General features: G+C 42.0%; 1 protein-coding gene, 2 long non-coding RNA genes and 1 pseudogene across 8 annotated transcripts; 2 read left to right on the top strand and 2 right to left on the bottom strand.

Moving 5' to 3' along the window:
- The first annotated feature begins 1,966 nt into the window (after positions 1-1,966).
- Positions 1,967-6,613, top strand: LOC112672605 (uncharacterized). The gene is made up of 3 exons (XR_003144381.3): positions 1,967-3,964; positions 4,479-4,522; positions 4,697-6,613. It is a non-coding gene; the product is annotated as an uncharacterized LOC112672605 (long non-coding RNA).
- Positions 6,614-18,550: 11,937 nt separating this feature from the next.
- LOC112672411 (uncharacterized) lies at positions 18,551-45,776 on the bottom strand. 4 transcript variants are annotated; one of them, XR_003144268.3, is made up of 5 exons: positions 45,662-45,776; positions 32,008-32,093; positions 31,428-31,717; positions 28,548-28,606; positions 18,551-21,353 (listed from the first exon to the last, which is right to left on the bottom strand). It is a non-coding gene; the product is annotated as an uncharacterized LOC112672411 (long non-coding RNA). The 4 variants fall into 4 exon arrangements; XR_003144271.3 differs by having other exon boundaries at positions 31,428-31,630; XR_003144270.3 differs by having other exon boundaries at positions 32,008-32,083; positions 45,662-45,756.
- Positions 36,932-117,772, top strand: CACUL1 (CDK2 associated cullin domain 1). Of its 3 annotated transcripts, XM_025467383.3 has the most exons (9): positions 45,816-46,389; positions 69,831-69,957; positions 71,067-71,169; positions 94,091-94,186; positions 96,143-96,245; positions 101,986-102,075; positions 105,452-105,590; positions 112,402-112,445; positions 112,874-117,772. In XM_025467383.3, the coding sequence occupies exons 1-9, from the start codon at positions 46,023-46,025 to the stop codon at positions 112,912-112,914; spliced, it is 1,110 nt and encodes a 369-aa protein (XP_025323168.1). In that variant the 5' UTR covers positions 45,816-46,022; the 3' UTR covers positions 112,915-117,772. The 3 variants fall into 3 exon arrangements, with proteins under 3 accessions (XP_025323170.1, XP_025323167.1, XP_025323168.1); XM_025467385.3 differs by lacking the exons at positions 45,816-46,389; positions 105,452-105,590 and adding an exon at positions 36,932-37,154; XM_025467382.3 differs by lacking the exon at positions 105,452-105,590 and having other exon boundaries at positions 45,808-46,389.
- LOC112672410 (U6 snRNA-associated Sm-like protein LSm3) lies at positions 88,135-88,442 on the bottom strand (annotated as a pseudogene).
- Positions 117,773-134,267: the final 16,495 nt, after the last annotated feature.

Raw genomic sequence — 134,267 nt, 5'->3', positions numbered from 1 at the left:
GAACCACCTAGCTGAGCCTCGTCAACTCACTGACCACGAGGGAGGTAAACTGTTGTAAGCCAGAGTGTTAGCTAATTTTACCTCACTAGGAGGAGGGACAACCTTTTTTTTTTTTCTTTTTAAGTTTTTATTTTAATCCCCTGGTGCTCATCACAACAAATGCACTGTGTGATCCCCATCAGCTGTACATACCTCTGCCCCACCCCCGGACCTCGCCCCACCTCCCCCCTGGTAGCCAACCATTTGTTCTCTATAGTGAAGAGTCTGTTTCTTGGTTTGTCTCTTTCTTTCTCTCCCCCCACCTCTTTGCTCATTTGTTTTGTTCCTTAAACTCCCCATAGGAGTAAAATCCTATGGTATTTGTCTTTCTCTGATTGACTTATTTCACTGAGCACAATACTCTCTAGCTCCATACATGTGGTTGCAAATGGCAAGATCTCAATTCTTTTTATGGCTGAGTAGTAGTCCATTGTGTATATATACATACCCCACATCTTTTCTTTATCCATTCATCCATCGATGAAGACTTGAGCTGTTTCCATAATTTGGCTGTTGTAAATAGTGCTGCTATAAACATAGGGGTGCATGTATCTCTGAGCTCGTGTTTTTGTATTCTTTGGGTAAATACCCAGTAGTGCGATTGTGGGATTGTAGGGTACTTCTATTTTTAACTTTTGAGGAGCTGAGGAGGGACATTCTTATCTAATTTATTTTTATTTTTTTAAAGATTTAAAAAATTTATTCATGAGAGACATAGAGGCAGAGAGAGAAGCAGGCTCCTCGCAGGGAGCTTGATGTGGGACTGGATCCCAGGATCACACCCTGAGCCCAAGGCAGATGCTCAACCACTGAGCCACCCAGGTGTCCCTCTTATTCCATTTAGAAAGGAGGAAATGAAGCCACGGAGAGACTATTTTATCCGTGCAGCCTGGATGCTATGAGACATTACTAGCCTCATTCCGTAGAGGATAAAGTGAAGTCCTCAGGGGTTAGAAAGGCTGCCTGGAAGTCGCTGCCGATGGTTTTGGGATTGTTAAGGGATCCAAAGACCTCAATGCCTGAGCCACCAGCCTCCACCCTCGTCACTTCCCAGCCCTACAGTCACATGAGAGCTGTTTTCCAGCTGCACATCTGCATTTCTCACCTTTCCAGGGAGCCCCACCCTCCCCAAGCAAGCACCAGGGGCTGACATTTTGTGAGCTGTGCTAGGAACAGTGCTGGGCAAAAATAAACTCCAGATGGAGCAAAGAGCTAAACAAACAAAAAACTAGAATAGAATATTTGCAGACTATATAGCAGAATATTTTTGTAATCTTGGGGAGCGTACGCCTTCCTCGCCAAGTCATCAAACCCAGATGCTACCAAGGAAAAGAGGGACACACTTGACTGCATAAAAACAAAAGAATCTCAGATCAACAAAAGGCACAGTAAACAGAATGAAGCGCAATCACAGACCAGAGAAAACTTTTTCTTCAGGTCTCACAAAGAGTTAATAATAAAAATATTCAATGAGAAAAAGTTAAAGTTCCCAATTTAAAAAATGGGCAAAGGATCCAAAACACTTCACAGAAGACATTGGAACTGGCAATCAACCTATAAAAATGTCCTTGACCACTTCTCGCCTGGTCAGGAGAAGGCAAACTAAAACAAAGATATTTTGTTAAAAATTTTTTAAAAAATTGATGATATCAAGTGGTTGGGGACAGGACAAAAGGCATTCTCAGACCCGACTGATATTTATCAGTGCATATTTGTGTTTACAAGGTGCTTTGTCCTTTAAAGAATGTGAAGTTTTCCGCTAATTTTCTAGAACTCTGCTTTTCTATATGGCAGCCACTTACCACCTGTGGCCACTGAGCGCTTGACGTATGTCTAGTCTGAACTACGGTGTGCGAAAGTGCAAGATACACACCCAATTTTAAAGAATTGGTATGAAAAACTAATGTAAAATACCTCATTAGTGATTTAATACTACTAACAGGTTGAAATGATAATCTCTGGATATATTGAATCGGATAAAATATTATTAAAGTTGATCTTATGTGTTTCCGTGTTCTTTAATGTGGCTACTAGGAAAGTTAAAATTACGTATGTGCCATGCATTTACTTCAGGTGGACAGCACTGTTTCAGAATAGGGCTAAGTTAATGCTTTCTTTGGGCTGTATGAAAGTGTGGTTTGGCTCAGCCTGGGTTAGTAACCCCCAGTCCGGAATGAATGGGGCCACAGGACTGAAAGCTTCCATCTTCCCAGCCTGGCATGGGTGAAGTGGGTGAAGGTGGCAGGAGGGGCCGCTGTTGATCTCTGTATCCGTCAGACTGGATGTTGGGAACGTGTGTCGCTGCCTCTCCTAACCTTGGTTTTCCTCTTGTACATGTCATGGAGGAATGAGACCCCCTTCAGGGTCTCTACTGCCTTGAGGGAGGGAGACTGGATGGCTTCCAGCCTTCCACACCATGGTGGGTGTGGGGTACTCCTGACAGCAGCCATTCCGGGCCGGACTCTCTCAGAGTCAGATGGACAGACTCCTGGGGCTTTGAAGGAGGCCAAGTCCCTGCTCAGTGGCCTCAGAGGGGGAGCTGCTAAGCAGAGCTGGATGTGGATGAGGTAGAGGAAGCAAGGGCCCTGGCAGCCCAACACACACTCAACCCCAACCCCAAGCCTACGTTGGCCCCATTTATCTGAACACATGGGTGGAATGAGTTTGAACCTCAGAGGAACTGGAATATTCTGAGCTAGTGAGAGGAAAGAGCAGAGTGAGTGTGCTTAGCAAGTGAGTGTGTGTGTGTGTGTGTGTGTGTGAGAGAGAGAGACACCATGGCCCGATCTCCACTCCCCCATTTCACAAGGGGTTCCTCTTCATAAATACCATTTCTTTTCCCAGCCTGACAAACTGAGTGAATCAAACCTTTGGGGTCACCCACTGCCGATGCTGAAATGGCCACAATCCTTATTGTGTGAGTTAGAGATAAAGAGCCTCCCCACACCTCCCAATAAAAACCATAGCACAAACACACCACCTCAGGTGTTTTCTGTTTTTTTCTCCCACGTAGAAGTCCAGAGGCAGGTGTTTCAGGGCTGGGGTGATGCCCCACCGTAATCAGGGACCCAGGCGGCTTCCGTCTTTCCTGCCCCACATTTGTTAGTGAGTAGCTTTCATGCTTAAGTTTGCCTCTGCTTCAGAAGCACTGTTGGAGCTCCGGCCATCACACCTGCAGGGCAGGCAGGGAAAGGAAGAAGAGAGAAGAGCAAACACGTGCCTCCCAGCTTTCTGTTCTCTTCACATATCATACCCGGTAACCTCAGCTCGCATTTCCTTGACCAGATTGCATTCCTCAGGTGCAGGGAGAATCTGGGAAATGTGGTTTTTCCTAGCTGGATGCATTGCCCCCTTGACTTAAATGAATTTTTTTTTTTTAAGATTTATTCATGAGGGACACAGAATGAGTTCTTCTAAGGAAGAACAGGAGGATGAATCTTGGTGGGCAGCTAGCGATTTCTGCCTCGCATAGTGTGGCCTGCAAAGCCCTGGATGAACCTTCACATTGGGAGCCCGTCCTGTTCCTTCTTTCTGTCCTGCAGGTGTGGCTCGCAGATGGCTCGGGTTGGAAAGTCCATCCTTTGGCAGTTAGGCTTGTCTCCCCTGACTCTGATATGCAAGGCCTGAGCAAGCCTGAGCTTTCTGCCTTCCAGCTCAGCACTGCTGCTGCTTCCAAGGAAGCATCTGGAAACCCACGTGGAGGGCAGAGCCACTAATGGTTCCTACTCTGTTCCCCCTCGAGTAGGGCAGTTGCCATCCCGCTGCGTTGCCCACTGAGAAGACATCGGGTTTGCATCTGCATATGTACGCACACCTCCAGTTCTCCCAGCAACCCCTGCCCACCTCTCGCTCTCTCTCACGCCCCCCTCAAGGAAAGATGCCTCTTCTAGTGTTAATACCTTTTCACCTGGAGCAGATAACACAGGTAAGCTCTCCCATAACATGGGCAGATCTCCGTAGGACCCGACCACAGGGGAGGGTGGGGGTGGTGGCCTGTGATCCAGAGTCCAGCAGCATCCTTCTGGCTACACAACCCCACAAATCACATATCACGCCTAATTTTTAAAGCTGTTTTCCTGACAGTGGTTTCCCATTTAATCCCTCAGAGCTAACAATATGTAATCAGTTTTCCTTAACAAATAACCTCCTTTAACTTCATTAGTTCATAATTAATTTGCTAGCATGTAACCAAGATAATTAACACTGCAGATTAGGGACAGGCGAAAGAAGCAACCTCTTTCCTCCTGGCCGAAGCAAATATTGATTAAAATCTGAGCTGCTACCTAATTTTCCTTGCAACTCAATTCATTGATGGTGGTGGTTGGGGGATTGGTGGGTTTTGTTTAAAAAATTAAAGTGGAGGTGAGACGAAGAGGTCTTGCTACAGAGCACTGTGTGGCTGACTCCTGTTTTGGGTAATTTTGCTTTCTTGTCCTCAGATCCAGAGATACGGAGCCAGACAATCAAATGGCAACTGGACAAGGTTAATGGAGACTTTAAATACCTGGAGAGACCTTCCACTCCGTAGGCGGGGAGGTGGGGCAGGAGAGGTGCTGAGCTGCAGGACAAGGATTGATGGATGGATGGTGATCCGAGCATCCTCGCCAGTGACCCACCAAGCCCCCTCCCTGCCTTCTCTTGTTTGCTCCCCACGCAGCTCCGGGATGGGCATAGTGAAGGGCCACCGTGCTGGCCTCAGCATTTTGGATGTGGAAACAGCCCCAGAGAAGTGAGAGAGGCTGCACCCTGCATCTCCCTCCCTCCCTGCCCGCTCTGAGTGTCGATGCAGATGTTGGCTGGTGCCCTGCACATACTGCCAGCGAGGTAAGCGAGGTGCCAGCCCATGAACTTTAAGGAGCCCTTGTTCTCAGGCACCTACATCTTGTGCCCTTGCTACTCGCTGGTTTTGCTCTGGCCCCGACCCTGCATCCCAGCTCGCTAACCTCTGTTTCAAGCTTACTCCCTGCCAGGCCCTGCACTACTCATTTTTAAACGTGTTAGCTCATTTAATTCAGCGTCCTGGTAATATGGGTATTATCGGTATCTGCATTCTTGCTGATGAGGACGATGGGACTTAGAGCGGGGAGAGTGACCTGTCCAAAGTCACAAGGCGGGGAAGGCAATTTGGTTAGAATCCTAGCTGGCTGGCTGGCTCCGGGCCCTACGTCTGCTAGCAGGACCCCGGAATTCCCAGGGAGAGAAACGGGTGGATCTGGACATTATCTCCCCATGGGCTGCTTGCTCAGCTTGCAATAGCTGGGGGTTCCCTGGAGAGAGGCTTAGGAACACCACGGCCCCAGGGGTGTGTTTGGTGGTGGGGAGGGTGCATGGGCACAGGAAGGAAGCAAGGAATCACCCTCAGTCTGCTCGGCAGGCCTTGCTGATAAAGACAGGGCTGCTTGCACCTTGGCCTCCTGCAGCCTCCCAATCTTAAACACATGATTCCTCTGCATTTGGCTCCTCCTCTGGCTCTCTAGAGAGGGAGCCCTTCCCTGGGGATGGAGGATGGAGTGGGCATGCTCAGTGGGGCTGGGGCTCAGGCTGTGGCCAGCTCCAAGTCTTGGAGGCTGATGGGAGGGGAGCAAGCCCAGCCCAAGGGGCACTTGCTCTTTGGGGGAAGGGAAGCTGGGGGCAGGCTTTCTGCAGGGGCAGCAGGGATCCCCTGGGCCATGAACAGTGCTCTGAGGGAGCCTGCCCATTCTCCCCCACCCCCTCTCCACCCGTAGTGAGGCGAGAACCAGAACTGCAGCTGATCTGAAAGATTGTGATCTATAATTTATACCCAGCTCCTTCCAGAAAGGACCGGCGGCTGCCTGCCAGGGGATTTGTAACTGTGGGTTTTGCTTTGATGAAGCTAAGGGGATTTCAGGTGGTCCCTCAGGTCAGGTGGTGCTGAATTAAGACCATCTGTGAAGCAGATGCCCACGTACTAACTTCTCTATCTTCCCAGCACGCCTTCTGAGAGTAATTTTCTCCATGTGACAAATGGAAACTGAGGCTCAGAGGGTGACATGACTTGCTCAAGGTCCCACACCTGGGAAAGGCAGGATTTAAATCCCAGTCTCTTTGATTAGGGCAGCATCAAAACTATTCCCTAGGAAGCAGATGTCGATACCATTTAAAATCTCTGACTGAAATCTCTGGTGCCTACAGGCATGACCCAGCTCTGTGTGTTACCCAGACAGTTCTAGGCACCCATGGAATTCTGGCCCCAATTTTCCTGGGACCATTTCCACCCAAAACCTGGGTCTTGGAGAATCTCAAATAGAGTGTATTTTGTTATGTAGAGTAAGGAGGGAAGGGGGTAAGATTTGACATCTGAGTACTTTGTACACGCAGACCTGGCCAAAAGGAGATCTACTCCCCACCTCTCCAATCAAAGAATTGAATTGTAGACAATGACGTTCTTAAGAATATGGCTTTGAGAGGCATTTGGGGGCTTGGTCGGTTAAGCATCTGCCTTTGACTCAGATCATGATCCTGGCATGGAACCCTATGTTGGGCTCCCTGCTCAGTGGGGAGTCTGCTTCTCCCTCTGCACCATCTCCCCCAACCCTGACTCATGTTTGTGCATGCTCATACACATTCACAATAATTTTTTAAAATAAATTTTTAATAAAATAAAAATAAAAATAATAAAATAATAAAATAAATAATAATAAAAAAAAATTTTTTTAAAGCGTATGGCTCCGTAGTCAGATTGCCTGGTTCCCATGTTGGCTCTATCACTGGGTGATGTGTTTGTCAGCCTGGGCAGCCGTAACAAAACACAGACTGGGTGGCTTCAATGACAGAAATGTATTCTCTCACAGTTCTGGAGGCTGGAAGTTTGAGATCAAATGTGAGCAGGATTGGTTTCTTCTGAGGCCCCTGTCCTTGGCCTGCAGATGACCACCTTCTCACTGTGTCCTCTCGTGGTCTCTCCTCTGTGCATCCTTCCTGTCCCTTCTTCTTCGTATGAAGACACCAATCCTATTGGATTGGGGTTCCATCCTTAGGACTTCATTTAACCTTAGTTATCCCTTTAAAGACCCTGTCTCCAACCATGGTCACACTGCGGGTTAGGGCTTCACATATGCATTTAGAGGATCACCAGTTTAGTCCATCAGAGGTGAATATGGGCAGGAGCTGCCTCGGGCCTCAGTTACATGAGGTTAATAAAAGTAGCAATTCCGTGGAGCTGTTGAGGGAGTGAAATGAGGCAACACACGGGGGCAGCATGTGGCATAGAGCCAGCACCCTCGCCTTCATCATCATCCCAGCATCACCACGGCATTGTCTCTGCCCGTCTGGAGGAGGGAATTACAAGGACCCAGGGGGCTGCTGGATTTCAGACTAGTCCCAAATAGTCCTGCTTGTCATTTTTGACTCAAGATTGCAGCCACAGAGGACCTAAGCCACAAGGATCTTGACCTTTGATACCAAATGCTGGTTTTTACAAATGAAGAGACCGAGGCTGAGCAAGTGCTCAGCTTGGGTCAGAATGTTGGTACCTTGGCTCCTGTCCTGGTGTTCCCATGGCTTTTTGAACCATTTCAGTGACCACTGGGGGCCAGGAGGATCCTCTCCTTATTGGAGCCACCATGGTGTATCTGGACAACTCAATTAGTTTTTTTCCCTTTAATGTTTTAATGCCTATTTTGCTCCCCTCTGGACGGAGTGCCTGTCATACAGTGAATGCCTAAAAGCCATTAATTACCAGCTCCCCGCACATGGGTGCCCAGCCCAGCCCCTGGTGTGAGGACATTAAACCCTTCCAAGGGCAGCCTGACATCTCCTTGCCTTATCCCATCCAGGCATCTGTGTCTCCCCAGGAATTTGGATGGAAGTATTAATAATCCACCAGGTTTTAGTGAGAAGGGCATGGTGACTCACTTGTTTTGACAGTCTTACATCTCCAGTTAAAAATAATGCAGATGCTAAAAAACGAAGTCTCAATAAGCCCTGGCGGCTTGGTTGATTTCTGACCAAATGTCCAGTCCTGCTCTCTTCCTTTCCAGCAGAACCCCCAATTGGTGCTCAGGTCTGGGGTGCAGCGTACTCAGCGGGGTCAGCCTGGAGCCCAGCTCTCTCCTGTCCTGTGTTAGGGCTGGGCATGTGACCCAGTTCTGGCCAATGGGACTTGAGGGAAGTCTCCTGCCCCCCAACTTTGGTTTGGGGGGTGCAGTTCGGCGAACTGATGGTCACAGCAGCTCCCCTACAACCAGGAGGGGAAGGCCAGAACAGATGCTCAGAGGATGGACCAGAAGCCCGGATGTCACAAAGCTGTGAACCGCCCCCCCCAGCCCAGAACTTCCTGCCTCCAGCTGTGTCTTAACTGAGGTATAAGCCAATTTGCGGGGGTCACTTGCAGCCAAAGCCATCCCACCCAAAGCTAGGTTAGAGGTGAAACCTTTGGGCAGGTGAAGCTAAGGGAAGGTGTCTCTTCTTACCCAAGGGTAGAGGAGGGGTGCCTGGGTGGCTCAGGCCAGGCAGTTGGTTAAGCACCTGACTTCGGCTCAGGTCATAGTCTCAGGGTCCTGGGATCGAGCTCCACGCCAGGCTCCCTGCTCAGCGGGGAGTCTGCTTCTCCCTCTGCCCCTTCACCTCTCCTTCTCTTTCTCTCAAAATCTTAAAAAAAAAAAAAAAAAAAAAAAAAAGTGGAGGAGATTATAAGGATAATTCTCTGTCCTGATGTCTCGCTTGTGACAGGTGCCCACCCCTTCCCCTCTTTCCCGTCTCCCTCCCCACCTTCGTGCAGTGGGCACTGCCCTGAGAGACGAGGTGGGCTCCTCTGCCCCTTCTCAGCTTCAGATCAGCCACCTCCGCCTTCCCATGCCTGTTTCTCCGCCACCGTCTCCTCAGCTCATCCTGGTTCTGGACCTCAATTTTACACACAGATCCAAGAAGCAGCTACTGAGAACACGCACGTTCCAGGCCACAGATGCCCTACACTGGACCTTCCACGTCCAGTATCTGATTCATGGGCACCCAAGCTGGGCACAGTGTTCACCCTATTTTGCAGATGGGAAGGTGGAGCCGCATGAGGTTCCAAGGTTCTGTGGCCACACATGACACCTAGGCCTCTTTTTGCTACTTTTTCCCTGCGAGATGGGGGCAGGATTGGTAATATAATGTAGTTGGCGAAGGTTCCAGCATGAGGCTAAGTGGATTCAGATGTGGCTGGGCATGGCTATGGGGGCTCACTGGAGGTGCATTTGTCTGATGGCCTAAGGAATTTGCTGGGATGAGAAGTCACCCAAGGGAGAGAGAGTCAGCAAGACCAGCTCAGCCCGGGCCTGACCATGGGGGGCTGGCGTGTAGGGACTGCCCTGAGCCTGGATGCAGTTTGAGGCCTCAGCTACCTGCTATCTATGGAGGGTGGCATTGCGAGTCAGGACCGTGAGATGTCAGGATGGCCAACCTGCAGCTCGGGTACCTGTGGGATCTGAGTGGGGAGAGAGGCCTGGGCGTGACCTGGTGGCCAGCCAGTACTGGAGAGAGACTGACCCACACATGGGCAGGTCCAGGCCCCAGGTAGGGTAGGTGTGCATGCGGGCTGTGTGATCCCCCAGACGTTTGTGGCCTCCACATTTGAGGGCTTTGCCTTGTAGGAAGGCTATAGACAGCCTCTCCTGCTGGCTTCCTTGCCTAAGGGACTGTAGTCTAGGAGTTGGCAAATCTGGCCCACCACCTGTTTTTGTGTGGCTTATGAAATAAAAATGTCTTTTAAATTTTTAAGTGGTTAAATTTTAAATATTTATGCAAGTACCTATATAATATACACAGTCTTGCCTCTTGGCCTACAAAGCCTAAACTATTTACTGTCTCGGCCTTTACAAAGTTTTCTGGCCCATGATGTGGTTTGTTTTTAGAGTCCAGGCTCAGGGCCAGTTGGCTGCCAGTGGAGAGACCTGGCTTTGCCCGTGTCTTAGAATTGGGGAGGGTGGGATGCTGGGCTTCCTTGGCCTTCAGCTCATTGTACCAACATGCTCCCCCCCACGTTTTCCCTGAGGCTCCCCAAGTATAGAGGGGTAGGTCTCCAAGCTCCAAGAGCAAGCCCATGGCTCCAGCCTTCCCATCAAAGTCTTCCCAGGGCCATCGGTGCTTCTGGCGGCCACTCTTGCTGGGGGCAGGTGTGTTCCTGCCAACCGAGCAGCATCTTGCTGATAAAACCTAATGAGCAGCATTTAACAACAACATGGCCCTGCCATGTGGCTCCCCCCCCGCCCCCCCAGGGCTGCCCATCTGTCGGCCTTGGGAGACCACTCTGTGTGCCACTGGAACGTCCCCCACCGTTGAATCAGGAGAGGGCTGAGGTCCCCAGAGCCAGGCCCAGCACACAGGCCAGCAAATCTCTGCACTCTGCCTGCACCAGCCCCTGGCCACCTTCCAGGCTCTCAACGACACCGCCAGATGGTGGCTAACGAAGGGTGAAAAGCTCCCGGGGAAGGCCTGGGCACAGAGCAGTGTGGGAAGGCCAGCCAAACAGAAGGCACCCTGACCCCGGCTGTGGGGAGGGCTCCAGGTGTGGCCTGCCTCTGCTTGTGCCAACCAACTTTTATTCCTGACCCCTTGTCAACTGTCCTTCCTTTTCTTTCCTTGTCACTGTCTCCAGGGACCTGCCAGTTGGACACCAAGCAAAGGCAAGGTGTTACAGGGTGTGCGTGGTCTACAGGCCCAGGCCAGCGGGTTCTGGGAGGGCACCTGCTCTACTACGGTCCTCTGAACTGCAGATGTCCTGGCAGACCGAGCCCTTCCTTTCTCCTGGGGTGAAGGGCAGGCATCACATGTCTGGGATCTGGGTGGTTCATCGTGCACCCCTCCAAGACCACACACTGGTCTGTTCAGGTGAAATAGTTCGACATAACTTAGAGCTATGACTGGCCTTCACTGCATCCCCATTGTGCTAGAGAGGCCGGTTCATGACAAGTCCTGTCCCCACCTGGGCCAGTGTCTTCTTCTCCCACCTGGGATCCCCAGAGGGCCAGGTGGGCGAGACCACATGGGAGATCAGGGCTGGGTCAGGGCAGATCCAGCTCCACATCATGGAGAAAATCTTAGAAAATAGTCCAGGCCAACTCCAGGATGCCTGTGTTTCTGGGGGGGGGGGGGGGGGGGGCGTGTGGCAAGCTTCCCCTGGGTGTGAGGGAGTGAATGTGGGCTGGAGGAAGGAGGCCACCACAGGCCGTGGGGGGCTGTTATGAAAACATGCCATGGTGGACGTGTCGGGGGCTTCTGGGCTGCTAGGAGGCTGGAGCTGGAGGAGGCTGAGGTGTTCTGCGCAATAGGTTGGGGGTCTTTTTGGGGTTGCAGGGGTGCCCGTAATAAAAAAGAACCCGAGAAGCCTGGTAGATGTTGGCTGTTGAAATGTCTGGGGTTCTTTTTGAGAGCAGCCACATCCGAGATTTAAGTTTAAGCTTGTTCTGTGGCTCCATCTGCCCTTCCTCTTTGCCCCCATTGCCCATGCAAACTGCTGCCTCCTCAAGGCCTGGGGATGGGTCCGTGCCCTGGGGTGGGACAGGGCCATGGGAGCACAAAGAGCCAGCCAGGGCACATCGAGCAGGAAACAGGAACTCGGAGGAGGCAGGGATCAGGACGGGAGTGACCACGGGGATGTATGTAATGCTCTGGGGAGACACGGGGTTGGGATGCAGGACGGGGTCTAAGGCAGTGGTGTCTAGATCATAAGGGGCAGAGAAACCCCAGGTGACACATGGGTTACAGCCACTCCTGAAAAGTGAAATGAGCCCTTGAGCCCCGGTGGGTGGACAGTGGCTTCACTCTGCTGTGCGCTGACCCACTTTCCTGGCAGCTTGCCAGCCACATGCCCGTGTCTACTTCTCTGGCTTTGAGGGTAAGGATAGGAGTCTGCAGCCCAGGGCTCTGTCAGGTGGGGCAGAGCTTTAAAAGGACACCAGCTGTCCCTCTGGGCAAGAGAAGGAACAGGGGCATTTGAATATTTCAATTCTCTGTATTTTGTCTTACAGGAGTAAGGTGGGGAGTAAATGGCAGGAATTAAAAACCCAAAGAATCTTAAAGCTTTACACCAGTGGGGCTGAGAATCTGCCCGTGTGTCCTTGACCCAAGACCCCTGCAGAGGTGGCAATGGTTCTGGAGAAGATCTTCCCTAGGACTTGCCCTGGCCCTGCTTAGCCATGCTGTAGCAGAGGAGGCTGGGAGGGAGGCAGGCCCCAGAGGCTCTTACCTGCTGCCGCCTTGGTGCTTTCTGGCTGGTGAAGGTCATGCTTGACCAGGGCCTCCGGAGCCAAAGCAGGTGGAGCATAAAGCCCGGATGCACTTTTGGCTGGAGAAGGAGCCAGGCTTGCTGGTGAGCCCAGACTGCTGCAGTGTTTGTCACCAGGCTCCGTCTGGGCCTCTGGGGAGGCAGGCATTAGCACAAAGCATGCTGAGTGGGGCATGGAGCAGACTGTATTTTGCAAAGGTGGCCGTACCGACAGGCCCCCCACCTCATTCTCTTCTTACACTGTGACATTGGCCTCCAGCATGCAGTGAAGCCTATGTTCCCTGGATGGGCACTGGGGACTGTCTCCACCAATGAAGTGTGGTGATGTGGCTTCTGAGGCTAGTCATAAAGGGTAATCCAGCTTCTGCCCGGTTCTCTCTTTTGGGACATGTACCTGTGGAGTCCTGAGCCCCCAGGTGAGAGGTTTTAGTTACATCGAAGACACCATGTGTCTTCATGTGGGAGAGCATGTGGCGAGACCATATACAGATAGAGAAGCTCAAGGAGCCCGAGCTGCCACCACAGCCCAGTGGAGCATCAGACCTGAGAGAGAGTGAGCCTTCAGCCCCATCATTCATGTCGCCCCCACCGGACGTCAAATGCAGCAGGTGAGCTCCCTGCCGAGCCCTGCCAACACGGTAGCTTCATGTGCATAAGAAACGTGGCTATTTTCAGTGACAAAGCTTTAGGCTCTTTGCTATGCAGCCATAACTGACTGATACAGGGATGGGAAGAGGATGTTACTACATATTAAGCAGCTGTTTTGCCAAAAACTTCACAGGCATGAACTCATTCAATTCCTACGACAGAGAGGTAAGCACTCCTGCTGGCCTGCCTTTAAAGATGCAGACACTGGGAGTCATAAGAACTAAGTAGCTCGACAAAGGACACACGTCTGTGGGCGACAGGATCAGGACTGGAATCCCGAGCTGACCCAGAGCCAAAGCTCTTTCCCATGGTGCTGCCTCCCTGTTCTGGAACTCTCCCCCTAGCTCTGCTGTGAGTGGACTGAGCAGCCCAGGACAAGCCTGCCTCCTCATTCCCACCTTGTACCTGTGACCTTGCCCGACCTCTTCCTTGGGACCTGTGAGGCTGGCCCCTGTGGACAAACTGAGGCCTCTTGAGGCCAGTGGAGCTGGACACATAGACACGCCTGAGGGGTGGCTTTCCAGCAACATTGGCGATGGGAGGAAAGTGTGCTCTGGAGTATGGAGCTTTTTGCGAGGGAACCAAGAAAGAATCTCTGTCGGGGCACCTGGCTCAGCAGTTAAGTGCCTGACTCTTGGTTTCGGCTCAGATCGTGATCCCAGGGTGGTGAGACCGAGCCCAGGGTCAGGCTCTGTGCTGGGCATGGAGCCCATTTAAGATTCTCTCTCTCTCCCTCTCCTCTGCCTCTAAAAAAGAAAGGGAGAGAGAGAGAAGGAAAGAAAGAAAGAGAGGGAGGAAGAGAGAGAGGAAGAAAGAAAGAGGAAGGAAGAAAGAATCTCTTTAAAAAAATAAAATTAAAAATCTCTTTTTATGTTTAGTATTTACCCTGGGCTCTAAGGGTTTTTATAAGTAATAACTCATTAATTGGTCACAGCAGCCCTGTGGGATGGATGCCTGGTTGTACAGATCAGGAAATTGAGACACAGAGAGGTTATTGAATTTGCCCAAAGTTACGTGGCTAGTGAGGGCTGGAACTGGTATTTGAATCCGTCAGTTTGGCACAAGAATCTCATGTGGAGAGACGTTAAAACAGCTCTATTGTCACACTGGTCCAGAAAGATTCTCTGCTGTGTTTTCTTTCCTCTTCAATCCATTGTTCCTTGATCGGAGTCTCTTGGAGAGAGAAAACAGGGAGGTCCGGCTGGTGCCGAGAAGGGGAGTTGGGGCGCTCTGGGCCTCTCTCTGTCCCCCGGGATGCAGCCAGTGGCTAGCCTGCTCCTGCACGACGAGGAGACGGAGGGCTGCAATGTCCCCGGAGGGATATTCCCATCTGAGCAGGCTCAGAGCCTCTGCAGTGCCTGTTGCCATGGCAAACAGCCATTACCGAGAGCCAAGCGGATCATTCCAGAGCCCCCCCTTCCCCCCCTACCTTGTGACCCAGCACAGTGAATGGGCTATGCTTGGAAGATGTGAGGTCTCTAACCTGAGTGTGAGCTGGGTGTTTGGCCTCACCTCGGAGAGGCACATGCCCACGCTCCTGCTCTGGACTCCGAGGTTGCTTTCCTCTCACCCCCCAGTTCTGGGGGAAGACGGTGCAATGTTCAGATGCTCACAACCTCTCAGCCTTAGAAAAGCACAGCAACGCTTCCGGCTGATGAGACTGAGTCCTTGCATTGGAGCTGTTGCTGATTGATGCCCACCGTCCTGAGCCGATTTCCCTTCGGGGCCTTGTAGGTCCCCACCTCAAACCCTCAGGAGCCATTCACTGGTCAGTGACTGAGGCTGGGTTATTGTTTTATTGGATTAATCAGAATGTCTTTTTTTTTTTTTTTTGCTGCTGGCTGGTTAGGATGAAGTATATAGTATATCAAGGATTTTGCAAGGGGCCTGGACCCAAGGAGGGGGCAAAATGCATGCTTCCTCCTGGCCTTGCCTGTTTGGCCCCCCTGCTCCCCAGTATACCCTCTTCTGTCCTTTCTTTCCCTGAAAAGTATTCCAGAAACTTGAAAGAAAGCCTAGAGGGCCTCCTGGAGGTGATATTCCTATACCCAAAGCAGGATATCTATTTTCCAATAAAACAATGGTCCCTATTTCTAGAGGATCTGCTCTGTGTCATGCTCTGTATGCCGTCTTACTTGATTCTTATCATAGCCCTTCAAGGTTTCATTATCCCCATTTTTCAGATGAGGAGGTCAGATGAGATGCAGAGAAGTTAAGTAACTCACCCAAGACCATAGAGGCTCTTTGAACCTGGGAAGTGTGATACCAGAGCTTGGGCATTGAACCCCCACGAAATACTTTTTTGTGTCCTATTTGTGTTTGTATTTGCATCAGGCCTCTTCCCAACAGCCCTTCCTACCCCTCTTTCCCCTCTGGCTCCTCAGAGCAGCTGTGCCTGCCTCCCTGGGTAGGTAGGGACTGGGTACTTCTTGCCTCTGCCCCCTTTTGGATTCTTTACACCTTCAGTTAGCCCACGGCCATTTGTCTGGCCCCTGGACCACACCTTCCAGTTCACTGGATGAACGTGGAAAGAGAAGAGAAAGGAAGGAGACAAGCTCAAGTGTGAGACTGACTTGGGCCACTGGTTGGTAGGCTCATGGGAAAAGGCTCCAGGAATGGGGCAGGTGTGGTCCTGGCAAAGCCAACTGAATGGTCATTGTCCAGGGTCCATAGCAAGCTTTGGGCAGCCTGGAAAGCAGGCTCCTACCTCGAGAGAAAAGTATAGAAAAATTCAAGCAGTGTTAGGTTCCCAGCTAAGCAGAGCTGGGCTCCCTGTCTGTGGGGCAACACAGTGCTGGGCAGGGAAACTGAGGCCTCCATGCTGGGCCAACCCAGGGGTCTACATACAGGTGCTGACTCCCAGCATGACTGGGCCATGAAGCCTTAGGCCTATGGGCAGTAGTAGGTCTTCATCCCAGCCCCAGAGGCTGGTATTACTAAGACTGTTGAGACATTTGCTGCCTGTTAGGGTGATCGCAGACCTGGGTAGTGCTGGGTCTGCAGGTGGGCACGGGCATTCCAGCTCAGGGGGTCGGCAGAGAAAATCAGGTAAGAAGAGGTAAAGGTGGCACCTCTCTGCACCCCATCTCTCCTACCATAGGATCCTGAGTGCACAGGGTTCAGAGTCCTCAGACCCCCAGGGTTTGCTCTCCAAGGACCCTTAGGATTGGTGTCACGTAGGACTTAGGAGCAAAGGACCTGAGAATCTGATTGTAGAACTTATACGAAAGTGTTGATGACTACTTATTTTTTAAAACTATTTATTTATTTACTTATTTTAAAAAACTGAGGATCTCAAAGAGGCCCCTTGTCGGTATGATATAGGAGTGGTGGTGTTGACTGAGCTGGGGGATGCCATATATACCAGTAGCCTAATGAAAGGCTACCTTTCTCCTTCCACAGCCCTATTCTCTGCTCTTTACAGATGTTCTAGGTCCTTGAATTTCCCTTTCTCACTCCTCTTATGACCCTCTATGTTCTCGTTCTTCCCTGTCTCTCACTTAATCACAGTGAGAACCAGTCCCACATTTTGTCTCTGGCACCTTACCTGGGATGTGACTTCTGGTATTTGCTCCCTACCCCAAACCTGTGTTGGAAGGACCAGCAAGAGATGTCTCATCTTTGGTCCATGATGCAAATCAGCTGCACCCAACATGTCCAGCCTCCCCTCCTGGACCTCTGTGGGGTAGGAGGGACAGAGGAGGAAGTGATGAAGACTGTGTGGTCCTTTGGGATCCAGGAAGACTCCTCTTCCTCCCAGCTGACTGCTCCTTCTTTGGAAGAGGCAAAGGCCCCACCTGATAGTACAAAGTGACCCATGTAGGTAGGCCACCCTGCTCCCTGGGGTCGGGAACCCTCATCACCTCCTTGGTGCTTGTCCTATGGTCCTGGCCTATTGTGAATTCTGACACTGTGATCTGGCTATCCCAAATGGAGAGGCCAGCCACAAAAAAAGCCATGGGGAGAGATGAGGGGGGCCACTCCTCAGTGGCTCTCACATGTGGTGTTTATTATTCCCAAACCCCAGTGCTGGGGTCAGCCATGCTGGGGGTCGGCCGTGTTGGGGGGTGACCGTGCTGGCCTCTGCCTGCAGCTGTGGCTGCCTATCTCTGTTCCACCAGCTTCATTCCGCCTAATGACTGCTGGCCACCTGCATGGGAAGATAGATGGCTGCTGTCACTCAGGCAGGTGTGCGATGCAGAGGCACAGACTGTGGGCCACAAGGGCAAAGGTGGCAGTTGCAGTGAGGTTGGGAGCTGGCTTGGGGCTTCGGCGAGGACAGAGGCTCTAGCATGCCCGTCTGGTGGAATGCAGTTGTCACTCTGGCCCTCTCGCTTTTTCCTCTTCACTTCCTTCCTGGAAGCCAGCCAGCTCCCCCTGTCCGGACCAGGGAGCCAATGAGGCAGAGGCATCGTGGGCTGTCCACAGTTCCTCTACTTACCCACTTCCTTCTTCCCAGGGGTGAGAGGGGAGGCCCCCCCCCCAGTCTCATGTGACCCAAGTGCTGGCTCTGGCCTTCCGTCTTTAGCCTGTTGCCAGCATTACAGTGTCCTCCCTGGCTGTTACCAGGAGGGGAGGAGGAGGAATAAGAGAAGGAAGAGGGGAAGGAGGAGGAGCAGGAGGAAAAAGAAGGGGATGGAGGAGGAGGAGGAGGAGGAGGAGGAGGAAGGAGGAAGAGAAGGGGTCATTGACTCCCAGGAAGCACTGTGGTGGGAGAAATCCCCCCACTCCTTGAGTGACCAGCAGGTTAAATTTGCCTGGGACCAAGGGGGTGCCAGGAGGTGGGACTTTGAGGTTTAAAACTGAGAAAGTTCCTGGTAAGCTAGGATGAGTTGGTCACCCTGAATGGAAAGTGAGGTTGGATGGGGCTGGAGACAGTACCTTGTTACCCCAGAAAAAATACCTGCTTTCCCTATTCCCTGGACTCTCTCCAGGAATGCAGCTTTTGGGTCACCTGGCTATGTGAGCCCAGGTATGGCTCCTGTAGTGGAGGCCGGGGTGGGGCGGGGGGTGGGGGGTGGTTGGTGATGAGGTCTTGTCTTTAGTTGCCTCCACATTGGATAACTCTCTGGTGAATTCCATATTCCAAGAACTGATGCTCTTGGAATCTTGGCAATGCCCCGAGAATGAGATTGCCCCATTTCACTGGCACCTTCCCACCCGGGGTGGTGGCCCAGAGCCTGTCCCTGAGACCTAAAGTTCCGATGCACTGTCAAGTCCAAGATTAAGGGTGGGAGACGAAAGAGTCAGGACTTCTGAGAACATGAGACAAAGCCAGGGTCAGGACTGTATTTGAGACTTATGTTGGTGACCGTCTGGTTTATGAAAGTCATTGTCACCTCCCCAAAACATCAGAGTGTCTATGGAGTAGGTGCTAGCACAGAGGACAGGGAAGAGTGGGCTGAGCAGTGCCTTTGACACTGGCTTTGCAGAGGATGCAGCCAGGCATCCAAGCTGGGCTCTGCGCAGTGTGGTCAGCTGGGGTGGCCTGCTGTGGCCTTTGTTTCTGCGAATCAGCTCCCTGCTCACCTGAAGCTGAGATGAGGATTTCCACCTCTGATGCTTGCCCACTGTGGGTGCTGTTCTGGATGACTCCGTCTAGCCACCCTCCCCCAAATTAGCACGCCTGGTCATTCTGTCACAGGGAACATGAAAAGAAAGTCCAAGACCTCAGGCAGAGATGTTACCAGCTACACAAACAAGCTTCAACTTTACTCACTAAAAAAAACAAAAAACAAAACAAAACAAAAAAGCAGATTTCCGGTTTGCTTCAGTGAAGAGGAAGTTGCAACTTCTCAAATCTTTTAGGCCCTAGGGCTGGCTCTTCTCCCCATGAGGCACCTGCAGCCTCAGCCCCGGGTTAAGATGTTCCTTTATACAGTGGGCATCAGCCACATTCAACCTCTTCATATATAAGAAATATATATATTTCTGAGAACATGAAATGGGAATGTATATCCACACAAAGCTTGTACCCAAATGTTCCTAACAGCCAAAAAGTAGAAATAACCCAAATGTCCATCAGTCAATAACTGGGACAAAATCTGGTAGGTCCATACAGTAGATTATTCAGCAATAAAAAGGAATGAAGTACTGACAAATGCTACAGTAAGGAGGAGCCTCGAGCACTTTATGCTAAGTGAAAGCAGCCAGTCAAAAAGAGCCACATATTCTGTGATTCCATTTATATGAAATGTCCAGAGTAGGGAAACCTATATAGACAGAGAGGAGATCAGTAGTTGCCTGGGAAGAGGTAGAGGAGAATGGGGAGTGATTGCTAGTGGGGTTACAGCTTTTTCTTTAAGGGTAATTAAAATGTTCTAAAATTGACCATGGTGATGGTTGCACAACACTGGGAATATACTATAAGCCACTGAATTTTATGCTTTAAATGGGTGACTTATATGGTATGTGAGTCATATCTCAATAAAGCTGCTTTCAAATGTCTTCCAGCAAGACACATATCAAAGACAAATGTCTTCCTGGCACATATCAAGCACTAAATAAGAGTGAGCTAGTATTATTTGGAGCTAGGAAAATAGGAATGCAAAAGATGAGCAGATTCTCTGCTTTGTGAAGCTTGCACTCTAGAACTCACCTCTGTGTCCCATGTATCCTGGAGCGTAGGGCTGGCACATGGCTCACACTTGCCATTGTTAGGCTGTGTGCATTCCGTAAAGTCTCATCATCTTACTTTATGTGAAGATGTGACTTTTAATGTCTGACTAACACTATCTGTTCCTTCTTGTCCCTTAATAAAGCTAACCACCCTCTCATGGCCCACACAGCTGACTTGCCAGTTTTGCTTCTAGATTTTCTCTACTCTTGACCTGGTTTTGTCCTCTTCTGTAAAGCAAGCTCCAGGAACTCAACGTTTCCTATAGCCTTGCTATTCGAAGTGTAATTCTGGGACCAGCAGCCTCTGCAACACCATGGAACTTGTAAGAAACGCACCCAAAGCTCAGGCATTGCCCTAGAACTACTGAATCAAAACCTGTGTTTTGACAGGATTCCCAGGTGATTCATTTGTACATCGAAGGTTGAGAAGAAACTCTGAAGCCCCTTCTGGCTATAAAGCTTTATGATTCTGTGGGAAGGCATCCAGTAACACCAGCCAAAATACATGGAGCCTTTTCCTCTGTGCCAGGGCCTCTCCCAAGATTCCATCTCATTTCCACACAAGCTCAAAGCAGGGGCAATCAAACTGCTATATTGCAGGAGAGGGAGCTGAGGCCTGGCTCAAGAAAGCTGAGCTTTTCTGCTGAGGTCACCTAGCTAATTGGGGACAGAGCTGGATCCCAGATTATGTGGGCCTGACTTCAACTACCCTTCATGCTGCGTTGCCTCTGGGGTCCGAGTGATGCTTCAGAGAGGCATTAGACATTAGAATTTTGCATTGCCAGATGATGAGGAGTTTGGCGGGCAGTTTGCCAGTTTGCCATGATGGGAGACAGCCATTCCAGGGGAAGACAAGAGCAAGGGCAGTGGTCCAGGGCCAGGAGAGAGTCTGGCAAATCCAAAGAGCAGCCTGAAGTTTTGTTTTAATAAAATGAATGATAATTTGGCAAGAGCTGGTTTCTGCTGAGCACAGCATGGGAGGAGGGGGAGACAGTCAAGTTACCTAAATTATCAGCAAGTTTCAATAAAGTCTAATGACATTTTAATGTGTTTTCTGAAGATGCTATTTACTGAGGTGAACTGCATCATAGTGAGCAAATGTATCATGCTCACTGTGCTGGAGAACGAGCTTGTGGACTGAATTTGCTTTTTATAATTTAGCTGCTACTCCTTAAAAAGGGTCAACTTCACTATAACCAGGTAAAGCATCACCAGGGTCACAGGCCCAGGAGTCTCTCCTTGGGTGAGGAACCATCACCCAGGAATGCCAGGCTTGTTGGAATACTCCCTGTTTTTGCTCTATCTGCCCAAGGTTCTGAAGTTCTCCTCAAGGGGTCCCCACATCCCTGGGCGAAGCATCATAGAGTTACAGTGGTGAGGCCAGAAGTCATTTCATAATGGATTGTAGCATGGTGAAAACCCTCAAAATCAAATCTCAGAGGCATCCATTGGAATGAACATTTTAAAGCCCACCTTTAACGATTTTGTTAGTCTTTGCTCCAGTGGTGAATCACTTGGCAAAACCAAAAGAAAGAAAAGATAATCAACACATCCTTTTCTTAACTTGGATTTTCTTCTAAAGAAGTAACTGAATCAGGAAGAATTGAGCTGTAAGGCATAGAAACTGCAAGGAAATGTGGTCTAAACAGGAAAGGGTTGTGACAAGTAGCTCCAAATTAGGGCTGCTCCAAGGGCTTGCAATGGGATGGCTTCTCAACAATACCCTAGCCTCAGGCTCTTCCCAATGTCTGCCTCAGAATATTGGTTTGTTCTCTTGTGGCTTCCCTCGTGGTTCCAAGATGGTAGCAGTGGTTCCAAAAATCTAGTGATAAAAAAAAAAAAAAAGGAAACATCACTTTATGGGTTTGTTTTAAAAAGGATTGAAGCCTTTCTAGAAAACCTCTCATCAGGCTTCTAACATTTCACCGGCCATAACTGTGTTATATGCTCTTTCTCAAACCAATCACCAGCAAACTACAATTGGCTTTGATCAGTGGAGATTTATCCCCTGGGAATGCACAGAACACTTTCTCTGATCACTTGTCTGGGCTGGGCAAGGGTGAGATCTTGGAGAAAAACAAAACAAACCAAAACAAACCAAAACAAACAAAACAAAACAAAACACCCAAAGCTCTACCAGGAGGAAAGAATAGCAGGGGTCATGGACTTGGGTGGGCAATCAATAGGATTTGCTAATCACTCATTCATGGCAATGAAACATTTCTTGAAATTCTGACAAGGGATGTGATACTCAACTACTGATACAAATGTGCTGTATAACCACAAAATTCCAGATGCTATCAGAAAATAACCATTTATTTAACTCACTGGTCTGTTGTCGAATCTAGCCTGTGTTTGGCTAGGGTGGCTCCTCTATACCTGACACTTACCTTCCTCCTGTGACCAGTGACTAGCTTGAGCACATTCTTCTCATGGAGGTGGCAGGGGTATGAGAGCCCAAGCCCCAGTGTGTAAGCCTGTTTCAAACCTCTACTTGCATCATGCCAGCTAATGTCCCATTGGGCAAAGCGGGTCACTTGGCCAAGTGCAACCTCAAGGGGGGTTGCTTAGTGGGAGGTGCTTCAGAGTCAGATGGCTGAGGGCTGGGATGCATACAAGGGGACAAATTGGAGTCAATGATGCGATCTTTTTTTTTTTTAAGATTTTTTTTTTTTTTTTTTTTTTTTTTTAATGATAGGCACACAGTGAGAGAGAGAGAGAGGCAGAGACACAGGCAGAGGGAGAAGCAGGCTCCATGCACCGGGAGCCCGACGTGGGATTCGATCCCGGGTCTCCAGGATCACACCCTGGGCCAAAGGCAGGCACTAAACCGCTGCGCCACCCAGGGATCCCAATGATGTGATCTCTAATGGGGAAATAAAATATTAAATCAAAAAGGAAACAAAGGGTAACTTTAACAATATTTTTGCTTTTAAACTGCACTTTATTTTTAAGATTTTATTTATTTTTTTGACAGAGAGATGTGAGTGGACAAACTGGGGAAGAAGAGGAGGAGAAGCAGGCTTCTCACTGAGCAGGGATCCTGACGTGGGGCTGGATCCCAGAACCCTGGGATCATGACCTAAGCTGAAGGCAGAAGCTTAAACGACTGAGCCACCCAGGTGCCCCTAAACTACACTTTAAAGATTCAAAGTTTTCTTTTCAGAATATAAAGGAATTTAAGGATATTCAAGTGAACATAAACGTTAAAAAAATTATGTGTGTGTAGATAGCAAAGAGTCTCAAAAAGCATATTTTTCTAGCTCTGAATATCAGCTTCTGTGGTTGTATTAACATCATATCTGAGAGTACTAGTTTCCTCAGAGCTAACTACTCTCATTGCCCCATCCTTCTCTTAAAAAGTGGTACCTAGGGACACCTGGGGGGCTCAGTGGTTGAGCGTCTGCCTTCGGCTCAGGTCACGATCCCAGGGAGCCTGCTTCTCCCTCTGCCTGTGTCTCTGCCTCTCTCTCTCTGTGTCTTCCCTGAATAAATAAAATCTTAAAGAAAAAAAAAGCAGTACCTATGGCCTATACTGAGGAAATAAATGCAGACCACATATATGAGAGCAAACAAGCCATGTACTTAGAGCAGACACGCAAAAGCAGGCAGGGGAATGGGAAAGCTTTATAGTGAGGAAGAAGGAAGGCTCAGAGTGCCCCCAGTTGGAGATTGTTCAGGGAGCTGGAGGTCGGTAGCTGGAAATGAGGTCTTTTGTGCCATTGATCCTGAGCTGGAAGCATTGGCAAAAAAAAAAAATAGGGAAGCTGGCAGGCATCGACTGAGCCACTGGCCTTCCTGGCTGGATTGCTGCAGAGGCTGTGCTCTGGCTTCCTGGGCAGGTTGCTGCAGAGGTCATGGTCTGGCCATCGTCTAGCTGTATATTAGTTTCTTGGGACCAATGATGGGAGATAGCCCCAGCGCCTCAGCATGGTGAAAAGAGTCCTTCACTCCAGACTCCAGACTTTTTCTGTGCTGCCTTCGGACGTCGGCACCAATCAGCACCCCCAGAGATATGCACAGCTTGCACCTCTCCTACCTGGCCACAGGGGCAGCTCCATGGTCCCAGAGTACAGTATGTTCTCCATACCATGACCGCTTTACGTCTGTCCATTCAGGTTGTGCTGAAGAGCCTGACCCCTGCACCTCTCCAAAGCTTTTTTCCTCTTTCCCCCCCAAGAAAGAATGAATTGTTCTGCTTTTGTGTCACCCAAACAGTTTGTGGGAACATTTATTAGAACGGGGATGGATCACACTGTGTGAAAGGCATTTGTGTAACAGTTTGTCTCCTTCCCTATGCTGTGAAGAATACCTTGGAAGAGAGTGTCCAGTTTTATTTGTGTCTAGTAAAGGACTTTCCAGTGAGTAGACTCAAAACAAAGTTTTTTTGGAAGGAAGGGTAGGAGAGAAGGCCATAGAGAGAGTTGACAGATAAAATGCAGGATGCTCAGTTAAATTTGAAGTTCAGATAAACAATTTTAAAAATATATGTTCCAAATATTGTATTATGGGGCACTTGGGTGGCTCAGTTGGCCAAGTATCTGCTTTTGGCTCAGGTCATGATCCCAAGGTCCTGGGATCTAGCCCCACAGGAGGCTCCCTGCTCAATGGGGAGTCTGCTTCTGTCTCCCTCTGCCCTTGCCCCTGCTCATGGGCACATGTACTCTCTCTCTCTCTCTCAAACAAATACAATCTTTAATAAAAATTTGGGGTGCCTTGGTGGCTCAGTGGATGAGTGTCAGCCTTTGGCTCAGGTTGTGATCCCGGGGTCCTGGGATTGAGTCTCACATTGGGTTCCCCACAGGGAGCCTGTTTCTTCCTCTCCCTATGTCTCTGCCTCTCTCTTTGTGTTTCTCATGAATAAATAAATAAAATCTTTAAAAATTAAAAAAAATATGGCATTATATGTTGATCGAAAAAAATGGATGGGGGCATACTTATACTAAAAAAACCTACTCATTGCTTATCGGAAACACAAATTCAACTGGGCATCCTGCTTTCTTATTTGCTAAATATAGCAGCCCTGACCACAGGGCAAATGTCTAGTTAAACTTCAAAATGGTTTGACTTTGAGGCCAAGAGGAAATCTCCCCAGTCCAACTCTTCCCTTCCCTGTGGGACCAGAACTCTGCCCCTGGGGTTGGCCAGGCTGTGCTCCTATTGTGCCCACTGATAAAGCCCCAAATGGCTGGCTCCTTCCCCAGAGATCAGAAGCCAGGCTGCTAGTTTTCTGGAAAATGCTTTGACGATTCCTAGAGGAGAAGAAATGCATGGAAATGGTAGTGGAAAGACAGGAGGAAGGAGCCTTATGATCCTTAAAGGGCAAGAAATCGCTTCACATTTCCTTCACGTGGGAAAACAGAGGCGTTAATCCTGAACAATGATGAGGAAGTATTTCTTTGCATGGGGAAGTCTTCTGTGGTGAAGCATGGTGTTCAGAGGAGCCCTGCCTGGTCCTGAGAGAGGAAAAGGCAGAAGCTGGTCCACACTGTACCTTTGACTCTCGTTCCGGGATCCACTTTATCTGTAAAAATTGTGGGGAGGATGTGCACAGTGGGTTGAACGGTGACCCTCAAAACCTGCAAATGTGACCTTATTTGGCAATGGGGTGTTTGCAGATGTAACTAAGTTAAGGATTTTGAGATGAGAAGATCATCCTGAATTATCGGGGTAGACCCCAAATCCAACGACAAATGTCCTGATCAAGAAGACAGAGAGGAGAAGAGAGACCCGTGGAGGAAAAGGCAATGTGAAGGCAGAGCCAGGTGACACAAGCCCAGGAATGCTGCTGCCACCAGAGGCTGGGCAGAGTCAAGGCGGGGGATTCTCTCCAAGGGGCCCCCAGAGGAGGCGTGGCCCTGCAGACACCATGATTTCTGACTTTTAGCCTCCAGAACTGTGAGAGACTAAGTTTCTGTTGTTTTAAGCCATCAAGCTTATGGTCTTTGTTATGATAGCTGCTGGAAACTAATACAACATAGGACTAGAGTCCTAAAGCCTGGTGCATGGAGTTAAGGCTGGAGGTAAGCCTGGTGGGCTGGAGTTAAGGAAGTCCTCCAAGAGGGCCACACACTGATGCTAACAGGAAGCCTTTCTTGGTTTCTTAGGAGCAAATGGCCTATGATCCCACAGACTTCCAATTTTATCTAAGACCAAGCCCTTCTTAACCAGATACTTTATATGAGCTATTCAGTTGTTACAAATATTGGTTATAAGGCATTGTTTTAAATTTGAACATCATGTGAAAAATTTCAGATGTATATTTTTAAAAAGATTTATTTATTTATTTTAGAGAGACGGGGAAGGGGCAGAGGGAGAGAAGAATCCCGACCAGACTTCCCGCTGAGCGTGGAGCCCGACAGAGGGCTCCATCTCACAGCCTTGAGATTATGACCTGCATCAGATGCTCAACCAACTGGACCACCCAGGCCCCCCTCACATGTACATTTTTAAAATCAAGTTTAAATATGTGTCTATGGGGAATCCACATGAACATGAGATTCTCATGTTGGTTTTTGACAAAGCAAATCAGTGGTCTCCAAGTCGGGGAGTTCAGCACAATCCACTGTTGCAGGAAAAATAGTAGAGCTTTAGGTCAAAGAAAAAAGAAAGCAATTATACCTTCCCAGTCTTTTATATTGAAGCCCTAACCCCCAATGTGATTATATTTGGAGATAAGACCTTTAAAGAGGTAATAAATGTTAAATGAGGTCATGAGCATGGGGTCCTAATCTCATAGAATTGATGGCCATATATGAAGAGAGAGATGGATCTCTTGTAAGCCTACATTGAGAAGGCAACTGTCTATAACCCAGGAGGAGAGCTCTCACCAGAACCTGATCACGTTGGCACCCTAATCTTAGACTTCCAGCCTCTAGAACTATGAGAAATAAGTTTCTGTTGTGGAAGCTTCCCCGTCTATGGTATTCTTACAGTGGCCTAAGCTCACTAACATGGGGATGTGTTATCAGAAATAGCTGGGGACTCCTGAAGTACACAATATGGGGTTCCTATATATTCCTTCTCTAATTCTTCCCAAATTCTTTTCCCTCTGGAAAGTGGAAATGGCTTAGAAAGGTTGACAGTGGCGGTGATGGCTCCTGTTTGATCTTGTTTCCTTTGTTCATTACCTGTGGATGGTCCCCTCCCATACAGACTTTGGCCTTGGCCTTGTGACTTCCTCTGGCCAATACAACGATACGTAATATGTCATAAGAGGCTTGGAAAATGCTTGTGAATTGGAGCTTGCTTCCTTTCTTACGTGGGACCTTCCACCACTTAGTGAACAAGCCTTCTGTAGTCTCAGGAGCCTGAGAGACCACGAGGAGGGTGGCTGTGGACATCCCTGCCGAGGCCTGGGGACTGTGCATGGGGCCACCCTGGACTACCCCAGTTCTGACCAGCTGGACCTTATCAGAAGAACTGCCCAGAGAACCCACAGAGTCATGAAAAAGAGGTTTGTCATTAGAAGTCACTACGTTTTAGGGTGGTTTGTCACATGGCAAAAGCTACGTGATACATAAGGTAGGTAGACCCTATAGATTATAGGGTCTTCACCCAGTTTAGAAGAATTGCAGTCCAAAATATGGATGGTCACCGGATGGGATCATTTCTAAGTCTTTCCAGCTTTGTTATTTGTCTCTGCAGATGTTAGCGCATATTGAGCACATATTAGATGCTCAACAACAGTTGTTGAGTGAAGATGGATCTTAGCAAACACGCATCAAGCATTTCCTAAAGATGCTTACATGGATGATTTTACTTAATCCTTCACCCCAAATATGCAGTAGGTACTATGATTACCACACTCATTTTAAGATGGGGCAACCAAGGCTTAGGGAGGTTAAATAACTTGCCCAAGACCAGACCATTGAAAGCAGCCACATTGGGATACGATCTCTCCCATATGTCTGCCTTCACAGTACCCACTTCGGTCCCATGCAACACTGCAGATTCTAAACTGCCTATCCTTGTACACTGGGTGAATTCTGATGAAAGCTAGAAACAGAAGTTTCAGAGTCCCTCTGTTGCTTATGTTGTGTTCACTACACACATCCTGCCCCTGCAGGCATACAGTGGTGGATGGGGTCTGATCACTTAGCTCCGAGAACCCCGTTTCTCATGACGGTGCAGCTGTGGGCCTGGTGGGCCCTGCCTGATTGAGAAGAGGTCACCAATGGAGGTTGTAGGGGGAGATGACACACAGCCCAGGAGCTGGCAGGTTCCAGCACCACTACCTGGGAGGAGAGCCAGGGTGCCCCTGCAGCTTGGGCTCACTGAAAACTAATTGATGCCAACTGCCTTCCCTGGGACCCAGGTGGTACCCATTATGCAAAGAGACAAAGCCAGCTTGGTGGAAGGTCTGTGCCAGGCAGGGTCTGCAGCCAACAGCTTTCCCTACTGGTGGTCTGTGTGAGGCCTTCTGTCTGTCCATCCTCTTGCCATCCATCCTCAGATGGACAAAGCACAGATTGAGTTACTCTGGTTGGAGCTGTGCACAAGCTGCATGGTGGGAGGGTGGAGGCACTTGGGCTCTGTGAATGGCGGTTGTCCCTTTAAAGGGAGTAGGGCAGCTCCTGGGCAAGGGCTGTGATAGTAACTGGAAAGTGTGGTCAGAGCTTTAACATGAGGTTATTCTTTTAGTCCTTACAGGGGATGATTTCCCAGATTCCTGCGCCCCTGCACCGTGTTATTCTCCATCACGATGAACTGTTTACTATGATTATTTTGTTTGCTTATTCATTTGCTTTTTAAATCTATTCTTCCTTGTTGGATATGAAGCCCCATGAAGGTTGAGGCCTTGTCTTTTTCTCCATGGCATCTCCAGCATAATGGCACATAGGTAGCAGATGCACAATAAAAATGTGTTGGGTGGGCTCTTCAAGACAGACATTATTCTTTTTTTTTTTAATACAGACATTATTCTTATTAAATAAAACCGAAGACTAAAGCTCAGAAATGCTGAGTAACTTGATTGAGATTACACAATAATGAATCTTATAAACCAAATTCTAACCTGGGCTTGCCTGACTTTGAAGCCTGTGAGGTTTCTCTGAAACATGAGGCAGGTACCACCTGTGGTAGGAGAAAGACTTTAGTGCCCAAACACATTTAAATGATATTGAGTCATAATGTGAAATTCATTTCCTTTCCATGTATTTTTCAATCCTGATTATCTCAGATAATTTTTCCAAAAAAAAGAGCAGACCCCAAGCTTAGAGCCAGACTATCAGCATGCTGTTTGGCTGTGAGAAGCAGAAAGTTTGAAAAGATTGAACAAATAAGGTATGTTTCTCTTTCACGTAAATGAACCATAGGCAAGTAGCCCAGAGTGGGAAAGGTGGTTCTATGATTGTCAGGAACGCAGATCTCTACTCTGTGGTTCTGGCACTTTTATCACGTATAGTATACTTTATAGTCTAAAGTAGTTGCTGTGGCTCCAGCCATCACGTTCACCTTCTAGCCATCAGAAGGATGGGAAGATCCTGCCCCATCCATTAAGGGCCAAATTCCTGGAAGTCATGTGCAACAATTCATTTTTTTATTCCTTGGCTACCGAAGAATTTTATTTCTGGTGCTATGTGAGGAGCCTGGCTTTCACAAGGTCCAGGGGCTCATCACCTTTGGCAGAGCCTCCAAGCTTTGATAAGGGGATCAAGAAGTGCTCTGTTGTTGGACAGGCTCTAAAGTAGGACTTGCTCCATGGCTCTGCGCCCAAGACTGGTGAGGACAGGGAGCCGATCTGTATGGGGCTGTGTGAGGGAGGGCTGTGAGGGGCGATTTCCTTTCCTTCCCAAGGTCTATGTGGGTGCGGGGGGCGGGGAGCTGTTCCACTGTGTTGCTCCCCTCATTGTGCTACTGAGCCCAATGAAGGGGAAAGGTTTCAAAAGAATCCATTATGGGGACTAGGGTGCCTGCGGGAGGGGGAGCCTGGCACTGCCTCCCGATCAGATTGTGCTCAGGCCCTGGACATGCTGATCTCCAGATGAGCCTCATTGAACAAGGGGGAAGAGGGCTAAAGAGACACCTGTCTACCAATGTGTGCTCTGAACACCCACGTGTATGAATTTCTCAGGAGTCCAGGGGACGTGGTGGGAGGTGGCTGCCTCTGGGAAAAAGGACTCCAGAAGTAAAAGGCTGTGGGTATAAATGCCAGTGGGGGCAGCATAGGTGCGTGGTGGAGTGGAACTGAATCACTTAGAGAACTGCCAAAGCAGACGACCCCACTGGATCCAGGAGAACTCAAGCCTACACCCGCGCACTAGCATCTACAAGCTGCCCCCAGTAAGGATTAGCCAGGCAAGCAGCACCTACTGATCCAGAGAAGACTGCAATGTGCCAGCGACAGCAGGAGGCCTCTGTCCTCTCCCCTGAATTACCGAGTCCCAGCCCCCAGGCCCAGACAAGCTGGAAAAGGGAAGGGTTTTTTCAAAGGCACATCAAGTTCCCCTTCACTCCTAGGTGTGGGGAGGAGGAGAAAATAGACTGCCTGTCTTCACTCTCGTCCCCAGATCCCAAGCCCAGTTTTGACCAGGGAAGGGGTGGCCTTGGAATCACACAAGAAAATAGCATTCTAAATCAGACTGGGCTGTTTTATTTTTTAATTTAATTTAATTTTTTTTTGCTCAGACTGGGCTGTTTTAATAAGGAAAGGGATCTGAAAGCTCTGAAATATGCCCAAGATCTCATTAAGGGATGGGGAAGGGGCACTCAGCAGAGGCTAGTTCATTCTTTTATCTGCCTTATGTACTTACCACCTATTTACTATCTGCTAGCCATTGCCAGGTGCATAGGTCCTTGCACTCACTAGGGGTTGTGGGAGACAGGTGATGGAAGATAAAGCCACACTGCTGGGCTATGGGGGACTTTGGAAGGAGATAGAGGGAGGTAGCAGGCTCTTTGGAGGCAATCTTGAGCAAGGGCTTGAATGAGCAATGGAGGAACACCTGTGACTGTTGGGGGTTGAGATCTGAATTTTTCTCCCTGTTTTCTACTGGAGAAAGTCTAGCCAGCCTGGTGGGGTCTCCCCAAGGGTGTCAAAGCTGGTGACATTGGAGATGGGCCAGAACTGTCCTGAAAGCTTCTCATCTGATTCTGATCATCCGAAGGTCTGAGAACCAGATGAACTCAATGATCACATCAGCTGCTCACCATGTACCTGTGGGGTTGAGGAGGCAGCTGGAACCATAAGAATTGAGAGCTCTCACTGTGTCTCAGGAACCCCGCTAAGCACTTGGCTTGTAGTATCTTTTATATGTATATATCTATGTAGATATAGATATAATATTTGCAAGAACTCGGAGGTAGGTACTATCATTCTACCCATTTTGCAGATGGGGAAACTGAGGCTCATTGATGTTAAGTCACTTGCTTGAGATCACAAGATGGCACGTGGGGGTGCCAGCTTGTGACCCTGGCTTGAAACTGTGGTAATGCCTTCTCTCTGCAGAGATGAGATAAACACTAAAACAGGACCCAGCCACACAAGGTGGTAATTCCAAGAGACTGATAGAAATGGACCATTAAAACTTTGAAGGTGACAAAGAAGCCAGTGAGGTCTGGATTTGGAGGAATAAGGGCTGGACTGTCCCCAGTGGGGAGCTAAGTCTGGGAGAAGGGAAACAAGCAGAAAGCAGTGTCTGCAGTGCAGAGCATGGACATTGCCCAGAGAAAGGAGAGACACTACATGGGCCCTGGATGGGAAGTGGAGATAGTACTGGCCTTGGTGATTTATGGCAATTTGGACCCTCAACCCAGCTTAGAAGGAGATAAATGGAGCCTAAGGGCCAGAGTTTGCTGAAAACAAATATCAAATAGTGTAAAACTAGAGGTTTCATGTTCAATATATGTAAAAATAATAACTCAGAATAAAACTGAAACAGGAAAAGTTGTCTACCTGTGTCTTTGTAACTCTCTCACTGACTGGCACTCAGGAATCTGTGTCCTTCTGCCCTCCTTCCCTGCCATGCCTCTGATTGTCTGCATGATGCTTGGATATACTTTTTCTGTTCCCAGAGTCCATGAGATCCCAGTAGTCTCTTGACAAATGCTTCTGCTAGTTTGAGTGGTTTCTGATCCCGGCCATCAACATATTCTTGTCTAGAATAGAAATGATGAATCTGGTGTCCGGTACAGGCCAGTTGAGATGTTGGGGAGGGATCATGCAGGGCGACCTCTATTAGGAAGCTGGAGATCAAGAGATGGAATTTGAGCAATATATTGAAGATAGTGCCTGCTGCTGTGACAGACAAACCCTGAAACCTTAGTGGCTTAACACGATAGAAGTTTATTGCTTTACTTACACCATTGTGTGTGCATGTTCCTGGTCAGGCAGGCTTTGTCCAGGGACCCAGATTCCTCCCTGCTGTGACTCCTCCCTCCCGTACAACACTGGAGTCTCCAGTGCTCAGCCAGGACTGCGCCCAGCCTGTGGGAAGCACCCCTGCCCAGACATGATGATGATCCCTTCTACTCACTTGCCATTGGTGAAAATGAGTCATCAGTTACACCATCTCACCAAAGTGCAAGGGGGCTGATGCTGTGGAAGACGGTCTGGCAGTTCCTCAAAAAGTCAAACACAGAATTACCAAATGACCCAGCAATTCCACTCCTGGGTATGTACCCAGAAGAACTGAACACAAATGTTCACACAAATGCTTATACATGAGTGTTCACAGCAGCACTGTGAACTTGGCAATAGCCCAAAGGTGGAAAACAGCCCATGTGTCCATCAACAGATGAATGGATCAGCAAATTGTACAGATATCCAAACAACAGAATATTATTCAGTCACAAAAAGGGATGAAATGGTTATACGCTATACAACATGGGGAACCTGGAAAACTTAGGTTAGGTGAAGGAAGCCAAGCATACTGGACAATTCCTCTTGTTATAAGAAATATCCAGAATAGGTAAATCTATAAAGAAAGCAAATAAGTGGTTTCAAGAGGTTGAGGAGAGGTTACATCCTTGAGGAGTAATTGCTTAATAGGTATGGAGTTTTCTTTTGAGACGATGAAATGTTTTGGAACTTGGTCTAGGAGGTGGGTGTACAACACCGTGAGTGTTTGAAGCCCTGCTGAATGGTACATTTCAACATATTAATTTCATGTTAATGTGATTTTCACTTCAATTTAAAAAAATGCAAAGGGGCTGGGAAATGTCATCCCAGGGACAGCTCCACACCCACGAAGGGTGTCGGTGTCCTTGCTGACGGGCTAAGCATCTGTGTGCATCTTTCTCCATCCCTCCCCTAGGACCCATCTCCTACCCAAGACCTCCCAGGTCACCATCTCCAGCTTCAAGCTGAGGAAGTCCAGTCCTCTCTTGAGTTTAGGTGCGGCTTCCCTTGCTTTGGTGACATATAGACTAAAAGGACAAGGAGTCTGAATCCCCTACCTTCACAGCCAATATGCGGAGCAGGAAGAACAGACTACGATACAAACAGACGCAGAAAGGGGAAGACTGGCAGAGCAGCCCCTGGCCCCTGGCACTGCAGGACTGGGGAGGCTAGGCCGGTGGGAGGGACCGTGGGTGGAGGATTTCCCTGATTAGACCCTATTCTAATTCCTGGGAGGAGCTCTCTGGGCCATTGTTCTTTGTGGCCCTGACTCCATCCTCTGGGAGATTTTGCCTTGATCATTATCTCCTGGGCCACAACTGAAGTGAACGTTGGAGAGTTTGCCCTACTTTGCAACTGTGCAGCTTGCACAAGCCGACTTCCTGCCTGTGCAATCTCAGGGCCCCAGGGGTTGTTTAGTGCTTGAATGGTCAAAATATTTGCTGGTTTGGCCTCGTCAATTCTTTGGCAATAAAACATATAAAAATTGTAGCAGGCTTCTTACCAGACACAGAAAAAGTACATTGCGTTGTACGATGTCCCAGACAGGCAAAACGAATCCACCTTGTGTTTGATTGGAATCTCAGGGACAGGAAGACTCAGAGGGGCTGAGTGGTTTGCCTAAAGTCACACAGCCAGTTTGAGCAGAGGTGGGACAAGAACCCAGGTCTCCAAATGTACAGCCCGGGAAGCCCCCTCTCTTGCTTGGTTCACACAGGGAGTGAATAGACACAGCAGTTTCCGAACGCAGCTTTTTCTTTTGGTGCTTTTAATTAGCATATATGAAATACACTGCCAATCTAATTTAATTATAATTAGGTAACCAGAAGGCTGATTATGTTGTAAATTTAGATTAAAGAGCTGTTGTTTTCAATTAGGTTTGATTGTAAAGTGCTTTGACACTTTTCCTGGCCTCATGGAAAGTTCATTATATAACTTCCCACTCATTCACTTGCCTTTTGTCCACAGGTCTGGGGTGGTATTAACTGGACTAAAGTTCCCAGGACACCCCAGCCTGGTGAAGATTTGGACCTGGTAGCTACCCATTGGTGGCAAGGACCACCAGCTGCTACTGGGCTGCTGTATCAGGGTGCTTTCGGCTGCCTATAATACAGGGTCCAACTGGAAAAGCTCACACCTCCAGGGGACTTACAGTCTCACACGATAAGACATATGGAGGCCCGCAGGTCCAGGGTTGGTTAATTTGCTTTCAAAACATCCTTGAGGACTCAGGCTCATTTCACGTCCCTGCTCTACCAACTTCAGCATGCTGGCTTCTGTTCTCAGGCTTGTCGCTAAGTGGCTATGTGATGGTTGCTACAGCCCCAAGCAAAAATTTCCCATGGCCTCAGAAGGGGACATTCCTTCCTTGCATCCCTTGAGACTCCAGCAGCCCTCTCATGGCTCCTTGGCCAGGACTCCAGCACAGATCCATCCCAAGGTTAACCATCATTCCTGAGGAGTCATCCTGACAGGCACGGGCAAATCCAGATTCATTCTGTAGAGCTTTTCCTGGAGTCCATGGTTCCTGATGCCTCCCAGCGAATTAGTAGAGGCTGTGGGACAGGGAGTGGCTGTTGGCTGGGCTACCAATGGTCCTTGCTGGAAGCCTGTGTGGCCACACCCTAGGCAGATCTGACAGAACTCAGCGTGGGTTCTTGACTCTCCATCAGATATTTGCTTTCTCTCCATTCCTTAGGGCTAAGCTTTGGCATCGCTTGTAGGTGGTTTTGGCAGTACGAGGTGTAGTTAAGCAAGAATAAAGATGAAAGAGAGAGGATATTTTAGAAGATGCTGCAAGCCAACTAGAAGATGAAAGAGAAGTGCACATCATTGTGGGAGTGGCCAAATTGTCCCAGTTGTCTCTGGGGAACATGGAGAGCTCTGCCTTGGAAAGACAGCATCAGGGAGAATGGGTTTGACCTTCAACACCTCAGGTAATGCTCTCAGCAGTCCTCTGAGGTATTATCTGACCCAGACTCTACTGTTCTGTTGTACCAGGCTGCCTCCAGAAGTGACCATCCTCTTGCTGGTGGGTCACCTGAAGCTCCTACTTCCCTCTGCTGCCATGCATGGCCCACTCGTGGACAATGGAGTGTGGAGGACATATGGATAGGTCCTAGAGTCAGACTCCTTGTGCTCACATTCCAGTTCCTCTCATCCCTAACCTTGGGAGTTTAAGCTCTCTTAGCCTCAGCTGCTTCATCTGTAAAAACTCAATAGGGTTTGTTCTTGTGAGGATTAAATGAGGTAATACATAGAAAATGCCTTAGCACAGAGTCTGGCACCTAGTTAATGGGCAATGAATATTTGCTATTTTTATTACTGCTATTAGTAGCCTTAATATTACTCTTATTATTATTCATGGCATTCTGGGCCATGTGGAAAAGATGGTTAATGCTCTCACCATCATGACCCCCATAATCCTTTTCAGATTTGGTGTTAAGGGGAGTTCTGAGCACAGAGAAAAGGCAGCCCATGTGGATGGAAAAAGCCCTTGATATGGGCCTGGCACATAGTAGGTACACAATAACCATTAGTTGCTGTTTCTGTCTTAAAATTATACAAACAGCTCAATGGCCTTCCCATTCTCTCCTGTCAAGCCTCCAGAGTGATGCTTAAACAGTCGCCTTGGAGACAATGTGCTCCAGGAGAGAGGTTTCCATTTTGAATCTCTAATGACTGCTCAGGCAACTTCCATTTTTTAAAAAATCGTGTTCCTCAAAATGTTGGGGGCATTTGAATACATCAAAGTTGAACAATGGATCGCCATAGTTGTAAAAGGTTGTTCCATTCTCAGAAAGGTAGAAATATAAAATCCTCGATCATAACTGTCTGTTTCGACTGTCCTTAATGGTATTTTGTTGCCTTCTGAAATGAATTTTGTTCTTTTATTTTGCAATTAAACACACGAGTAACTGGCTGAAGTCCAGTGAATGGCCAATAGAGATTAGAGTCTCTGCAGCACTCCTAATGGTTTCCATCTGTGTCTAAACGGGATTAACTTTACAGCTTTTTAAAAATCACTGGTATCAGTTCATCCAGTTTTCCATTTTCCCATTTTTACAAAACAATAAGGCAAAAACATGCAATTTTCATAAACATATACCGTTGACCAGATAATGAAAGGGACCTGCCAAAACTGACCTGGATGGCTGGCAGGATGCACCAATCTTGCCAAAGCTGGAAATGTTTGGGTTGAGTATGAAAGGCAGTTTGGGGTATAATGTATGAAAGTGCAGATTATGTGTGAAAAAAATGGAGTCGAGACCCATTTGTATCTGCCCCTTCTTAAATATGACAAGATAGCTATTAACTCCTACCAGATGATCAGCATGGTCTCTAAAAGGCCCTGGCCTTTGCCCATAGCTAATCCACTGAGGATGCTGGCCCCATGATCATGATGCATCTTGGTCCAACCACCTGGAATGCCAATGAGAATTGCCCAGATTGACTGGCCATGAAGAACCAGGTGTTTCGTGCTCATTGCTGCCAACCACAGACATGCCCACGGCACCTGCCAGTGCTGGCTGATGGCGGAGGGCCAGTCCTGAATGTCAACCACAGGAAGGGTCTCACTTCCAGGCCACAGCTGAACTATGTTGGGCCCAGGTGTTCCCTTCCCTCAGGGCTCCACTGGGGTTGGATGCACTGGATCTTTCAAAGCTGTTTCATCACTCAATGCGCAAACCATGACTTTTAATAAACTTCTGAATTTTCATCTCCAAAGTTCCCTTTAACCTGCTCCCCTCACACAGTCCTTTACCTCACGTCTCCTTCACAAACCTCTTTCACTGCTACATGGTTAGCACATTCTCTTATATATTTTTTTCTTCAACTGTTCCCTTCAAGTCTCTGCTTTAAACCAACATAGCTGTTTTCGGAGTACAGCTTCTCTGCGACCTCTTAAGGAGACAGGTTTCTCATACTTTGTATTTCTCTGATGGTGAGGTGGTGCTAGCACTCTTCTTCTTCCTTCTATCCCCCTTTGTGAGCTCACCTGGTAAGGCACATAGCATTGGAGTTTCCCACTCTGCTCCTGCATGGCGACCATCTCCTGGTTATTAGCATCCCTCACTGTTGTTTCTGGATGACCTTTATCTCCACGTCAACTCCTGCCATCATTCCCATGAGGGAAACTTCAACACACATGCGGGTGGCTCTTCCAGTCTTCTGAACTTTTACATCCCTAGCCCCCCAACCAGGCTGGATTCTAATATTTGCAGCAGGAGTACAAATGGAGGCTCATCTGTATGTCCCAATATTTAAACGATATATATCCAGGTAACCAACTGTGTGTGTTTTTTTTTTTAACACATATCCTTTTCCCTTTCTTGATACAAAAAAAGATACATGTAAAGTTATGATAAAATATCAAAGATGACTGAATTGAGCTGCATTTGTATATGTCTGGGCACTCTTTTGAGGAGCTTATAATTTGGATAAGTGATAAAATAAAGTCATACATAATTCATAGATTATATTTATTCCATAAAAGTTAATTTTCTTGCCTTCATTTAAGTAAATTACTAATTATGTTGTTATAATAAAGAGTTTCACATAATTTGTGTTCTATTGAGAGTAATGACTAATTAGACAACTTTCTGAGGACATTGTGGTTCTTAGGGTGTTTTTCATTGATTTCAAAGTGGAGAAACTATGTTTGGCTGAGGTTGAAGCAGCTAGAATTGTCAATTAAATTCTTAAGGCAATACTCGGGTTGGCAGGGGACCATGAGTTTAATATATTACACTTGTATGATCATGATATATCATGAATTTGATATATATAACATTTTTGGTGGGGTTAATTTGTATATGAGCAATTATTGTCACTGATAATAGTACAAAATATTTTGATCTCATTATATAAATCACTAACCACCAATATCACAAGATTCATTGTCTCTTGAAAGAAATATCAAGGTCCATACAGTATTTTAAAGTATTTTCCTTATGAATTCTTCAGGACTGCCAACAGCACCATGTTTTTAATGTGTTAAAATTTTTCTCCAGATTACAGTTAGAACTGTAATGGCCCAAAATAGTCTCAAAAGAAATTCGCTTGGGGGAAGTTTTGTATGAATTTCCTTCATAATCATGTCAACTTCTTTGTTTCCATAAAAATTTTAAAAATTAATGCTTTAAAAAGTGAAATAGACAAACTTAACTCTGGTTTTCTTTTGTAAGCAACAGCGCAGAACAGATAGCAGTGGGTAGTGCAAATATACTTTCTACAAACACATTTTCTACTGAAGACTATACTTCACTCATAGATAAGGATCTTCTGTTTCACTTAACTCTTCATGTGCATCTTAAATATCTTGTCTAAATTACATCAAATTTCTTTAACACAGCGAATAGCTCTAAGACCGTGAATAAGAGCATGAAAATGGACAGTTGGCACAACTGGGAAATGTTACTTCGTTATGCAAGAATCCATTGTATTAATGCCAAGTGGAAAGGATTTCAGAAGTTAATTAATTTGTCTTCTCTTTCAGTTAAGTGCTTCTGTTGCTCAAATCCTCCCTGCATCCTGATATATCTCTGTCTTGTATGTAAGTGGTGGACATCACCCAAAAGCCGCAGGCATCCAGGAGTGGTCACTTGTTTTGAGGACATAGGGTGTAGAGAAGCAATACCAAATTGCTAATTCAAACATTCTACCTTTTGGTTATGACCTATCCTGCTGGTTTCTTAATTAAGGACAGACATCCTTGCAGTAGCTCTTCAACCTCACAGAGACTTCTCATCCATAAAAAACTTTACCTTCTCTCTAGCCATCTGCCCCATCTGGTCTTTATTTTCTCATCCAGCTTGAAGTCTCTGGCTGATTCATCATTTCTATCACTCACTCAATTCTCCTTCCATTGCATGCATCTGATAAAACCCCAGCTATGGATGAGCATGATCACCTACCAAGGTCTGTATCAGAGTGGCTGAATCTTCCTTAAAACCTTTCCTTCCCTCCCTTCAGCATTTAATGCATCGAGTTCTGTCCAGCCTAACTCCAAAATCAATCTGCCGTCCACCACCTCTCTCCATGCCCATTGATATCCCCCTGGTCCAAGACAGCATCATGACTTGCCTGAAGTATTGCCATAACTCTGTAATTGGTCTCTCTGTTCACTCTTTCCTTTCCTATAAGCCCACTCCCCATCATCATTATAAAATGTAAAACACATCACAGCACTTCCCTACCCCTTTTCCACTCAAGCAGAAACACAAAATCCTCAATAGGACTTGTATTACCTAGCTATTACATCCTCTCCTTTACCTTTTCTCCATATGCCATATCCCCTTCCCTCTCCCTCACTCCACTTGAGTCTCATTACTTTAAGTTCCTAGATGATGACAAATGCCTTTTCTCACATTGATTCTTCTATCTGGAATGTTCTTTCCCTAAATTGCTGATTTATGAACTTCCACCCTCCTGTCATCTTAGCAGAAATATGCTTTCTCAGAAAAATTCTCCTGATCAAAGTAAAATAATTTTGTTATGTCTTCTCATTGCATCTAGTATTTTCCTTGTCATGCTTTGGGTCATGTGGTTAATTGTTTAATACTTGACATCTTGGTGGAATGAAAACTCCATGGGAGGCAGACACACTTTTTGCCTGTTTACTCTCCTAGCCCCAGCATGTGCCTGGACATGGAAAGATTTGTGAATGACTGAGTGAAAGGCAGAGGCCTGCAACAAGGTGCTGATATGAAGGACTTTAATTCTGCAGCCTCCTTCAGCCTAAGCCATTTTCTTCAGCTTCTAAATTCACCATGTTTACAGGGAGAATCTGTATCACTATCTGTTTCCCTGCCAAGATGAAATTTAGGATTCAGATGCTAAGATGTAAAAGGAAGGAACAAAATTCAACATGGAAAGAAATACTGAATAGTGAATACTCCCCCGAGTGGCTACACATTTTCACTGTAAGCAGTAATCTCAGTGAAACTATTAAGGCTTGAGTTATTTTCTATGTCTCTAATCCTCTTGCCTTCTAATCAAGATCATTCCAATAGCTTTATACATTTAGACTTCCAATTGCATTATACATCACAAGTCATTTCTTTGTCAAATGCTGTATTGGTCCATTATAATCTCCTAGGGATTAAAAAGAGCATTCTTCTTTATCCTGATATAGGTTATCTCTATCAAAGTCATGTTTTTAAGTTTTCCATGCTAATGTTTTCATGAAATTAATAGTAAATTTAAAGTAAAACAGCAATTAAAAGAACTCATTTATATGCTCTGTGTTGTCTACTACATCTTCTTTGATTCAATTAGTTCTTGGCTACCTAGATGAGGCATGTCTTTGGATTTTTTCACATATTTTTTTCTTGTCTTCTTTCCTCTTCTTGTTCACCTCTGAGCAATGTCTTCCTCCACTAACAATGCAAGAATTAGGAGGGTAGAATAGATAAAAAGATGTAAAAATGGCAATAATAAACTTTGCTTTCTCTTAGGGAAAATATATCTTACCTTACAGATAATATTTTAAGAGCTGACTAAAGAAAGAAGAACTGTTAATATGAATAAGATTTCAGGTAACTTCAGCTAGTCACGCATGTATTTATTCAAAAGTACTGAACAATCACAATGAACTATTCCACGAGAAAAGTGACATGAATGTATTTAAAACCGAACAAAGACTAATTCTTAATGACAAAGTCTCTGTGCTCCACCCTCTCCAAGTTTTAACTATTTTAGACAATTAGCCATATTTTTATCTAATTAGTTTGTACACAAGTTTGCATACATATATTGATTAGGGAGGTACTAATGGAGGGGGCAGAGTGGAGAGGCTTGGATGAGGTTATGTAGTGGATAGGCTCCAGGAGCTCAGGTACTTGGGCCTCTAATGGGCACTGTTGCATACCCAGCATCTATTTAAACCTCTCCACTTGGCCCCAAATTTTGTTCTGGTATCCATTCTTCATTTCTCAGCCAATGTACTTAAGGAGAAGCCGATTCCACTCTAGGATCCAGGTGTGGGCCTTGTTTTCTAGGAATAAATCCATACCCTTTCCAGTAAATGGCTCTGGAATATGTCTACATGTCATGTGAATCAGTTGTGGAAGAGGAGCCAGTTCAGCACTAGAGGAAGTTTGCAGGGGGCTTCTGGGGAAGAACTTGCTTGCTCAGAATAGACCGCTAACAGAAGTTATGGGTCCTCTTATTTTTTTAAAAGATCTTATATATTTATTCATTTATTTTGAGAGAGAAAGAGATAGAGTGCAAGTGGGGGGTGGGGCAGAGGGAGAGAGAAAATCTCAAGCAGACTACAAGTGGGAGCGCAGAGCTGGACTCAGGGCCAAAATCACGAGCCAGTCGCTCAACTGACTGATCTACCCACGTGCTCCAGGCCCTCTTCTTCTTGGCATTTTATCCATGTTGAAGAGGCCCGGGGCTGTGACGGTCATTTTACCAATAGCCTGAGGATGGAACTAATGAAAGAGGAGAGCAAGACAAAGACCATGGCAGAAAATGGAGCTGGAGCCCTGGCTGAACTACACTTTTCCTTTGCCCTGCTTAGACCTTGTCAGTCTGGTAGTCAATGAATAATAGCCTTGATTTTTACACAATTTTTACTTGAGAATTGTGTTTCTGGGAGCCAAAAGGTACATTTTAATGTATAGAATCCCGATTTATACACCCCCCCCAATATATACTTTTAAAATGTTGTGTATTTACTATTTATTTTCTAAAATAATTTACTTTTTTGAGAGAGTGAAAGCACAAGCAGGGGAAGGGGCATGGGGAGAGGGAGAAGCAGAATCCCTGCTGAGTGGAGAGCCTGATGCAGGGCTCAATCCCAGGCCCCTGGGATCGTGACTTGAGCTGAAGGCAGATGCTTAACTGACTAAGCCACATAGGTGCTCCTGTTGTGTTTATTTTTTAAACTTAAAGGTTTAGAATTTTTTCTGATTATAAAAATACACATTCATTATAGAGAATGTAGAAAACATTGAAAGATACAAAGAAGATTAAATCCACCCATAAACCCATTATCCTAGATAACTGCTATTAGTATTTTGAATCAGCCTTCTCTTTGTGTATACAAACTTATGATGTAGGTTGGCCAGGTCAGAGGACCCAGAGCAGGTCCCACATGACCAGCCAAGGGGTCCTTGGCTTTGCACAGGATGGAAATCAAGTGCAAGCCAAGAAGAAAAGCAGAGTTTATTGAAGACATAGAACAGACACAGAGTGTTCAGAAGACTTAGAAAGTAAAGGGAGCAGGAGTCTTGTCTTTGCTCAGGGTTCTGGAGTTTTTATTAAGGCTGGTGATGTGGTGTACATGTGCTCCTAGGCATCCAGAACAGGAACTGGTAGATCAAGGATGAGTACTCAGGTGTCCTCTATAAATCACTTATGCCCTGGAACCAGGGGTCTTGGCATTAAAGGTGTTTGGAGTCAGTGGTCTTGGAGAAGTTTATAACCCTGCCCTGTTACCCCTTAGATGTTATGTATTGTGGTGAAGATTCCAAAGAAATCATTAACTCCTTGACCTTTACAAGAAGGACCTACATTAAGGCTTGTATAAGGCAGGGGTACAGGCCCTAGCAAGAATAGAAGCAGGAAAAGGAGCGAAGAAAAAGACGGCTTTTTTTCCCATGGGGTCCTTTTATGTATATATTTATAAATGTACATACATATATATGTATATATATAATTAATATATTTTTATTTATATATATGAATACATATATTGGCTTTTTTCCATGAGGTCCCATATATATACATATATATATATATAATAATATATATCACATCAGGATATATACATATCCTGGTTTAATGAAACTGATAACCTAGTGGGAAATAGAAATCAACCAACCAGGAATCCCTGGGTGGCTCAGCAGTTTAGTGCCTGCTTTCAGCCCAGGGTGTGATCCTGAGACCCGGGATCGAGTCTCACATCAGGCTTCCTGCATGGAGCCTGCTTCTCCCTCTTCCTGTGTCTCTGCCTCTCTTTCTCTCATGAATAAATAAATAAAATCTAAAAAAAAAATCAACCAACCTAAAAGCCAAACGAATAGATTAATACCTGCAACTATGGGAGCTTGTAGTAATTATTAACCTGTGTTATAACTGTCCATTGTTGGGTCAGTGGCTGCTAGTAATGTTATTCCCTATCTTCATATCCTAGAACAAATTATCTAAGATTTGAAGTTAATAACTATTAAAATACAATATGCTTTTATGTGTAATTTAATAATGTCTCATAATGTCCATAAAAACAACCAGTTATCAATATATTCATTTGGTTTCTCTTTGGTAGGTGGTATTTCTTCTTATTTATGGCAAATTGCACCCTGTTAGTGATTGCTTAGCTCCAATCATCATTAGATTTTCCCCCAATGGTGCATTTAATTACAACTAAAATGAATGTCTTATACTGGTCATTTTGGCAGTATACATACAAAGGGTTCAGTGTTCAACAGTGTGCTGGGTAAAAACCTCTGGAGTAGGGCCTTGCTATGATGGAAGCTACTTTCCTAAGAGAGTACCAATCCCTTAAATTCTAAATGTTTTCCAATTTCCGTTATGATTTTTCTGACCCATGAGTTGATTGGAAGAAAGAGTAGAAATATGAAGGTTTACTAGCTGCCTGTTGGTTATTGATTTCTACTTTAAATACATACTGGTCAGAGAATGTGGTTGCTATGATACCAATCCTTAGACGTTGTAGAGAGACCTGCTTTATGACCCAGTATGTTCAATTTTTGTCAACTTTTCACATATTCTTGTGTATTTCTGTTCTACGGTTGTTGAGTGCAATGTTCTGTTTGTACTCATTAAATCAAGCTTGGTAATTGTGTTATTCAGCTCTTCTAGCTCCTTAAAGACTTTTTGTCCCCTTGATCTACCTATTAGTTTCCTGCGGTACTGTAACAAATTACCACAAGTGGTATGGTAAACAACAGAAATGTACTCTCTCACAGTTCTGGAAGCTAGAAGTCTGGAATCAAGGCGTTGGTAGGATGGAATTCTCTGGAAACTCTAGAGGGAGAATCCATTCTTTGCCTCCTCCAGATTGGGGTGGCTGTTGACATTTGAGTGGGAATGTGGCTCTATCACTCCAATCTCTGCTTCTAGGGTCACATTATCTCCTGTTTTGTCTTCTCACATCTCCCACTGCCTTTCTCTTAGGACACTTGTCATTGGTTTTATGGCCTACTTTGCTAATCCAGGAAGATCTCATCTCAAGAGCTTTAATTTCATCCTCAAAGACCCTGTTTCTAAAATACGGTAAAATTCACGGGCTCTAGGGATAAGGACAGGGACATATCTTTTGGGGTGCTATTCAAACCAAACCACTGCAATCCAAAGAGATGTGAAAATAACCTACCGTGATGGTAGATTTTTTTCTTCTTGTGCTCCTGTCAACTTTTGCTTCATATATTTTGTGACTGTCTTATTAGAGATATATTTATGATTTGTATTTTCCTTGTGTATTGAATATTACGTAGAGACCTCTATCTCCAGTCCACTAAGCCACTCCCCTAAATAGAAAGTCTCTTGATGATAAATGATCAGTTGCTGTTTGTCTGCAAAAGATTATGTTTGCCTTTTTCCATCCTCTTTTTTGCTGTGCACAGAATTCTAGGGTTACATTTTTTCCCACCCTTAGCATTTTACTCAATTATCTTTCACTTAAAAAAAATATTCTCCAAATTTCCCAGGGCCAGAAAATCAGTATAGTTCCAGGCCCAGGGAATTAAAAACAGGCACTGCTTCAAAAAAAATATGTGCCATTAGTATGTGGGAAGCACTGTCTAAAATTAAATCATCGTTAAGTGATTGGTAAACAGTTCCACTAAGTATAGCACAGAATATAGTGGGAAAACATATGCAGAGAAGCCGAAATAAATGTGGACATTGAAATACATCCGAGACCATGATTTCTCAGTGGCTGAAGTGATTCTTCACACTCATTACACATCTGTGGAAATACAGATTCATCACCTGCTAGAGAAAAATGTAACAACAGGCTTTTCTGACAACTTTATCAGCCAGTAGCCAGGACGAGCTCCGCAATAAACAATTATAACGTTTAACCTCATATAATATACTGCTATTGCTATAGCTCGGGAATGCAGAGAAATTCAAGAAATTATAGTTACATAACCTCTCCTTTTTTGCCCCTCAGGACTCTCATACGTAATCTCAAATTTGTAGTCACATTTGTTGAACACTGTGTGAAGCTTGGCATTTAAAAATTCAAAATTCCTGGCCTCAGTGTATGGAGAAGTTAAGGAACTTAAAAAAAAAAAAAATCCACAAATAGCTCTAACGCCTTTTTTTTTTTTTAGTCACCTTGCTATGTTTCGGTTTTTATTCTTGGTTTTGAGAGTTTCGGTAGTGTGGGCTGAAGCCCACGAGCTAGAGCATCAAGGGCCACCCAGAGCATCCCTCCCATTTGTCATGTGCGGACCCAGGCCTCTCGGGAGCCCCGTCGCCAACCAAAGGCCCGGCCGGCGAGACCCTTCGCGCATGTGGTGTGCGAAGACCCGGTAAACCCGGCGGGCGGTAAGAAAAACCCCACCGAGACGGGGGCCGGCGCCGCCGCGAACGCCAGCGGGTTCGGGGCGCATCTTCAGCTGCCGACCAGACTCCGGTCGTCCTGGCAACCGGGCAGAGGACGCGCGTGCGCAAACTCTCTTGTCACGTGGGTCCGGCCTGGGCGGGGGATCGACGTCGGCGCCTCCGGACCCGGGGCCCCTCCCCTCTCAGCGCGGGGCCAGCCGAGGCGGGCCAAACCTCTGCCCTTTTGCGTGGGGGTGACTCACAAGCTCCTGCCCCTTTTCTGCTTTCTCCTGGCTCGGTCCTCGCACCACGTGCCCTCCTGGCCGCGCCCCCAGCTGCCCTTTCCAACTGCCTGTTGGACGTTGCTGTAAAATGTCGTGAGGGGCGCTGCGCTTTACGGCTGCCTCTCCCAGGCTAGAGCCCGGGAGCGCCCACCGCCGTCAGCCGTGTCTCTGTAGAGTCGGCCCGGCGGACGCGGGGAGCCCCGGCGCGCCGCTGCCTGCCCCGCCGCGCCCGCGCCGGCCGCCGGCGATGTGAGCTCGCGGAGGCCGCGGTGCCCCCTGGCCCGGGGTTGCGACGGGCGGCAGGTGCCTGTGCGGCGGGCGGGTGCTGGGGGCCTGCAGGATGGAGGAAAGCATGGAAGAGGAGGAGTGGGGCAGCTACGTGGCGATGATGGACGACCAGAACCACAACAACTGGGAGGCCGCGGTGGACGGCTTCCGGCAGCCCCCGCCGCCCCCGCCGCCCCCCTCGTCCATCTCGGCCCCCGCGCGAGAGCCGCCGGGGGGGCCGCTGCTGGCGGTGCCCGCGGCCTCGGTGGACAGGAAAGGCCCCAAGGAGGGGCTCTCGATGGGGCCGCCGCCCCCGCCCGAGGCCAACGGGGTGATCATGATGTTGAAGAGCTGCGACACGGCCGCCGCCGTGGCCAAGGCGGCCCCCGCCCCCACCCCCAGCTCCACCATCAACATCAACACCTCCACCTCCAAGTTCTGTGAGTCCAGCCTCTCCCCAGCAGCCTTGGCTTTTCTCCTCCCCGCCCGGACGCCGAATCCACCCTTGTCGGCCAGCCCTCCTGCTTCCTTTGTTTCAGGCCTGGGGCTCCCCTCCCCTCCCCTCCCCTCCCCGCCCCCCCCCCCCCTCCCGGGTGTCTGCGGCCAGCGCCGGAGCGGCCCTGGCTCCTTGTGTTACCTGGCCTAGAGAGGCGGCCTGGTGCGCACGCAGCCCCAAGCTCTCCCGCAAATGCGAGCCTTAGCACAGCTGGCTAGCTCGCGAACATTAAGGAGCTCTTTTCTTCTCCGTTCCCCCTTGAAAGTTTCGCCCTGAACGTAAGGGGGAAAACCAGGCCCTCTGAGCTTCGTTAGCAAGAGTCCTTTTTTTTTTTTTTTTTTTTTTTTTTGTGGTAGCCGGAGAGAAATCTGGCAATTGTATTCTTGTGCTTTTAGCCAGTCTGCGTTAAACAACTCAGGAATCGGAGACCTGAGCAATGTCTACACCTCGTTCTTTTTCCTTCTTCGGTGTGCCCCTTCTGTGTCCTGATAGGGGAAAAAATGTAGGAGGTGCTTCTTGGGGGTGGGGGGGACACACCAGTGTGGTTGGGAGCGACATCCGTTTTGAAGCCAATAACGTATAAAATCAGTCTTGAAAGCCTACACTCCTAAGAAAAAGCCATTTTTAGCGTGTGTCCCAAGTCCAGGATCATGTTGAGGGTTGAACTTTATGTTAGTGAGCTGTCTTAGCTGTTCAGTTGCCAGCAGGAAGATTGAAGACCAAAATCTTGTTTTGTAATCCGAAACTGCCCCTGAGAGGTAGGCTTCTATAGCTAGGGGGAAAAAGTGCCTTTTTTTTTTTCTTTTCTTTTTTTGCTTTGAGTGGGTTTTCTGGAGGTGCTGGTAGTGGTGAAGAGTGACCATGGCAGCCAGATTTTTACTCTCCTATTAATAACTGCAGGTTTTGAATGGCATCTGGTAAAGCAACTGGAGATTTCATTTCTAGTTACTAATTTTATCAAGCAGTACCAGTAATTGTCCAATTAGCTGTGCAGAGAAAATATCTGCCTTGATTCAGATATACAATTACAGCTTTACACTTTTAGTTTTTTTGGTGGGAACAGCACATAACCTAATTTATTTGCCTTCAGGATAAAGCTTTGGTCAAAGACATTTGTGTGGACGTATGGTTGGTAAGATTCGGATAGGCTTTTTTTTTTTTTGTATTATGCATTTGTGAGAATAATACATAGCTTGTGTATTGAAGTCTATATAAGTGAAACCAGGCCTTAAGTGGCCTGGTGACTTATCTAAATGCTGACGGAAGCTTGTTTTAGTGCTTAAAGGGTTCAGTTAAAGAGTTCAGAAAACACCATCAAGTTGAGAGCAGAAACCAATGAAATTAGGAACAAAAGAAAGATTTGCTAAACCAAAGGATTGTTCTTTGGAGATTAATAAGCTAGATAGACTTCTGATAAGATGGATCAAGAAAAGAAGACGCAAATATAAAAAATGGGGAATAACTACGAGCATGAGAATTTTTCAGAAAAACTTAATGAACTCCTATAGGTTAATAAATGTGAGAGCCTAGATGAAAAGTGTAAATTCTTAGAAAAATACAAACTGAAAGTTGGTATCAGAAGGAGTGGATAGCTTGAACTAATAAATATTTAGCAAACTGAAATGGTAAAGACCTCCCCTTTTGAAAACTGGACAGAGGTCAGCGAGTTGCATTGAATGTTAAGTAACAATTCCTTTTTACAAGTCCTTCTAGGAAATAGGGAAATAAAAAGATGCCTAGCTCAGTTTACAAGGTTAGCGAAATCTTGATTTTAAAACTAGGTAAGGACAATATGAGAAAATTATAGATCTGCTTCGGTTATTAGCATAGATATGAAAACCATATGTCACGTTTAACAGTATGTTAAAGGAATCATGATCCGTGGAGTTTTAAGAATGTAGATATGAGTATCTCTTTACTGTTATTGTATCTCATTAATAAACTTGAGAAAAATCATGGATATCATAAAAACATTAGATAAGATCCAACAACTGTATGTGATAAAAACTCTTAGCAAGCTTGGAATATGAGATAAATAGATCAAGGTCATTACCAAAAATCTATAGCAAATAATAATACTTAATGGAGAAATTATATAGATAACATTCATTTTGAGATCAGTAACAAGGATGTCCTCTCTCACTATTATTGTTTAACATGGTAAGAAAACGCCTAGCTACTACTACAAAGGGGAAAAATAATAAAAGGATAGGAAGGGAAGCATAAAAACTCATTATTTGTGAATTTTATTTTATTTTTTCAAAGATTTATTTATTTATTTATTCATGGTAGACACAGAGAGAGAGGGAGGGAGGGAGGGAGAGAGGCAGAGACACAGGAGGAGGGAGAAGCAGGCTTCATGCTGGCAGCCCGACGTGGGACTTGATCCCAGGACTCCAGGATCATGCCCTCCGCCAATGGCAGGCGCCAAACCGCTGAGCCACCCAGGGATCCCCTATTTGTGAATTTTAATACTTAACTAGAAGGACCATTAGAATTCAGAGAAACTATTAGAACTAGTAAGAGTTTAGCAGGGTTACTGGATTGAAAGGCAAACTACAAAAATTTGTAGCATTCACTGCACTAGCAATAACCAACTAGTAAAGGTAGTCAGAAGTAAATATTGTATACAGTAAAAGCATCAAAATTATAAAGTGTCTAGGAATTAACACAAGAGTACGTAAGAACTTTAAGAAGAAAATTTTAACAGCTTTGATAAGGAACTAGAAGAGGATCTAAATAAGGAAAAACTTCCCATGTTTTGGGATATGTTTGTTTATTATTATGAGGGTCAGTTTTCTTCATTTTAATCTGTAAAGTTCGATTAACACTGCCATCAGAATTTCAGTCGGTGTGTCTAAACTGGTTTGTAACCTAAATCTGAAATCCGTATGGCAGATGGAATAAAGTTTGTGAAGAGCTAAAGCAATCCTAAAGATTTGTTTTGGTGGGGCTTGCCTTATCAGAAATTAAGATACTGTTTGAAGGCTGTGGTAATAAAAACTGTAGTGCAAGCGTATGAACAGAAAAAATAGTCTTGGAGAACAAATTAGCAGAGCTTTACCCATATGTGTTCAGGAACTTAAGATAAGGGTAGCATAAATCATTGGAGAAAGGAGTCATGTTAGGAAGAGTGGCTCACTATATGGAGGGAAAAAATCTTACACTACAGACAGGATTGGTTATGGATAAATTTTAAACGTGAGAGAAATTATAAAATTAATGGGAGACATTGTTGAAGAGGCTCTTTGGAGGACTTCTTAGGACGACTCTTAAAACTTCAAAAATTTATAAAGGTAAAAAAAATAATGACTGATTATATACAAATTAAAGATTTTTCACTCAGTGAAAGAGAAGAAAGAATGAGAGAAGGTATTTGCAGTGCCCAAACTCGATAAGGAGTTAATATGTAGACCAGACAGGGAAGTACACATCAGTAAAAAGAGGGCAGCAACGTCTGTAGGAAAATAGGCAAAGGGTATTAATAAGTAGGTTACAGAATAGCAAATGTTAACATGCATAGAAAGATGTTTGGAATTATTAAGTAATCAGAGACCTGCAAATTAAACGAGTAATAGTGCCTTCCTACCTGTTAGGTTGGCAAAGAGTAGAGAGCTGGATGGCACCAAGTGTGGGTGGGGATACAGGATTTGCTGGCTGAACTAACAATGTAGTGGCCCTATGAGGTGTCGAGATGCCCACAGTCTCTGTGGACCAAATAATGAAAGCTGGAGTGTTGATGAAGCCCTGAGCTATGACAGTCAAAGTGAATTTCTGGATTGTAAGATGAAAACAGCTTCTGGTGGTCTGTTTTTGGAATAGGTAAAAAGAAAGCATTTTTTAGCTTGATGGATGCAAACTAGGTGCCAGGGATTGTGTTTATTTGTCCTAGTAGAGACCATATCTGGAACGACTATGATTGTAGTCACCACTTCATTTGGTTTACTATAATCCACAGTCGTTCTCTAAGATCCATGTCCTCTGCACTGGCTCAGTAGGTTAGTGAAACAAGGTTCAGACAATCCCCATCCCACCATCTTTTTAAGCCTTTGAAGTTGATATTGTCCTCTCCAGTTTCAGAGATGTACTTTGGCTTTGGGTTTATTATTTTGTTAGGAAGGGGCGCAGCTAGGGGATTTTACTTGGCCCTTCTGACACTGATGATAACCCTTACTCCATAGTTTAGGGAGCCTTTAACTGTGTGTTCAAGGACTGGGGAAATTATAGGGTGGGTCCATGGATTCGCTGGGCCTACTGTAAGATGGATTGAAGCCAGAACAGTCTTTCTCGATATGACATCACAGCTTCTGATCTGACTGGTTTACCACAGTGACCATCTGGTCCCTAAGAGTTAGTTTGGGCTTAGAGCCAGTGTTGAGTAACCCCTAAAAAGCCCAAGTGATTTTGTTTCCCACATGCACTGTCTCCTTGATGAAAACTTCCATATTCTATTGGAACCTCCATTCCTCTAGGAGGAAGACTTCAAGTATGCTCCTTTATGCAAATTTTGTAGGGTCCTTCCTTAGTGGAACCCATTGTCTCCTTTTCTCCAAGGGCTCTGTGTCTTTGAACAAACTCAGCCTGTATATTAGGTGGCATGCTATAATTCTTACATTGTAGCCACTTAAGTCAGGCCTCAGTTTGATATAGCTAGGGTTTTTTTTTTTTTTTTTAAGATTTTATTTATTTATTCATGAGACACAGAGAGAGAGGCAGAGACATAGGCAGAGGGAGAAGCAGGCTACCTGCGGGGAGCCTGATGTGGGACTCCATCCCAGGACCCTGGGATTATGCCCAGAGCCAAAGGCAGATGCTCAACCACAGAGCTACCTGGGCATCCCGAGTTTTTTGGTTTTCTTTTCTTTTTTTTCTTCTCATCAGGTGGTACCTTCCCATCAAGAATATTGCCCATGTGTTTTTCTTTAGATCACCATGGTTAGGTACTGCCAGCGATCCAAACCATTCTAATTACAGTTTTGGTCCTCTTGCATATTATAACCATGCCTACTTTGTAAATCTCAGGATTAAGTGCTTCTACTTATTCTTTGTCACTCTGGGAATCCCACTATCCTGTTGAAATCAGGGAGCCCTTTTAATGGCACTATTGCCCATCTATAACCTAGAACTACAAAGGATAGCCACCACAGCAGTTTTCACTACATCCTTCACCAGTATATTTATTAATTCCTTGATGAAGGGTCTTCTTGGAGGACATTTAAGTGTGTGTGTGTGTGTGTGTGTACGTGTGTTGAATATGATAAAAATACACATTATTGTCTTTGTAAGTCTGGATTGATTCATTCTACATACTGAGGAATATCTGATGTTACAACCCCTTCTTTCCTCTTCCTCATTCTCCTTCACTTCCTCCTCTTTTTCCTTTGTCCATTTCCTCCTTTCTTATACACCTTTTCTCCTTTGTCCATTTACATCCAATAAATTGTACTCATTTGAGGCATAAAATTTTATCTAGGATATAAGCAAGCTAAAAGCTAGCCTGTTAATGTTACTACTGAATGCTGGAATAAGCCAGGAGACTTTTTTTTTTTTTTTTTTTTTTGCCAGGAGACTTCTGAACCAGAGAAAGAAATATGTTATTCATGGCCAGCAAATAGTGTGAAAATGCATATTTGCATAGGTTCCCCTGCCCCCAAATCTCCCAGAGGCAATACAGTATGGCCAAGGTGGATGCTCCCTCATTGGGTTTGTGTTGCAGCTGAAGAATATTGAACTTGGGGAATCCACTGCTTTTATAGAAAGCAGTAAGCGATCTTGCTCTTTGTTCAGGGGAAGACATTACCTCATCTTTCAAGGTTACCAGCTATAGAATGACTCAAGTTCAAGAGCAGTTGGTCTGGGCTTTGCAATCTTAGCACACTCAGGAAAACATACAGGAGTGCAGGAAGCCCAAGGAAGACTATCTCTCCAACGGTAACCACTAAAACAATCAATAGATCATTTTCATCACTAAAATCCTTTTTATGCTCTTTACTTTCAGTACTCCTGCCCCTACCCTTCTGCTTTCTGTTACTGAGTTTTCTTATAAATGGTATCTTACAATCTATATTATTTTATGCTTGGCTAGTTTCCTTCACCCTGTTTTTGAGATTCATAAACATTCTTGCATGTTACTTTTTAGGACTAAGTTCTGTTTTGGCAGGGGTATAACACAAATCGTTGATCTGTTCATATGCTGGTGATCATTTGAATTTCTCCAATTTGGGTCATTATGAATAAAGCTGTTATGAACCATCATGTAGGTTTGGTATAGACCTATGTTTTCATACAAATACCTGTAAGTCGAATTGCTTGGTATTAGCTGTGTATTTAACTTTATGAGAAGCTGCTTACTTGCTCTTTCTCTCTCTGTCAAATAAAAAAAAAACTTAAAAAAAATAAGGAATGTGTAAAAGTTCCAGTTGCTCCACATACTTATTTATATTGGGTACATTTCACATCCTTGGTATTGTAAGCATTGTGTATTTTAATTTTAGTCTTTTTAGAGGGAGAATAGTAATATCTCATTGTGGTTTTGTTTTGCATTTCTCTTTTATACATGCCATTGGCTTTTTCATGTGCTTATTGCCCTTAAATGTAATTTTGTTTGGGAATCTCTTTAAGTTTTTCTTGGGTTGTTTTATTGCAATAATTCATCATTAATTTTGGATATATATTTTTGTGAGGTAATATGTATTGAGAATGTTATCTCTGGCTTTTCTGTTTTAAAAATTTTTGTTAATTTATACATGAGAGAGACAGAGTGAGGCAGAGATACAGGCAGAGGGAGAAGCAGGCTCCCTGTGGGGAACCTGATTCGGGACTTGATCCCAGGACCCCAGGATCATGACCTGAGCCAAAGGCAGATGCACAACTGCTGAGCCACCCAGGCATCCCTTGTCTTTTTATTCTTGACAACAGTCTGTGAAGAACAGAAGTTTTAAGTTTTGATGAAGTCCGACATCAATTTTTCTTCTATGGTTGTACTTTTTTTTATCCTAAGAAATACTTGCTTACCTCACAGGGAGATTTTTTTCCTGTATTTTATTTTAGATGTTTTATGATTTTAGCTTTTATGTTTAGATCTGTGATCTAAATTATGAGTTGTTACCTGGTATGTCGTATGAGATAAGGATTGAAGTTCCTTTTTTCTTTTTTTGGTATGGATATCCAGTTTCAGCACCATTTATTTATTTATTTATTTTTTAAATTTTTATTTATTTATGATAGTCACACACAGAGAGAGAGAGAGAGAGAGAGGCAGAGACATAGGCAGAGGGAGAAGCAGGCTCCATGCACCGGGAGCCCGACGTGGGATTCAATCCCGGGTCTCCAGGATCGCACCCTGGGCCAAAGGCAGGCGCCAAACCGCTGCGCCACCCAGGGATCCCTCAGCACCATTTATTAAAAAGATTATCCTTTCCTCTCTGAGTTACTTTGTTGAAAAATAACTGACCATATATGTATGGGTTTAAATTCCATTAATCTGTTCTTTGGTGTATCATATTTAGTATTGTTGAGTCTTCTTAATCGAGTGGTTGTTTGATCATTATAGAATATCTGTCTTTGGGATCCCTGGGTGGCGCAGCGGTTTAGCGCCTGCCTTTGGCCCAGGGCGCGATCCTGGAGACCCGGGATCGAATCCCACGTCAGGCTCCTGGTGCATGGAGCCTGCTTCTCCTTCTGCCTGTGTCTCTGCCTCTCTCTCTCTCTCTCTCTCTGTGTGTGACTATCATAAATAAATAAAAATTAAAAAAAAATATCTGTCTTTATCTTTTGTAATATTCCTTACTGTGAAGCCTGCTTTTTTTTTTTTTTTTTTGATTGCCGTGCCAATTATTTTATTTTTTAGGATCATTTACACAATATGTCTTTTCCTATTTTATTTTAACCTGTGTATTTAAAGTGCATTTCTTGTATACAGCATATGGTTTTGTTTTGCTTTTTTAAATCTAGTATGACAACCTCTCTGCCTTCTTTAAAAAAAAAGGTCTTCTGTGTTTTGAGAGAAAGTGCAAGTCAGGAGAGGGACAGAGGCAGAGGGAGAGAGAAAATCTCAAGCGGGCTTCCCACCGAGTATGGAGCCTGATGTGGTGTTCAATCCCAGGACTCTTAGATCATGACCTGAGGTAAAATCAAGAGTTAGATGCTTAATCAGCTAAACCACCAGGTGCCCCAGCCTCTGCCTTTTAATTGGAGCATTTAGACCATTTATATGTAATGTAATTAACATGGTAGTGTTTAAAGCCACCATCTTTTGATTTCTTTGTTCCCTCTGTTCTTTTGTTTTTCATATTTTCTTTTCCTGTCTTTTTGCTTATTTTTTATGATTAATGTTTATGTTCAGTTTGGCTTATTATCATGCTTTTCTTTGCCTTTTTTTAGTGCTTATTTTAGTATTTATAATATGAAAAATAAACATATACTTTCAAATATCAGACCACTTCACATATAATGTAACAATATTATATCAATATACTTCATTTCTTCCTCCCATCCTTTATTCTGTATTGCCATTGCCATGATCATCTACATAAAACACGCATCAAATATACAGTTATTAACTTTGCTTAAAACATCCATTTATCTTTTAAAAAAATTGAGGTGAAATTCATGTAGCGTAAAATGAATGAAGCTTTTTAAAATGACCCATTCAGTGGCATCTAGTACATTTACACTGTTTTGCAGTCATCCCTTTATCTGGTTCCAAAACAATTTAAAAAAAATATTTATTTATTCATGAGAGACACAGAGAGACAGGCAGAGGGAAAAGCAGGCTACCTGCAGGGAGCCTGCTGTGGGACTCAATCCCAGGACCCTGGGATCATGCCCTGAGCCAAAGGCAGATGCTCAGCCACTGAGCCATCCAGGCGTCCCTGGTTCCAAAACATTTTTATTGCCATCAAGTAATGTCTGGTACCTGTTTAGCAGTTACTTCTCTTTTCCTCCCTCCCCAAGCCTCTGGCATCCACAACTTTCTGTCTATGGATACACCCGTTCTGGACATCTCAGATAAATGGTATCATCATATATGAAATATGTCTTAAATAATAAAAAACTGGAAAATAATTCTTTTTTGTTTAGTCAGATAGTTACTGTCTCTGTCACTCTTTTTATTCCTTTGTTTTGACACAAGTTTCCGCCGCTTTTCTTCTACTTTGAGAGCTTATATTAATATATCTTATAGCACAGTTCTTTTGGCCTTGAATTTGTTCAGCTTTTCTTTGCAAAACTATTTTACTTTCATTTACTAAGGATATTTTTGCTGGATATAGAATTCTAGATGGACAATCTTTGTTTTTGTTTTTGTTTTTCAACACTTTCAAGATGTTTTTCCATTGTCTTCTGGCCTGCCTTGTTTCTCTAAGAAATGCCTGTGTAGTCTTATCTTTGTTCCTCTCTCCAACTTGTCCTTTTTTTCTGGCTGCTCTTAGGATTTTCATTTATGGCTTAAGTTTTCAGCAACTTAATTGTTAGGTTCCTTGGGTTAGGGTTTTCTTGACGTTTATTCTTTTTATTGTTCACTGAGCTGCTTGGATTTGTAAGGTTTTAGAGTTTGTCAAATTTGGAACATAAATTATACATATAATTAATTACATATTAATTATAATTATATATAATTAAAAAATTTTGTTTTAAATCATTCACCCCTTACACATATGTTAGACTAGTTGTTACTGTACCCAAAGTCACTAAGGTTCTGTTCATTACCTTTTTCAGTCCCTGGCCTCATGCCTCAGTTCAGATAGTTTCCATTGCTCTGTCTTCCTAGGTATCTAATTTGCTCTGTTAATCCTGCTTTTATTCAGCAGGAGTTCCAGCTGTTTTTAATGTAAGCTGTCATTGAGCCCAGATTTCAAGTCAGTTAACTGAGCAAACTGTTATAATCATATCTAGTTGCTTGAGGTAGTACAATAAATAATCTTTGGTAAGTGTATTCCTTTTGATAACTTAAATCTTATCTGAAGTTGTTTTCTTTCTTACTTGGTAAATCTAGAATCTGATCCCACATGCAGTTCTCTAAGTTGCTGTCAACATAAGGTATTAAAGTCTTTGGAAGTCTTTTTTTTTTTTTTTTTTTTCTTTTAATTTTTTAAGTCTTCGGCCGTCTTGAAGTTTTCCGAAGTCTAGTTTTTTTGGAATGTAAGCTGACTCCTGTTGGTTTAAATTTGGTACTTGTTCTGCTGGGGAATCTGACTTAATTGGATGCTTAGGGGCAGTGGGCTGCTTGCATGGAAGGCATGAAGAGGATCTGCATTCCCTTGTCGGTTTCAGGTACTGTCATGACAGTCTTAGTTGGGTAAAGATTAGTCTCATGTTGTGGAGGAGGGGGGCTTAGGGAAAGCACAATGACTTTTGTGAGGTCAGGGTTCCCAGATTGATCAGATTCCACCAAACTGGTCCCGTTTCAGGTCTCAAGATGCTGCTGTTCCACAGTCATTACCCTTTCACTTAAGAGATTTGTGTAAGGCTTTATTTTTCTGTGGTAATGCTCTTTTGGTCTTTGTTCATTGAGCTAATCATTTTCTTAAAGTTCTCACCTGTTAACAGAATCAGTCCACTTCACAGTCTTTCTCATTTCCATCGTAACTGCCAGAATAGTCTGCCATGTTATTTCCTCAAGAAGAACTTTATTCTGGGTATGTACAGGTGACAATTTGAATAACTCTTTGCTGCTGCCTGCCATGTACTATTGCATTATGTTATCTGATGTTGGCACTGTCATCATTGCCGTTAAATCCAACTAGATTGGAAAACCAAAGCCAGCTTCCTGGCTTTTGAGAATGTGTCCTTCACTACTCCAGTAGTTCATCGATTATAGTTCAGTGCAAGAAATCACTCTTGATATCCAAAGCAAGAAGAGACTTAATACTGGAAATCAGGTCCTTTCAAAATTGTTAAAAAGGTTGGAGGTGTAGGAGTCAGTGGGACCTCTGCATCTCAGCTGAGGGCAGGCTCCCACCGCTGCTGCGCCACAACCATCTTTATGTCATAGCTGCCTCTCTCCTCCCTGAAGCGGATCACCAGATACCAGAACTTGGAATTTGGATGTCACAGACTCTCATATCTCTAACTTTACTTGCCAGAATCACCAGCAGCAATAATACGTCCTTTGCCTCACTTTGGCCTTCCAAATTTCCCTCAAATGTGTCTCTGGTGGAATCTGATTTGAGAAGTGTAATTATTTAGTTCAGCTTTCCATTCTCCATTGGTTAGCTTTTTATGATAATAACACCCCTCACTGCCTCAATCTCAGGAGCTTATGGAACAACACAGATTTTTTCTTGCTCATGTTTTATTTGTGGCTGACAGTTAGCTGTGGCTTTTCACATGTCCACATTCACTAGAGCAGCTCTTTTTTGGGTCCTGTCCTTAGCAGAGGCAGACAGAAGAATGTGGACAGAAGCACTAGATGGTTTTTAAAGCTTTTGCTCAGATGTAACATGTGTTACATCTGCTCGTATTGCAAATGTACTAAATAGAATAGAATAGTTCCCTGTGATGATGTGTTGGGGATGCATGTGGGACTGGGTTATGAGGGTGATAGGCAAGGAGTGGATAGAGACAAGGAGGGTGGAGGGATCCTGCATGGGTGCCAGGGGCTCAGGAAAATTATTAACCCAGTGCATCAAAAGTTTCTCTTCCTCAGATGAACAAAAGCTTCACAGTATTTTAAATTGAATTTAGTGAAATTATTGTTTTTTTTTAAATAATGATTAAAAGATGTATTAAAGTTGGCTTTTGAATTAAGTGAAAGTCTTAACTGATTTTGATAAATCCTGCCCTTTACATCTGCCAGTTTCCAGATGGGTTGATCCTTTTACAGTATGTCAGTTAATGCAGTCAGGTCTTAAAATATGCATTGTTTATAGCATCTGTGGTGGTTAATTTGGTATCTTCTTGCCTTCCGGCTTAGTGGAATTGTGCTGCAATAAGTGGCACTACGATATTGATTGATGGGCTGAATTTCAGGGTCTCATTGGGAATCTTGTCTTGCCATTTTTTTTGACATGTATTGCACAAAGTGACATTGGTGAAGCTTTAAGAGAAAGGCATTGTAATGCTTATAAAAGGCTCAGTCCCAAATCCCTAAAGGAATTGAATGCTTACTTGCCCTTTAAACTGTAGCTCTGTAAGCTGTAGACCATATGTAATCACATGGTAAACTGTTAGACACCATTACTGTTTGATAGTGTGTCTTAGTAGGACAAACTGGTCTTCCATTTTTCTTTCTACTTGTGTAGTCATTTGGCTGCTAATCTCTATAGATAGAGTTATGGATCTATAATTTGTAGTCGCATTCGTGCTGACCATCTGAATGGCATTTTATTCAACAAATGCTTATTTAGGATTTTCTGTATAGCAGGGTAATATTTTCACCCCTAGTGATGAGATAGAGTTTAGTGTGGGAGAGGACAGATAATTATGTGTTACAATTAAGCACTGTAGTAAAGTTACGTAAATACATGGTAGAGGAAAAAGAATCTTTAAAAAAATCAAAGTTTGTCAGGAGAGGGTCCTCTGGGTGGCACAGTGGTTTGGGCGTTGGGCTCTTGGTTTCAGCTCCTGTTACGATCTCTGGGTGGTAGGATCAGGCTCTGCATCCAGCTCCGTGAGGAGTCTGCAGGGTTTTTTCTCCCTTTGCCCCTCCCTGTTCTCTCTCTCTCTCTCTCTCTCTCACACACACACACACTCTCTCTCTCTCTCTTTCTCAAATAAATAAACAAATCTTTAAAAAAAATTTTTTTGAGGAGGCGAGATTGGCTAAAAGAGACTTCCTTTGCAAAGGAGGCATTCTGTGCCTAAAACCCAGAGTTGACATTTTTGGAACGGAGTGGTGCAAATTAAATCTAAATAGAATGGTGTCTAGATAGTGAGGGACATGAAATATTTAAAGTAGGATTTTCTTTTGTAGGATAGGAGCCACTGAAGGATATTCAGAGAGTTAACTTGGCAAAATTTGTTTTACTGTGTTAATTTAGATTAGAAAGCAGAGTGAATAGGGGCCTTGAGATGAGTTAGGGGGTTGTAATTGTAGTCTAGATAAGAGATGATGACTTGAACAAATAAAGCATTGGAAGAGATCATGTTTCAGATTTTGGAAATATTTGGGGACTAGATTCTACAAAATTTGGGGGTGAAAGGAAGGATACAGATCTGGGATGGGTATAGGTAGGGGTGTGTGTGTGTGTGTGTGTGTGTGTGTGTAGAACATATGTTCTTGTAGCTTCCTGAGAAAATGTGTGTATATAATAAAGTTTCACATCTTCTGTGTCTGAAAATTCTGCCTTCCCTCTTGACAGTTTGAGTATAGAATTATTAACTGAAAATAACTTTTCCTCAGAATTTTTCAAGTGTTGCTTCATTGACTTTAAGCTTGTAGTATTACACTGGAGAATTCAGGTGCCATTTTAATTTTGGTTCTTTTGTATGTGACCTTTTTTCCCTTTGAAAAGGTTTCTGGGCTGTTTTCTCATAAAATATGTCAATATTTTTCTCCCTTTACATTTTTTCTAGAACTATTGATAGTTAGATGTTGAATTTCCTGTTTTTGACTTTTTTTTTTTTTAAGATTTATTTTTATTTATTTATGAGAGAGAGAGAGAGAGGCAGAGACACAGGCAGAGGGAGAAACTGGCTCCATGCCGGAAGCCCGACGCGGGACTTGATCCCGGGACTCCAGGATTGCGCCCTGGGCCAAAGGCAGGCGCGAAACCGCTGAGCCACCCAGGGATCCCCCCCTGTTTTTGACTTCTATCAATTATCGCTATATTCTCTTAATGTTTTAGAAGAATTTCTTGATATTCTGTTTTTTTTTTTTTAACAGCTGCTGTATTTTTATTTTCAGAATATTTGGATTGCTTCTTTTTCATGGCAGTGTCTTTAATTTTTATCTGCCTCTCCAAGGATGGTAATTACAGGGTTTTTTTTCAAGTCTTAAAATTTTTCTTAATTATCTTGATCCATACCTTCTAGTCATACGTAAAACTGAAAAAGGCTAATTGTGGTAGTTCTGTGTTTATAAGGGACCTTACCAAGTATAAGTATTGGCCTTCACTTTTGGCTAGTTAGATGCAGAGCTGCTGTTTTGTTGGGGAACTGCCACATATTATGTGAATGTCTCTTCTCTGGCACTGTTTACTTTCTCTAGGGGAGGATCTTCCATTCTGGGAGATTGGTTGGGTTAGCTTAAGTGGAACAGGAAGTTAAGTACATTTCTCTTGGTCCATGATATTCTACAATTTACGAGAGGAACAGAATTAGATGTTGAGTGTTTTTCATGTTGACTTTTGGCTCTTACTTAACCCACCAGCCCTGTGCTTCATACACATATGCTTGTGCATGTGCCTCCCCCCCCCCCCCCCATGTATCTGAAGGGGAATCCCAGATTTGTATCTTTAAGTTGTGCACAGATTAATCCTTCTCTTATCACTGTTTGTCTACAGATTTGCAACCAGTCTTCACCTCTCCCTTCCCTACCCCCTATTCTCTGCCTCTAACCCACATTCATTGTATCCTGTCTTCAGGCCCTGTACTTCTCAGGATCCTGCAGGGCAAGATTAACTTGCTTACTGGTGTTTCCACGTCAGCACAAACTGCCTTGTGCTATTGCTACTACTTCAGAGTTAAATTTTCCTGGTTTTAACGCCACCGACAGATTGACTTGTTTAAATCTTGTAAGAAAGCAACAGACTTTTAAAACTATGGTAGACCTGCACTTAGCATGATTTACACAAGTATGTATTCAGTTGAGCAGATACTTTCTATATGAATTTAGGAGATTTTGGATTACTTAGGGTTAGAACTATAATAGATGATAGCCCTTGATGTTTTCTTTTCTTTTTTTTTTTAAAGATTTTATTTATTTATTCATCGGAGAGAGGGAGAGAGGCAGAGACACAAGCAGAGGGAGAAACAGGCTCCGTGCTGGGACTCGATCCGGGTCTCCAGGATCACATCCTGGGCTGAAGGCGGCGCTAAACCGCTGAGCCACTAGGGCTGCCCGCCCTTGATGTTTTCATATGTACTGTCATAACCTGTTCATTTTAGGAAGTCTGTCACAGTCTCAGGTGTGATGTAATTGTAGAATAATGTTGTGTAGTAACTTTCCTGAAGGTCTGTAGATTTTTTTTTTTTTAATTTATGATAGTCACAGAGAGAGAGAGAGAGAGAGAGAGACAGGCAGAGGGAGAAGCAGGCTCCATGCACTGGGAGCCCGACATGGGATTCGATCCCGGGTCTCCAGGATCACGCCCTGGGCCAAAGGCAGGTGCCAAACCGCTGCGCCACCCAGGGATCCCAGGTCTGTAGATTTCAGTCTTGCTGTAGGCCACTGTAGCTGGTTTTCTGAGATAGTGATGAAGGATGTTTGTACCATTACATTTTGTGAAACTGAGAAATGTGTGGATTTTTAAGCAGTAAAAACAATAATGAAATGTATTTCCTATACAACTTCTATAGTGTTTTGAGGATAGAAACATGTTATTTGAAGTAAGGCAAAGCAGATGATATCGTTTCATATAGTTAGTATGTTAACAAGCCTTTTGTAGACTAAAATGTATTCCGTTTGGGGAGGATAGGATAGGATGGAGTGGGAAGAACAGAACCCGTAAACAATGAGTTAATGAGGACTTACATGAAATAAGAATAAGATTAGTGTTATCTAATTGTTTATGTGAATGTAACTTCATTTTAACCTGGAATGATTTCTTAATGATCTCAGTAGACATTTTATATTGTCCATAGTATTTAATTGACTTAAACCACAAACTCTAAGACTTAGAAACTTCCTAAACAAATACCTGAAATCCGCAACTTTGAAAAGGTTTTTTGCCTGCTTTAGAAACAGTTGCTTCATTAGGACTTAACATTAGCCCCCTTCCTTTATTGGCAAATTGAAATATACCTGAGTAGTAGGGTGAGTTTTTTTTTTTTTCTCCTTCTAATAAAGAAAAGGATATTTAAAGTATTTGGTAATTCCTGTTTTGTTTTTTTTTTTTTACTTTTTTTTTTAATTACTAGTTCTGTTTACTTTTTTTTTTAATTGCTAGTTCTTTTAGAAACACCAAAGTATTACTATCTCTTTTGTCAGTATCGAGTTATTTCCTTTGGAGAGAAAGAAATAATTGGATTTTTTTTTCCAGTTTCTGTGTATGTATTGGAATATACTACCTTGTTCTGATTCTCCTGTTTTACTCTATTCCTTTTCTTCATTCCAAAGGCTTCCTCTCATTGCCCAGGCTTTGTTCTTGGCCTTCAGCTTCTCTCTGTCCATTACTTGAAAGTTCAGTCATCTCCTTGTGCTGCAGAGAATAGATCATTGTACCAGGTGGTAATGTTTTGGACAACATAAGCTTACCAGATTGTTAGATGGATGGACACACTGCGGCAACAAGAAGTCATAATTTTTTTTTTTTTCCTGAGATCACATAATACTAGGCAAAGTTAAATAGAAACCTAGAGCTTTTTGTCCTGGTTCATTCTTTCATCTTACCTAGTTGTAATTGATTACAGTTAATCTAAAGTCATTGCATTTGAGACATAGTTTGGCATCCTAAATTTGGCTTAATAATTCATAATTGCCTTTGCTGTATTTTTTAGGAGTCAGTTCTGAATAAGGGCAGTGTTCTTGGTGGGGAGAAAAGGGATGTCGAAGAGTAGAACATTAAGGAATCTGATATGAAAACAGTTCCTAGCTGTTCTTTTACATTTTTCTTTTTTTTTTAAAGATTTTATTTATTTATTCATGAGAGACAGAGAGGCCGAGACATAGGCAGAGGGAGAAGCAGGCTCCATGCAAGAAGCCCGATAAGGGATAAGATCTGGATCCTGGGATCATGCCCTGAACTGAAGGCAGACAACCGTTGAGCCACCCAGGCATCCCTAAAATTTTTGGTACATTTACACCTTTATTTGACTCCCAAGTTGTTCAGAACAGACTAACCATGTGCTGGCAATTGAGAACAGAACACACCTGTGACCCTGACTGTCCAGTGGCTCTCAAACTTGAGCAGGTGTAAGAATCACCTGGAGGGCTTGGTAAACAGATTTCTGTATTGTGAGTCACTCCCCATTCCTCCCCAAGTTTCTGATTTAGTAGTTTTGGGTTAGGGCCTGGCTTTTGGCATTTACAACAAGTTTCCAAGGGATACTGATGCTGTTCTGGGTATCCTCACACTTTAAGAACCACTGATACAAGGTTATGAGAGGTCTTTGCAGTACACCAATTGTAAATTAATAATATAGGGATGCCTGGGTGGCTCAGTGGTTGGGTGTGTCTGTCTTCGGCTCAGGCCATGATCCTGGAGTACCGGGATCAAGTCCCACATCAGGCTCCCTACATGGAGCCTGCTTCTCCCTCTACCTATGTCTCTGTCTCTCTCTCTCTGTATTGAGAGATACAGAATAAACAAAATCTTTAAAATAAAAAAAGAAAAGTTATTTAAAAAAAATAATACCTGATATAATTTCTGAATATATTTTCCTTTTATAAACAAGTAACAAAGAAATTCAAAAGAAATAGGAGAGCTTCCTTGATTTGCTTCAGCCTGTGTGAAATAAAATATACTTTAAGCTTTAATTTCAGAATGACTAGTGGTAGGCCACCAATTGTTTTTATAGTAAGCATTATTTTGACTTTCATTAAATTAATTTACATATGTTATTGACATATGTTATTGAGTACTTATCATAAGCTAGATGCTGTTTGGAGTTGGGGCTCTAGCAGAAAGTTTCTTCTCCAGGGGGTGTATGTGTCGTTTGAGGGAGATTGGTAATAAATGTTAAGTTTTAATAAATTACTCAGATAAAAAAGTATGAACATATTTACTCCTGCATGGTATAAATTATATATTTTTAGTGGTTTCTTAGTAACCTGCTAATAAATCCCTGAACCTTAGATTTCAGCTATTCCATGTGTTTTAAACTTTATTTCATCATAGTAAAGGTCAATTAAACAACTTTCTGAGGAAGTTTTAGGCTGCATGAACTTATCTTCTGTGTTACTAGGTTTAGGTTTTGTGGTATGATGTTTTGAGGCTGCCACTAGGGTTTTTACGTAGTTTGAACTTAACTCTCTCCAGAGGGCAGTACACTGTTCAGTTCTTCGAGGTGCTCATTTTATTTTTATCTTTACATGAGGCTTCCTTTACTCATCTATGTTCCTGGTCTGGACCTTGTTGGCTTTTGAGTTTATGATATCTTCTTTAAACTGTTTGAAAAGAAGTTCATTATTTTTTTTTAAGATTTTATTTTTATTTATTCATGAGAGACACAGCGAGTGAGAGAGAGAAAGACAGAGAAAGAGAGAGAGAGAGAGAGAGAGAGAGAGGGGCACAGACGCAGGCAGAGGAAGAAGCAGGCTCCATGCAGGGAGCCTGATGTGGGACTTGATCCTGGGTCTCCAGGATCACGCCCTGGGCTGAAGGCGGTGCTAAACCGCCGAGCCACCGGGGCTGCCCAGTTCATTATTTTCAAGCTGGAAAATCTAACCTAGATAAAATTTAGTAATTTAGTGATAATTTCATTTTTGTTTCGTTTCCATGCTTTGTGTTTCTTTTGGTCAATCTGAACTTTTTTGTGGACAGAGTTGGAAGTGATTGACTACACACACTTCTCTAACAAGAACTAGTTTTAAAATTCAAGACTACACACCACACACATTTACATACATGCTTTGTATATATTTGTATATATTTTTAAATCAGGGGTGGGTTGAGATTAGCAAGGAAATAACAAATACCTTAAAGTTTTTTGGACTGTTATTTTAAGTGCTGACTGCAGATTGGTATGAAAAACCTTCCTAATCTTTGGCTAAGAATATATACCAGCAGGTGTTCATTCTTCAAACTACCTCTAGTTCTAATATCATCTTTATTTTCCTATTCTTTTGCTACTGTGGTGAAGATTGGCTGGTTTCATAGAAGAAAGTTATTAGCTCGTCCATTCAAGCTTATATAACCGTATCAGAGACTGAGTGGCTTGTAAACAGCAGAAACTTATTTTTCACAGTTCTGAAGGTTGGGAAGTCCAAGATGAAGGTGCTGGCAAATTCAAATCTGGTGAAGGCCTGTGTCCTGGTTCATAGTAGACTAGTCTTGCTTGTCCTTACAGGGTGTTGGGAGTGAGGAAGCTCTCTGCAGGCAGTAATTCCATTTGTGAGGACCTTACTCCCAAGACCTAATCACCTCCCAAAGGCCCCACTCAGTACCATCATAGAGGAGGTTAAAATTTTACCATATGAATTTTGGGGGAAGGGATACAAATACTCAGTCTACTACAGCTAGCATTTAAGGTGAACTGAACTGGCTACCTATTTATTTTTCAAGCAAAATCTATGTAGAAATAGATTTTTTATTACATATTATATGGAAATGTAGAGTAGAAATAGATATGACTTTTTTTGATGTGGAAATAGGCTTTAAGATTTTTACCCTGATCATATCTTTTTCATTTTGGTGTTAAAGTCTCTTTTCAGAGATACTTAAAAGCAGAACATAAAAAAGAGAAACAACCACACCACATGAAAGATACCTGAGAGGCATCAGCAATTACCACTTCTTTAGTGGGACTCTGTTCTGTACTTACAGCTGCAGGACTTTACATTTTAGATTCTTCTTCCTCCTTTGTATCTTTGACTTTGTAACACTAATCCTATTTTTATTTCATGTAAGTCCTCATGAAGTGTAAAGCCCATGCTTGAGAAGTAGGATTACTCCCCATCCTTGGCCAGGGGTGGAGTCATTGAATGCAGCACTCAGAGTGCCCATGAGATTATGTTAATTCTTGGCTTCTGTACTTGAAGTTTTCTTTTTGAGCATGTCACCTACCTTCTTCAAGCTTCAATTTTTGGTGTAGAGCTGGTATGTGATACGATTTATGTGATATATTGATTGGAGATTGAGTAGCCTAGAATCCCATAGTTAGAAAGTGATGTTCTTTCCAGTTTTTGTTTTCAGTTTTCTTTGAGTCCTTCAGAAAGCAGAAAAGTGGTATTTTGGAGCTAGTGTGTAACACTTCTCAACATTGGTCCATCTCCATTTTTCACAGAGAAAGCAAGCTCCAGGCTCAGAAGCTCCTTTTAGCAGGCAATAGGACATGGCTAGAATTTAATAACACTGTATTTATTTATTTATTTATTTATTTATTTATTTATTTATTTTAACACTGTATTTATTTTTATATCACCTTTTGTTTAATGGAAAACAACACTGCTTTTCTATTTTTGATAGATTGCTTTTTTTTCTCTCTTTTTTTAAGCACAAATAGTTTTAAGCACAAGAGGTGATTCCCCTGCACCTGCAGGGGAGTGGAGACATGAGACAGAAAAAGTAAGGAAGCCAGTAAAGAGGTCACCACTGTGGACAACAGGAGGGTAAGCCCAGTGGGGAGCTCTGGGAGTCAGCCTAGGACATGGCACCTTAGCCTTGTCATACTCCAGAGTAAAGGGAGATACTGGCAAGTATATACCCATTCTTGGTAGTTGTTATTGAAGCCGCCTGGGGTGGTTAATTCTTTAGAACTTCCAAGCTGCCCCTCCTTCATTCAGTCAGAGCACCTCTGACAACACCGCATTGGTGTTGACAGTGGCCTCTGTGGACAGAGTGCATGGATGGGACACCAATAATTTCTGCTGTCCTCTCAAGTATGCTCAGCTTCTCTTTCGTCCTCTTTGTCCTGGTGAACAACAGCCCCATCCTTTGGTGCTCAGGCCACAAACTTTGGAGTCATCCTTTACTCTTCTGTTACTTCCTCCATGTAAACCATCAGCAAATCTGGTTGGCTCAGCTTTTAAAATATATTCCAAATCTGACTTTCCTCATCCCTGCTGCTACCTGGTTCAACCTACATCATCACACAACCTCCTGACTTTGCCCAGTTATGCCTTAGCAGCTGGATGAGCCATAGAAAACCTAAGTCAGATCACGTCACTTCATCTAAAACCCTCCAGATGTCCCCATCTTACTCAGAGTAAAAGCCAGTCTTTAAAAGTGCTTCTAAAGGGCCGCCCAGGTGGCTCAGAGGTTTAGTGCCAACTTCAGCCCAGGGTGTGATCCTGGAGACCCAGGAACAAGTCCCGCGTCGGGCTCCTTGCATGGAGCCTGCTTCTCCCTATGCCTGTGTCTGTGCCTCTCTCTCTCTCTCCGTCTGTTTCTCATGAATAAATAAATAAAATTTTTGAAAAAGTAAAAAAAATAAAATTGCTTCTAAGGCTCTCTGTGCTCTGGCCGTCTCCATCCTTGTGTATGTGTCTTTCTTTGCACATGAATATACAGTTCCTTTGGTTTTTAGCCTTATACGTAGTCAAAACATTTGTTTCTTCATTCCTTTCAGTGTAGGAATTCATTTGTCAAGATTTTCATTCCATCTTTACTAGTACATCCTGGTTAAAATTTTTTTTTTTTTTTTTTTTTTAAGATTCATACAGTAAGTTTTTATGGTATGTTGGTTTTGACAAATGCCTGGAGTGCTGTGTTCACTAGGACGATTCTACGTAAGAGTTCATCCCATGCTGCCCTTTGTAGACAGTCCTCCCTACCTTAGAGCCTCCAGTCTGTTTTCCCTTTTTATAGTTTTGACTTTATTAGTATCATATAAGTGAGAATCTTATAATATGTAGTCTTATATAATATAATCTTATAATATGTGGTCTGATTCTTTCAGTTGGCAGAAATGCATTTAAGATTATTCTGTGTTGTATGAATCAATAGTTCATTCCTCAAGTGTCCTTTAGAACAAATTTAAGCAAGAAAAAGTGAATTGATTTAAAGAAAATACTGAACAACAATGACAGAGATGGCATATACATGTGAGAAACATTTTGAACCTGAATCTGGAAATCAGTAATGTGATGGACAGGTGCTAGATAAGGCTTTTTTTATCTGGTACTCCTGGCAGTAATTAACCATGTACTTTTGAGGAAATCAACTCTTTGCTCTCCAGTTTTTGATAAAATACCTGATGTAGTAGTTGTTAGCTCCTGTCTCCTGAGATAGTGGTGTTTCATAAGACACAGAGTATTTTGGATGCCTGGGTGGCTCAGTCAGTTAAGCCTCAGACCTTTTTTGTTTGTTTGTTTTTTAAAGATTTTATTTATTCATGAGAGACACAGAAAGAGAGGCTGAGACATAGGCAGAGGGAGAAGCAGGCTCCCTGAGGGACTTGATCCCAGGACCCCCGGAATAACAACCTGAGCCAAGGGCAAACATTCAACCACTGAGCCACCGAAGTGCCCCAAGCCTCAGACTCCTGATTTTGGCGTGGAGTGTGATACCAGGGTTGTGGGATCAAGCCTGGCATTGGGCTGTGTGCTTAGCACAGAGTCTGCTTGTCCCTCACCTGTCTCTTAAATAAACATAAAATCTTAAACTAACGGGGGATCCCTGGGTGGCTTAGCGGTTTAGCGCCTGCCTTCGGCCCAAGGCCTGATCCTGGAGTCCCGGGATCAGGTCCCGCGACGGGCTCCCTGCATGGAGCCTGCTTCTCCCTCTCCCTCTGCCTGTGTCTCTGCCTCTCTCTCTCTCTCTCTTTCTCTGTGTGTCTCTCATGAATAAATAAGTAAAATCTAAAAAAAATGTCTTGAAATTTTAGGTTCTTTGGATAGCTCTTTTATCCATGGGAGGCGGGGGTAGTAGCTCTTTTTAACGTTAGCATTTCATTGTTGTGAAGCAGCTGACACCCTGGATTGTTAGGACCAGCTGTTATAAAGCTTTATGAAACCTTGATTAAAGGAATAAGAGCCAGACAGTAGGAATGAGGTAAGCCTCATTGTAAGTCTCCAGTTCGTTTATGTTTTTTCTGTTGGGCTTATCAAGTGTAAGATAGGTGGAATCTGAGTCAGAGCTGTAGTAGTATCTAGGAAGTACTGGAGGTCCAAAGATCCCTGCAAGTTTCTGACAACTTCTTTTGTTACTGTAGCATTTGGACTTTAATCCCCATAGTCCTATTGTTAGGTAAATTTGTTCAGGGATGCCTCTGAAGATTGATTGTTGGAGTTCATAGTTTCCTAGGACTTTATTGTGGCTCATGGATAGGCCATCTTGTCACATCATTGACAATGTATTTTGGAGGGTGAGTGTGTGTTTGAGACTCAGCCACTGTTAACAGATAACTGGAAAAGGAAACCAATGATACTTGCTTGTTTTGTTTTTATTTTTAAAGATGGACCCATGGTCATTCCTTTTTACATCATAATTAATGGCTGCTTTAATATCCCTGACAAGATTGCTGTATTCATTTTTTTGAAATAGGTTAGTAATTTAGTAGTATTTAGGTGATAGAGCGTCAAATTAGATTAAGTGAAAGGAATTTGAGAGCACAGAATTGCTGTGATTTGTGCTTACTTTACATGTGGTATATAGTAATATTTATTTTATGTTTTACTTTTAGTAATGAATGTTATAACTATTGAAGATTATAAGAGCACATACTGGCCAAAATTGGATGGTGCCATAGATCAGCTTTTAACTCAGAGTCCTGGTGACTATATCCCCATATCCTATGAACAGATATACAGGTAAGTCAAGATTTCATTTACCTGGGTTTGAGAGGGTACAATAGGGTTCATGACACCTTGAAATATGGCAGTATATATACATATAATATTCATAAGGTGACTTTGTAGGTTATTTGTATATTTCACACTTAGAGGCTAGAGGTTTGGTTTATACTTTCTGCTTCAGAATTGGCTTTCAAATCAAGGTAGAGTTAACCCTAACTCACTTAGACTTCCTCCCATCTCAGCCTGCTACCCCTGCTATACATAATGAAGAAACTTTGTAGGTTAGCGAAAAAGAATGACAAGTACCTGGTGTAAAAATCTGTATTTTTTGATCTCACAGAGAGACCCTAGCTTAGTTTGTTGATGTTTATTGACACACAGTTCTGTCTTTGGTTACTTTGTTTCCCAGGTCCTTGTAAGTGGAAGCAGTGAGGACTTGGGGTGGGACCTGAGTTCAGCGCAGTCACAGAGGAGGAGGTGATGATAGTTGTGTTGTTCTACACAAGTGATGCATAAAGAGGTTACATTACAAACCTAATTTTTATGAGTTAGAAGCTTGGTGTGAATTATCACTCTCTCTCCTTTATTTTGACATGCATTGAAATGAGAGAGTGAAACGGGTTTATAAGTAGTTATCATAGTCCCAGTTTCAGATTATCACCCAATACTAAATTACCTAGTACTGCCAAAATGTGTAACACAGTACTCAGAAAGATTTGCAGATAGTGGTAGTAGCTCTTTTATCTGAACACTGATTGGGGCAAGGTAAATTTCTGTTTAAAAGTTGTGATTGGTCGGGGTGCCTGTGTGGCTCAGTCAGTTAAGTGTTCAATTCTTAATTTCTGCTCAGGTCATGATCTTAGGGTCATGAGATTGAGCCCTACGTTGGGCTCCCTGCTCAATGCAGAGTCTGCTTAAGATCCTCTCCCTCTGCTCCTCCTCCTCTCAGAAAAAAACCACACTTCCTTGCTCTCTTTCTCTCTTTCGATTAAAAAGTTGTGATTGGTTACTTTTATTAGGCCTGAATTATTTGCCCCGTGACTGTGTATCCGAAGTATGCATTCATCTTAGGTTGAATGCTTCACCGTTAACTTGGTTTTTCTGTTTTGGTTTTCCCCCCACAGTTGTGTGTATAAATGTGTCTGCCAGCAGCACTCAGAACAGATGTACAGTGATCTGATTAAAAAGATAACTAATCACCTAGAGCGAGTCTCCAAGGAGCTGCAGGTAAAGAACTGATTGTTACTGATTTTTGCTTCCTTGAGATTTTTGGACTGTTTGGAATTAGTCTGTAGAATACATATTTGGAGGCTTGTTAATTTGATTATAGTATAAATTTATAAATATTTTCTAGATGAGTATTGACCAAACTAGTCTATCCTTTAGAATAAATTGGTAGAAAATTAGAAATAAATTGTGGAGCTTTTTAAATTGAATAGATGTTAACTGATCCATTTATTACCATGTCAATGTTTCTTTTATTTAAAACTTTGTTATTTCTGCTAACTTCAGATTTTGATGACTTTTATAATGTAAACATATGTATATTTTAAGTTTTTATTGTAACATTTTTTGGTATTCTCTGTGGAAAGTGGTGTTTGCCTGCTAGTTTCTGATATTTGCTAATATAAAAACAGTTGAAGTCAGCATTTTGTTGATAAGCCCTCTTTAGATGAACATCATCCCAGCTGTAAAATCTGGATGGGGCAAGCTGTAGAAACATTCTGTTTAAGGAAGCACTTGGCTTCTGCTCCCTGCCCCTCCCTGCCTTGGTAAAATTTCCAGTGCTTGAAGATCTGGGACTGTCTTTATGCCAGGGCCAGATAATATTTTAGTTCTGGTGTAGAAATAATATGTTGTGTAGAAAAGTCATTCAGCAATAGATGACTAGGGTCCATATCACACTTAGGAAGTGTTCCAGCAATTCTGAAATACCCAGTTTCTAGCAACTGTTGGGGCCTGCTTTGGCCTTGGATATTGTTCCTCACTTACCTTGTGCTCTGAGGTATCTTGGTCTTGTTTACCCGAAACAGTTGTTATACTAATGCAGCTTTTTTTTTTTTTTTTAAATTATAGTGAGAGGAAAAAAAAATTATAGTGAGAGCTATGTTTATCATAGCCAAAAGTATACTTTTCCTATTGTTAGAGTGTAAACTGTTTTATTAATCTTTTTTCCACTTAAATACGCAGTCTTTGCTCATTTAACAAATATATTTAGTACCTAGGCTTGTATTTAAGTTGTAATTGAAACCCAAGATCTGTGCATTATAGCTTTGAGTTAATTTGCTTACTAATTCTTGCCTCTCCCTTTGCCCTTATTTCTCACATCTAGTTCATTACCGAATCTTATTTGCTCCTCATTTCTCCCTTGGCTCTTGTCTGCTTCTGTTCACTTGCCACTGGCAGTCCAGGCTACCATCCATCCTCTCGTGTTTTACTGAAATGCTAATCCTCGCTGGTTGCTCTGCCTCTGGTCTTCACGTCTCTTGCTTATTCTACATTTCTGTCAAAGTGGCTGTTTCTAAAGCATAATCTGATTATCTTTTTTCTCTTAGATTGAAGTTTAAACTTTTTAATATGCTTTAGGAAGCCTTTCATGATCTGATTCCCGCTTATTTCTGTGACCTCTTATATTACGTCTCTGCTCCTGCATACTGAATTTATTTCAGCTCCTTGAACAGTTATTTAGCACTCTCTCTCACTTCTTGGCTTTTACCATGTTAACTTCACCGCCTAAAACATTCTTTGTTTTTCTCTGCCCTCTTATTTTTTTGGTCAGTGTGAATTTACAATTTTGGCTGACCATTTATCTGTGCCTCTGTAACACCTCGTATATTATTGTAGTTCGTTTGTGTATTATAATTTCTTATTTAGCTGTGTCTGTACCTCCCTCTGTCCCCAGTATTTTCTGAGAGGGCAAGAAACATGTCTGACTTCTTTGTTACTGTGTTGTTAGTACCTAGCCTAGTATCTGATACATATGAGGCATTAAATACCTTTTGAATGAAATGTATATCACATGTTTACCAGTAAATAATTTACTGCTTGTTTGAATAAAATTTTTCTAGTAGAAATCTGAATGTGATCATGTTTTTTAACATCAAATATTAGGTGGGCTTTGGGGTTTAGGGAGTATCAGAGCTTTCCTTAGATCAACAAGGAACTCAGTATCCTCAAAAAGGGTTGTTTTATGAACACTGACTTGGTATTATTGAAGTAATACTAAATAATCTTCTAAAACAGAAAGCAAATCATTTTGCTTCAAATTATCAGGACAAAATATGTAACTTGTCTTATTTGTATCTATGAAATGTGAATTGGAAATTTTATACTGTTTATTATACTTTTGGGCTCTGATTTCTTATTAGATCATGAATTTGACCAACAGAATTGTGATTTGCTAAATTAATTTATCATATTAGAGTTTTTGGGTGAATTTTTCTCGTATTTAGTTTTACTAAGCACTGTAAGACCTCTTTTCATTCTTACAGTTAGAATGTTGTTTTAAAATATTTTGCAAGGGACACTATAATATGGTGTTATCAGTGATAGCTCAGTCTAACTGATAGTTTTGGAAGGCCCCTTGGCTACATTTTTGCCATGAGTTTGTTTGCCCAGTTGTCAGTAATGAAGGTAACTTGTAATTTGCCCAGCTGGGCTGTCTGGGGTACTAGTACTTTGGAGTCACTGAGGTTCAGAGAGTAAGTTTTGGATATTTTGGAGAATGAGCCCTGTCATTGTGCCTAGAGTTCCTTTATTCTTTATCATGAATGTCTGATTGTTCTGTTGCACCTTTCTTTATTGATGTACCTTCATTTATTTAACTGTTTTTTGATTGAGGAATATTTACATTCCTTCTAGTCTTTGGCTATTACTTACTAACAATGTTGCAGCATTGACTACATCTGACCATATCGTAGTTCGCAAAAGTAGTACCAAAGTAGCATTCCAACCAGTTATGTATTTATCAGTGAAGTGCCTATTTTCCCATATCCTTGCTAATACAGCTATATTATAAGAGTAAATAGTTTTTACATTACACAGTAGGAATTTTTATTAAAAACTAAAACATAAGAGTGCTCTCTCTTTTGATGTTAGTATTTTGGAAACTATCCTGATAAATGTAAAGGTAACCTATGATGTAAAACCAGGGAATTTAGTTGATTTTTAGAATCAACACATGTTCTACTTAGAATTTAGCAATATGGGCTATAAAAAAAAATCTTACTTCAGAATGGTATCTTTTGTAAGATTATAAAGTCTGACCATTGTTAAATGGCCTAGTGAAGTGGATAAAAACACGGGGACCTTGGTTTTCATCTTAATTCTGCTATGCAGCTGCTGTGTGCCTTTTGATTAAACATGCTAATATTCTTATAAATTTTCTCAACACTGAAATGAAATGGCTTTACTGAAATATCTGGTTTCTTTAAGCAGAGTTCTGAGATACTTTGTCTCCTACTTCCTGCTTGGCCAATCCTCTGTTGTTTTCCCAGACTTAAACTCATTAGCGTCCACCTACGTGGAGTGTTCTGGAGTCCTCGTGCTGTCCTCAAAACAAAACAGACCATTGGAATTTCTTCTTTCATGGACTTATAGCATCTTGGCAATAACAACCCTGTTAGCAGTGATTGTGTTGTATACAGGTCTGCATACATGTCTGGCCACCTTACAGGTCCTCCATTGAACGCAGGGACTCTGTCATGTGTGTCTTTTTATGCTTCATGTCTGGCACCATTACAGCTCAGCAAATGATTGTTGAGTAAATTGCTCAGCAACTAAATTTGACCTTTACCACGGAAAGAGTAGCATAATTAGCTTCACAGGATTACTAATCTTTATGTTCTCTAGGCATTTGGGCATTTTATTTATTTAGAGTTCAGTTAATTCGATTTATTAATTTATTCAGTGTCACAAATATGTGGCATAATCTTCACATGATCTCTACTTTTATAGAGACCTTAAGAGCACTTTTCATATGGAACAGAATGGGATCCATTAGCCAGAAAAGTTGTATTTTGGTTGGAATGTTTTGTTTGCTGCTCTGATTTTAGAAACAAAATACTGTTGTTATGAGCTAAAACAAGAGTGGGATGAGTCGCATTTGGCAGATAATCAGAAATGTAGTGCTGGTGTTGATAATCAATAAGTTGGACCTTCAGGGCATGGGCCTTTATCTTTCAAGGACATCTTAAAATAGCTGCTGGTTTGTATAGTTTACATGTCAGAGTGATTTATTCATCTCCATCAAAAGGCATATCCTGTTGGTGAGACTGAGTGAAGAGTATATGAAATAATATTCCATATTCTCCAGTTATTGACTTAAGAGCTTGATAAGACTATTTTCAGAGATTTCAAAAGATTTTAATTTGTTAAATCTAAATGTTCTTGTGTAAGAGTGTAATCTAACATGCCACCTCATAAAAATTTTGTTTCTTTCATTTTATTTTATTTTATTTATTTATTTTTTTTAAAGATTTTATTTATTTATTCATGATAGTCACACAGAGAGAGAGAGAGAGGCAGAGACATAGGCAGAGGGAGAAGCAGGCTCCATGCAGGGAGCCCGATGTGGGATTTGATCCCGGGTCTCCAGGATCGCGCCCTGGGCCAAAGGCAGACGCCAAACCGCTGCGCCACCCAGGGATCCCTGTTTCTTTCATTTTAAAAGAAACAATGACTTTTCCACCTTAGTAACTTTATTTTTCTTATTTTTTTAAAGATTCATTTATTTATTCACAAGAGACACAGAGTTGAGAGGCAGAGACACAGGCAAAGGGAGAACCAGGCTCCTCACAGGAGCCCAATGTGGGACTCGATCCTAGCTCCTGTGATCAGGCCCTGAACCAAAGGCAGGCGCCCACCTGCTAAGCCACCCAGGCATCCCCACCTCAGTAACTTTAAAAAGCTTTTTTGTTATTAAGTTTATTAAGTTACTAAAATCACTTAAATAGCTAACCCCACTTAGAATTCTTCTTACTATTATGTTGTATGTAAATCTATACTTTTTAAAAAATCTGTTACCAGATTAGATTGTTTGAACTGTAAGCAGTGTATTTTGCCTTAGTGTTTTTTTTTAAACCATTCTTCCCCGACCCTGTCCCTTGCACTTCTCTTTTTCTTTAAATGTGATAAATTCTCTGTTAATATATTTTCCTTTTTTCACGTCTCCAAAGCCTCAGACGTTAATTGCCAGTCCTGATTTTTTTTAACATACCAGTGAATGGAAATAGATGACTGGTTTCCTAGTTTAGTGAATAATATTGTTAGTTTTTGGAAAATTCTGTTGAAATTTTTAGCAATCATCATGCTTCTGGTAAGGGCTCAGACCAGGGTCTCTAAATGTCTATTGAAATTTCAACTTGGATTTCTTCTTGTGGATACTTCATATTTATGTCTAACTCTGAATTCCTCTTCACCCAAGTCATTTTCACTCTTAGACTTGAGATTTCATGTTTATCTTTGACTCCTTTTTTCTCCTTTACCTCTTGTTCCCAGGTAATTGTTAAGGTTGATAGAACACTGTTGTTTCACTTACCTCTGTCTCTTTTCCTTCTTCACATCATTATTGGCACATGTCTGCAGTAATCTCCTAATTGGTTTGTTTTTCTCCACTCTTTGTTTTTGGCTGAGTAAACTAAAAACACTAATTTGATGGGCATACTTTCTTGTTCAAAAACCTTAAATACTCCCTATTGCCTTTCTCAGTCACAGTTGATTTTGTAGTTAGTATAAAGAACTGAGCTGGTTGATTTATTGCAGGGGCTACTAGAGGGAAACCTGATGTAGCCAGTGCCTTCCATTCAGGTGTGCAAGGAACTCTATTAGGTATAGCAGCAGATATGTGATTGGTAAGACTAGATAATTTGGACTAACCCTCCTACTGATTAATGATTTTGAAAATGATTAAGGTTGCTATAAAAAGCAAAGAATTAAAGGACCAGGATCTGAGAAGAAGGAAACCCAGAGAGGGCAGTCTAGCATTTGAACCATTTCTCCACAAGGAGCACCTGTTTATTCTGGAAAAAGAGGCTAATAGGCTGAGCAATTTATAGCGTTTTGATGGGCTTATGGGAATAGGATGATCAAAATTGAGAGTTTAGGGTCCATTAAACCTGAAGGATCACATCCCAGGAGTAGTAAGAATAATAAGTTATAGACCATTGTCCCCGGAGCCTGATTCCTGACTGCATTAAAATGGTCTGGATTTACTGGTACTTCTAGTTGCTTACCAGAAGCAAAAGTAAATTGTCTCCAGAGAAAGATAACATTATCCTAGGCATCAAATTCGTTGTCTGATTTTTCATAAACAATATCTGGCCTTCAATCAGAAATAACTAGTCAGGGGATCCCTGGGTGGCTCAACAGTTTGGCATCTGCCTTTGGCCCAGGGCACGATCCTGGAGTCCCGGGATCGAGTCCCACGTTGGGCTCCCAGCATGGGCCTGCTTCTCCCTCCTCCTGTGTCTCTGCCTCTCTCTGTCTCTATGTCTATCATAAATAAATAAATCTTAAAAAAAAAAAAGAAATAACTAGTCATATTAGGAGATGAGCATAAAAGTAAGAGAAATGGTAAAATATATTTTTAGATAAGAATTGAGAGAATCCATCACCAGTAGTCTCTCACCTTAAAGAAATTAAGACTATTCTTCAGATAGAAAGAAGGTGTTCCTAGATGAAAACTTGGGAGAATCAGGTAGGAATGAAGAACAACGGAGAAGATACATATGCAGGTGTAGAATAATAATGATAATGTCTTATAGGGCATAAAATACATATAATCAAAACACATGATAATTGGATATAAGATGGAAGGGAGTAAATGGATTTAAAATGTCCTAAGGTCCTTAGATTGTATAGGAAGAGGTAAAAGTACTAATTTAGTTTAGACTGATAGAACAGGGATGCAGTCTATAATTTTAGGGTAACCACTAAAAGAATGATAAAAGAAAATGTAATTAATAGGATAATGGAGAAAATGGAATAATTTATAAAATAATAAAGTCAAGAAAAAATAAGGTACAGAGAACAGATGGGAAACATAGAAAACGAATAGTAAGATAATAAATTTAAGCTTCATATATCAATTATGTGAAATGTCAAAGACTACTGTACTGAAAGAAGTAAGCAGATTATCAAACTGAATGAAATTGTGCAACCTTATTCAGTGCTGCTAATATGAGGCAGTGTACTTAGATAATTTTAGGCAGAAGGATTGCCAATAAATGATGGAAGATGTACAGACATTAGCCAGAAAGAAAGATGATATAACTACATTGATTAAAAAAAAAAAAAAAAAAAGTAGTAGATTCAGAGCAAGAGGTATTATTGGATATAAAGAAAACTTTTTATAAAAAGTTCCAGTTCCTGGAAGTTAACATTTCTAAATGTGTATGCACCCAATAATACAGCCACAAAAATTAACAGGCGCAAAGAACGGACAAGTCCACAATCATAATGAGAAGTTAGTGCATCAATGACATTAGTAGCATTTATCTCAAGAAATTAGAAAACGGGGGGATCCCTGGGTGGCACAGCGGTTTGGCGCCTGCCTTTGGCCCAGGGCGTGATCCTGGAGACCCGGGATCGAATCCCACAGTCAGGCTCCCGGTGCATGGAGCCTGCTTCTCTTTCTGCCTGTGTCTCTGCCTCTCTCTCTCTCTCTGTGTGACTATCATAAAAAAAAAAAAAAGAGAAATTAGAAAACGAATGCAAAGGAAACTCAAAGAATTAGGTCACAATCTTTGCTAGTAGGCCTTTGGAATGATAAGTATTCAAGGAATGGTGGTACAAAGCACAATAAGAAAAGTGCCCTGTCTGAGAAAAGGTGTAATAATCACAGCCAGATGGAGGAATAAAGAAGAAGTGGCATTAAAAGTGAAACGCCTGGGTAGCCCCGGTGGCCCAGTGGATTAGCGTTGCCTTTGGCCTAGAGTGTGATCCTGGAGACCCGGGATTGAGTTCCATGTCCGGCTCCCTGCATGGAGCCTGCTTCTCCCTTTGCCTGTGTCTGTGCCTCTTTCTCTCTCTGTGTCTCCCATGAATAAATAAATAAAATCTTAAAAAAACAAACAAACAAACAAAAAAACACCATGAGGGGGCACCTGGGTGTGACTCAGTGGTTGAGTGTCTGCCTTTGGCTCAAAGTGTGATCCTGGGGTCCTGGGATCAAGTCCTGCATCAGACTCCCCATGGGGAGCCTGCTTTTCCCTCTGCCTATGTCTCTACCTCTCTCTCTCTGTCTTTCATGAATAAATTTTAAAAAATGAAATGCTATGAAGAATGGGTAGATGTTTGGGGAGGAGTCTATTTAGGCTGAGGGCACTTCATAAGTAAAGGCAGTTTTTGGATAGGCTTGGGTAGTAAGGAGTGGTCCTGTGAAGATAGAGTGTGACATTTGAGAGAGATTGGGAGGAGATAAGGCTGAAAAAAGGCAGGTTGGAGCTAAATTGTAGAAACCCTTGAATGCCAGGAGTTGTTTCTTAGAAAGATTGATGTGAAATACAAGAGACTACAAGATGGGTTGGAATAGGAAGGAATGAGATGTAGGAAAATAGTGGTTGCAGTAGACGAGGTGAATTACAGGTCTGTGGTTCTTTATCTGCAATTCCAAAAAAAAGTTTTGCAAATGGATTTTTCTTTTTGTAGGTTTGGTGTCAAAACTCACATGGTAGTAAAACTTGGTCTAAACCCGTGAGGAACTTGAGGGGAGCATTCATATATTTCTTTTCCAGGTATTTTGATGTGTTTTATATTTTCTCCTAGAAATACCAATGCATTGATATTCCCAGTCTCAAGATTACCTTCTAAATCAGAAAAGTTCTGAATTATGGCACATATCTGGCCCCAGGAATCTTGGATGAGAAATTGTGGACTTGGTGGTAATGAGAAAGGAGAAAGAAGTTTCTAGGATACATTGCAGGGATCAGAGAAACAGTATGTAGCTAAAACCATGGCCAGTTGGAAGAGAGGCAGGGTGAGAGGATTGAGAGATCGATTTGGTTTCCATAGAAATGTTGGCTGTTGCTAAAGGGGACTTGAGGTGTAGAGAAGGAGGATGACAGTGGTTTGAGAATGTTCAGGTCAGCAAACACAATGTCCATGTGCGAGCACATGTGCTAGATGCTTAGGCTGCAGAGATAATTAAGATGTGAGTTTATTCTGCTTAGGAGAAAGGTATAATGATCATTTTAATACACTGGAATGTGATGAGTAATAGGATAGAGATTGGAAAGGAATCACAAGTCTTGATCATTTTCCCCCTTAAAAAGAATCTCAAATTTATCCCATGCCACATGCCTAGTTTAGGTCCTCATTGGTACTGAGCTGAAAAATAGAGAAAGGTTTCTAGTTTGTACCTTGACTGTGCACCTTGCCTCAGTCCATTTTGGTTTTTTTTTTTCAGACTTACATCATTTTTTTAAAAGATTTATTTATTTGAGGAGGGAGGGGCAGAAGGAGAGGGAGAGAGAATCTCAAGCAGAGTCACTGACAGGGAGCCTGATATAAGGGCTCCATTCCACGACCTAAGATCATGACCTGACCTGAGCCACCCAGGCACCCCCTCACATCCTCTGTTTTCTTAACCTTTGAATCTCTATTTAGCTAATGAGCAAAAGACCATACTCCTAAGCAAGGATTTCAGGGCTCTTCACACTGAACTCAGCAAGATAATCTAACATTATTTTGCTATTAAGATTTAAACAGGCTGTGTGTTTTCATATTTATGTATTTTCTCATTTGGTTTCTTTTGCCAGTATAGTTGACCTTTGAACAATGCGGGGGCTTGGGGCACCAACCCCCATGTAGTTCAAAATCAGAGTGTAACTTTTCACTCCTCCGAAACTTTACTAATAGCCTACTGTTGGTGGAAGCCTTACAACAGAAACAGTCGATTAACACAGATTTTGTATGTTGCATGTGTTATATACTGTATTCTTACAATAAAGTAAGCTAGAGAAAAGAATATGTTAAGAAAATCATAAAGAAGAGAAAATATATTTACATACCATACTGTATGAAAAAAAATCCATGAATAAGTGGACCCATGTAGTTCAAACTGACCATGTTGTTTGAGGGTCAACTCCCCTCTTTCTGCAAAGGGGGCATTCTCCTTGTCTTAGTTAGGGTTTGCTGAGCTTTTAACTTCAGTGTTCTGGCATGCTTTTAATGAGTCACTTTCTCTTCCTTGCTTCTGTAGCCCTTTGTGTTACTACTGTCGTCCTTAGTTTAGCACTTTGGCACTTGTTTAGGATGCCATCTTTGCAGCATTGTGAACTGTTTGAGAGCCAGAATCCCGATGTACTAGTGTTGGTTTCTTTTGGCCTATTGTAATCTCGAACTAGTTAAGTACTCATTAAGTAAATATGCTGATCATATTACTATTGACCAAATGTTTGCATTTCTCTTACTTTTGAATGCATGGAAAGAGTATATGTCTATGTTCCATTGAAATTAGACTTAGCCAAGTAACTGACTTTGGCCTGTGAATTGTGAAATAAAGTGAGGTGTGTATGGTGAAGTGTGTACCCAAAGATCTGAAGCTCTTAAAGATCAGCTCTCCAATTTTCTGTTTTCTTTTGTCTGCCAAGTGTTTCAGATGGTAGAGGCTCCCTTATCTTGGATCCCAAGGGTAAGTATGACATGGGGCAGACTTTCAAGATGAGCCTGTAACCCGAGAAAGAAAGTATTGCTATGTATTTTTTTTTTGGTTTTTAATCCATTAGAAAAATTTTTTTTGAGATACAATCACATACCCTAACATTCGCCTTTTTAAAATGTACAAACTTACTGGTTTTTACTGTAGTCATGAAGTTGTGCAGCCATCACTGCTAATTTCAGAACATTTGAGTTACCGTAGAAAACCCAGTCATCATTGGCAGTGATTCCCTGTCCTTCCCCTTCTCTCAGCCACTGGCAACCACCAATCTACTTTTTGTCTCTGTGGATTTGGCTATTCTGGACATTTCATAGAAATGAAATTAAGCAATATGTGACCTTTAGTGTCTGGCTTAATTACAGTGTTTTCAAGGTTCATTCACATTTATATCATGATTTTCTTCATTTCTTTTTATGAATAACATTGTGTTGTACTACATTTTATTTATCCAAACTTTGTTAAGTCACTGAGACTTTAGGCATTGTTTTTTTGACTGGTATGATAAGTATGTGAATTGACAATATTTAGAATATCCTGTTTGCCTCACCATTTGGATAATTGAATTTAATGGATATAACATTCTTTACTCTTTAAACTGTCTTAAGTGACACTTCCATATTTTGGTTATTCTTATGTATGTCTGAATCCAGAACCCTTTAGAGCAATCAGAAGGCATTTTTCTCCCATGTAGGTTGATAAATTTATGTATTAATGTGCTTTATCCTGTTGAGAGTATATTTTCACTTTCACTGCATAAAAACTATTTTGATGTTTTGATCTGCTAGCTTTACAGCCATCAACCCATTAACAAGTGTGTTCCTTTCAGCAGTTTGTCAGTGATTTGTAACTTACATTATACATTATGTACATGTACAGAGTGTTGAAACAGACTTGGTTCCCGTACCAGGCCAGTAACATTAAAGCGTTAGGAATACCACCACTAATACTAACCTGAGTTCAGATCCCCAGAAGAGACCACAAACACAGGTGGAAGAAAAATGTGCAAGTTTTATTCTCCCAATAGGACTGAATTTGGAGCGATTTAAATGAGTATTTGTCAACTAATTACATTTTAACCATTTATTTTAGTAAGATTAGAGTAGTTTTGATGTCTTGGTTGAGGTACATATAATTTGACTCCCAAACTTATTAGTAGTAATGGAAATGAATAGAAACTAAGCCATAATTAGTCAACATTAACTTTGTTTTGCTCTTCCCAGACACCAGATTACACATAAAAGCTTTACTTTTTTTTTTTTTTATTGAAGTTCGATTTGCCAACATATAGTATAACACCCAGTACTCATCCCCTTAAGTGCCCTCCTCAGTGCCTGTCACTCAGTTACCCCATCCCCCTGCCTGCCTCTCCTTCCACTACCCTTTGTTTGCTTCCCAGAGTTAGGAGTCTCTCATGGTTTGTCTCCCTCTCTATTATTTCCCATTCATTTGCCCTCTTTTCCCTTATAATCCCTTTTACTATTTCTTATATTCCCCATATGAATGAAACCATATGATGATTGTCCTTCTCGGATTGACCTACTTCACTTAACATAATACCCTCCAGTTCCATCCACGTCTAAGCAGGTGTGGGTATTTGTCCTTTTTGATGGCTGAGTAATATTCCATTGTACATATAGACCACATCTTCTGTATCCATTCATCTGTTGAAGGACATTGAGGCTTCTTCTACAGTTTGGCTATTGTGGACCTTGCTGCTATAAACATTGGGGTTCAGGTGTCCCAATGTTCCACTGCATCTGTTTTTTTGGGGTAAATACCCAGTAGTGCAATTGTTGGGTCGTAGGGTAGCTCTATTTTTAATTTCTTGAGGAACCTCCACACTGTTTTCCAGAGTGGCTGCACCAGTTCACATTCCCAACAGTACAAGAGGGTTCCTCTTTATCCACATCCTCTTCAACATTTGTTGTTTCCTGTCTTGTTTATTTTCACCATTCTGACTGGTGTGACTGTTGTTTCCTGTCTTGTTTATTTTCACCATTCTGACTGGTATAAGAGTCTCTGATTAAGCTTGGAAAACTATGTAGTTTAGCTAAGTTCTTTTGTTATCATCAGGGTGGTACTGATGTATTCTCCAAGCTTTCTGCATTTGATGTGGATGTGGCACTTCACTTTTTAATAACTTTATAAGCACTGAATTTGGCAGCAGTATCTCATTGTGGTTTTGATTTGTATTTCCCTGATGTGCATAAAAGCTTTACTGCCAAACTGCCAACAAACTAAGCCAGGTTCTTTTGGTGTTAAAAATCAGAGCAAGGTTTGCTTTGCTGTTTGTGTTCTGTCCAGTGGGTGGCAGCATAATTCAGCTGGTTGTCTTGCATGTGGTCATTTGATATTTATATATTTTTTCAAGGCTGTAATTTCTGTATATGTTGAATCTACAAAGTGTGTTTTTAGAAAAACTTTCATTCCCCCAAATACGTTACTCACTCCTCACCAATTGAGGATTACTTTAGATAATAAGAAAATTGCCTGTTATCTTTATGTAGATTTCAATATAAAATAAATATTGCCAGCTGGTCAGTAGCTCTTCATATGTGTATTTTACTGATTTTTTTTTTCTGGATAACTTATTTGGATATCGTTTTTTAATCCAAACTAAAAGTTTAAGCAGTTATAGCAAAGTTGTACTTGTCTCATAGAATTTGCCAATGAGAAACTTAGTAGACCACAATTTTAATAAGTTCACTATAATTTTTCAAGATAGAGACTGTGTTTTCTTCTTATGTCTTCATTGGGCTTAACATAGTGCCAGATCCAAGAGAGATCCAATAAGATACTTATTGATAAAGAGCGTATTAGAACCAGCTGAGATTACTAGAACCATCTACTTACTCAAGTTAAAGCAGCATCTTGGAAATGGAATTTGTGATGAGCAAGAGAATGAAATCACTTAAAGAGTAGTTATTTGCGGTTGTTTATATCATGTGCACAGAGTGCACTATGAGTTGTATTCTTTTCAAAATAAACTTTGTTTTGAGATAGAGTTTTGTACTTAAATTAGGAAAGATAAAGAGGGCTGCCCTGGTGGCTCAGTGGTTTAGGGCCACCTTCAGTCCGGGGTGTGATTCTGGAGACCCGGGATCGAGTCCCATGTCGTCGGGCTCCCTGCATAGAACCTGCTTCTCCCTCTGCCTGTGTCTCTGCCTCTCTCTCTCTGTGTCTCTCATGAATAAATAAATAAAATCTTAAAAAAAAAAAAAAAAGAAAAGATAAAAAAGTTTCCTTTAAAATATAAGCACATTAGGGGTTAGTGGTAATTTTTGCCAAGTGTTAAAGGAGGTGAGGTGTGTAGGAAAGTGAGAAGTCGTCCTAGTCCATCTGACTTCTTTAGATATTTTCGTCTATTAAATAATCCTTGGACCTTTTGTAACTGCTGTGTCACCTAGCTTAGTCATTGTTGTATGGATAAGCTAAAGGAATCCAGGATCACAGAGTCTGGACTTTTAATTCAGTTTTCTCTTAAAGACCTACTGCAAACGAGCCCTTGTGTTGAGGCTCATGGGGATTCTGTACTGTTAGTTTACACTTGGCATTGAATGATTCATTATAGCTTCTATTTTCTTAACCAGCTTTATGGTAGCCAACCGATGGAGAAACTATCCATTCTTTCCTTAGAAGAGATGTACACTTTTTATTTTTTTAAAAGATTTTATTTTTTTAAGTAATCTCTGTCCCCAAACATGGGGCTTGGACACATAGCTCCAGAGTCTCATGCTTTACTAACTGAGCCAGCTAGGAGCCCCAGACCTGGTCACTCTTTAGAATTCATTTCATCTGGTTGGACAGTACTGTTATAAAACATAGAGACCTGAAGTCTCTGATTGAGCTTGGAAAACTATGTAGTGTAGCTAAGTTCTTTTGTTATCATCAGAGTGGGACTGATGTACTCTCCAAGCTTTCTGCATTTGATGTGGATGTGGCACTTCACTTTTTAATAACTTTATAAGCACTGAATTTGACAGCAGTCAAGAAGCTGTTAAATTTAAAAGAAAGATTCATGTAGGGTCTTATCACTAATGTTAAATATGTTGTATCATATTTTTACTAATTTCAGTATAGTTTGCATCTAAATTGTCGCTATTGTCCTGCAATAAATGCCTTATGTTGCATGGATAATTACTGCTCAGCCCTCTCTCCAATCCTCTAGATATCCTTCCCATAAAACTTCTTTTCCTTTGAAATGGTCTAAACTTGAGTTTTCTAAATGTTTAATGGCTGCTGAAATGGCTGTTTAAAGAGTCCCCTGCAGTTCTCATTCAAAATATACCCTTCTGGAAAGTTTCTGAGTCAAGATTTTGGGGTGTGGCAAAGGACTCTGTATCATTAACAAGCCCTTCAGATGATTAGGAGAACAACATTCTTTGAGATTGTGGAAATGCACATGGTCCTGAACCTGGTCTCTCTTAAGCAAGGAGTGGCGTCATCTTATGTTTAAATATAAGATTGTGTTGTTGCTAAAGCCATTCAGCACATTTTGCCACTCAACACGTTTGCACCACTGAAGTTCTAATCTGGATTAGAAGTATCCATGCAGACCCGGAAAGTAAAAACTGTGCAAGTTAAGCATAGTTTAAGTATCTCATGAGAAGGGGCAGAAATAGACAGTGGTGTGTCCAGATTTTTATTATGTTGTAGAAATATACTTGACTTGGCAGATGTTGATGATATTATAGCTGAATGATAAAAGCAGATTATAAAATAATGTAATCCTGTATTTGGTAAGATACACATACACAAGAACCGAAGAAAATGTTAATGGTAGTTATTTACTGATGTTGGTAGTTATTTACTGATGTTGGTAGTTATTTACTGATGATGCTTTTCTATAATAGTATTTTTGATCTTTTAAAAGTATCAGTAAACATGTATTACTTTTGTAAAGATACAGGTTAGTAGCCTTGTTATGTTTTTTACTCTTCCTTCTCATCCTTCATTCTGCCCTGTTTCATTTTAACATGCAAAAGTCATTTATTTGAAGACAATTAGGATGTTTTTGTGAACAAAAAAGCACATATTCCTAAAATTTTTTCATGTTTCATTTTGGTAGGATGGGGCTGGAGGCAGAGGTAGAAGAGGAGGTATATAAATCTGAAGTTGAGGAACTTGTTTGTATTTTACATCTTTTGTATTCATTCTGGTAGCCCCTAACCACATGTACGTATTCAAGTGAAAATGAAATAAACTCAGTTCCTTAGTTTCATTAAATACATTTTAAGTGCTAAGTAGACCTACATGGTTAGTGGCTACCATATTGGACAGTGCAGATAGAGGACAGTTAGAGTGCAGAAAGTTCTGTTGGGCAGTATTGACCCAGATCATAGTATTTTCAAGTCTATGGCTAGAAAATTATTTAAATAAATCATGTTGTTATAAAATTAAATATGCATCTAATCAGAATAACTGCCCAATCTTCTTATCTAGCTTTCAGAATTAAGGATAACAAATTTGTTTTCCTTCCATTCTATGAAAGCTTGGCGTGGTATATCAAATCTGATCCTTACCTCCTTGCTCTAAGGAATATACTTAATAACTAAATATATATAATATGTATATGTTACATATTATATATATATATATAATGCTAGTCATATTAAGCAGGGTAGGTCTTCAAAATTAGGTGTCAAATTATTTTGTTTCTATGCAATGATCCATAAGGTTATCATCTAGTTCTTTATTTCACTTAAAAAATTTTTTAAAAAGCACTGTCTACAAAATAACATCTGTATGAAGTTATTAATTGCAGCATTATGATAACAGAGGATTAGCAACAAGCTATCAATTAACAAGCTTGGTTAAATAGTAAATTTCATTTTTTTAATTAAAGAATTTAATTTAAAGGAAAAAAAATATCAGAAATTGTCTGAGAAAACAGCAGAGCAAATGAATTCCTGAGGAAAGAGTTCTACATCCTGGTGATCACATTTATTGAAAGAGTTGGAAAAAAATTTAAATGCCCTTTAGCTTAAGAATTTTTGAATTATCTGCAAATCAACTCATTTCAGGAGTGGAAGAATCCTTGGTCATTTTCTTTTAAAGATATTATTTATTCATTCATGATAGAGAGAGAGAGAGAGGCAGAGACACCAGCAGAGGGAGAAGCAGGCTCCATGCCAGGAGCCCGATGCAGGACTCAATCCCAGGACTCCAGGATCAGGCCCTGGGCCAAAGGCGGCGCTAAACCGCTGAGCCGGGGGCAGCCCAGGTGACTCAGCGGTTTGGTGCCGCCTTCGGCCCAGGGCATGATCCTGGAGACCCGGGATCGAGTCCCACGTCGGGCTCCCTGTGTGGAGCCTGCTTTTTCTCTCTCTCTCTCTCTCTCTCTGTGTCTCATGAATAAATAAATAAAACCTTTAAAAAAAGAAAAAATAAAAATAAACCTCTGAGCCACACAGGGATCCCCCTTGGTCATTTCTTAATATCAAAATATATGCAAGTTTCTCTTTTGGATGTCTTCTACATTTAAAGAGGCAATCATACAAAATCTCCTATATTCCATACACAAATTCATTGTTTCAGCGAACTCTTAATGGAGAAGCAACTAGTACCCTACCATCTCTCCGGACAAAAAGCATCGGAATATTCCATTTTGTTGATTTATGTATCTCTTCATATGTTTCTTCATCAATTTCTATAGTAGTCACAGTTTCTTCCACATCTCCCAATATCATATATAAATGCTGATCATAAGCATGTAATCTGCCTCGAAGCTCTCAGTCATTTCTCATTTCACATAAATTCATTCATCCAGGCTAAGCCTGATGAGATCCAGGGGCTCTTCTACAGTGTTGATAGTTTGTTGCTGGTCCACTTCATCTGCCATTTTTCAAACCCTGCGCCCTTTCCCTAAATAGTACATTTCAAACTTTGGACTTAGAGGAACAGATTTCTTTCTTTCTTCTTTTTTAAAAATTTTATTTATTTATTCATGAGAGACACAGAAAGAGGCAGAGACACAGACAGAGGAAGAATCTCCATGCAGGGAGCCAGATATGGGGTTCGATCCCAGGACTCTGAGATCAGGCCCTGAGCCAAAGGCGAACACTCAACACTGAACCACCCAGGTGTTCCATAGGAACAGACTTCTTTTTTTTTTTTTTTAATATTTTATTTATTTATTAATGAGAGAGAGAGAGGCAGAGACACAGGCAGAGGGAGAAGCAGGCTCCGTGCAGGGAGCCCGATGCAGGACTCGATCCCAGATCTCCAGGATCAGGCCCTGGGCTGAAGGCGGCACTAAACCGCTGAGCTATCTGGGCTGCCCAGGAACAGACTTCTTAAAATGTGGTTTGAGGACCACCAGGATCACTGAAATCCATTCAGGGGGTTTGCAAAATTGAAACTTTCTTGTACTACTAAGATGTTATTTACCCTTTTCTGTGTGTTGATATTTGTTCTGACTGTTCACAAGGAATGGTAGGCAGACTGTTAATGCCTTTCCACAGATCTTCACTTCCACATATTTGCAGTAGAAAACAAAATCATTTTACTTAAGAATATCCTAGATGAAACAGTGAAAATTTTTATTTTTATTTCACCATTTTATTGTGACTTTGAGTATACTTTAAAAAATAATCTGTGTGAAGAAATTGGAAGCTATATACCAAAGTACAGTGATTGTTTTATGATATAGCACTTGTGTGGTTGTATGAGTTTTGAATTAAACTACCTGGGTTTTCTTTTCCCCTATAGAACATATAAAGGAGGTGAAGTGTGTAGGAAAGTGAGAAGTCCTCACTGGGTTTTTATTTGGAAGAATGGCTGACTGCTGACAAATTATGGTTATTTAACTAGACTTTGGTATTTGATATTTTCTCAGAAATGAAGCCTATCACTTCAAGGAAAGCAACTGACAGTATTTGTTGCCAATGATAAAATTCAAGCCTTGAAGTGAAAATTAGAATTTGGAAAGCCTGTATCTATTACCATGACCTCAATGGCTTCCCAGTACTTAAAAAGACTCTTCGGATAAAATAGGTGGTGATAGTAACAAATATAATTTTTTCTTCTTGATGTGTGGTGAAATATGTCAACATATGGAAAATGTATGCAACTCAGTATTTTACAATGACCAATTTCTGATGTTATAAAATGTATTAAAGGATCCATTCAAAGTAGAAGATAGACCAATAGGTTTTAATGTAGTGAGTACAGAGCTCTCATTGATAGTTTCAGACTTCTTGTTGCAACTAACCTTTAAGAAACTTGTTATGTTTCAAAGAAAAATATCCACAATTATCTGAAGAGGATATTAAAATACACCTTCTTTTTCTGCCTATATAACTGTGTGAGGCTAGATTTTCTTCATTTACTTCAACTAAAACAACATACCACAACTCATTCCATACAGTAGCAGATATGAGAATGTAGCAGTCTTCTATTAAGGCAGATGCTATTTTTCTTACCTTTTTGAGAAGATAGTTATTTACATATAACTAGCTTAAAAATATGTAAGAATTTTAACATTAAAATGTTAAAATGCACATTTTATTGTCATTTTAGAATAAATTAATACATATTTTTAAAACTCAGTTTGGATTTCTAATATAGTAAATGTTATTAGATATAACCCATATAATAAACAAAAGCTTTTTGGAATCAATAATCTTTAAGAGTTATAAAGAGCTCCTGAGACCAAAATGTTTGAGAACCACTAGAATAAAAGTCTCCAAGATCTATTGTTAGGAAAAGTATAGATTGGTGTGGTTTTATGCTAGCATTTGTGTGTAAAGGGATATAAATGGGGAGACTTATCTTCATGTATGTATGTAAAATTCTTCTGGAAGGATATAAAGGAATTAAGTGTTGGTTCAGCGAGGAAGGAATAAAGGTAAACTTTTTACTTCCTTTTGAATGCATTTGAATTTTAAACCAGATGAATGTATTACTCATTTAAACAAAAACAAGAAATTGAAGCATTTCCACCAGCTATGTTACAAATTTCAGGGAATCTAGCTCTGTTATGAAAAGTTGGAGCAAGTTTAGAGCAATGGGTATTTTTCTGGCACTTTTTCTTTTTCTTTTTCTTTCTTTCAAGAAGGAAATGAAGCTTGCTTATTTTAACGTAAAATTCATTTAATGTCCAAGCCAAATACATTCATGTTGAAATAATATAAATCAAATACGTAGCAATTTCCCCAATGGGGCCCAGGGTATACTGAACTTAAGTTTTAAGGAGGAACAATTTGTTATTTTTTTTAATGGCAGTTATTTCTAGTTCCTCGTAAAGAGATTGGATTTATTTTAAAAGACTGTTATAATTTATAGTCCTGTCATTTAAAAGGTTTTGAGTAAGTGCTGCATGAAATGTAGAACTAAAAAGCTAAGTAAATGTTCTGACATTTGATTTAGTACAAAAAGTGCTTTTTAATACTCATAACCTTTGAGGCTTTGGGAATTCTTGAAAAGAATAACTAAGGAATTTAATTTTATTTATTCTCTCTTCCATTAAGTGTGCCTTTTGATCAATGTTCATACTTTTAACTTTTGAATAAAGTGTCCTTTTATGAAGAGGGAAAATTATTTTAATGCAAAAATTCTTCAGATTTTCTTTTCTCATATAATACTTCTAAAATTTATTTCTTTGAATGCTGAAATATCATTTCCAGAGTTCTTTGCAGCAGTTTAGAAAAAGATACTACATGTGATTCTGTCCATTAGTTATAGTTAAAAGTTTGCCCACAATGTAGAACCATTTTCCCCAATTTCTTTCGTTAACAAAGAATGACTTTAATGATGTTAATAGGTTTTTCCAAAGTACTAGACAAATAGTTAATTCATAAGTTTACTTACCCTCAGTAGTTGCATGTGCATTTATAATGTTTGACATTTGTCAAAGCATATGCATATTATTTTCTTTGATTGTTGGCACATCTTGGAAGTAGTACAATTTTCCTATTTTATATTTATGGAAATTGAAATTCAGAGGGTTAAATGAATTGCCTAATGTCAATACAAGCTTGTTATATAATTTGAAAGCCGTTTAGATCGAAACAAGGCTAGGTTAGGTTAGATTTAGATTTAAGCAAATTTAGATTTAAGCAGGACTTTTCCTTGCAAAGAAATGCATTTATGTGTACATGCTGTGTTCCAGGTTCTGCGGTCTGCTCTGGAGGTATAAAGATAAGATACAAGTCTTGCTCTCCAGGGCTTGAAGTTTAGTGGCAGAGACCACCTAGTGCGAAAAGTGAAGAAGTGGAATGGTGCCCTAGCTGAGGGCCGTATATCTCATACACAGTTTTGAGGAAGTGACACATAATTTTGAAGAGTGAATAGAAGTTAGCCAGGGTGACTGATTAGGGGGTGATGATAAAGGCATTCGGAAGAAAAGAGTTGAGGGGATCTAAAACAGCACACCAAACTGTTCATAGTGCCATGGGTGTGCTATGCTGGGCTGCATGTGAGAAGAACAGGATATGAAAACAGACAGCATGACCTAAATTTTTCTAAAGGTTACAGGGTGCTAAAATGGAATGTACTGTAAATAGATGGAAGGACTCAGATTGACCAAGGTTTGAGTCTTAGTTCTTGGGCTTATATGCTGTGGCACTGTAGACTCTTTTGAGCCCTAATAGCCTCATATGTAGAATGGAAATTACATTCAATTTGCAGGTAATTAGGAGAACTATGAAAAATAAAGGTAAAGGACTTAGTATGTGCAAATTTCTCAATATGTAATAATGGAAGATGAATTAGAAGGACAGTTCACTACACATATTCTAATATCTAAGTAGAACTGAAAAAAATATGAATTAAATCTTATTTTAAAAATAATATTGGGACATTTGGACATTTCTAAAACAGGTTAGCTGAAGTGGTTTTATAATTTCATTGTTAGGAATCTCTCAGTGTGACATTTCCTTGGTTTCCTTGTTTGAAAGTAAGACTTTCTGTACAGGGTATGGTTATCAGGTAATGAGACTGCCATGGGTTGGAATCACTTTCATTTGCATGATGGTTTGTGCCATGCCCATCTCCCAAATTCTGTGGCCCTGGAATGAATTCTTACCTGGAAGACTTGAATCTATCCTCTTTAACTCTAATCTTAGACATATGACTTGTCCAGTTGTGTGTTTCTTCAGTATTAAAGTAGTGCCTAATTAATTTAGCTTTAGAGAATAAAATGAAGTAGTAGATGGATGTGCTTTCATAAAACACAGTGCCTTAGTCTGCTGGGGCTGCCATAACAAAGTGCCACAGACTCTGGGTAGTTTAAACAACAGAAATTTACTTCTCCCTGTTCTCAAGGGCTGGGGAGTCTACGATTAAGGTAGCAGCTGATTTGGTCTCTGATGAGAACTCTTCCTGGCTTGTAGACAGCTACGGGCTTGCCGTCTACTCACATGGCCTTTCCTCTGAGTGTGCTAGGGGGTGAGTTAGGATGGAGGGAAAGAGAGAAGAGAAGAGGAGGGATAGTGAACTGCCTGGTCTCAATTTTTATGACACTAGTTGCAAAGGATCAGGGCTTCACTCTTACGACTTCATTTATTTAGCCTTAATTGCTTCCTTACTCCAAAGACAGCCACACTGGTTTGGGCTTCAGCATGTGAATTTGGAAAGGGGGACACCTAATTTAGCCTATAACACACAGTAAAACTGGAAGTGTTCTTTTGATGGCTTTATGATTTGAATTTTTGGTAACAATGAGTTAAAAGCCGGACATGTATTACGTTTATTTTATTGTTCTCCAGAGCTACAGATGTATGTGAACCATTTAAGTCCCTACTTTCTGGCTAATTGGTTAGCTATAGAAGTGGCTTACAACTAAGTTGATAGAGAACTCAGAACATTACTGTGCCTAAGGTAATTATAAAAATTCAACATCCATTCTAATAGTATATTAAGCCTATACCATTTCCTGGAGGTTTTTTTTTTTCTTTCTTTTTCTTCTTCTTCTTGGCCCAAATCTAGTTTGGTTCCTATAGGAAATGTCCATAGTTAAGTGATAATTTTTAAACTCATTTATCTTAGTAAATACAACTTGTGAACTTTTTACCAATTAACCAAGCAAGCCTTTTAACTAACATGGTAAAGTTACACAGTTTTTAATTAAAAAAAAATTTTTTTTAAAGATTTTATTTATTTATTCATGAGAGACACAGAGAGAGTCAGAGGAATAGGTAGAGGGAGAAGCAGGCTCCCTGCAGGGAGCCTGATGTGGGACTTGATCTCAGGACCCTGAATCATGCCCTGAGCCGAAGGCAGATGCTCAACCACTGAGCCACCCAGGCATCCCAAGTTATAGTTTTTAAAGACCGCTAAACCAAACCTTAGTTTTGCATAGCAGAATTTGGAACAAAGATAGAAGTGTTAAATGACTTTCAGAATATAAGCTTTCTCCTTTTCTTTATTGTGAATTTCAATAAGAATTTTAACTCAGACTTCTGAGTCTGTTTGCATTTTAGATTGTGGTGAATGGAAGGTCTTTACCTTGGTTTCCCAGAATGATTACATTTATGTTCTTTCTCACAGGCCAGCCCTCCAGATCTCTATATTGAAAGATTTAATATAGCTCTTGGACAGTATATGGGAGCATTGCAGAGCATTGTGCCTCTTTTCATATATATGGTAAGTTAGAGCTGTTTTCCCTTTCCAAATATCTCAGTTTATTGATCTAAGTACAGATAGATCCAGTTAATAAGCATGTTCTGTTTATCTTTTCTATGTATTGTGTTAAAAATGAAAATTAATCTATTTCAGTAATGTTTGTGTTGACATAGAATTGTTTACCCTTTTACTGTTTAAAAATTCCATAAATAACACTGCTGAATAGACAATTAGGCATTATTAATCAGTACTCAGCATTTGTTTTATTTCTGCCATATGGAAGATACTGTGCTTGGAAAATAAAATACAAGAAAGATATCTTGTCCTCAGAAAGTAGAGAGTTAAGATGTCTATCTAAAAACATGGTATATGATAAATGCCAAATAAATCATTACATAAAAAAAATAGAACAAAATTTTCTTCCATTATGATGATCTCTTTCATTTGGAGAAATATGCCACGAGTATAATTTATGGACTATTCACTTTGTTGATTAGCCCCTTCTCTCTCCTAAGAAGGCAGGGGCCCTTAGCAAACATTATCCCAATTCCTGTTTATTAGATTAGGAAATGGGATGTTTGGTTGATCCTACATTCTTTAGCATAAAGATTTCTATATGTGGAATACTAATCTTCAAAATGATTTATTCTCCATAAAGTAAACTTTGCTGAAAAGACAAAACAGAACATTGAAAGAAATCTGTACTATCAGCAGGGGACTGTTACTTAAATCATTTGTGGGAAATATTTACAGTAGAAAAATAAGCAGTTAAAGGTAATGACATGTACATATGTTTAGAGAGAAATCTTCTCCAAATACATTAGGTGAAAAAGCAAAATGCAAAGCAATATGTGATATTTCTTCATAGCAAGTGTTTTTTTTTTTCTTTATTAGGGGGAAAAAAGGCATATCCATATACATGCCAGCAGCATTTTAGAAAGATATAAAAGTTTTCCCAGCCGAATGGGACTTTTAGGAATGCAACAGAGGGTCTGCTGTGGGAGACTGGTTTTTATTGAATGGTTTTATTTTGTTGCTATGTGCATGTTATTTTTTTAATTTTCACAATGTGTTAAAGAATTAAGAGAATCAGTGAATAACTTGTTAACGTTGTTTTTATTTTCCACATCTATACATTGAGTTAACATTTAAACATGAACAAAATCTTGACTTGCCAGTCATTCTGATAGGGATGCTTTTGGCTACAAAAAACAGAACCCCTATTCAAAGTGATTTAAGTAAATAGGGAAAAGTATTAATCTCTTGTAATAAAACCCCACAAACACGGCAGTCTCTAGTGTTGGTTGAATCCCATGGTTCAATAGTGTTACTAGGAACTCAGGTTCTTTCTTGTCTCCTTGATGTACACAACATCAGTTTTATCTTGTTCTCATGGCCATGAGTATTAAGATTCTTTGCACTGAAGCTTAGGCTTCTCTCAATCTGATTGCTCTATGTTGGGTCATGTGTCTGCTTTTGAACCAAAGACCATTCCTAAGAATGCTATAAGCTGAATAACTTAGACTAATCAGTGAAGTGGATTGTATGTTGAGTCAACCAGTGCATGTCTACTGCCTGCTCTCAGCCTAGATTATTGATAAATGGAGTACCTTTTATTAGCGTTTCCTGTTGTTGCTTTTTGATGGTGATGTAGTCTTTTTAAAGGGCGTATTATGTGCCTGTCACACAGTGTGGTCCATTGGCCTCTACATTTCTGTTTAGTTAATGTTGAGTGTCTTCCTTTGTTCTTTTGGAGGTGTATGGTTCATAGCATTTTATCTTTATGTGCTTTAAGCCCATGCCAGAAAGACAGAACTGATAGTAGCAGAGCTTTTGTTTTTTGATACTGAGTTTTTATGTTTTAATTGATACCTTTATGAATTGTTTCCTAAAGTAATTTATTTTTTAAGTGCTTCAGCTCATTAAATCATTTCCCCCTAATTTAAGCACTAAAAAATAATTTATTTTCTTTTTCAGAATAAGTTTTACATCGAAACCAAGCTTAACAGAGACCTAAAAGATGACCTTATAAAGCTGTTTACGGAACATGTTGCAGAAAAGCACATTTACAGCCTAATGCGTAAGTAATTCAACCCTTGGGGATGAGATAACTAGCAATGATCTTTTTGATTTTTGATCAGAGAATTCATGTACAGTCCAGTGTTGACATCTTCTGAATCATATAGTAAGAGGTGTTGAATTCCAGTTCTCTAGAAACCCAGAGGAATTGAAAATGTGACTTGAAGTCCCCCAGAGAGCTGGGAGCAACTTAGCCAGGTCATAGGACAATGCCTTTATATCTGGCCTGATACTTCCTTTTTTTCCTCCATGACAATGGGGGAAATATTATTAAGGGATTCACCCCTAACTTTGTTACTGGTAATTCTAGAAGGAGTACAATGTTGTATCTTTGAAATGGTAGCACAGAACTCTCTGATTTTTACTCTCTGGTGTAAAATCCCTTCTCTTTTCTGACTATCATTTATTAACTATGTCTTAGGCAAGCTTCTCAGCCTCAGGAGTTTTTTTCTATGAATTGGGATTTGTAAAAGGTTTAACATAGTAACGTAGATTTGTAAGTAAGCAGATAAAAATTCAGTTAGTTTTTCTTTTCCCATTATTCTTGGGCCCTCTACCCCCCTCATTTATCCTACCTTTCCTAAAAGAGTATACCTCTCTAGTGGAGTTAGGAAGTCCCTACAACCTAATGTCTCACTCAAGCATCTTTTAAAAGTTCATATTTTATGTGACATATCATTGAAGTTATTTTTTAGAATTTGGCACATACTTGAATTTATATTTTTATTTATTTTTTGCTTTTCTAATTGTCATAATTAGTTTCTACCACAGTGAACTTTTACCAGAATTTACAGAAGAATTGTTCTAAGCTTGACCATAAACTTTTTTTTATTTTTGAGTTTAAATTAAGAGAAGGAATTATTAAACATTGGTCCAGTATTTTAAAAAGGCCAAGTTTTCAAATAATGTGGTAGATGAAGGTAATGTTTATTTCATCATTATCTTCCCAACAGATTTTTTTTTTCAAGATTTTATTTATTCATGAGAGACACAGAGGGAGAGGCAGGGCTCCTGCAGGGAGCCCAGTACAGGACTTGATCCCAGGACCCCAGGATCACACCCTGAACTGAAGGCAGACAGACATTCAACCACTGAGCCACCCAGGCATCCGCATTAAGGATTTTAAAATCAGAATAGAGACCAAAATCTTGGGAGCATGACTTTTTTAAAAAAAGCTGGACAGATATTTATAAACATCTTTAAACATAATCTCATGAGATTTTCCAGCTGTTAATAACCTCTTAAGTATTATCTCTGATGTTGACATGGTCTTTGCTTTCATTGTAAGATAGAACACAGCATTTTGAAGTCTTCCCTATTAAAATTCTTTAGAGGAATGACACAATTTCTCTAAAGTACAAAAGCTTTAATTTTCTCTGTGAATATGTTTTTATATTTGTCATTAATTTGGAAATCAGTTTTATTGGGCATATGCAAAGAGAATATTCAAAGAGAATATAGTAGTCCAAATCTGGCAAGAGAAATCTCTCTTCTGATCCATGTGAGCTTTCCATAGATTCATGGTCATTTTATGAGATCACACCCTGTGAAGTCTCCATATAAAGGCCTCTCCACATAAAGTCAGGAAAAAAATGAATTTTTTTTTCCTTTTAAACCTTGAATTAATTTGTACTTTATTTTCTTAAAAAAAGTAATCCTCTTCTTGTTTATTACATAGTTTGATTTTCACTCAAAAATATACTTAAAGGTAGATACACCTTTCTCTTCCATGTAAACTGTTAAGTTCTTTAAGCTTTTTAATTTTTTTTTTTTTTTTTTTTTTTTTTTTTTTGGAGTAGGCTCCACTCCCAGCATGGAGCCCAATGCAGGGCTTGAACTCATGACCCCAAGATCAAGACCTGAGCTGAGATCAAGAGTTGGACACGACTGAGCCACAGGCACTCCAAAACTTTTGTAAATTGTATAAAACTGAGCCTATCGCATATTTACTGAGCAATTACCAGGCAATCCTTTAAAGTAAGAGATTCAGACAGTGACCCCTGGCTTCATTGGTTTGGCCTCTGTAACAAGGGATATTCTTAAGTGTTTAGTAATGCTATGTAGATGGTCTTCAAGAAGATTTTTAAAAAATACATATATTCACTGCTTATTATGTTAGTGGGACCTGTTCTAGATACTTTACGGATACTAACATTTATTTCTCATAACTCTAAGGTATAGTAATCATTACTTCCATTTTAAAGATGGAGAAGTTGAGGCATAAAAAGATTAATATTAATTAAATTGGAAAAACACAGCTTATGAAGAATTGATTTCTTGTCTCTAGTTGTGCATTTTCCTATACTTGTCCCTCCCTCATGCCAACAAAACAACTACACTCCAAATCTGTATTCTAAATTCTGATCAGTTAATTTCCTTTTGTGGCTTTAGATACACTTGAAAATGCTGGTGTTTCATTTTATTATTAACTCTATTAAACTACCCCAAAACATAGTTTTCTTTTCTTTTTTTAAAAAGATTTATTTATTTTTTCATGAGAGACACAGAGAGAGAGAGGCAGAGACACAGACACAGGAAGAGGGGGGAGAAGCAGGCTCCATGCAGGGAGCCTGATGCGGAATTCGATCCCGGGACTCCAGGACCACGCCCTGGGCCAAAGGCAGGCGCTAAACCGCTGACCCACCAAGGGATCCCCAAAACATAGTTTTTTTTTATAAAGTCTTTCATTTTGCTCACAGATCTGCAATCTGGGCAGGGCTTGGTAGGTAGGGCACTTTATCTCCTCTGTACTCTGCATTGGTGGATGTGATTCACCCAGGGTTGGGGGACTTTGAAGATGACTTACTTGTATGACTAGCGAGTTATAGTGGCTGCAGTTTTTCCTCTCTTGTGTTTCACTCAGAGCAAGTGTCCCAAGGTAGAGGAAATGGAGTCAGCCAGTTCTTTAAGTCCTCGGCCTGGAAACTGGCAGTGTCACTTTTACTGTGTTCTGTTAGGCAGGTAGTTCTAGAGCTCAGATTCCAGGTGAGTGGATGTGGACACACCTCTCCATGGGAGGCCTCTGAAAGAATTTAGGGACCTGGTTTTACAACAAAGCAAAATGAACACCCTCTCTGGTAAATACCCTGTTTTTTTTTTTTTTGTTTTTTGTTTTTAATGCCCTGTTTTAAGAATTGTTTTGTGAATGAAGACAGTGACTTCTTGCTGCAAATAAAAGCTGTTTTCTGCCATCTTTCTGTACACATGTGCTTACAAAATAAAACGGCTTCTACTTTTGGCTGGTAGTAAAATTGTTTTCCTTTGAAAGTAATTTTTACTTTGCATTAAACTTTGAAAACAGAAATATTAGGATCTCCATTAGCCAGGGCATCTGTAGTATTTCTATATTGATGATTCAGAATAAATATGACAAAATGGGCCAGTTAATGGTAGAAGTTTCTTGAGAAAATATAATATATTGAGTTGTAGTAGAAGATTTATATTATACTTTGACAGAGGGCTTTAAAAACTTCTGCGATTATCAGTTATTATCCTTAGATTCTGCCTTTTAGTTCAGACCCTTGTAGTTTGAACTTCTTGGAAGTCAAAAATATTTTTAATTTTAGTTTTGATTTTAAGAATTCTCAAATTAAAACAGAAGAGAAGGTCTTTGGTAAGTTGATAACTCTGAGGAGTAATTGAAAGAGTTGAGGAACTTGGTTCTGGTTCCAGTTCAGCTATTAAGAAGCTGTGTGACTTTTAGGACAGCACTTAATCTCTCTAGACTGCAATGTCATGAACTGTAAAGAAAGAGATTAGTCCTGGAAGTTCACTAAAGCCCTATTCTAGTTTTAAAACTGTTAACTTAAAATTGACAGTCAGTGGAATTGTTGGAGGATCCTTTTTTTTTTTTTTTTTTTTTTAATTATGTGATTTTGGGGAGAAAACTGTTACACTAAGATGACACCTTACTGGTACCTGTTACATATACGATCTGTATTTCAGTGATGGCATGGTAAACTAGAAAGAATATAGAATTTAGAGTGAAACACAGGTTCTCAGACCTCTCTGCTACTTGATAGCTCTGTAACTTTGGATGAATTATGCAGTGTTTTTAATTTTCTTTTTAGCCTCAGTTTCCTTATCTGTTAAAAAAAAAAGTAGATGATAATTAAGCTTGTGAGAAAGTAAATCCTAAGTCAAGTTTATGAGAATTATACTTGTAAAGTACATAGCACCTATTAAATCCTCAAGAAATAATTTTCTTCCTGGTCTCAAGCTGCTGTCTTACCCCACCCCCAGATTCTCTTCTTTTTCCTTAAAAGAGGAAACCAACTAGAAAATCTCCTAAACACTATTCTCCTAAAAATAATTTAGGTGGAGAAGATTTTAGTGAACTGTTAGACCTTCTCAATTCTGTAGTTATTTGTTATTGAATGTAATTCTTTTTATGAATACATCTCAAATTAATTTTAATGTATTTTATGTATAATTTAATCTGTGAATGCATCATTTTTTCATTTACAAATATATATTTGATTACATATTAAATGTGTGATTGAATGTGAAGTTTTAGTGGAAATAAAGCTTACGAAGGCCAAAACAATTGGTCAAAAAGTAGAAAAATGAATTAATAGAAATAGAGCCTACGTGTGTGGCACATGTTGAAATTAGAGGTAACCTTGATTTGAAGAGACTCCCATACCCTAAAATTTTAAATTGCAATTTTTAAACATTACATTCTAAAACATTTTCTGTAGTGCTTAACATTTGTCATCCTTAAAATTTATCTGTGCCATTCAGAGTTATTACTGTCTACTGCTGATATAATCAGAAGGATACACTTGAACAATACACCTCTGGCTTTCATCATATAAATTCAAATGTAACTCCCATTTTACGTTTGAAAACTATAAAATCATTGCTGGCCAAGTGAGGAGGCGTTTTCATTTTCGAAAAGGCAAAGAAGCCTGGCTTAGAATAAAATTATGCTAAGTCTTACGGGTTTGGGGGGTGGTAAATTGCAGGTGGTCTTTGAGAGAGAAAGTAAAATTGAACTCTTTGGAATTAGTGTTATCTGTTGTATCCACTAAGATGATGAAATACATTCATATCTGTTAATGATGTCATCTAGAGGAATTATTCCTATTTATTTAAAAATGTTTTAATAAAATTTTTGTTGGAGAGGATAACCTAAAAGAAAGCTGTGACTCTTGGTGTGGTCAGTTGGGGTCACGTGGTTGTGAGAGTCAGTAAAGTGAGGAAGAGCCAGACAACGTCTTGCCTTTACATTTAGGAAGGAAGAAGTATGTGTAGCTGTAGCATTTGGGAATGTGAGTTTCTGACACCTATTGCAGTTACTTAAATTACCAATAATGTGTGTTTCAGAAAAATCCCAAGGGGTTCAAATATGGTGATTTGGGGAAAGAGAAATGATTGGGGATTTAGAGAACATTTTATTTTCCAAATGTAAATCTTCTGACTCATGAACTTAATGGGAAGCACTTTCACTCACTTGCTAAGTATAACACTGCTTTCCAAAAGCTTATTTTCAGAACCTCCGTGAATTGAATTATCTCCATTAGTGCTCCAACAGACCTGCATATATTTGCTTGTTAGATTGAGCTTTAGTGCATTGGATTTTTTAAAAAAATTCTTAGGGTATAGACTTGGTTAGTCCTTTGGGACTGTTCTGTTCTTGGACGTGTTTGCCTCTTGTCTTTGGAAGAAATAATAATAGAGAAACCTTGACAATCAGTGTGTTCTGTCACTTTATAACCCATTTTCTCTTCTTCTTTCAGCTTTACTTTTAGAAGCCCAGTCAACACCATTTCAGGTCACACCTTCAACTATGGCAAATATTGTGAAAGGCCTGTACACTCTCAGACCAGGTAAACAGTCATCATTTCTTTTGGGCTTGGACTTATTTGTTTATGACAGCTCCAGGCTTATCCAAGAGGGCAGTGTTTCCGTATGTGTTTTTTGAGACCTAATGGCAATTGGATTTGTTAGAACAAAAAAAATTGAGTAGATACTACACTCATCATTGTCAAATGTAAACTCCAGACTCACCCGGAATTCTTTCTGTATTTTGAAAACTAACTAGTTTAGGAAATACAAGAAATAATTGGTAGCAGACATTTAGGATAAAATTGAATCTCATGTCTAGTGTTAATTAATCTCTGTCCTTTTTGCTGTGGAGTTTCTCCTTCATCTATACCCAACACTCCAGATACACATAGACATATATTGCCATGACTACATCTTCCTAGGCCTGTTTTGTAACTGGCAAGGCATCGAGAAGTGTTGGAAAAATTAGTCATTTTATAAGTATATTGTGAGGAGGAGAATAGCAGAGCCAAAAATCAAAGATTACTACATTTAAAGGCATGATTTGTAAATTATCTTAATGTATCTGTCTTAGAATTTAAAAAAGCCATTGTGAATTTAAAGGAAAGTACCTTCTTTCCCAGGCTACTTTAAGCAGTTAGGGTCTTCTAGAATATCCAGATGTAATGTTAACTTGAATATGCATCAGGTCTTCCTCTCTTCTTCATAACTTCATAAACAAGTTTTTCTTAGTAATTACCTATATAAATAGCAAAAATATTTTATTACACGTGTCCAATAAACTGATGTTTCTAGTTTCTCACAGTTTTGCGTTCATTTTACTAAATGTGATGAAAATGGCTCATGAATTTTTAAGTGCTAGGTTGTGAATGATCTTATTTTTTAATTTTGGAAGGCATCCAAGTACAGTATGACAAATTTCTAAATTCTGTCTCCCAAGTAGGTGGCTTTATCAGCTCAAGTAGGCAGCTTTATCAGCTCTGGTTTTTATCATAAATAACAAAATTGCAGAATAAAACTAATCACTAAAGGTAGAAAAACTTACAGATACATATTTATCCAAATGCTGTTTTATCCAGATTTAAGCTCTTGTAATAGGATTCTTACTACTTGTGAGAATTCTGTATTTGAGAGTTGTCCTTTTGAAAAGGAGAATTTTATCAGAGACTAACCTTTTGCTGCCCTAGGCATTTTCTGAGGTACTATTAAACATATTTTGACATTTACGTGTCTTGCTAGTACCCATTGTGTTCCTGGTTTGTTAAAGTAGTTTTATTCACCTGACAGATAAAGGTTAGAATATTATAAAAGTTGAATTTTAAATGTAAAAGTTGTGTTCATTGCAGTGGTTCTCAAGTGCTGGTCTTTGTATAATGAACGCATCTGAATCACCCAGGAAAGTTTTTAAAACTAATTCCTGGGCCCTAATCCTTGGAGATTCTTATGACTATTAGGATTTTTGGTGTGTTTCCGTCTGATCTTATCTTTAGAAGCTTAATTTAGAAACAGTGCCAGCTGTCCCATCCTGCCCTTCTTTGTTTAATACACACACTTTTCTTTGATTTCTTCATCTTTATTTTATTTTTTATTTTTTATTTTTTATTTTTTTTTCTTCTTCATCTTTATTTTAATGATTGCCTGGAGTTTCGTAAAATGGCAGATCAGTTTGACTCCTGCCACCTCTCACTGACAGATCAGTGGTTCTCCAGGACACTGAATGGAGACTCTAAAGGTACATTTGAATTGAGTTGGAAGGAGGGACACTATTGAGAACAGTTTGCCTTGAGTTTATACAAGACGTGAGTGGATTGGCTCTGGTATTTTTTTTTGTGTGGTACTTGTTTTTTTGTTGTTTTGTTTTGGTCATGTCTAACTTTTCTGTTGGACATTTTTTATTTAACCGATGACCCAACATTGCACAGCATTAAACATGTTTTTTTTTTTTTTTTCCAGATTTAGAATTATTTACTCAAATTTTAAAGTGAGTTCACTGGATTAAATCTAGATTGACATTTTATGGTTTTTGATTCATACAACTAAGACGTTTTCCAAAAGGGAAAATTTGAAAGGGTAGGATTAAAACAATCGAAAATGGGTAACAATGCTAAATTAGGACCAGCAACAGGGAAGTAGAGTGCTAGTTTTAGCATGCCCTTGATACAGGTGGGTGTTATTTATATTTAATGTTCATGGAATAAGGGGAAGAGAGTGTTTATTTTACCTTGAGTTCTGAATATTAAGGCTATTATTCTGGTTTTTTTCTTATATATTATTAGTCCTGTCTTTCACTCATTTATAAAGTGGTCTTACTGATTTATAAAAATGCTTTATAAAAAGGGTACTGACTCATCTATGTCACATATGATGCCTATGTTTTCCTTCATCTTCTCTTTGCCTTTTTTTGTTTTGATAGCTGAATGTTTATTTTTCTGTAGTATTCTCTTGATATTTTATCTTTTTCTTAATAGTTAGATAACCATTTTGATTCTCTTTTAATACAGTAGATATTTAATTTGCTATAATTTAATGTGGGCCAAAATAGGTTTTTATTTCAAAAAAACTGGTTATCTTTCAGCCCACTTATTACATGTTCAAACCTCATTCCCCATTTTTGTGGTACTTCTTCTGTATGTCTGCTTATTGACCTGTACTATTATGTATTCTTGAGTCAGTATACATGTATACATATGTGTATGTCTGTTTGTTTTTGTTTTTTGTAATGAAGTAAAGTTGATAAGCAATGTTATATTGGTTTCAGGTGTACAACATTGATTAGACAGTTCTGTCTGTATTACTCAGTCCTCACCACAATCAGCGTAGCTGCCATCTGTCACCATACTACTTTATTACAATATTATTTACTGTTTTCTGTGCTGTACTTTTCATCTCTGTGACTGTTTTAGAAGTGGAAGTGTGTACTTCTTAATCCCCTTTATCTATTTGGCTTATTCCTCCTCCGATCTCCCATCTGGCAACTACTAGTTCTCTGTATTTAAGAGTCGTTTTGTTTGTTTGTTTTATTTAATTAATGCTTATTGGGGCTCGTATTTCCACCAAGTCCTTGCCTCTTAAGTACCATCCGACTCAGAATTCTTTGGTTATCTCACTCATGTGTTTTCCCTCCCATATTTAGAATTTTCAGTAGGTCCGTTCACCAGTTTTCAAGGGATTTTCATAAAGTTTTGTTAAATCAGCAAAATGTAAAAATATCTGCTTTCTTTGTACTATAAATTCTTTTTTAGAAAGGATATTTAACCTGTTTATATTCCTTATAAGAATGGAATTGCACTAATTCCCCCCCCCCCCCATTTTAAGTTTGGTTTAATATTTATTCTTTCTGTGAATAAAAGAAAACTTTCCCTTTTTCATTTATTTTGTCTTTATGATTTCCTTAATGAATCTTTTCCTTCCCTCCAGAGTGGGTTCAGATGGCTCCAACTCTGTTTTCTAAATTTATTCCAAACATTCTCCCTCCGGCGGTGGAATCTGAACTTTCTGAATATGCTGCTGAAGATCAGAAACTTCAAAGAGAACTTATACAGAATGGTTTTACGAGGCAAGCTTTTTATCCCCCCCCCCCCCCTTTTTGACAAAATATGTCCATTTCCTTAGTCCAGGGGTTAGGGCCAGGGTTCTTAGAATGGGAAAGAGCCACCAGGCAATCAAGGTGATGCTGCTGGGGGAGGTGGTTAGCTGCCTGTCTTTGGAAATGGTGAAGCTAGAATTTGGTTTTAATGGAAGCTGCTCTTCACTAAAAATGGATTTGGAAGAAAGGAGTTCTCATTGGGTGGTTAGTTAGGCTGGGAAGTCTACAAGCACTCTTCCAGTTGTGATTCTCTACATTAGTTCTCAATGTTTGGGAAAAGATTGGTGAAATTTTATGGTTAGTTATAATGTACTTTTATGACTGATCTTATTAGCAAATGACTAGTTGATGACTAAACTAGTAAAGCAGCTTTTTGATTCTGTTTTTCATATTTCTACTTTTGCCCCAAATTCTACTTATTTCTTCTTAAAAAAGTAGACTATCTCTTTAGATATGTTCAGAAAATTTGCCTTGCTTGCTTGGTTTTGACTGTGTGTGTGTGTGTGTGTGTGTGTGTGTGTGTGTATTTGGCTGACTTTTCTAAAATTTGCAATTCGGTATCCTAGCTGTATCCCAGAAAATCTTGCAAAGTATATATTTTCTTTTCTTTTTTTTTAAAAAAGATTTTATTTATTCATTTATTTATGAGAGACACAAAGAGAGAGAGAGGCAGAGACACAGGCAGAGGGAGAAGCAGGCTCCATGCAGGGAGCCCGACATGGGACTTGATCCCGGGTCTCCAGGATCACGCCCTAGGCCGAAGGTGGCGCTAAACCACTGAGCCACTTGTGCTGCCCACAAAGTGTATATTTTCAACTGAAATAGATTATGCTATGGGAAAACACCCAATTGTGTCACCAAATCATTGAAGGATGCAGTAAGGCCTTTTATTTTCATAATCCTTACTCTTAGCGCTTTTACATATCTTCTCTTATTTGAATTCCTTACATTAAAGGAAGAAAGTTATGGAAAGTTTAGACACCTGAGTTTCTCCCTGAGGTATCACAAATAATAGGCTGAACATTGACTTGCTTATCTGACTAGGGCTGTGGATGAACAATCTCTTTTATAGATTCTGAGGTCAAGCTAAATCTCAGAGTATCAGTCTTGAGCAAGATCGTTTTTTATTGTGTCTAGTCTCAGCCCAGGTCAAGAAAGAAAGCAGAAAATCTCTTCTCTGCAGCCTTACGCCTTGGTATTTATTCCCATTTTGTCCTGGTGCCATCCGTATTCCTGTAAGAATGGGGGCACTGAGTAGTCCACGGGTCATTTACCTACTCACTGGCAGCTCACATGGGAAAGACTCACGGAAGCTGTGTAGGTCCATCTAGTAGGCCTGACTTTCTTGGGTCAAGTTAAGGGAAGGCAAAGCCATAGAAAATACTGGAAAGTAGGCAGCTGATTATTCTCCCTGAAGCCCAGTGTTAGGTGTTCTCTGATATTAATTGCAGTATTTCTAATAGCAGAATTACTTTCATTCCAGACTGAGGCAGTTTAATGCCATAGTAATTTTACTTATTTTTGAAGTGCTGTTACATTCATGTGGTTCAAAAGTCATGATATAGAAAGTATACATTATGATTCTTTTCACTGCTGCTTTTTCATAGAAAGATACAAGCAGATACAATATATGTTCTTACTTGTACTCCTTCCTTACTCATTCTATTGTGTAGATAGAACTTTTTTTAACCAGTCCCCTGTGGATTGGCAACTTGAATTATTTCCTATCCTGCTGTGACAGAGAATGCTGGGATAAATACCCTGTAGGTGCATAATTTTGTACCCCTTGCAGGTCTGTCTAGAGAGTAAATTCCCATAAGTGAGATTTTTGAGTCAAGAGTAAATGTAGTTGTAACTTTGATTAATGTCACCAAATTGCTCTTCTACAGGGCATTATGCCAATTTGCACATCCAGTAGCAGTTTGGAAGTCCTCTCCATGGCCTTGCTGTAAGAGAATGTTACGCTTGTAGATTTTCACTGGTCTGGCAGGTGAAAAATAATTTCTCAGAGTTGTTTTAATTTGCATTTCTTTTACTATGAATGAGGCTGAGAATATTATCAGCTTTGTATTTCTTTTTCTGTAAACTGCCTGTTTATGCCCTTTGCTCACTTTTCTGTTTGTTAGCCTTTTTTTTTCTTGAATTCTAGCCTTTTCTCTTGAATTTTCTAGCTGTGTCTGTGGTGAGAGATTGATTCTCTGGCCAAGATAAGATAGTTAATTTTCTCAGTTTGTCTATGACTTTGTTTATGGTTGTTTTTTTGTTTTATTTTAAGTCATGGAGAAGTTTTTTATTTTTGTGTAACTTTATCAGATTTTTTTCTTTAGGGCTTAAGGATTTTGAATTATAGTTAAAAGTTTTTTCTTAATTAAATGCAAAATAATTTGAGTATACCTTTTATGGCTTTCTCTAGGCTTACCATAATGAAGTCTTTTATGCTTTTATTCATGTTTTTATTTGAATGTTTGCTTTTAATTTTAGAAGTGGGTTTATTGATGCCTTTAAAAAGTAAGCAGCCTTCCGAAAACTTATTTCTGTGAGGCAATATATGAAGATAGCTCTTGTGGATTTTTCTGAACACCTTGAATTCACCTTCCAGAACAGTGTGGAACTGTGTAAACATATCCAGAGATATTTTCCTAACCCTAATTTTGGAACTGGAAGAAGAGAACAGAGTGCAGGGCTGCATAGTGTATAGTAGTTCTTAAAATTTGCTTGGGATGAATGAGTAACTGACTCCATAAATAGGCTCGTGGAACATTGATACATGGCACCCTTCTGCCAAGGCCAGGTTGGTCATATTCAGGGAAGTACCTTGGATTTTTGGTGTAAATTGGAATTCTCTCGCTGGAATTCTTTCATACAACTTCTGCCTGAAATTTAAACATTAGTATTCCTAGAGGTGATAAGGTTAAACTGTTTTTTTTTTTTTTTTAAAGATTTTATTTATTTATTCATAGACACAGAGAGAGAGAGAGAGGCAGAGACACAGGCAGAGGGAGAAGCAGGCTCCATGCAGGGAGCCTGATGTGGGACTTGATCCCTGGTCTCCAGGATCACACCCCAGACTGCAGGCGGCGCCAAACCGCTGTGCCACCGGGGCTGCCCTAAACTGTTTTATTGTATAAATCAAAATGGGCCATTTCTAGAATTTCTGAGTTAACATATTATACATTCACTGTGAGGATTAAAGTCTGTCGCACAAATTATTTAGGCGGGTACTTTGCACATTGTCGGTCCTGCCTTACCTGACATTCTAGGACTTAGTCCATTCCACTGCTGAGCTGGCCCAGAACTGTCAGAAAGGATGTGCACACACCATGTACTTAGCAGCCAAGAGAAAGTTGCCTGCACTTCCAGCTCTTGTGTAAGGGCCTTCCGTATTCGGCACTGCCAGACTTGATGCTGTCTTGATTATTTGACCAGGATTGTTTTGGAAGAAATGGTGCCCACTGATGCAGAAAACCATGAGAATATAGTACAGGCTATCTAACAAGAATTCTGTTATTGGCTCTCCCAATTGAGCATTTTATGGTTTATGTCTAACCAGTCACATGATTCCTGTTTAGCTTGGCAGACTGGTTTTTTTCATTTAAGACTGTGTTCTGTTTACGTGGTATAGTCCTGAAAGGTAGCACCCAGCTTTGATGTAGATGGCACCGAATGTCTTCAGAGTGTTTTGAAATGATGTGAATGTTGTCAATTATATCCTTAGTTGCGGTTAATGGGCATTTGTCATTTGAACTGAAGTTTATGTGCAACATCTTTAGGTACATGGAAATATACTTACTTCTAAGCTAGAATTAACATATAAGCTAAAAGCAGTATTTTGTTATCAGTTACATGTGTAATTCAATTGATTATTGGAGGGCGGGGGAGTGCAAGTTGGTGTCTGAGATTACATTATGGAGGAAAGCTTGTTTGGGAACTTCTAACATGCATGCCCTCAGATGGAACATTCTCTTTCAAACCAGCCTATGGGCCTCTTCAAAGCTTGTACCAAATAGCTTTTAAAGGCAAGTATTTTGCAGGGTAATTGCTACTTGGATTTCTGGAACAAAATAGAACTTTATAGGGATATTGTTATCTTTTAGCTTAGAGGGTCACTCTAGAATTGGCACTTTTTCATTAAGTAACAGGTCCCGTTTTGAGGGCAGCCATAGCTTTCCAGACTTGGGACATTAGGTCATATTTTTGGCAGTCTCTAGCTATATCATATTTATATTCTCTCTCTCCGTCTTCTGTTGTTTTCACGTCTGTATTTTTCTTCTATTACTTTTGCACGTTCAGTTTTTATTTAACCTTTCAGGGGTGGGAATGAAGATTTTCTGTAGAAGTTGAGATTCTGGAAATAAAATCCTATGTCTACCTTTTTGACCAGCATTAATTTATTTGTTTCAGAATATTTGGTGAATAGTGCTGTGATGGTACTCATATAAGATAATATGTAAGTGTAAATAATAATAATACAGGATACCAGCTGGTTTTGTAGGCATAGCGTTAACAGGAGAGGTGTTTAAAAAGTAGTGTTAAGGCACATGTGTTGAGACTTCCGTAGGCTGCCTAAGGCTGGTGCATACCAAATGTGGTGCATGTTTTTATCTAAATGCCCAGCCTAGAGAAGACGCGTCAGAGGCCATTGGGTATTTTCTCTTCCTGCTGACCATTGAGACTCCTCACCTCACCCAGCAAGAGGTTTCTGTCATGGTCTTGAACACAGCCAGAGAAGGGGAGTGGGAAACTTTGCTAATCTAGAAGATCACTCCAAAGCATGAAATAATTACTTGGGCTAGCATCTTCATAGTCTGTCTCTAGAGGCCTTTTATGAATTTTTCACTGATTTGTAAAATCAGTAAATATTTATTTTCTGCTAGATACTGTTCTAGGTACTGGGTAGACACGACTGCAAAGTTCCTGTTTTTATGGAGCTTATGTTCTAATGTTGGGAGATAAATAACAAACATGTAAATAAATTATTTCAAATAGTAAAACGTGCTGTGAAGAAATTGAAACAGAGCATGGGATAAAGAGTGAGTGAATGACCAGGGCATGTATGATGGGCTGATCCAGCTAACTGGAACATGAAATGTCTTCTGAGAGGGAGAATTCCAGTGAGTGATAAGTAGACTGCCACATGGCTAACTGGTGGTAAGAGTGCTACAGGCAGAGAAGATGGGAAGTAAGAAAGTGATGGCATGTCCTAGGGTGAAAGGAAAGCCAGCATGACTGACATAGTGAATAGAGGTATAAAATGAGGGTAGAGAGGCAAAAGCCATGTCTCACAGGACTGGGAAAATGAATTTGAATTGATTTTTAACTGTGATGGAAAGCCACTGAAGGACTTTAATCAGAAGCATGAAATAATCTTATTTATGCTTTTACATAAGATTGCTCTAGCTATGGTCCGGACTAATAATAAGACTTGGAGATGTGTAGGGAAGGGATGATAGCGGCGTGAATTGGGAGCGTAGCCATGTAGTTGATGGGGAGTGTTTGATTTTGGATTATGTTTTGCTACAGAGTGCTCTAGAGTGAGAGGAAGAAAGAAATCAAGAATAAGTAGGATTTTGGTGTGAGTAATTCGTGGCTAGAGGTGCCATTTGTTGAGGAAGACTGAAAGAATGGGGATGGAGTGGAGTCAGATTGCATTCTGGTCACAGTAAACTGGCAGCATTTATCAATCTTCCAAGTGACAGTGGTGATGAGATAGTTGGACCCACAAGTCTGAAGTGTAGGGAAGAAATCAGAGCTGGAGACAGAAATCTGGAAGTCATTGGCATATGGATAGTATTTCAAGTCACAGGACTGGTATGATCGCTGTCCTAGACTAAGGAAAATAGATAGACGGAGAAGAAACAGTGGCCAAGCACAGTATTGAGTGGAGCCAGAAGTGTTTCAGGAAAGAGGAGATGAACTGTGTAGAAGCTACTAAGGGACCGAGCAAGAAAAAGCTAGCAAATTAGTTATTACTCATTACTTGAGCATTTTAGTGATTTGCATGGATTATTGTCTGAGAAACTGGAGAGACAAAACTAGGATTTACAGGCAGCCTAGGACCTAATCAGGACCTCTATTTTCCTTATCTGTAAAGTGGAACTAGAACTTCCTATCGAAGATGAACTGCTTAATACATGTGAAGATTCATGTTTTTCCACCTGTAGGAAAGGTATATATATTATATACATAAAGATTCTGAGATTTTTCAAAAGCTGTAAGTAGCATTTGGTCTTATAATGAGGCTTTCTTGGAGGAGGGTCACCTGGGTGGTTTAGTTGGTTGAACGTCCGATTCATGTTCTCAGCTGAGGTCTTGATCCTTGAGGTTGTGAATTCAAGCCCCATGTTGGGCTTCACACTGGGTGTGGAGCTACTTAAGAGAAGGGTGTTTGGGGGGAACATTTTGGATTATCCTGTATTTCATATCTGAAATTTGTTCTAGCATATGCAGGTCACTAGGGATGTTGGTAGCAGAATCCAGATTTATCTTTAAAGACGTTTTTAGCCTCAACCTGCTTCTAAAACCCAGTGTAAGCCTTTTTATAGATAACCCTTCCTTCGTTTAATAGCTTTCTATATTTAAAAGGCAGCACCCTTTAGATAAGAATATTCTGCTTATAAATGACCGTACTACTATTTAAGTTTAATGTCTGTTTTAAGATAGTTGTTAGAATTGAAATACCTGTTTTACTTCTGTTACCAGTTCTGTCTTTTCATGTCTCCTGTTTTGGTATATGAAGATGTCCATATGTTCTGTTGATCCCCTCTTCTTTTCTCATCCCCAGAGGTGACCAGTCCCGGAAAAGAGCTGGGGATGAGTTGGCTTATAGTAAGTAATGATGTTCCTTATTATTTCTGATGGTTTTGTTATGTAAGGCAGCTTCTGGTGGTGACCGTGTGGTGAGTATAATGAAATCTATAGTCTTGTTGATGATGGCCTCATGACGCACTCTGTGTGATCAAGGCCAAGGCCAGACTGTTCACAAGCTGTGGCAGCTCTGGAGTCTAGTTGGTGGCCATGGTTTTCAGCAGCTGCCAAGAGCCTCCCAGATTCTAGAGTTTCTACTAGAAAGGGATGATGGCCCCACCTTAGTCCCTGATAACACAGCCCCTTTCACTACAGTCTTTTTTTTTTTTTTTAATCTCCTTTTGGGGTTTGAGAGAGGGGTGAGAAATAGATGTTAAATAAACAGATTCTTACCATTATCAAATGCCATCTGCTATTCATACTTTTTCCTGTTGCAATTTTTTTCCCAGACAGCTCATCAGCATGTGCAAGTTCCAGAGGGTACAGATAGTGAATGTATTGAATGTACTTTCCTTCTTGAAAAGAGGACACACTGGAGCTGCAGAGACTGTATTCAGAGCACAGTGGGGGGCCTGCAGACACTCAGGAGTCTGTTACGAAGTTGTTTTTGGAAGAGGATGTTGGACTTCTTACTTTGGTTTGTAATTTTAAAAAACAAAAAACTAACAAAAACAAAAAACAGTCAGTTGCTGCTAGACTTGGGGATGATTTTGAAATGGGACAATCTTTTAATGAGTTCATCTACAGATTCTGTGAGGAACAAGCATCTTGAAAAGTGACCATTGCTAAGGGAAATCCAGCAGCCAAACATCAGCAGCTTCCTCCAAAATTATAAGAGCAGAAGAATTTTTTTTTTTTTAAGCACTTGTTTTGTTCATTTGTGGACTTGGCACTTCAGCATATTGGCTCTACACATCAGGATCTCTTTTGCTTTAAAATCAAACAGATCATTACGATACAGTGTTTTTCACCCATTACCAAAACAACCCCCTTTTTAAAGAGTTGGTCTTTGTTTAGCATTAGAAAGTCTTGTTAAAGGAAAATGCTAACTCTCCTTCTGCTATAACTTCCCCCTTACCAGTTCACAACTTTTTTCTACTCTGTGCCTTGAGCTTTGTGCACTTTGCAACTCTGTGACCATGTTGTTCAACTCACACATGCTTCCTGAAAAAGTTTATGGTATCACAGACTAACCCCCACTAAGTGTTCAAGTTGACTTTGTAGCAGGATGCTAAGTGGGGAGATAGAAGCATGTTGCTCATTGGTCAGACTTCCCTCTGCCTCCCCATGGCATATTCGTGTTCATGTTGGGGACCAACTCTTGTAGAACATATCCATTCCCTCTGTCACTTCACATGATTTCACCAACTGCTGTAGTATTGGCATTATGCTAGTGTAGGGGTGGGCTGTGTTTTAGCACTAAAGCTCCCTTTTTAGTATCGTGGAGAAATTTCCAGTGGTGACAGCTAGTTACTGTGATGCTGTAGGAAGCAGATATGGTTGTTAAATCCAAATATAATAATTGGTGTGGGATTCCTGATCCATTTCATTTTAAATGGGTGAGATAGGTACTTTAAAAAAGTCTGCAGTCTGCATATTTTTTAGCATTATTTTCAAGTATAATAGAGAAGTAGCACTGCTGTTTCAAGCTTCCTTCCAGCTGTGACACAGCTATGTATTTTTTTTTTCTACACCCACAGTTCTGTTTAGTTTCTTTTAGTTTCTTTTAAAGCTTATTCTAGTTGTTTTTGGAAGGCAAAGAGAAATAGATGTGGCAGGTGAAAATATTTTTCTTCTCAATTTTGTTTGAATCTAAATTGAGCATATGCTTGACTTGATTTGGTGATGTCACACTATATTTACCTCTTCAGAGAACTTAGGGGCAAAACAAGATCTATCAGGGACACTGTCACACTTCTGATTGTCAGGTGTTTAAAGTTGGCCTCTGCCAATTCAGTTTGTCTTTTTTTTGGGAACAGGCTGGTTGGGAGAAATTGAAGTGTGATGATAGGAGCAAGTAAGTCATCTAATAGAAGTCTCTGTACAATTATCGTTCAGAGAAGTAAACATATAAAGGTTGTCAGATTTATTTTTTAAGTACTTATCAACCAGAGTTGGTGGATTTTGCGGAGGACTTTGAATTAACTCTATGAGCATCTTAGATTGTATCAATAAACACTGAATTACTGTAAGAATATATACAGGCTCTCACTGTGCCCTGTACAGGTTGATTTGCTACCCCAGCGACATTCTGGGGTTAAGGAAGAATTCCATTCTATCATGAAGTCCAAATTTTACTTTTTGCCATGGAATGCTTGCTGTGGGCTTATATATAACACCTGTGACTAATGTCTCTACTGAGTGGTTTTAATAATAATTCTGAAAGGAATAAAATTGGGATGTTTCTTTAAATGTGGATGAATTCTTCATTATCCTAATAATGTGCCCAAATGCTTTTTTTCTGGGAGAGTATTCTTTGGCCAACAATGGAACTTTCTCTATAAAAGCACTGTATTATGTTGTGAATTGGCATTAAAATCTTCATATGCTTTTGCATTATTAAGTTAATGGAGAAATATTTCATACTGTCTTTTTATTATTATGTGTGTATTAACAAGTGGGCAAAGTTTGCAGAATTTAGCTTCTCTAAATATTTGCACAGTGACTGCAGCTCCCTCTGGGCCTGGGCTTGGCACTGCAGAGCCGTGAATGGAAGGCACTATAGAAAGAATACACACGTCCTCCTAGTGCATGAGACTTTTGTGACTCACCGTGGCCCCTTGAGGTACATTGCAGGATGAAAAACCTATTTCTTTAAGTAGAAATTGGCCTTGCTTGTTTAATTGGGTTTCTAAACAAAATTCTAAGTTTGTAGCATGAGAGGAAGTAGATCTGCCCTCCATTTTGTATTGACTAAGCCCAGTTGACCAGAAAGTATTTTCTTCTCATGTTTACTTGTATTCTTTTTGCCAGTACAGTATCTAGTTTCTCCACCTCAGTTCAATACTGGCTTTTGTGAGGCTCAAATCATTGAGGACAGAAAATTGTGCATTGATTGCCTTATTAGTCAACACGTAGTTGATTTGGCGAGCTTGATTGGTGTGTATGTGCAGCCTGAAACTAGACTCTCCAAAAGAAAGTCAGTTCAGTCCCCTTAGAGTAAAGACATGACATAGTAAATGACGATTGTTTTGAAAGACGGTACTTACTTGAAAAGTTGGCCTTACGCTCGAGTAATGGTGTCATCTCCTGTTCTCTGTGGTCACGGCTGCACCCTAGCCTGACACAAACTTCTACTTTGTTTTCTGTGGTGCAGAAAGCAAAACCTGGTATAGTGACTCTTAATCAACTAGTACTTAGGTAGAGTTAGAAGAAACACAAACTTGGATGCATGTGTTGTGCATTACTAAATTTTGTGAGAAAGTTACTTTTTTTTTCTCTTTCACAATTCTGAGGCAGTTCCTTTCCCTTTCTTTGGGGTATAGGATGAAAACTGATTGGTTAAGTGAGGTTGCAAGAGAATGGATAGATGTCCATGGCCACTAACACTGCGTGCACGTCTCCAGTGCTACAGCCCCTAAAGCTGCCACTCCCCTTGCTATATATGCCATGCTTTCTGTCGGGTTGCAAATTTGCACACATGAAGAATTCCTCAGGAAGAGTTTGCACATGCATCGCCTTGCAATATTCTGTACTGACCGAACAGGGGATTTGAAGGTTTTTCAGCACAAAAGGAGAACTTCAGAGTGGTGGTCTGTGCACACGTACTAGCAAAGGTAATGGTGATCTAGCAAACACGATTGGTTTCTGCAGAATAAAGTGAGCAGGAGCATTTGTATCATAGTATTTAAATAAGCCTGTTTAATCTCTAGAGTAGCCCTTCCAGATTTTGCCTTCTTTTCTTATTGAGACTGGCTATATTTTTGTCTCTGTTTTTTCTGTTTTGTGGCAGTTAATTATTTTCATGATTATTATAGAGGCAATGCCCTTGAGCTAAAATTCAGTTAATAAGCAGCTATTAAAAATAACTGAACATTGTTTTATGAACATACACTAATCTGAGATTTTAAAACTAAAAAGCAAAACAAAAAAACCTATATTAGGTATCTAGTCAGTTTGGAAGTTTTGAGTTGTATTTTTTTATGGTGTCTCATTGGACTTTAGAGTATTATGTTTACTTTAGTCCAGGTCTAAGCCTCTTGAGGGGACTATAGATTGTAAGATCTGGATGTGAATCCCTTGACCGACACCTAGAATAGGTTTATAGGACCTTTTTGGTTGTGATTGCAGTTTTCAGTAAGATTGCATAAGATGAAGTTCATGTTTATCAGAAGTTAAAATAGAAGTTATAGGAGTTCTTGGAGAAAGGGCTTTCTTGTTACTTTCATTACCTTGTTGAAATTTGCCCCAGTTTCTGGCCACCAGAATTGATGAAAGGAGACCCTGTTGTTTTTCAAAGGTAATAATTCCTGTTTTGTGCCCATCATTGATAAACCAGGTCACTGACACTTTCCCTTCTACCCTGGCCAAGACCCTATTCTGAACTTCTTTCCAGAGCCAAGTGGCACAAGTACATATATTATTTCTGCTGATGTTGATGGTGTGGCTGTGGGAGAATTCGACAAAATACTCATCAGAAGTACATTCTTAGAGGACCTCAGTATGCATTGTACCCCTGCTGGTTGGAAATTATCTTCATTTCTGGTTGGACTGCATTGTTTAGAAAAATGTTAATGGTTTATAATTCTAGGGAATTTATAGTGTGGCTCTGGGGTAAATTTTGTGGTTTGGAAAAAAATAAATATTTTGTATTGATTCTAACATGTCATTTCAATGTGGTAACGATGTACTAAATGCAATAAGATTGTAGATATTCTCTTAGAAGGGTATGTTTTGTTAAACAGATGGCAATTTAATTGCTCTCATTAGCCCTGTTTGTCAATATTACAACCATGCAATTCAGGAGAAATTATTCAAATGTGAAGTTGTGGGGAACTATGGCGGAAACAGGAATGCTTATGAATAAATGGGAAGTCAAACACAGGCAAGAGGCTCTTGCCACCCACCAACCCAGCCAGAGCAAGGATGACGCAATCAAGTCTAGTCCCTGGTGGTGCTTATTTGTTGGAAAGCATGGTGGAGCTTAGAACAGGGTGTTCTGTATACCAACTCTTTTATTCAAGAAAAACAAAATGGTGGATGAAACTCTTATTGATTGGGGATTAAAGCCACTGACTTTGGCTCTGACCTTTAACTTTTGATGGATTTGGATTCACTCCTTGTGTATTAGGGTGTATACCATCACTCAAAAACATTGTGGTTAATGAAATAAATCTTGTACAGATGTCCTTGCCTTGTTCTGTTGATACTTGGTTCACTGGAACTTTGTTATAATACAGAACATATGATTTTGCTTACAGTATATTCATAATGCCTCCTAAATGATAATGACACTCAGCACATGTCTATTCTGTGTTCTGTGAGACAGGGTGGTTGTCCATCTTGACCGCTGTACCAGTGATAAAAAAAAAATGTGTGCGTGTGTGTGTATGTATTTAATTATATACATTTAGTTACCTAGTCTGTGTATGTATGTAGCATTTATACACATATACATATATATGTCGTTTTTCTTCTTTAAACACAGGCACATTGTGGACCTTTATCAAAAGTTTCTGACTTGTGGTTTTTGCATTGATGATACCATGCTTTTAAAAAATAACCCTTTGTGGTTTCTTGCTATGGAATTAGTATTATCTCCTATGTTTTTTGAAATCTCACTTGACAGTTTTAGTTTTAGTTTTAGTCTCGCTTTGTCTTTGCGAGTGCCCTTCCTACTGTGTTCTCAGAATACTAGTTGTCATCCTCCTCTTTTTTAAAACCTAAGCTGTGTTATACTGGTACCTTCTTTTTGATTACCACACATGGCAGGATTCTGTGACTCTCTTGTCTTCTTCTCTGCATTGGAATCACTTGACAGTTTCCTCCTTCAGCTTTTTCTCTGTTTCAGCCACATAGGGAGTTATTTAAATCCTCTCCCTTCTCTTAGCAGATTTTTTTTTAACTGAGCATAAAACTTTACTAGAGTCATTTCTTTGTGTGTGTTGATATGTGTTTAATTTATTTCCTCTATTGGCTTATGTCTTCATAATCTAAAATTGTGAAACATTTTGGATTTCAAAGAACATGGTTTGGTAGAAGGAATATTGTACAGGTAATCTGAGAGCAAAAGTCTGTCATGGCTTAACTGAGTTGTCTGTTCTTTAGTAAGGTTATTTTCTCAATCTCCATCTCCCCATGTTAAGCCCTTTTCTCTCCCCAGATTACTCATCATAGAGAGCCTCTGCCTTGAGCAAGGGTTTCATTGGCTAGAAGGATAGAACAATTCTAAACTCCTTAATTATGTACCTAAGTGACTAGTAATATACCCCAAAAGATATTTAGGAAATGGCCACAACTACAAAGAGTAATAGATTAATCTACCAATATAATAGGCATCTTAAACATTTAATTAATAGATCACAAAGATGTCAAAATTCATGATGATGAAGGGCATGGAAGATTTAAAGAGCACAATTAATAAAGTAGACCTGATAGAGATATATAAAACACCCCTGCTCCCTGCTCCTTTAAATAAGAAAATAAGCATGTTTTTGCAAACCAAATCTCATATTGTATCTAAAGTATAATGGATGATGACCATATTGGATTTATCCCAGGAAGCAAATTGGTTAATATTAGAAAATCAAAAAAAAAAAAAAAGAAAGAAAAATAAAATCATTCAGTGTGACTCATCTGTTAATGGATTAAAATATGATCAGATTGTCTGTGAAAATCCTGAGTCTATAAGGCAAATTAAAAGACTTAAATTTATCAAGGTCGCTGGAACAAAATCAATATGCAGTCAATTACATTTCCATGCATCCAGCTATAAGCTGTAACATCGTAAAAATTTAAGTGTAATTAAATAACAATTTACAGTAGGAAGAAACAATATAAAGTATGTGAGAATAAATCTTAAGAGCCATGTATACCTTTTAGTGAGAAAATGATTAAAAAAAAAACAAAAACCAACACCTTCATTGACCTAAATAAATGGAGAGACTGATGGAGAAGATCATCTTGGTCTCAACTCTTTGCCCAAATTGGTTAATAGATTAATGCAACTCCAACAAAAAGTCCCAATGATTTTCACTGTGGTACTTGGCAAGCTGATCCTAGAATGTAAAGTGGATGAAACAGCCAAGGATATTCAAAACATTATTTAAAAAGAATGAAGTGTGAGGGAACTAGCACTACCAGACTTTAAAACTTACTCTAAAATGAAACAAAAAAACTCAGACATTTTAAAGAAGTTTAAAAAAAAAAATGTTAACTATCAAAATGTGATTAAAACAATGTGGAATCAGTAAAGAGATTACGAGTAAATGAACTGCTACAGAAACTGATCCACTTAGTATGAGAACTTAATTTTTAAAAGGGCAGTCGTGGCAGATTTTGAGGGAAGAATGGATTATTTAATAAATGGGGGCTTCAGTAGTTTTTCACAAATGAAAAAAGTGAATGGGACCTCTGCTTTGCACCAAGCACAGAAAGCAATCCCAGATGGATTAAAGGTTCACATAGGAAAGTTAAAGCTATAAAATTTCTAGAAGACAATGTAGAAGAATATTTTTATGACTTTGGGGAAGGGAAGGATTTTGTAAACAAAGGAGGAGGTGCAAACCAGTGAAAGATGAATAATTTGGCTACAGTGATAGTACTTTTGTTTACTGAACATTCCACAGAGTGAAAAAATAAGCCCAAGGTGGAATATGATAGAGATATTCACAATATATCTAACTTGTTAAAGAGCTATCTGCAAATCAGTAACAAAAAGAAGAGAAATGTACAAAGGTGCAAGTATTTCACAGAAGGAACAGAAATGGCCCATAATCCTGAAAAGATGGCTAATTTGATCAGTCATCAGGAAATGCACCTGTAAGTACCATTCCCTGGCCACCAAATTGGCAACCACTAAAGAAGTCAGGAAATACCAACAATTGGAGAGAATTAGAATAGCACATCTTTTTTCATCTGCTGCTGTTGGCATGTCAGTTACTGTCATTTTGGAAAACAGTATTATCTAGTTAAGTTGACCACAGATATATCTTACAGGCAAGAGGATTTACACTCAGAGAAACTCCTGTGTGGGTGTATACACCTAGGAAACGCATGGGAATGTCTCAACAGTTGATTATAATAAGGAGGAAGAGGGCCAATCCACGGTATAATGAGTAAGTGAAATCTATGGGTGCAATGGAATTCTGGAGAGCAGTGAGTATGATGTAGAGCTTTGCACATCATAGGTGAATCTCAGAAATCCTGTTAAGGACATCAGAATGATTCATGATTAGTAAAACTAAAGGAAAATTAACACCTCAGATCATGATTTCCTTAGGGGCGGGGTAGAAGGAAAGCAGAGAGGAACATAGGCTTATAAGCACTTGATAATAGGAACATTTTGATTTGACCGTTGTAAATATGTCAGTTCTTGAGTTAATATGTATATTCGGTGCAAAGCCAATCCAAATGCCAAAGAATATTTATTTTTAATATAAATTAAAAATTCATACATATGGAAGTATAACATGAAAATAGGAGGATCTTCATTGAAAGGGGAGAAAAAAGGGAACTTGCTGTACCAAAAAAATTTTTTTTCTTTCAAGTGCAATTAAATTTTTACACTTAATATAAAATTAGGCAATTCAACGGAAAAATAGTTTTAAAAATGAATTCAAATGCTTTTAAGAATTTAGAATACATTAAAGGTGGCTTTTTTGAAATAATTCCAACCATGATGGATTTTACTCAATAAAAGGTGCTGGTTTAAGTAGAGAAAATTAAATTTATTCCCATCAGACCATTCACCAAAACAAATTCCAGTTGGACTAAAATTCTGAGAATACGTTCTAAAAGAAGACAATACAGTTAATATTTGGGGGGATTGAGAAGTTTGTTCTAAGGATGTTAGCAACGGCATGAAACATTGCTGTCCAAACCAGTCACCCGAGTCATGTAGAGCACCTCCCCAGCATGTGTATATAGATATGTATATTTTTAAATTAATGTTTACGTACTATACTAATACACATAAGACAAAAATAGAAAAAAAGGTGAAAATGTTTTAAAATCTCTTTTGTGTGTATTGTAAAAATACCTTTTGCTCTTTCTAAATCTTTTTTTCTTATAGTGAGAGCTATATGATTAAAAAATGCTTCATTATTTTTGAAACTTCTAGTTTTAACATTTTGTGATAAAAATTACTTAATTTCTGGTTCTAAGGTAAGTTTATTTCAATGCTGGGTTTTAATGGCTATTGTAGCTAACAAAGCCACTTCATTTAAGATCCTGTGGATCCAAATGACTGTGCTTACCGAGAAACAATGCTCATTTTCAATTCCATCTACTAGTCTTCAAAAGTGTTTGTTGAAATCTTTATAATAAATTTCCATCTTTCTCACTGTCAGTACCTTGTTGCTCAGTTGCAAGTGTGGCATTTTTATTGTTGGTTAAGAAAAAAAATGGGTTCAAAACTTACTGAAACTCATTTTTGGGTTTCATTTCCCAAGTTTTAAGTGTGTCCTTATGAAAGTTTTTACAGATGGCAGTTTTTGGTAATACATTTTCATGAAGCCAGAAACCTGTGTAACCATTTTCAAAATGCTTTCAACTGAATTTCTTTTGGAAAAGATAGCTACTTTCTCAGTGTCAGAGTATCATTTTTACCTTAGAGGGTCAGATAAAATCTGTTCTTTTTTAAAATACCTTTTACATTGCATATTACTGACAGGCACTTGTCACCACAAGAAAGGTCGGCAAATTGCAAGCATTTGTCTTTTGCTCAATAAATAATATGTCACCTTTAAGTTTGACAATACTTTTAAGAAAACTAGCAACCTTTTTTAGGATTTAAATTTCCCCATATTATGAAATACTATAAGCGTGCTCTTATGTAAGATAAAATCCGGGAGTCCAGTTGCCTTGATGAGGCACACAAACTACTATGTTCTCCATGAGGATGGCACCATTGTCAATGCCTCCGCATTGTGGAGCTCTGGCTGCTTCTTGCAACAGACCTCACGTTTTCTGCGTGCTCCCTAACCACTTACATGTGCACTGTGTTTATGAAGTTTGGGTAAAGCTCCTTTACTCTTAAAAATGTATATAGCTCATGTTATCTTCCTGTACCTCCGTGGATCATCTCGCTTATTACTTCAGAGACCACGAGCTTAAAATTAAGGGAGTTAAATTAGCTCACAGAAGTCCTAAGATTGGACAGCTCCAGGGTTGATAAATACAGCACCTCATTCACATCATCAGGGAGGCAGGTCTCGTCCAGCCTCAGGTTAGCTTCATTCTGTAATTGCACGCCTCAGGGTCTTCACTTGGCTGCTACGGCTGCCAGACACGAGGCCAGCCACTCGAGAAGACCTTGTTCTCCAGGTATTTTTTTCCCATAGGAAAAATTGGGATACATAGACATCCCCAAACTAATAACTGGGAAGGAGACTGGGACTACCACAGTAGACTTAAATAGGTCTCGCCTCTGGGGCTGTGGCTGGCCTCAAGGAAGATGGACCCTGAACTGAGCCAGGTCCCTGCCAGGAAGCGGAAGAGAAGAACGGCCGCTGGCAGTTGTTAGGTACTGGGATGTCCTGCACAGGGCAATGACTACTGCTACTCGGGAGCCTCTGGGAGATGCTAAAAGCAACCCTTCTGATTCTACATCAACTTTGTTTTCCACACAAGTACACAAGTGCCAACGTGTACCACCTCTTGTTCAGAATGAACTGATGTACTCTTGCTTCAAAGTCATGATGGTCCAAATCCAGAATCCATTACCAACAAGAATATAGGCATGCCCCTGGCTGGAATAGCCCAGAAACTAACAAAAAGCCAAAAAGAGCTTGAGCTAGCTGAACGTAGGCCCAAGAAAACCATGTCTCTGGCTGGGGAAAGTTCTCTCTTGGGTATGACTGGTTTCACCCATAACAAAGCCAGTTAGGGTGATAGTATTTAACAAGGTAAAGGTGAGATGGCATCAGGGAATAAAAGTAGGGCTATGTTAGTTGAGCTGGTGTTTGGTAAACACATTTATCAATGAAAAGATGGCTCAGTGTAGAAGAGGGAAAGGAAATAGATGTGAACCAAGCACCTACTTTATGGTAATGGTTGCAGTTTACCAGCTATCTGCCTGTATGGCCGGTGCTTCGTGGAGCATGAGGGAGTTATTAGCCCCATTCTACAGAAGTGTGGTAGGCAGCTTCTAACATGACCCTCAGTGATCCTCACCGCCTGGTATACATTCACCCAGTATGAGCTGGACCTCATAATGACTCACTTCTAATCCAACAAGTGATGGGTGCCACCTCTGTGATTAGTTTACAAAAGACTGTGACCTCTGTCTTACAGGTGTGCACTCCATTGCAAAGGCCTACATGGCAAGGAACTGAGTGTAGCATCAGGCCAACAGCTAGCAAAGAAGTGAGCCCACAAGGAACCAAATTCTACCAACTACTGAGTGAACTTGGAAGTGGATCTTGCCCCACTTGAACCCTGAGATGATTTTCCACCCTAGCCAACACCTTGATTACCACCTCGTGAGAGATACTGATGCAAAGAGCTTAGCTAAGCCGTGCCCAGATTCCTGAGCCATGGAAACGATGAGATATGTGCAGTGTTTTAAGCCACTAAGTTTTGGACCACTGCAACATCCCTTCCCTGCACGTGTCTGCCTCTCTGGTGCTTTGTTAGGTGGAGCTGAGGACACCCTATAAAAAGAGGTCAGGAGTGTGGGTTTGTCCTGCAGGGCCTACGTGAAGGTGGTCAAAGCCCACAGCTGTAGGAGGATTCTTGTAGGGCTGGAAACTGGGGCTTCTGCAGGCAGGGTCTGGCCTGAGTGACCATGCAGAAGCCAGCGCCCCCCACCCTGGCCCCCTCACAGGGGCACCTGTCATGGCTTCACTGTTTTCCATGTCAGAAGTCCTGGGTTTCCCAAGTACTGTGTCTCTGTGGGCAAGGTTGCTCTCCATGTGGCTGCTGCCTCATTTTCCTGATCTTCTAGGCCAGGAGCACATAATTCTCAATGGGGCCAGCCACTCAGGCAGCACCATCAGTTGGCATGAGGTCCAGTGGAGCTCTTGGGAAGCGAGAGATTTCAGGTGTGGGCTCCTTCACGGGCTGTGGTGTCCATAAGCCCAAGAACGCCTCTTGGAATATTGCTTGAGTACTTCCTGCTCCTCCAGGTACTTCATCTGTCCACTTAGGTAACCTGTACCCCCTGATAGGATGCAGAGAAGGACACTTCACACCTCTGATGTTTTCTCCAAAGTCCATGACCTCAGTCTACACACGAGAACGCCAGACAAATCCCAAGTGAGGGGCTTTCTGCAGCTCCCTCGTCAAAGGTGTCAAGGTCATGAAAAATGAGGGAAGACCAAAAAATCTGTCACAGATTAAGGTGACTCTGGAGGCATGGCGACTAAACATAATGTGGGATCCGGGATTGAAAAAGGACATTTGTGGAAAAGCTGGGAGAACTCTGAGTAAAACCTGCGGCTTAGTTAATAGTGTGGTACCAACGATTTCCTAATTTTGATAAACCAAACATAAGGTTTTAACCCTCTGAGAAGCTGGGGGAAGGATTACAGAAACTCTCTGTACTAACTTTGCAACTCTTCCATAAATCAAAAACTATTTCCCAAAAAAGAGTTTTTAATAACTCCCATGGGTTCTAAAGGGATATGAAAGAACAATTCTCAAGGAATCTGAGCTTCAAATTCCTCTTTCAGAAGCCACGCAGGGAGCCGCATGATCCCAGTGCGCACGTGGCTGTGGGGCCTGATGGCTGATCTCCAAGCTCCACCATGAACAATCTGCTTTGAGATGACCTCAGTGTTTGTCTTCAAATCAAAGGGTCTGAGCCTAACAAGAGTTGTGTTTTGTTCCTCCTGTCCTCTTGCTGGTGTCGACAATATATTTTTGGCTCCCAATCAAGGATTGGAGAATTGGATTGATGTTGGTACTACCAGCTTAGCTTTAGCTAAAACAACATGGTAACCCATCAACCCATCAGAGGAAGCTTTGAAAGAGGGGCAGTCGAAGTCCTTGGCGCTTAGGTCTCCTGTAGCTGGGGGGTCTTCCCTGAGCATTCGGGGGTGGGGGTGGGGGTGGCGTGTTCCTCTCTTCTGGGTTACTCACACCCTCTGCTTTCAGGCTTTCCAAGGATAACCTGGGTTTAGTCAGATACCCCCCACGCCCCACAGACCTGGAGTTCTCCAGCTGACCCAAGGTGGCAGCGTGAGGTGGGGAGGTGCTTCAGAAGCACACACTCAGCAAGAAGGTTAAAGACCCCAGCCCCTCATGCAGATACAGGCGAGGAGATCAAATTGAGGAAAGCAGATTCTTCCACTGGGGGCGCTATCTCAGCAGGGGTACAGGGGAGCCTTGGAGAGAAAAAATGGGAACATTCAAGTGAGAGGCAGGTGCTCCAGTGAAGGTTGGATGTAAAAGCATTTAAAAAAAAATATTTATTTGAGATAGAATGCACCAGTGCTGGGTGGGGCGGGGAGGAAGAGAGAACCTCAAGCAGACTCCTCTGTTGAGCATGGAGCCCCACCTGGAGCTCGATCTCACGACCCTGAGATCGTGACCTGAGCAGAAATCAAGAGTCAGTCGCTTAACTGATGAGCCATCCAGGCGCCCCAGATATAAAGGCATTTTTAAGAGCTGAGACTAAAAAAAAAAAAAAAAAAAAAAAAAAAAGAGCTGAGACTGCCAGTCACATCAGGCCATTCTGGGCCAGGGCCCCACAGGGAGCCATCATGGCCCAGAGACACAGGGTGGGGGATGCAGGGCTTGAGACTCAGGTAAGGGGAGCAAGTGGCAGAGCTGGGACTCTGACCAGGACCTCGGAGAGGCAGCGTGGTGCAGTTGAAAGAATATACACAGAGGTGCATTGGGCCCGCTAGCTCCTGGCCTATGACTGGTGTGTCCCTGTGCAGGTCACTTCAGTTCTCTGAATCTCGGTTTCTCCTGCCATAAAGCCGGAGGGCTCAAGCTTTCATTTTTGCCATGGCTCAGATGCTTCTTATCCTTCAGTTCTCAGGATAACAACTACCACCGGGGTTACTCCACTGTTCTATCACCGAGTGTGGGCTGTGTGCCGGGCACTGTGTCAAGCACCCTGTGCATCATCTCAATGATGGCCACAGCAGCCACATTTTCTGGTGACAAAGCTGGTGCTCACAGATGTGAAGTGACCTGTCCAAGGTCACCTGCTGGTGACATAGCAGCTGGTCCTCAACGATCACACACAGGATGGTGTAAAGGGCTGCAAGATGTAACCAGAACACAGCCAGGCAAGGGCAGTAGGTGCTCACTTGCTTCCTTGTGGGGGCCGTGCTCCTCGATGGCTCAGCTGTCCTGGATGGCGGAGGTGTCCAAGGGGCACGAACTCGGCCTCCTGTCTTTGGTGCTGTGCCCTCCGCCTGCAGGCTGTCTCGTGCCGGCAGCATTCTCTGCTGGCCAGTGCCTTCGGAGCTCTGGGTGGCCGATCGGCCTGCAGACAGAGCCCCCGCTGAGTGCCCCAGCCTCAGAGAAGACCAGACTTTCGGGCACACAGAAGCAGAGGTGCCCAGCAGGGGTTCACGAGTCAGCTCTCTCAGCAGAGCCAAGACTCCCGAGGCTAAACTGATTGCCCTGCCAGCACAGCCAGAAATCGCAAAATTGAGCGGCTGATTATTATTTGCTCTTTGGAGGGAGAGAGATCTAAGCCAAGGTCAAACACACGCAGGGGAGACTGAACCCTGTTGTAGGGAGAGCCCGGCTTAGAACCTGGAGCAGATTTTTGGCTGCACCAGTAATTCACCAGGCAAGTCGCTGAACCACTCTGACCTCCAGTCTCTCCAACTATAAAACAAAAAATTGGCCCACGGTGGTGACCATCATTGTTTGGATTTTCTGCCCTTCCATTTCCCTTCTTCCTGTAGTTCACTTCGGGGGATTGCTTCTCCTGTTCCCCACAGTCTTGGGGGCACTGCTGGTGAAGCGCTGGGTGGGCAGGTAACGCGAGCCACTCGGGCTTTCTTCCCTGAGTTGGGATGGTGTGTGGTGCAATCTGAAGCTGAAATGGGCAGGAGCCAACCTTTGCCAAGAGCAGAGACAGCAGGGACTGGGTGGGGGTCCTGCCGCTGAGATCCCGGGGGTGGGGGGCAGGGGCAGGGGCTCTAGTGCTTGGCTCTCGGCACTCCTTTCACCTGGTGACCACCCTCCCTGTGCCCACTGTGCCCTTCCCCCATCTTAAGGGGTGGCAGCCAGTGACCGTGCTTGCAGCCCCGGTGCCCTGGCTTAGACCCCCCCTCCCTTGAAGATTTCTTGTGCGAGATCCCTTCCCCATAGGGAGGACTTTGTTACCCACTTTGCAGCTTTTCTGAAACAAGGTGGCGGACAGATACATTAACACGTCTAAGGAGCACCTGGGAGGCTCAGCGGTTGAGCAGCTGCCTTCATCACAGGGCGTGATCCTGGGGTCGCGGGATCGAGTCCCGCATCAGGCTCCCCGCATGGAGCCTGCTTCTCCCTCTGCCTGTGTCTCTCATGAATAAATAAAATCTTAAAAAAAAAAAAACAAACACCCGAACCACGCTTAAAATACAGAGACGATGATATCCTCCTCTGCATCTTCTCTCTGGGGAGTAAAGGGCGCCGTTATAGTGCATCCAGGAGGGAGTCACCAGGCTGCGGTCCCTGCTTTCCGACCGCAAAGCACCTCCGGCCGCCGCTCTCCTCCCGCTGATTATTTGTAAATTGCTTTTGCCCTGGTGCCCACGGGGCCAAAACCGCGTTTCCAATCCCCAGGCAGCAGTGGGCGTCCTTCTGCCGCCGCCCCGGGAGCTCCAGGGGGACCTGCCACCATCGGGGCTCGGGGCGCGGGGCACCTCCTGGGAGAGCCGGAGCCAGGTGGGCCTGGAGGGAGGGGACGCGCCAAGGGGGCTCTAACAGCGGGGGGTGCCTCATTAGCCACCACGTGGCACCTGGAAGGAGCCCCCCGGAGCTCGGCAGCCCGCTGCAGGCCTCAGTTTCCATCTCTAAACAAGGTCATTCCGGGGAACAGCCCAGCGGGCAAATCTTCTTGTCCCAAGCCGTGCATCGGGCATTTTCACGGGGTGTCACGTACCCTCGGCCCTGCTGTTCTCCACGTGAGGTTCGGTCCGGGGCCCCGTGCAGGGCTGTGTGAGCCCAGGGGGGCTTCTGTTGCGCTGCGGTCCTGGGGAGTCAGCGGGCCATAACTCCAGGCCTCCCCGCACCAGCCCCGGGCCAGCGCCCCTCCACCTGCTCCGGCCGTGCACCTGCGCCTGGCCCGGCGGCACCCGCGCAGAGGGGGTGCCTTGGAGGGGTGATGTCGCAGCGCTGTGTGGCACCCGTCATGTGTCCCCTGCCCCCTGGCGGGACGCAGCTGGTGCTGTGCTGGCTGCAGTGGGGTTCGCTTCCTGACGCTTGGTGCAGGCTGCCGGTTAACAGCTCTGCTCTTTGGAGGCAGGCGGATGTCAGGGCTGCCTCGCAGGGCAGGGTTGCTGGGGGCCGCTGCTCCCCCATCCGCACCGGGGGCTCAGACTGGAGGTGGGGCTAGTGGTGGTCCCCTGAAAAGCAGGGAGTGTGCGTGGCTTCTTCCCTTTAATGGAAAGTCATTATCACACGCCAGAGAGCGAGAGCAGTTAGGATCACACTGTCTAGCCAAAGTCCACTATTCAAGTTGCTTTTTAACTTTCTCTTCTTTGGGCTAAAATTAGATGCCTGTTTTCCTTCAACTCAATAAGCAGCCACCGAGCAGCCCCCACGGATTAGATTAGGCGGTCTCCATGGTAATCGATGCGTCTACACATCTTATTAGACCCATACCTAAGCTGTGGTCCCAGAATGGAAGTCCTTGGGTAAAAACAGTAGCTTTCAATTATTGCGTCTGTTGTCAGGCTGTGAGCCAAGCACTTTGTATACACGATGGGATTTGATCCCTAAAAGAGTCCCATGAGGGGCCCCACTAGCGTTTTCAGTCCCATTTTACAGAGGGGTAAGTGGGTTTCAGAGAAATTCAGTAACCCAGCTGACGTCCCTCAGCTACCAGAGAATAGAGATGTGGTCCAACCTGGGTCTGTCCCTAGAGCCTGTGCCTAGTCCTGGCCCACACTGCAGACCCCAGAGTGGGAATGGGGCTCTGAGCCACCTCAGCTTTTCAGGATGCTTCACAGGAACCAATCATTCCCCCTCACCCCCCTGCCCCGAAAATGCTGTGGGAGCTGGCTCGCTCTGCAGCTGTAACACTATGAACTCTTCATGGCCACCCTGGGAGTCTAATTTGAGTCTAATTGGCCCTGATGGGCAGTTAAAGATGTGATTAATGAAACAGAGGGTGAGTTAGCACTTAACTGCATGTGGGCAGGCAGCCTGGAGTCTGGGGAAGCTGGGAGCCGGGGAAGGAGGTGATGGAAGGACGTGGGATGTTCGGTCTGGGAGCTCCTGTGTTGCCCTCCGCCCCCTTGTTTGCACAGAAACAGGGAGAAATGACAGAGGGAGGCAGGGAACCAGAAGGTGACCCGAGAGGCAAACACAGCTGAGCAGCCTGGGTCATCTCGGGCTCCCCCAACAGCTACCCCAGGAAGGAGGTCTGGCCCAGATGGCCAGGCCCTAATCAGAGCCCCACCTGAACTGTCCCCTACACTGTCCTCTCTGCTGCCACCACCTGGCAGGGGACCCCAGACCAGTAGCTGTGCTTCTTCCCCACTGGGAAGAACCTGCCTGCCTGGCTTGCTTCTGCTCCACTGGGAAGAGGGTTGCTGGATCCCCATCCGCTCACGTGCAGCTGAGACCTATCTTGCAGCAAAAGCCCAGAGCCTTAGGTCTACCTGCCCCCCAACAAACTGAGATCTGGAACCACCTCTCTCTGCCCCCCATTCATCAGAGCTGGGCCGCAGGCCTTCTCCTGACATCACCTTGCAAGGGGTCCTTGCCAACTGGCTGCCCTCTGTCTTCTCCCTGGCAAGAAGAGGGGGTTCTGAGCTTTGGGGCACACAGATAGCACACAGGAGGCTTGCTACTCCCCTGACCTCCCCCCTCTACGAATCTGATGCTGCAAGTCTGGAGCAGGGCCCAGACACCTGCATTTCAGCCTCACATTCCAGGTGCCTTGAAGGCACGTGGGGCCCACCACATGTCGGAAGGGGACGCAGGCTTGATGGGGTCTAAGATTTGAATTTCCATGTGGTCTAATTAAAGGCTATTTCTTAGTCACCTTCAACTTTTCTCATCCAGGGCTAAAATTAGAATCCCCAATTTAGTTGACCTTTTCATTCACCTGTCACCATGTGCTGAATACCCACTCTGGTGCCAGGACCTGGGGTGGGGGGCTGACGGGGGCACACGGTGGTCCCTGTCCCCCCGCTGTAGGGTTCTCATAACAGAGCCGTTGGCCACAGCCAGGAGGAGCCAGACACTCCAATGGGGGCCCAGCATGTAGGGTACACGAGTCCTGTTTTCTGGACTTGGCGGTGCTTTTCTTCCCAAGTGTTCTGAGCTTCCCCAGACAGGGGCTTGGCCAGGGTTCCCTCCTCTCCTGCAAGCCTCGTGAGCCCTGCTGCCGCTCAGCGTGCACAGACCACGTTTCAGTGGCTGCTCAGCTCAGGGGAGCCTGTTGTCTGCTGGCCCACTTAGGGTGGTGTGACAGCCCGGCTAGCTGGGGATAGGATGGGAAGGAGTGGGGGGGGGTTGGAATTTGGAACAGAGTCCCCCAGAGCCCTCTGCAGTCAAGGGCCGTATTAATATAGATTAATGGGCATAAACAGGATTCTTGATTTCCTCAAATAAATGGATTTTGAATGGTTACTCTGGCAACGAGGCCTGGTTCCTTTTATCATCCAGGGAAGGAGATTGAGCTTGGTAGGATCCCTCCTCTTGTCCTTGTATTTCACAATCTCTGAGTTTGGGGTGGGGAGGACAGGGGGTGGCACGAGGAGGGTGTCACCCAAGGGGCTCCACTGGCCTCTTGGTATGAGGCCAGGCTCTGCAGGGAAATAAGGTGGGTCTTGTGTGGACTTTTAGGCTCCCCGAGTCCTGGGCCAGTGAGCCCATCACCAGGGGCCATGAGTGCTGGCAGCCGTGGTTCTGACATTCGAGGATGTGGAGCACTGACCCAGGATGCGTCCTGCCAAGAGGTTTTTTGGCTGCCTGGCACTGGATGGGGGGCTCTATTGGGCAGTCAGGGTCTTTATGGGGAGTCTCCCCATGCTGCCTTCTATCCTCTCTACTCTTGGGGCCCCCTATTGTGAGGAACCCCAAAGGCAAGAAGCATAGGATCTGGGGACTGCAGATATGCCAGGCAGGACCCTGGGAGCTCTGGGAAGGGGGACCCCTGGCAAGTGGCGCTGAGTGACACCAGGCCACACTACCAGCTGCTCAGAATTCTCTCTTCAGACACAACGCTGACCCAGCAGGAGCAGTGGGACCAGACTGATGTCAACGGCCCATCAGGTGGAAATCAGTCTTCCGGGGTCAGGTGCATTTCTCATCCTCACCATAGCAGCCCCCCTTTCTTGAGCACTTCCCGATCTGTTTCTGCCTCCCCAGAGCCATGTGAGGCTCAAAGAGGTTAGGTGCGAGGTGGCACAGCTGGCAGGCACAGTGCAGACCCCTGTGGTCGGGCTCCAGAACCCAAACCCGTTAAGTTAGTTGTTCCTTCCATTCTTTGTTGAGTGTCCTGTCCTTGAAACCAGGGGGAGGCCTAAAGCCTCTGAGCCTATGTCGGGGACTCCAGGGTCGGTCCCGTCCCACCCCTCTGACCCAGGACCCCAGGGAGGCTGACAGTGTCCCTTGGTCAGTATCATGCACCCACCATGTGGAGGCGAATGCCCCCCACTTCAGCTCATGGAACACGGCAGACGAATGGTCTTCAAGAGCCTCCTGTCAGGCTCAGGTGGGGAAATTGCAAGGGAAGAGCTAACCACCCTCCTCCCCTGCTCCACGCAGCCCCAGCACCCCCTGCCCTCTGAGCCAGGCCTTCAAGCAGGAAAAACAGCAGAGGCGGGCCTGGCTCCTGCAGAGGAGGGTGGATGAGGAGGGTGGATGGTCTCCTCGCCTGTCCTGGTGGAGGTTCTAAGTCTCTCCCAGGCAGCAGGTGGGCCCTCTCTCATGTCTCAGACTGGCTCTTGCTCACCCCTCCCCAGGGCAGCCTTATCCTTTGCTCAGGCGCACAGACCCACAGAAGTGCCCGGTCCGCAAGGCCGTGCAAGGAGGCAAGCTTCCACGGAGCACACTGGTGTGCGCACTGTGCCCCTTCTTCCCTCCCTCCTCCCTCTTCCTCCTACCCTCCTCCCTTCCCTCTCTCCTCTCTCCCTTCCTTGCTCCCTCTCCCATCACCTCTCTTCCTTTGACTTGACCATCTTTTTAGGCATCCTGTCTGAATGCCTTGCACACTTCTCTGCCTCATGACACCGTGCACCAGCTCGTGTGCAGCACAGTTTAAATTTGGTTTAAAAAAAATAAATTTGGTTTAACGATTCTTAGCTGCCATTCAGAACAGAAATGATTACAGACTGAAGAGCCAGATGCCATGAGGGCAGTGCTGTCCAGTACGTAGCCACTAGGTGCATGAGGCTGTTTAATTAAATGAAATTTAAATTAAATGAAACATCCCATTGCTCAGTGGTCCCAGCCACCTTTCAAGCAGTCAATAGCCACATGCCACCTAGTGGCTTCCATCTTGCAGAGGGTCTCTTGGACAGTGCTGGCCTGGAGACTGCCTGGGCGGAGAAATGATGGAAGGCTTGGGGGCCAAGGGAAACCAGGAGTGCCAACTTTCTGTGGGGGTGAGGCAAGGGACTAGGGCACCGCTGCTGAGGCTTGGCCCCTGGAGCCAAGGGGGGCTTTCGAGGAGATGCTTACCTCCTGGAACTTCAGGAGGACCACAGGTGCCAGCACCTAGCACCCACCTCTCAGAGCACCCACCTCTCCTCCTGCCCACCAGCTCTGGATGTCTGCACCCTGTCTTCTGTCTCTCTTTCTAAAAAAGGTGTACCCAGAATCTCCTCACCTTGCCTTTGTTCGCTGATAACCAATCCCATTAATTAGCTTTGGGTAATTCCTTTATATTGAAAATATGCAAACAGAAGCAAATACACACTGCACGTGCATTCTAATTCATCCCCCTCCCTACGCTGCCCTCCGCCTTGCTCAGACACCTCTTCCCTACAGGGCAGAGACCTCGGCCTCATTCCTTCCCACCGCTGCCTGGCGTCCACCGCACTGATGTATTTGGCTGAACATTGGGGTTGCTTCCTGTCTTTGCCTGGTACATAGAGGCCGCAGTGAAAGTCCTGCACGTCTGCCGTTTGGATCATGAACAAATTTATCTCTAGGATTAATTTCCAGAATTGAAATCACTGAGAAAAACAGCATGTGCATTTAAATGTGGGCTTGCTATTGCCACCTCTCCCTGCTTAGAAGGGGTAACAACCAGTTTCGACTTCTGCTGGTGTATTTGCGGCAGTCTGTCTACCCACAGCCTCTCCTACGGGTGCTACTAACTTTCCGGCTTATTCTCAGTCAGACAGGCAAACTACGGGAGCTCAGTCTAGTGTAATTTGTATTTCTCTGATACTGACCGATCTGAGCATCTTGTCACATATTTAGGAGCCGTTGTGTTTGTTTGCTTCATGGAATCAGCATTGTTTTCTTCCTGGTAATGGACTGAGGCCCAATTTTTTTCTATTGGAAAAAAATTTTTTAAATGCAGGATAGGGGCCCCTGGTGGCT

This window comes from Canis lupus, chromosome 28 (genome assembly GCF_003254725.2).
Source record: "Canis lupus dingo isolate Sandy chromosome 28, ASM325472v2, whole genome shotgun sequence".
Classification (NCBI taxonomy): Eukaryota; Metazoa; Chordata; class Mammalia; order Carnivora; family Canidae; genus Canis; species Canis lupus.
This window is presented reverse-complemented; position numbering and strand designations above follow the sequence as displayed.

Coding starts and splice junctions, on each gene's coding strand:
- CACUL1 (XM_025467382.3), top strand. CDS start 46,023: ATGGAGGAAAGCATGGAAGAGGAGGAGTGGGGCAGCTACGTGGCGATG. Junction 46,390..69,830: donor CACCTCCACCTCCAAGTTCT/GTGAGTCCAGCC, acceptor TTTTACTTTTAG/TAATGAATGTTATAACTATT. Junction 102,076..112,401: donor CCTGTACACTCTCAGACCAG/GTAAACAGTCAT, acceptor TCTCATCCCCAG/AGGTGACCAGTCCCGGAAAA.